General features: G+C 43.3%; 3 protein-coding genes across 11 annotated transcripts; 1 reads left to right on the top strand and 2 right to left on the bottom strand.

The window, feature by feature from the left end:
• Positions 1–280: 280 nt before the first annotated feature.
• On the bottom strand, positions 281–32,346 carry MAP1A (microtubule associated protein 1A). Its single transcript, XM_058847032.1, has 6 exons — positions 32,276–32,346; positions 16,333–16,415; positions 15,805–15,945; positions 5,354–14,138; positions 4,486–4,718; positions 281–3,698 (listed from the first exon to the last, which is right to left on the bottom strand). The coding sequence occupies exons 4-6, from the start codon at positions 13,986–13,988 to the stop codon at positions 3,543–3,545; spliced, it is 9,024 nt and encodes a 3,007-aa protein (XP_058703015.1). The 5' UTR covers positions 13,989–14,138; positions 15,805–15,945; positions 16,333–16,415; positions 32,276–32,346; the 3' UTR covers positions 281–3,542.
• A 25,949-nt stretch (positions 32,347–58,295) lies between these two features.
• On the top strand, positions 58,296–87,589 carry TP53BP1 (tumor protein p53 binding protein 1). Of its 9 annotated transcripts, XM_058846816.1 has the most exons (27): positions 58,296–60,995; positions 61,075–61,126; positions 61,196–61,283; positions 61,550–61,620; positions 62,252–62,410; positions 62,895–62,976; positions 63,824–63,996; positions 64,781–64,907; positions 65,279–65,370; positions 66,388–66,590; positions 67,562–68,753; positions 72,477–72,596; positions 73,211–73,447; positions 74,558–74,615; positions 75,831–75,923; positions 77,020–77,515; positions 78,493–78,645; positions 80,419–80,705; positions 81,024–81,200; positions 81,453–81,874; positions 82,006–82,197; positions 82,688–82,891; positions 83,419–83,631; positions 84,251–84,345; positions 85,323–85,522; positions 86,333–86,478; positions 87,221–87,589. In XM_058846816.1, the coding sequence occupies exons 1-27, from the start codon at positions 60,258–60,260 to the stop codon at positions 87,406–87,408; spliced, it is 6,258 nt and encodes a 2,085-aa protein (XP_058702799.1). In that variant the 5' UTR covers positions 58,296–60,257; the 3' UTR covers positions 87,409–87,589. The 9 variants fall into 9 exon arrangements, with proteins under 9 accessions (XP_058702799.1, XP_058702796.1, XP_058702797.1 ...); XM_058846813.1 differs by having other exon boundaries at positions 61,075–61,283; positions 62,258–62,410; XM_058846814.1 differs by having other exon boundaries at positions 61,075–61,283; positions 63,851–63,996.
• A 1,141-nt stretch (positions 87,590–88,730) lies between these two features.
• TUBGCP4 (tubulin gamma complex component 4) lies at positions 88,731–103,051 on the bottom strand. The gene is made up of 18 exons (XM_058847023.1): positions 101,886–103,051; positions 101,611–101,739; positions 100,914–101,036; positions 100,472–100,525; positions 99,963–100,019; positions 99,327–99,406; positions 98,482–98,683; positions 96,424–96,589; positions 95,148–95,272; positions 94,425–94,475; positions 93,938–94,043; positions 93,503–93,610; positions 93,141–93,279; positions 92,486–92,663; positions 91,587–91,721; positions 90,435–90,551; positions 89,869–90,008; positions 88,731–89,569 (listed from the first exon to the last, which is right to left on the bottom strand). Exons 1-18 carry the CDS (start codon positions 101,961–101,963, stop codon positions 89,557–89,559), a joined length of 2,001 nt encoding a protein of 666 aa, XP_058703006.1. The 5' UTR covers positions 101,964–103,051; the 3' UTR covers positions 88,731–89,556.
• Positions 103,052–103,265: the final 214 nt, after the last annotated feature.

Genomic DNA, 103,265 nt, shown 5'->3' with positions numbered 1-103,265 from the left:
GTGCAAGAGTCCCTGATGTTCCCCAGGAGGGACACACTAGTCACTCTCCTGGGGCCAAGCATGGGGGACTGGCTGTCCAGACAGGCTCTGTGGCCTTGTGTGCATGTCCCTTTGAGTCACAGGAAAGTTCAGCAGCTGCTGGTGAAGGTGGGGTGTTGATGGAAAAGCTGGGGTTCGCCTGAGCTGGGAGGCATGGGAGGGTGGCATGGCAGCCATACCTGTGTGCTCCTGCCTACAAGCATGGGCTCACTGAAAGAACAGCTGGAAACCACTGGAGATGTTCTCGTTCGCAATTAATGTGGCTTTATTATTAATGTGTTGGGCTCCTCTCTTGACAGCAGTTAGTTACAGAGTGTTTCACGTGGAAATGGGCAAAAGGACAGAACTCAAGGAACTAAATTCAAATAGAAATATGATGCTGAAGAAAAGAATTAGGGCTCTCTTCTTAAAACATTTAGCATAGAAGAAGCTAGGAGCACAAGATGCCATTTCAATACAGTTAAGACGTTCACTTTTTTAATTATAGGTTTAAAATAGTATTTTTTACCTATTACATACAGGAAGAGTACGCGTTGTTGCCCACATGCAGAAACAAGCAAAAGCAGAGTTTAACTGTTTCTCTCTATTAGTGTTGTATTACCTCTGGCTCCGGGTGGGTCCTGCTGGCTCCTGTGGCCTGAGCAGGGTCAGACTCTACGAATCAGCATTTTCATAAGTCTTTTTCCCGTAGTTTTTTTTTTAAGATGGAGGGGGGTGGAAGGGAGAGGGAGATAGGGCATGAGAGAAGCTCAAGGCAGGACAGACTGCGACAAAAACTGAAAATAATGTAGAGCCTTGAGGACAGGGAAGCAAACTGGTGTAGGATAAAGGTAGCTAAGCAGCAGAGCTGCAGAGGGCAAGAGCAGAGTGTGGAGGGAATTCCTCCTGGAATCCACCCGTGGCTACGCTCCTGCCCAGAGGATGCAGGCACCTCACAAAGCCTCACCATTAATGCTGCTTAGTCAGAATTGCTTCAAGTTTGAAATTGAGAAAACATTCATGTGTGGGTCTATCTAAAGTTAGTGCATTAGCTTTTACATCTAGCTACGCAGAGGGAGCCCAGGAGCCAGTGAGGGCCATGCTTGTGCCTCTGGTGTCTGGCATCCGGCAGCTGCCCCTGTGGCGGGTGAGCCAGGGTCTCTCCAAAGCACTGCAGGCACAGCCCCCCAGCATTCCCAGGAGGGGCAGGTGCAGGTGTTTTAGTGCCTGCAATTGCCAGAACCAACATTCATGAATGTTGACCCCATCGGGGTACAGAGAATGACATTTATTATGCTGGCAGACATGGTGTGATTTCATGGTTAAAATGAACACAGCACAGGGCAGAGATTTGCTAAAGCCCTGAGTAAGCTCACATACTCCTAACGAGGGCCATATCCAAAGAGCTGGCTGTGCCTTGGGGAGGCTGCTGGCCTCAGGCCTTGTCCTACAGCTGCTGGGTTTTAGACATAGCCTTGCAGAAACATTTTTGTTGCCCACAAGTTCTCTACGGTCTTTTTGTTTTGTTTAAATTGCAGCATGTTATTATTAGTACTGAGAAACCTCTGAACTGACACTAAAAGGACATGGTATCATGTTAACATGTATAAATTAAAATATTAAATCAACACAAAATGCAGGTTAACATTAAAAAAATAAATATATAAATTAAAATGCAAAATAGACCATTTCCCTAGAAACTCCATTTTAGTGCTAGGAGCAGGTTTCTAAGCAGCATTTTCTTCATGGCACCTGCCAGAAAACTAGCACTGAGACTGAAGTGTCCCAGGCAAGTGCAACACAGGGTCCAGGGACGCTCATGGTGGAGTCAGCCCTCTGCTCAGGGCCAAGCACAGTGGATGTCACAGCAGATGGAAATACTTTGTGCTGTCAACCATTGCAGCACAGCCTTCCATCTCATTCCTTCTTCCCCAGAACACAGCCTGCTGCCACTCTCTCTGTCTTACAGAAAGGCTGTCTTTGTGGTAAGATCGTCTGTCAGTTCTCTTGGACGTGGCAAAGGCTCATGGATGCTGCAGGCTTCATGCACCTGAACACCTCACTCCTTGCTGGGAGAACGTGTCTCCCACGCTGAAACAGGTCTGTGTGCCAAGGAGGTTCTGGGTGGCTGTTCAATAGCCACACTACACTCGTGGCACAATCTGGTGTTTCTGCCAGGACATCCAGAGAGCAAGGACAGATGCCCACAGATGCATAGGCCAGGGAACAAGCTGCAGGGTGGTACCACAGGGATGAGCAGTACCTCACCTGTGCTGTCAATACATCCCTGCCACAATGAGGAGGAACTGAGAATGACTACACTTGATAAACTACTTTTTCCCGAGTATTTTGGGAAGGGCCTTCTCTTCCCTCACACCACAAGTTCTATTCCCCACATCCTGGACACTTGGGGGACAACAAAAAGCTTGAACACAACTATAAGGCTTGGACCCTGACACACAGGCAGCAAGGAGATGGCTGCTGCATGCAAGCTGGCACGCCACAGCCACACTAGCTGTGCACCGGCCCCCAGCATGGCCTGCATGCTCCTCAGCTGCCTCACCACAGTCCTCCAGAGCCTTTGGTTTAGGGACAGGGAGGTTTCTTGTACGTCCTGGGCCAACAGTGGCCAAGGTTTTTTTCAGCCCTTCTGCTGTTAAGGGGGCTGTAGTTGTGCGTTTGGATGCTCTTTTTGTGTAACTGTTTAGGCTACAGCCTCTCTGTGCCCCCTCCTGCCACACAGCTGGTGTGCAGGAGTCAGCTGGCTGCTGTGTGTGCAATGCTCAAGTTAGCAAGTTAGGAATGTGCTGAACCCTCCCCTCCCACTGCCATGTCGTTCATCCCAGCTCCCTGAGCACAGCAATCAGGTGGTGCAGGATGCCACAGGAAAGCACTTGGGACAGAAATCTGCCAAGCTGGCATGTGGTGGTCGTGCCTGGTTGGAGCACAGGTCCTCTTGCTCAGAACACCTCCTGCATGCTCAGGAGGGAAGATGGAAGAATGACCTTCACTGTCATATTACAGTCAGAGGGTTTTGTCTTCCCGCATCTCCCTGGTGCAATTTCTTTTTAAGTTAGATTTTGTTCTGCCCCCTGCCTCCCGTGCACTCTGCATGCAGCAGCAGCAGCAGCAGCACTTCAGCCCTCACTAGAAAGGTGAGGTTCATGGTGCTACAGGTTAAATGGCAAGGCAGCCAGGAAGAGAGTAGAACAAGCTCTCACAGCAGCAAGGCAGCCAAGATAGTCTACAGAAACTGTACAGGCAGCAGAATAAAGCAGGGAAGGTGAAAGTGCCCCTGGCCTGCAACTGCTCTTGCACAAACTCTTAGCTCAGTCCAGAAAATTACAGAGCCCTGCACTTCTTCCTCATGGCATCCAGTGCTGAGCAGGATGGATACCCGATTGCCTGACAAATGGGAACCATGTAGAGGACTAAACCAGAGAAGAACTGGACTGTGATTAGATGGTGTCTCTCATGTTGCATCGGTGATTGGAGTCAATGGATGAACACAAAATGTGGGAGATTTAGAATTCAATCTTACAGGCTGGAAAAGATTCATCCTGCATCACAACAGTGCTGCTGCTTGCCAGTACCATGATGTTTAGCTCCTGCTGTTTCTCATGGGTCTGTTGATACCATTCTCGTGTTACCTCAGTATCGTGTGTTGGGATCAATGTCACCTGGGAAAAGAAAGCAGCAGGGATGATTGAGAACAATTGCAGTGACAAACAATGCCCATAGGAGCTGAGACTAAAATTTCTTGTTAATTTTGGAACACTGTACCCTTGGTACTGCTTGTTCTATTTAATGTCTTTCAGATGTCGGGTTCTGAGGCAGAGCTTTTTTTTATAGAGTACCAGCACAATGGGGCTCTGAACTGGCTGCAAAGTGGCAGCACTGACACCATAATGCTGAGAATGGCTGCAGTGCTGGGGAGAGCATCGTGCTCTGGACCTCCAGAAACAGCCTCAGAAAGATCCTTCAGTGTGAAAAGGAACAATGCTGTCAGTGTCAGTGTTAATGGACACTATGTACCCATTGACCAGTGTACAACTCAGGGACCTTGAAATACGAGGCTGCTTCATCTGGAAGACCATACACACACACCTTTCTGTACATGTCTTCAGGAGTGCCCCCTGGGGTGTCCTGCAAGCCTGCCTAAGTGAGAACTGTGTTACAGAATATTCTTGTTTAAAAGCTCTATTAGTAAGTTGCTGTCAGAAAAATCTTCAGCAAGCCAGGCTAGCAACAGATGCCACTGGGTGTGGGACACTGATGAAAATTCAGTTAGTGTTGGTGCTTGATTTTGCTTGAGGATAAGCTCATCCTGCAGTAGCTAAGGAGGAGTGTAGGATCTCTCAATGCTTCCTCCCCTCAGGAGGATGTGGAAAAGAGGACTTATCTGCTTCTTCTGACCACTTGTGATATCAAAAGCATGACACACCCCTTTGCATTTCCATGACCTACCTGCAGGTTCTCTCCCCACTGAGACTTCCCTTCCAGAAGTGCATCCAGCACTGCACGGCTTGGTTCTCCGTTGGCTGCATCATTTCCACTCACAACATAATAAGATGCTCGAACCCGCTTGAAGAACTCTGGATCTGTGTTCTTCCCACTGCAGTGGTTGGGGATGTAGGCCAAGTCCACATAGACGGGTGGACCCATAGGCACAGACAAACTGCTCTTAGGACTATTGGAAGCTTTGGAAAAAAGGAAACAAGAGGCTATCAAAACCCTTCTGCAAGGGACAAACACTCAGATTAACACAGAAAGACCTGGATTCCAGAAAGACTTTTCCATTGCAGCATTGAAGTTGAGACTTATCCATGCTCCGCTGCTCAGAGGTGACCTGGGTGCATTTCTGGGCCAGCGCTGTCACAGGTCTTGGGAGGGAAAGGAAGTTCTGCTATTTTTTGGGGAGGGATTGGAAAGCTTTAGGATCAGGAGCTTTTGTTCTGGGGAAGGGAATCAAAAATCTCTATTAGTAAGTTTTGCAGAGTTGTCATCCCAATTAATATTTAGTCCTAATTTTTGTTAATAACCTACTGCTTAAACACACAGCCTCCCCCATTATGGTGGCTTTTGTATGCTATCCTTTACAGTAGTCTTTCTAGAAGGTCCATCCTGGCTTCCTGCCATCTCTGTGCATCGCTGCTTCTCCTAGGATTCTATTACTCTTTTATATCAACCTTTTTGTACATTTCAGCCTTATCACTGCTTATAACTTTTCATGCCTGACTGGGAAGACCTGCTCCTGTTCTGCTGTGTTTAACCCAGTGCTTTTCTCTGTGTTGGACCTATAGAGATAATGCATTTTTCAGGAAGGATTTCTTACCGGGATTTGTTTTGATGCCATTAACAAGGCTCTTGCCAGGGTTGCTGTGACTACTCCGGGATAACTCATCCTCTGGCATCAGCGAACTACGTGGTTTGGGCTTTTCTCCTCCATCTCTTTCTTTTTTGGCAGTGACAGATTTTGGAGATTTGTCAGATGACTGTTTCACAGGAGTGGGTGATCGTTTCCCTTTCACATCTAATTTCCGGGCAGGTGAGGAAGATTTGGGTTTGCTCAAAGGCTTCCTCACACCTTTGTTCTTTTCTTTTATGTCTTTCTTGGAAATTTTATCAGTTCTGCTCATGCTTTGCTCATTTAACAACATATCAGGGTCTACCATGCAGACATCAGGGTGTGGAGGGTGGGGATGGGGATCTACCATTGGAAAAGGCTGAGGATCATGGCTGGACCTAGAACTGGCATGATGAGCATTCCCCACAGCTTTGTCCACTGGGAGGAAATCAGCATCTTCATCTGAGTCCATGTTGGCATCTGCTGTGATGGATGGACATTCCTCAGTCTCAGGTGGGACATCGGAGTCTGACTGGGAGGTTCCAGAATCACTCACAGATGTTGGAGGCGTTTCCTCCACTGTAGCACTTTGCATGGGACTGCTCCCAGTGTGGGGTGGTCTCCCTTGCACTGAAGGGTGACCCTCCTCCTGTGAGAGGTCACTGTCTTCAGAGAGCTCATGGGGACTTGGGTTGATAAATGAGGGAGAGAGTTCTCCCTTTCTCTGCTTGTATTCACATGAGGAAAATTTCTGTCCACAATCAGAACTGCCTCCTAAATGGGTCTCTATGTCATGGGAAGCATCTCCACAGTCCTCTGTTTTTCCACCCCTCTGCACATCTGGGAAAAATGGCTGGAAACTGTTTTCAGGGGACATCAGAGAGGAGGGACGGCTTTGCCTCTCTGTCTCCTCGTTGCCTGTGCATGGAGAAAAACTGCTGTCAGAATCGGGACATGTTTTTTCATCTTTTGCCTCTGCTGCATGGTATGTACTTTGGAAAGCTGACAGACTGGTGCTCACCTCTGTTGGACCATTGGCTGTGGTTTCATCTTCGTGCTGATGATGAGAAAATGGTGTCAGCACATCAGGGAGAGATGTGAGTGGCAACGGCTGTTCTGCAAATGGTGCCTTCTGCTCTGGGCTGCTACCACAGTGCTGCTGCTCTTGCTCTGCAGAGAATGGTGTGGGCTCTGAGCCCTGGCACTCTTCTCTGCATGGCAAGGTGTGGTCACCCATGCCACAGGGAAATAGAGACCCATGTTCTTCAGCAAAGACAAAGTCTTTGGTTTCAGCTGTATGTATTTTCATAGCATTATCTGGAACCTGTGGAGGCACATCCCAAGCACTCCTAGTAGCCACTTCCACTCCTGCACCTGTGTGAGTGGAAAGCATATGGGAATAGAAACTTTCTGCTGTAGTCATTATCACAGGAGTGGTGGCTTCAGATGAAGGTTCTTCTGACAGGCTGGAAGAGTCATCTTTCAGCTGCTGGGTCACAGATTCTTTCTCCACACCTTTGGAGAACACCTTGCCTTCTTCGTATGGACTCAGTGGTGAGAATTTAGGAAAAGATGAGTCGAGGCTGCCGATTTTCTCAGAAACCTCCAAGTACTCATCTTTGTTTCCCTGGTCTGACAGCAAAGCACAAGGAGACTCTAAAGAAAGAGAAATATCCCCTAAACGGCTTGCTGAGGTTTGCTTATGTCTGATTGTGCTGGCTGTTTCGCTCTTTCCTAGCAAGGAACTTTCAAATCCAGAAGAGCTCTCCATCTCTCTGCTCTCTACCCTCGGGCCCTGTTCATATATCTCTGTCTGTTTGCTGGAAGCAGATTTCAGGTATATGGCTTGCTCTTGGCACTCAGAGGCCACTGCTGCACTTGGATAATCTGCTACCCAGAAATGGGATTCCTTTATGGATTTTTCAGCAATCTCTTTCTTTTGTGAGGAATCATGGCACATTTCTGAAGTTTGCTGATCTCTATCTGTGTCTGGCATGTCTCTATAACCAGCAACATATGTCTCCACAGCAGCAGCTGATGAAGTTGTCCTACTTTCATACTCCTCTTGCCAGCCTGGACCAGAGGGAGAAGAGGCAGTGGAGCTGGGAGAAAGGGGCTCCTGACATTTGCTCTGCAGGAAGGGGTCTGAGACAGGGAACTTGCTGACGGCTGAGATGTGTGCATAGACAGTGCCTGCAGCTTCAGCAGGGCTGTGCAGTTTAGACTCCTTTTCAGACTTCTCCTTAGCACCTTTTTCTAGTTCTGAGTCACTTGCACTTTCTTCCCCTCGACCTGCTTTCTCATAGTATGTATCTTCGGGATTTGGGATTTCAGATTTCAGGGACAAAGATACCTGCTCCTGGCTAGACAAAATTATGTTCTCATCTGGACAACCAGCATCAATATAGGTGGATGATTTTCCTTGATAAGAGGGGTCAGTTGTGATGGTGGGAGAGGCAAATGCTGTGTTCGCAGACAATGGGTGCAGTGCAGAGTCCAGTTCTCCTGGCAAAGCAGAAGACACATTCAGTTTTTCCTGTCCTCCTGATGTCCTAGGCTTCTCTGTTTCAGACAAGGGCAGATACCTTTCATGGATGTTTCTATAGTCAAAGACTGAATCTGCTTTATCCTTAGGGGATGCTGGAGATGACAATTCCTTCTCAGCAGAGGTATAAAGGCAGGACTCTTCTTCCTTTGCAGACACATGAAAATTTTGACCTTTTTGAGTGTCCAGTGCTGTCACTGGCACCTTGTCAGTGTGACCTGGGCTGTGTGCACCCATGGCTGTGAAGGGGGAGGGTCCCACTCCAGACACAATTATCTTCTCATAGATGTCAGCATATTTGAAACTTCTTTCATCAGGATAGGGAGTTGGTTCTCTTTCTTCCGGCTCTTGTCTTGTGGAACTGTCATCGTCTCTCTGTGTGTAGACCCCTTCCTCATAGGAATAAGGCTCAGGGGAACTCCTGGAATAGGTCTCTGGAGGATATACCTCTTGGATGGTAGCACCCACACCCCCAGCACTGCCCACAGCATCACTGCTTTTTTGGCATGGGCCTTGTCCTGGAGGGGAGTGTGCACACTGTCCTGACAGCTCAGCACTCCCTTCTGTGGACTCTGCAATATATTCTGCTGCTCTCATAGATTGCAACAGAGTAGATGCTGCTGCTGCCTGCTCTTTTCTTCCTGTAGAGACATACAGACCCTCAGTGGATTTGCAGTCATCCTCTTGCCTGCTATCTGACTTGTATTTGCAATCTCTTTCCTGGTACAAATCACTGATGTCCGATTTCTTCTCAGCCGTCTTTGATGGGACATCCTCCCACAAAGGTGGCTTGCACTGCTCTGACTTGCAGGGCCTCTCTGCTCCTGGTGGTACCTCAATCACCTTTCCCACTGCAGACAGGGGAGATGTCGTCAGAACTTGGTCTAGTGACTTTGCATAGATATCTAGGACAGCTTTTTCCTCATCATCTAAGCAGGAACTACCTTGTTTAGAGGGCAACAACAATTCTTGCCTTTTTTTGTTTCCAGTTAAAGCTTTGGCCTGATTTTCCTCACCAGGGACATACTGAGGAGATAGAGGAGAACCTTCTCTTTGTGTTCTTTCTGGGACAGTGATGTCAGCAGGAATCACATCCACTTTCTGTGTTTCTGATGTAGGTTTGGCACTCTTCTGTGTGTCTTCTTTGTAATCAAATGACTCCATCTTTAAACATTCAGTTTCTGCTTGCAGTAGCATGGGTTTGTCTTCAGCATGGTGAAACGCCTCATCCTCCTCACTGGGTAATTGTCCTCCTCTCCCACTGTCTCTCCCTTCCTGAAGATACCCAAAGGCAGAACCCCATGCTTCCCTTTCTTGTCTTTTCCAGGTCTGGCTGCCAGGCACTGCAGGAGACAGCTTCTCTTCCTTTCCCATTTTAGGAAGGGATTTTGTTTCAAATTCTGGTACCTCATCCAAGAACGTACTCTCCCTCTCCTTGTCATATCTCTGCCGTCTTCCCAGAAGAGGGACCTCTTCTACCTCTTCTGGAAACCACACTTTCTTCTCATAACTTAAATCTTTCATGCAAAACTTTTCCATTTCTGGAGATTTTTTTTCTTGAGCTTCCTTGAACCTGCAAGATTTTACACCTTCAGTAGAAGTGTGTGAAGATGTTTTATCTTCACTTGGGCTAGATTCTCTAAAATGTAAGCCCTTTGCATCTGGGGATACTTCCTGAGAGTCCAAGCCTGCATTTCTTCCCCTCAACAGGCCCTTTTCTGATGCAGAAAATAAACTGGTGTCATCTGGAGACATTTCTTCAGTTGAAGAATCTCTGGGTGACGTGTCTTTAACTGAACTACTTTCTGGGCAAGGAAAATATTTTGATGCTTCTTTCAGTTCTTTGGCAGAAATATCCAGTGATTTTTCATATGTAGCTGGGCTCTGGTCTGTGAAACCCATGGATTTCACACCTTCTGAAGAGAATTTGTCAGTGCAGTTGGACATAGTTTTTTCTTTTGCAGATATCTCTTCTGTGAAACTAAGCGCTTTGATGTCTCCTGGAGAAATTCCTTTAACAAAAACATCTGAAGAGGTTTTCCTGCTGGAACTCTCAGCAAGAGAAATGGATTTGGTCTCTTCTGGGGAAATATCTTCAATGGAAACATGAGAAGATTTCTCTTCTGTGGTGTCTCCTGTGAAATACAGCAGTTTTCCTTCTTCAGTAATAACTCTCCTAGAAATATTTGAGGATTTTTCTTTACCAATCCTCTCTTCTGTAAAAGAAGGTGATTTGATGCCATCTGGTGAAAATTGCAAAGATTTGTCATTTTTAGATTTGCTTTGGCTTGTGAACTGTGGAAGATTCACATTTCCTAGAGAAGTTCCCGTGGTTACAAATGGCTCAAAGGACAAGTGTTCTGGAAATCCAATTAAACTTTCTGTCTTGGTTTTAGTTCCTTGATCTGTTTCTGGTTTTGTGCTGGGACGCTCCTTGTCCTCCCCGATCACCACTGTGTCCTGCTTGTGGTAAGAGAGCCAGGGCAGCTCCTCCCTCCTCACTGGTTCCTCCTGTACCTCCTCCCCTGGAGACACTGGAACATCACTGCTCAAAATCAGTTCGTGCTGCACAGGTCCAGGCACTTCTCTTTCCTGTCTGGATTTAGCCACAGATGCCTCCTCTTCTCTGAGAGGTTCACCCTTGGCTGCCTTCACCACAACAGAACTTTGGCCTTCCAGTTTCTTGGCAGAAGCATCCGTTTGTTTTTCAAATAGATCTGAATCTACTGTTTCCAGCTTTTCCTCCACTGGAGACTGGTGGAAGGGTGTGTGCCCTGCACTGGTGGGGCCAGATGGAGTGGGAGAGGCCATTTTGACTGTGCTGTCATCGGGACTCATGCATCGTTCTTCAGCCTCTGCAGAGTCAGCCTGGGAAAATGGTGCTTCTTCAGTGGATAAAGGCATCACCTGTGTGGGAACACCGATTATCACATTATCAGGGCATCCTTGAGGAGCAAACACGGGGGCATTGTAATGCCCTCTGAGTTTCTCAGGAATCTCAATATTTGGAGTCCCGTCTTCTTCATCTTCCTCATCTTCTACCTCCTCATGGAGGTCCTTTTTTTGAGTTTCCAGTTTCCTCTCTCCTTCTGCTAATGCATGGAAGTCCTCAGGGGGTGGAGATTTAAAGCATTTGTCTTCCTCTAAGGATGACGTGGGAGAAATTGTGCCAGCAGAGGGAACATAATCAAGACCTTGGGTCGCTTCAGTCCGAGAGGAGGGCATACTGTTTCCTGTGTCCAAAAGTAAAGAGCTTTTCCCAGTCTCTTCTGTTTGTGGTGCTGTTATGGATGCAACAGACTGATCCTCTGCTACTGATGTTGCAAAAGATGAAAGCTTGTCACACTCAGTAATGGACGTCGCAGAAGATATGTGTTCCTCCTCAGCTAGAGGTGCTGCCACAATGTTTGTAGGATATGCCAGGATTTCAGACTCCTGGCCAGCATAGCCCTTGGCTGAAAGATCAGCAGGAGGCATGGCCTGTATTCCATGTACTGCTTCAAAAGAGCCTGGATGGTCAGGAACAGAAATGTTATAGGCATTAACATCATACTTCAAGTGTGGGATCCTCTCTTCCTGTTCATCGTGTATTTCTTCATCAGAAATGGTCTGCTCTGTTTCTGAGTAGCCAGGGATAGTTTCATCTTGGATATAGGAAACATGTTCTGCTGTAGCTCCTGGTGGGACTGGCAGGCTGCTCAGATATGACTCTTCTTTTGTTATGTCCTTTCCAAGTAACTTGGTTTTCTCATCCATGAAACTAAATTCTCTTTCCTTCTCTGTAATGGTAAACAGTTTGTCCTCCCTATCATCCTGATTCAGCCCACAGAATTCTCTATTCTTCTCCACTTTGTCCTCTGCTTTCATGTGCTGTTCTTCCTTTTCTTCTAGTTCTGCCTTTTCTATCACGTCTTCTCTCTTTTCCTTCTCATCCTCTTCCTGTGCCTCTGTCCCATCAATATACTTTCCACACGTTTCTGCTTCCCTCTGTTTTCTGTCTAAAGAGATTTTCTCCTCTTCCTCCTTTTCTTCCTCTCTGAACACTGGTGGCCGAGCACCCTTTGCCAATAGGTCTGCATGTGATGGCAGGTGTTCTTTGTCAGAAAACACCTGAATGTCCTTGCCCTGCTCAGCTTTTCCCTCCCAGTATCTTATGTCATGGTTTTCATCTATTGTTTTTCTTTCATCCTCTATTTTTTCAGCAGGACCTCCCCTCAGCTCCCACTGATGGACTGACATTTCCTCTGCTGATGATTCTTTTTCTGTATCAGTAATAGTTACTCCCTGATCAGGCGTCTTTCTTTTTAAAATCAGATCCACTTCCAGGTTACTCTGACCAGTCATATCAACAGAGTCTTTTACCTCTGCTTCAGATGCTCTCATAATCTTATCACTAACCTCCATATCAGACAGTTCTTGAGTCAACTGCAAAGACTGTCTCTCCTCATGCTTCAGTTCCTCAAAGTCCTTTGTAAGATCTTCTGGTGAAGACAGGACTAACCTCTGTTCCACTATGGATGTCTCTCCTAGATCCACTTGTACAGGTGCTGTCTCCATTGGTAATGTCTTGAGGTCAGCAGGAACCTTTTCAGGTTCTTTTTCAGGTTTTACTTTGATCTTCTCAGTTTTGAGTCTACCTGGAAGTTTTGCCTTGTACAATGTTTTTCTAACTTCTGGGGTAAATGGTTTCAAGTCTGGTTTAGAAATTTTTTTGAGCTCTGGTTTGTTTTCTTTCTTTTTATCATCTTTCTTTGAATCTTTTTTCTCATCTTTCTTTCCATCGTCTTTTTTTAAGTCCTTTTTCTCCTTCTTAATCTCTTTCTTTTCTTTGTCTTTCTTCTCCTCTAATTTGGATACTTTCTCTTTGAGATGCTTTTTTCCAACCTTGTCTTTAGCCAATTTTCTTTTCTCAGCTTTAAGAGCATCACTTGTTTCTATCTTTATCTTTTCATGTTTAACAGGTTTCTCAGGAATTTTCTCTGTGTGTTCTTTAACCTTTTTCTCAATTTTAGCATCCTTTACAACTTCTGGTTTTACTTCCTTAATCCCCTCCTCAACTGCTTCATCCTTCTTGACTTGCTTTGTCACAGATGGCTTGGGGGAAGACTTAAGACTCTCTTTACTGTCAGTTCTTTGTTTCATTTTGGTCTGCTTCAGCACAGGTGGAGGTATTCCAGAAGTGATATCTTTCTGGGTAGCCACTGGGTACCTCAGAAAATCCAGGTGCTTGAGTTTCTCAAGACCTTCTAGTATCTTATTTTGAGGAGCATTTCCAGGAAACAAAACCCTCACAATTTTCTCTGTTGGGCTGGCTGGTAGCCATACCACTAGGGCTGTGATAGATGTGAGATAGGGAACAGAAATTTCACCTTCTTTCCCACTTGCAAGAATGATGCCAGTCTTTGCTTTACTATTGCCAGCCCATTTCTGCATTAGAAACTGCATTTCTTTACTGTCCTTGACAGGGTTCAGTATATACATGTCCAGCTTACCCACTCCCATTTTGTGGAAGAGCGTGATGGGCTCGATGGTGCTGCTCACCACCCTGTAGAGAGGCTCTGATTTAATGCCCAGTCTGTTGAGATACTGCAGTGTCATACACGCTTCTTCAATGCTCCTCTTTACTTTCATGGAGGCTTCAGGCATCTTCAGCTTTTCAGGAACATTAAAAAAAACCACCCCTAGCTCAGGAGAGATTAGGTTCTTCATCCAGTCACTATAATTGGTGGAGCCCTGGGATTGTTCCTCCTCTTGCTCAGCAACTTTCCTCTGCAGCAGCCCATTGATGCCAGGCAGGTTGTCTGCACCAATGTGGGTGAGCAGGATTGAGTCAATCCTATCCAGGTGCCTTACCAGCTTCCAGAAGCAGGATTTCCTCTCAGAGCCACCATCCACAAGGATGTTAAACCCATTGACAGCAAAGAGAGCAGAATCACCTCTTCCCCCAGGGAATATGTAGCAGCATGGCTTAGAAAGCTTCAGAAAACCCCCTGAGGTGGGTGGCTCCAGAAGATCAAATGGAGATGGCACATCAACTGTCTCAGAGACATATTCTGCAAATTCAGACACCCCATCCATTTCTGGTAGAACTGGATCAGGATTCAGTTTCAGATTAATTATGTCCTGAAATCCAGGATGCCCAAGGTTGCTCCAGGCTCCTTCTCCCAGGCACGACACAGTAAGAGAGGCCTTGGTTTCTGAATCAGAGTTGCTGAGAATTTGGGTGACCTAATGAGATAAGCATAGACAAATAAAAGTCAAATAGAGCTTTGAGACCTATACAGCACTTTAAAAAAGGCAGCTAGTTAATGCAGAAGTACTGAAGATACCATGAGCACTTTACCAATGGGAAACACTGGGGGTAGATGAAATAGTTTGAAAGCCCAAGGAAAATCAATGCATAGAGCCTCTTTTGTTAATGTTGATGGGCTTTACTGCTTCTGACTGCTGCGTGTGTATTGTTACAAGATCTCAGGAAAGAAAATAAAAACAGGAACCACTGTGTCCTCTTTCCTTACCGCTTGGTAAATCTGGGATATCAGTCCCTGGCTTGGGCTCAAAAGTAGTAGGTTGGGGGTGATTTTTTGTGATTTGTGAATTCTAACCCTGAGAAAACCTTTTCAGTGCTAAGCATCATTGGCTGAACTTAACCTCACTCACTTAGGCTAGTCAACCACCATGGAGTATTTTGTGTAGTTCTAGTGACAGGACTTTCTTTTTTATTTAGATTAATTTGCTTTCCTGGCACCTATTTTGAAAGTCATAACTCCATCTTTGCTACATGTACAGGGTTGGGGACATGCCATGTGATTAGTAAGTGAAGTAAGGTCCATATAATTTCCAAGGTTCCTTACTGCTATGCTGAACATAGATTGACCAAAGAAGTATAATGCCTCAACTTCCTAAGTATCCAAAACGAGATTTGCATACTTCTTTACACTGAAAAAGAACACATTCTTTTGCTTAGCAGCCCTTAAGTGACTAGTTTCTGTCCATTTAAATAAGTGAAGCATATTTGCTGATGTAATCACAACAGTAATAGTATCAACTGTTGAAGTATCATCCAAACATTCCTGCAGCAACTATATATTCAATCAGACAGAGACACTCTAAACAACATGATCCATGGAAACAGAGCGTCTCAAAAACCAGAGTATCGTATCTGTATTGCAGGGAGCACCAACAATGCAAATCTCTCTGAAAAGCTAACTTATACCTAGCTGAGGTAATCAGCATTGGAGCAGAGGTTCAGAGATACCCTATAATGTTTTCCAGGCCTCACTGGACAAATCTCTGACCAAATTTGCCTAAATTCAGTGCTTACTCTGCTATATACAGATCTTGGGCTACAGACCTCTCATGTGCCCTTCCAAACTGAATGATGCAGCAATTCTGCAATTAAATAGTGGCATCTGTAGTTATGTCATCATCATGTAGTTACTTAATCAGCATTTATTCAATCCCTTATCATCTAATGAGCATTCTTAACCTTGTAAACTTGCTTGGTGGACTGACTGGTGACATGAAGAGAAATACCCACATTTTCTAGAATGATGATGGCCTCTCTTGGCTGTTTTTAGAAGCTGCCCACAGCTTTGTTAAGACCTGCTTCAAGAAATTTTGAGTGTTTTCCCCCTGCAGAGCCAGTCTGAAAAGTTATTTCAAGCTGAACACTTAGAGGAATCACCCATGCCTGCTCCTTGGAAGACTTAAGGTAGAGAGTTAAAGCAAGATACCCAAGACAATAACATGGATTATTTATAGTATGCATTTTTTTGCTGGATTTCAAACCAATCTGTCTGCAAATCTGCCACCTGAAGGAGGGTGCAGGCTGCACTACTCTACTCTGCACTCTGAACAGGAGAGAATGTGCTGGATTACAGCTCACACTCACCTCTGGGTCCGAAAGTATCTCAGCAAACTTCTGGTAAGTGAAAGTCCCTGTCTGCAGGACCAAGTCTCCTTCGTGGTCTGAGCTCTGACCACAGAGGATCAGTAGTTTGTGGGCTGATGAATCACACACAAGTGAGCGGACCTGTTACCAAGAGACAGAGGGCTGCCATTAGAAGTTACCTATGCTCCACACCAGCACCCAGAATCCCAACCCCAAGGACAGGCAATAACTCACGTTATCTACAAATAGCCAAACCCTACATTTTCTACATACAAGAAGGTTGCTAATTGGAGAGGGAAGGCACTGCTACTGTCTGCCCAGCATAGCTCCATGTCACATCAGGGTAATTGTGTATATCCTGGTTACTGGCAAGACCAGAACTCCTGGCCTTTTTACCACACCTTGCAGCAGACTGGCAGCAGGTTTGCACTCTCCAGAAGGTGTGAAGTGTGATGATCGTGACCTCTATGTCAAGCAAGGGCAGGAGAACTGATGTGGAGAGAACTTGATGGCACACCTGGTCCTTACCTCAGACACGATGCTGTCCACATTAGGATTTACCAGGATCACCGTATCCAGGGTGTCACTCTGGTGATGGAGAGTTCTTTGGCCTGGGAAAGAAAAGGAATTAGACAGGATGAGAGAAGCTGATGAGATAGCATCCAGCTACTGATGTTTTAACCTCAAAAACCCCTTCAGCATGGGTTTGATTGCAAAGTTTCAATTTGCATTCAAGACCCAGTTTGATACCTAAGTCTCATAAAACAGAGCAAACTCTTTTCAGCAACAAGGAAAGAAATCCTCCTTCTGGATCAGCACGCTCAGCTCCAACATACTCTGAAGTCCACACAGAGCCAGGCACTTTGAGAGGCCTGCCTGTGCCAGATGGCTGTGTCTGTAAACACTGGCACAGATAAATTATCCCCTTCCAGACAGTAGTGCCTTGCCTCATCGCAGCTACCACAGAGAGGTGTCTCTGGCATTGTCCAAATCGTAGCCACCACAGGGCTCTGTGAGCCAGTCAGTGGGTGCCAACTCAGCTTCCACTGGAATGGTGCAGCACTGGTAACAAGTTTCCACTCATTCATAACAGATTTTTTCTTTAATGAAGTATTTTTCTTAAATCCAAATGTGCACTCCTAAGCTGCTGCTATGGGAAGTACCTAGACAACAAGAAGTCTCATTCTCTTGTCTGAGGCACAAATAGGAACCAAGAGAGGACTCTGTTCTCTCTATATAGTTAGAGGAAAAAAAAAAAGCCAAAGAGCAAACAAGATCCTGGGAGCACAAAAAAGCAATTTGTGTGCTCACCTTGTCATGGGCATTGTACAGATATTTGGCAAAATGCTACCAGAATTCCAGGGCCCTATTAATTTATTAGACAGAAGGGTATTGAGTGTCTGCCATGCTGACAGCCAGGATCAGAGCCCCTGTTGTATGCCCACATCAGATGGCTCTGGTAGGCAGGACAACATACAGCGCCTTCCTGTAGCACTCCCATTGCCTCTTTCTAGGCAGATCTCAGTCCTTCTAAAATAGATGTATCTATCTGGTGGAAGAATGGAAAGGATGGGAAGGAAGGATGGGAAGGATGGGAAGCATGGAAGGTCAATACTCAGCATAGCTTTAAACCAAACTCACTTTGCTGGAATGTTTTACTAGCAATTAACCAGACAGATAAGCCCAGAAGGTAGCTTTCAGCCCAAAGTGAGCTAAGCTCTCAGCAGAACTATTTGTACTTGGCATCTCTAGCTGCTTTCTGAACTTTTCTGTTTGGCTAAAAATCATCCCTCTAGACTAAAATCAAACCATCACTATGCCAAATTCACTGAGTTCAGTGGCATTTCTGGCACTTGATGTGGAATAGCTATGTGGCTGGAGACACCGGGAAGCAAGTCCCTGTGCACAGAAGGGATGCTGCAAGTGAGCCATGGGGAGCAGCATGGGAGGGTGGGAGGAGGCACAGGTGAGGAGGGCCCAGGAGGTGTTCTGGGGCATTCTGTGCAGCCAGAAGAAACAAAACCCCACTCATCCTAGAGGCAATGATAACTGTGAAGGCATTGCTGATGTCCCAGAAGTGTTCACAAGGAGCACCCTGCTTCCTCACAGATCCATTGTGCAGCATTCACACAGCTCCCCCACGCCAGGACCTCCAGTCCTGCTGCTTGGGGCATCCAGAACAGAAGTGATCTGCCCCCATTTTTCAACATTACTACTGAGACAAAGTGACACAGCCTCTTCCACCTTGGTGCCTGCACACCACAGACATCATTTTAGCAGTGGTTACCCACAGCACTTGGGGAACACCGCCTGGTGCACGGCACCAACACCAGCAGCCTCATCTTTGTGCCACGTGCCAGGGAGGGCTCTTGGGCACAGTGCAATCACCGTGGCCACCTGTGGGCATCTTTCCAGGCACCAAGTGCGCAGGCATTGCGGGGGCAAGGCCAGCCTGTGGGCTGCCAGCCAGGCAGCGCTGGTGACAGTGCCAGCTGCAGAAGCAAGGGGCCCATCTGTGGCACTAACAGGCATGGAAACAGTGCTTCTCCCTGCCATCCCATGGTCCGAGGCAGCTGAGCTGTCCCACTGAGGCTGTGAACAAAGCCTGGCTGTTAGCATTCTGCTGGCAGCCCCTCACCCCACAGGGAATGTCCCCTGCATATGGGAAAGAAAGAGAAGGCTCAAGCTGCAGGGCCAGCAGTTGCTGGCAGATGGGAGGGATGAATGGGGAAGGACTGAGCCTTGTGAAGGGCTGTGAGGATGATTAAGGAACTAAATTGTCTTCATACAAGGTGAGGCTGAGTGTGGGGGAGGGATATTTTCAATATGAATAAATAAATACCTGATGGGAGGGAATGAAGAAGAGGAAGTCAGGCACTCTCAGTAATGCTCAGTGACATGATGTGAGGAACAAATTAAGATGCAGGCAATTTCATCTGAACACAAGAAAAACACTGTTTTTACTGTGAGGGTGGTCAAATACTGGAATAGGTTGTACACTGAGGTTGTGGAGTATCCATCCCCAGACATACTAATGCCTGGATACAGGCCTGGGAAGCCTGCTTTTGCTTACCCTTCTTGAGCAAGTGTGATTGGACTAGACAACCCCAAGTGCCTTCCAGCCTACAGTTTGCCAAGTCTGTGACATTGTGAAGCATTGCACCCCTCCATAACTTTGCTCCTGACATGCTGTGGGGTAGGTTCCCTCTCTTCAGTTGCAGCAGTTGATTCTCAGGAAGACAGAGGAGCAGAGCTCTACAGATAGGCCATTTCCAGAAACATGGGAGTCACTGCACACACCTGTGCACACCAATACCCCAAACTGTTTTTTAACTAAATTCAGAGGCAAAGCAGAACAGCACAGAACAGCACAGAACAGAACTCCAGGCCACAAACTGTGAGTAAGGCAGCAACACAGTGCCCTAACATGGCCCATGCCCCAGACCCTATTCACCCCAAGTTGGGGCAGTGGCCTTCCCAGCCCAGTGCAGTAGCAGCCCGTGCCTGGCTGAGGGAACACACATGCCCAAGGCCTTTGTGAATCCAAGCGCTTATCAGGCTGAGAAGTCCTTTGCTGACCACTTTATGCAGCCTGCAGTAGCACCTGCACAGACAGAGAGTTTAAACACACAGCCTGGCACATCATTCCTCTCACTAACAAAAACCGTATGTACCAGAAACACGTAGCAGTGTGACTGACATGGCAGACATGGTGACTGGAAGCATGCTGTTCAGGTCACTTCCAGGTATTTGTCCTTATCAGAGCTCTATCACAATGAAATGCATGCCTGGAAATAGCATTGCAAATTAGAAAATCCCTCCATTCCATTGACCAGTACAAGGAATATCCTTCTCAGACTCCTGAAGACTGCAGTCTTCAATTTACCTGGAACAAATATCTGGACACAGCTCATCTCCAGGTGCATTCTGAACACAGATCCCTGACCCTGTGCAGCCTTCTCGAACTATACTCAGAAGCTGCTACATAATATAAATCTCCTCTCTTCAGTAGCATTACATTTCTCATTTTGTATGAACCCTCACTCTACGTGTTCAGCCACATTCTGATTTCTTCAATCATCCCTGTGCATGTGCACTTCCAGGAAATATTCTCATCCATCATGTCCCCACCAAGGCAGAAAGCCTTTGGTCCTTACCACTTGTTCCTTTGGAGCAAAGTTTCTTTAGTCCCTTGGAACTGCTGTCATCTATCCCTATGGCCACTGGGATGAGCAAGAATAGAAGTACAAGAAGGCGCACAAAGATTCAAAGGGTGTCATTATTTTATTTTCTGTATTATTTCCCACCCTATTTCTTTATGCATCACAATATAACCTAAGATTAGCTTTGCACCAAATAAAGATCTTCAGTTAGGGTACACAGTGACATCCAAATTTCACCCTGCCATGAAACTATTAAGCTCTTTTAGGGAGTCTAGAAGGTTTAATTTCTCTGGTGTGCTTGATTTTGCTTTTATTTGGCGATGAATTTAATGAACACCATGACTGTGCAATTTAGTTGCTGAAGTTCCTCACAGACTTTTCTAGATCTCAGTAACTGCATCATCTATAAATTTAGCCACCTCTGTATTTCTTCATCGTTACTGTACTGATCAACTTTGTATTTGTAGAAGGAATCATGAAGCCCTTGTACTTTACCTCTGAATGCTGCACAAAGATGACCATATTATTTGTTTGCTAACTTGTTTTCTGTCTTTTAAGTAGTTTTGACTCATAGCATTACTTGCCTTTTAACCACACAATGTGCTTGCTGCATAACACATGGAAACATTAAAAAATATGGAAAGATTTAATACACAAACACACCTCATTCACAACCACAGTAAGGTTTCAGAAAACAGACAGGGCATTTGCCTTCTCCACACAGATCACATTACTTACCATTGTGCAGAAGTATCAGCACCCTCACCCCAAAGGCCCACAGAAGACACATACAGCTCCTTCCTACAGGGCAGCCACCCACGGGTGCCTCCTCCTGACCATGGTGGCACTACACAAAACATCCCAGAGATGGTGAACAGCTAATCTGGGCTAGAGGATGGATTTCTAATTACTAATTACTAATACTGAGGTGGCATTTCAGGACGTGCAGCTGAACTCCTGAACTAGTTGGAAAGGAGGAAAACTCAGAATTTATATATTTTTTTAAGAGTTTGTATAGCTCACATACTAGAAAAGCTGAGGGTACCCTCACTGCTGTTCACAGCATTCTCAAGAAGGGCAGCAGAGGAGAAGCTGCTGATCTCCTTTCTCTGGTGATCAGCACTAGGATAAATGGAAATAGAATGAATCTTCATTGGGAGAGTTCAGACTGGACATTAGAAAAGGTTCTTCACCAAGAGGGTGGGCAGGCTCCCTGGGGAATTGGCTACAGCACCAAGCCCATCAGAGTTCAAGGGATGATGCTCTTAGTCATATGGTTTAAGTTCAGCTACACCTGTGAGGAGCAGGGAGTTGGACTTGGTGATCCCTACAGGTCTAATTAACACATGTGTTAATTAATTATGTGGCACTTTGAGTGTAGAATTTCTTTGGTTATGGCAGAGGATAGCAAGTGAAGAGCAAAGCCACACTGACTCTGGAGTGGTAATTCAGGACTGCACCTGCAAAGAGACAGAGGGAGAGAGGACAGAGGAGCAGATGCTGTGGGTTTAGTGCCCAGTGGTCAGGCAGAGAGGGCTCTTCTATGGAGGTCAGGCTAGGCTGGAAGAAAGGATAGTGCACTGGGGTAACCGTGACAAACAGGATGCCTGAGGGAGAGAGATGATCCTACAAACAGACAGATGGCTGTAGAGGCAGAAAAGGAGGTCATGCTGACAGCACAGATCCTTGTGTTCTGCTACTTTAAATGGAAACACCTAAAGCCCCCATAGCTGCAGAATAAATTCTGAGCTAGTCTGAAGAGCTGTCAAGGATAGCTATGCAAGATGCATATGTTCTTGTTATGTTCTTTAATCTTTCAGACCATCAAATCTCAGAGGTTTTATTCTGTTAATCAGGACTGGAAAAATCAGTTACTGCTCACCATGCTGAAATCAGAGACCAAGTGTCAGGGCAGCAGGACTCAGTTTTGTGAAATGATGCCTTAGACGAGAGCTCTGGGTCATCTTTCAAGTGACTGTGCTGAAATCAGCCATGATGCTCTGACTGGTACAACAAATCAGAATGAACGTAAGGGCCAAAAGATGATTAAAGGACTGGCACATCTTGATGAGAGAAGTCAGGTGGGACTGTTTAGCCGATAAAAGAGAAAACTCACGGCAGGGAACTCACTACTCTGTGTACATGTCTGATGGGTCCCATGACTTTGCCATCCAGAGGATGGAGAGTGCTTGTCTGACCACATAGAAATCAGCCCTTTCCCACCCAGGATGCATTCTTTATCCCTCGTTACCTCCCTCAGGGAACATCTCTCCCCTCCTTTGTCCCTAAAATTATTTAGGCTTACCAGGTTCTACCTGTAAAGTGAATAGCAATTGATTAAAATAGCATTGATAAATAATACAGAAGTTTCAGAGTCTGAAAAGGCACACAAGCCACAGTGATTAAAAACCAGCTCTTCCTCACTTCTGGCTGTCTTAGCTGACATGAACATTCCTCTTCAAGGGGACAGTGTTGAAAAGACTAACAAGAAGATTCTAGATACCGCTATGTCTTAGTACCTTTTCCTACACTTCAGCAAAGAGCTGAGCCTGGGATCACACGGTCTTCCTGATGTCTGTTGAACAAAGTCCACCTCTGAAGACAATCAAACCACGCATAGGGTTCTTAGAGTGCATATATTTGCATAATTAACATGAGCTGGTGCAAGCTGAAAGACTGACATTTCCTTCACTCTGAAATTACATAATAACACTGAGCTAGTAAATGACTCATTCTGTGAAGTCTCTAACTGTAGCTTCTGCAGTGCCAATGGAAGAAAAAGGATCCAGCCCCAAATGGTGTCCATTCAGAGAATGAAACAACACAGTCATTCACCAACACTCCAGGACTGTACCAAGTATGGCAAGCCACAGCTCCTTGGGAGGGAGATTGTAAAGACCAGAGGAAAATGAGAAAAGGTTTTGCACTGAGCTCCGAGCGGGGTCCCGTCCTGTCTGAGCACATACACAGCCCTGTGTCCAGCTGCACTATGGACCCACTCCTCTGCTGGACCAGGGCTACCCCTGTAGTCCAGTACTGAGGGAAAGGAGGGAATGTGCCCTTGTTGGAAGCAATATCACACTCCCAGCACCTGAAAAGCACACAGCTCCTTCTTCCAGCAGGCAACCTGAACAGTGTATGGCTGGCAGATGGGACCAGCTCCGGCTGATGGAGATCTAGAAGCTCTGCCAGCTAGCGAGGTAGGCTCAGGAGTTAAAAAATAAACACAAAGTTTGATTTGGCAGCCGATACACAGCCAACAACTGTGGATTCACCATTCAGGTCCTCATGTGGTGGTTCCAGTTCAGGAACTTAAACACAATTTCTCTCACCCCAGGGATGCACCTGGATTTGTTTATCACAATGACAGGACAAGTCCCACTCTGTTCCTCCTTACCATTTAATGGCAGTTTGGTGCCAGATGAGAGGAGACTCTCAGGCAAGGTAAGGAGAGAGACACCAGGTGAGGAATACAGCTAGAACTTGGCAGAAACCCCCCAGAAAAGGCTAAGAGAGATTCTGAGTCCTAGGTGGTTGGCTGCCATGTCTGACCACTGCCTTCCAGAGCCTGAGGCAATGCAACGCTCCCAGCAATGCTGGGACCTTTGTTGCTCTTCCAGATAAGAGCAGAGCAAAGGGCTTAGCCAGATCACTGGAGATCACAGCAAAAGGGCGGTCTCACTGCTTCCTTCCCTCCTGACACAACATGTGATAGCTGCAGTAGATACTTATTTTCATAAGATTTTTGGGAAAGTGCTGTAGTTTTAACTTGCTAGTATGATTCAGCAGTTGAGAATGATGAGGAACTGGCTTCAGACAGTGCTTTGTGGTCCAGCAGCAAGTGTTCTGCCTCTCATAGTCTGAAAAAGTCTACTGTAAAGATTTATTTCATATACTTTCTATTTTTACGTCTTCAAACACTCTGCAGAAATAGAGAAATATTTATTTGTCAGTGGCTAAATCAAAAAATCTGTCCCGTCAAAGGGGCTCTCTAGTGATTTTCTCAGTGAAACTCACTGTACACCAGCAAAGAGAAAACATTTTTTTAACAGAAATATGAAAATCATCTGAAAATTGAGAGGCAAGAAACTGCAGCAAAGTGCTGAGGCCCTGCCAGGGAGGGCCAGGGCAGAGCCATGTGCTGCCTGTGGAGCAGTGGAAACCATCACCCAACAGGTCACAGATGCAACCAGGGCTTAAAATGAGCAATTTTAAACAGCACCTAGAATAGAAGGGGAAGTCAGTGGTGTTTGAGCAGGCAAATGTCATATGTATGAGTTTTTATTTTTTATGAATATTTCAAAATATAATTTGATGATATTTCATATTGAGATACTGAGTCACACAGTTAAAAACACAGCACTACTGAAATAAAGTCCTGTGGATGTGTGGAGATACACCTTATCTGGAGGAACTGAATAAACAAAGCACAGGAAAGTACAAAGCAGTGTGCAGAGAGAGGGAAGATAATTAAAACATCTTTATGAAGTAAAGCATTCTGTACAGACTGAAGGCACATCTACACCAACTTCTGCCTGTTAATGAGGCCAAATCTCCAGATGCTGGCTTTGGCTTTAGCTAATACCCCAGTTGTGGACTGAGGGGAATTTTGGGTACACATGGTATTTTGACCGCTATTGCTCATATTCCAGCTATACAGCTCTCCTGCTGTGTGGCTCTGTACCTGGAGAAAAGGGTGACAGGGATTACACCCAGCCCTGGCAGGGCTTGTCAGTGCAGCACACAGAGGACTGAACAGAGAAGCACACAGCATATGCAGGAGCATCAGGGGAGCCAGAGCAGAGCTGATGATGCATTCTGTGCTCGTCTGAGGACTTTTTCTCAAGCGTCCAATCAGAACACCCACACAATTGTCTTCAGGAGGACAAATGGACAACCAGTCACACATGCACTTCCACAAAACACTGCCGCAATCCAACTCAGTGTAAAAGGAGCTGTGAGGTGCTAACATCAGAAAAGAAAGCATCAGAAAGTCACAAACTTCAGAACAGCTCAGAGGCTGAGCAAAAGCCTTAAAAGCTACAGAACTCTGCAATCAGAGAACTTGGTTCAAGAAGCTACAGAAAGAAGACAACATCAGCAAGACAGCTCCACAAAGGAAAAAAAGGCTCTCAACAGGAACAGAGTGAAAAAGTGAAATTAATTGAGAACCATACTAGGAGGGACAGAGAAAGGAAAAACACAGCACTAAACCAGTAGAAAGAAGAGTATCTCTGGTAGGACCAGGGAGCAGTGAAGGAGAACAAGATCTGGTTTCTCGAAACATGGCTGAATCTGTCAGGAGGAAGAGGGCTGAGGAATCTGAAAGTGTTCTCAGGCTTCCTTTTATGTACAATACCAGAGATATTTCATAACTCACCTTACCATACTGTTACTGCATGCCAGGAGAACTGATCATGTTTTAAAGTACGAGCAGGCTCTGTGAAATGATTGACTGCCTCCTGGGGATTTACTACAAAGGTGAACCAGCAGCAGGGCAAGAGAAGGAGATGAAATATTCCTTAAGGTGTGGGAGGTTGTGGGCACTTGCCACATCCCAGGAGATATTCCTGCTAACCACTTGCCTTTGCTTCCCATCTTTCCTCCTCCCTGTGATATTTTCATGCCATCTACAGCTCCTCTCCCAGGCAACCTCTATTTCTATACCATAGCAACCATCTCATTGCTCCCTAATTGCACATACTGTCTCACTTTTATGCTAAAGAGCAATTTGATAGCTCAGCCATTTTAGAACCACTAATTGAAGATGTAGATATTCACTTTGGCAACAGTTTCATGTATTTCCAGAAGTTACAGCCCCTCAACTGGAAGTTATACCACCACTGAGATAATACCTAGCTTGCCAGGTGCTAGATTGGCCACAAAAAGTGTTCTGTTACCTGCAGCAACTTTGCTAACTCATGTAGGCCTTGCATCCTTCTGCTGGGGAACAGTGTGTGGCATTTGCATGAATCAGGAATGAAGCCCTGCACACAGACATAGCCTCCAGCTGTGAAGAGCTAAAGCTGTGACTTCTTAAATGTCTCCAGCTAAATCCACAAAAGAAAACCTAAACACACTTTAAGACACCCTCTTATCTGGTGTCCTCACTCCACCAACCACTGGCAGACTTATTACAGCTGGTCCCTTTGGAAACCAAATTAACATTTTACTTTCCTGTGTCAGCTGGACTTCAGCTGGGAGTTTGTGGAAACAGGGGTTCCACAAAACCACTCCCATTGGCACTGAGGCAGATACCCTGTTTCAGTTTCCAGAGATGAAGACTCCTGTAAGTCATTATCTCTTAATTTTAATAAGAATGTGCATCCCAGAACAAATGCTCTTACAGCCAGAACATAGCACAGACTGAAGAAAACTGCATGTTTCTCCTAGCTGAGAAGTATCTGGGTAATGCTGACTCTGACTGACTTGGAGGCACAGCTGTTCCATTTCTCACTCTTTTTTTTTTTAAACTTCTCAGCTGATCAATATGACAAACTGACTGAGGCAGGGAGAACTTAATTGTATAAGAGCAGGGATAGCTGCATACACACAGAAATAACTCTGAGATTTCCTCCTTTTTGCCTATTGAGATGCCAAATTTCTGGCAAGAGAATCCTGCCTCTGATACACAGCAACTGTTTGGAGACTTTAAACCTCATTCCTATTCTGTACTGTTAACAGTCTCATCCCAAGTAGGTTTTCTTGTCTCCCTTGCTTGTTTTTAGGATGACTTGCTGAATGTCAGCCCTCATGAAGATACAAATATTAAACCAGCTGTGAACTCCAAGTGGCTGAGGTGGTTGGTGAAGCACAGGACTGTATTCTGCCAGCCCTTGCGAAAATGCAGCTCTCCTCTGCAAACAACTTTCTTTGTTGCATCTTGACTCTGCACTCTTGGATCTAGTTGACCCTTCATTCTCTGCATGGTCTGGGTTGCTGGGATTTGATTTACAGGGTGAAGTACAGCAATAATGAATGACAAATGAATAACAAAAATTGACAATGAATAACAAAAAGCTATTTCAAAGCTGAGAACTTCAAGGCCTCCTGTCCCTTCTGCCAGCAAACACATGGCCTATCCATTTAGCACTGAAGGGAGAGGGGTTTGGAAGCAGCCAAGGAGGTTTCTAGCAGAGTAGTCCAGGCCACCTTCCTGTCGTGATACTGGTGACATCTCCACTCAGCTACTGCCTCTCACCAGTCTGCTTGAAATGAGCTCACTTGAGTCTTATTTCATCTCAGGAGCCCCTGCTTCCCCATCTAGTCAGGTCCCTTTCAGCTTACAGATTACACAGTGGAATCAGGGACTGAATTCCAGTTACTAACTTTTATTCTCCCAGTTACTAATCAGAGAGAATAAAAAGGGCCGGGGGAGGTTTCCATCACCACAAACATTTCTCTCAGGGCCTCTTGCTTGTTCAGTTCCCTCAGAGCCATGAAGGCACAGGAGCCTTCCTTGCTGCCTTGCCTCTCCCTTCCTTAGCAATGGTCTTTGCCAATGAATGTGGACCAACAGTAAGAAAGAAAAGCTATAACAAATAAAACTCTCGCGCAAATCTAGCAACCAAGAACTGGGCCAAAACACATATTATGCTTATACCCATCAGCCTGCAAGCTGGTTCTTCAGAAAAATGCTGCATGGGTCAAAGAAAGGCACAGAGAGCCACCCTATCCAATGCTTTGTGCAAAGGAGTAACTGTTGACTGGGGCCACTGACTTCTTACATGGCTTGGGTAATGTCTGCACTTCTGTCCAAGTACTGCAACTTAACTTATCCCTCTTAATCCACTTTTAGTAAGCTTTTCAGAACATAAATCCAGCCATCCAGAAGGTAAATCACTGGCTTCTTGCCCATTCCTCTTCTAAGAGCATCCGGAGTGCCCAATGACAGACTAATGTTCCTCAGACAGTTTTCAAAAGGGAGGTACTAATGGCCTTTTCCTTCTAGTTTTTCTCCTAAATTACTTAAAATTTGGGCACTGGAACTTAATAGAGAATTGACAGATGAGGGCCCAGTGAAAAAATACAGGTTAGCAAAGTACAAAAGCAATCAACTGAATTTCTTAACTTGAAAGCCAATAGAGGAAGCCATGCTTTGTTAACACAGTTTGTCTGTAGCTATAGCATGTTGTGAAAAGCAACACTAAACTTTTACAGCCCCGAGGTAGGTTCTAGCAAATTGCCAAAGACTTCAGTGCTTCCCAAGAAGGTGCATGAATGACAGTAACATGTGCAAAGAGACACAAATGTTATTTGGTAGCATGTATTGATAACAGACATGCATATTGAATCCTACCCCACTGTGATTCGCAAGTCTCCTTCAGCTGATGATTCTCAGCCTTCAGCTTCTTGGAGGAAATATTCAAGCCTTTACTTTCAAAAGCAAAGAAAGGGCTCACTAGTTTCTTTACAAATACTGACACTGGGATAATGCTGCTTTTCGGAAAAGCAGAAATTATTCAAAATTGTATTCCTTGTTAAAAAATAAAACCAAAAAACAAGCCAACCCAGTACTATTCTTTGCATTTGAGAGATTGGTTAATCAAGACTTCAAGGGCTGTCTCAGGAGAACTAAGAACCTGCTGGCCAAGGAGATTAGTGCTCGTGTTCATCTGTGAATAAAACATCAGGACAGAAATTTCCTGAATAGCTGGACACATAACTAATTGTGCCATTAGTACTAACTTCTGCAATCCTGAGAGGAAGCTGTGAGAGGAGGAAAACTGACCTAAAGTCACCACATGTAGAAATTTATCTCAATTTCTTTAGTGTGAAGCAAAGGTAAAAACAAGTCACAGAGCTTAGTCGCAGCGAAGCATGAAGACTGCTTTTTGTGTGTCCACCCTGCTCTTTTCCACCACCATAATCCCAGCTTCCTCCACACTCCCTGCTATCCAGTGCCATACTCTCAGCTCCACTTGTGAGCCAGAACTACCAACTGTGCAAGTGACAGCATTCTTAGAGACAGCCACGTGCTGACAGCTGGTGTGCGAGCAGGGAGTGCAGGACAAACAGAGGTGCGCTGCTCCCATGAAGGCACCAACTGATCACTTGCCTGCTCCACCAACTTTCACAAAACTGGCAGAAGCTTGTTAATTTCAATGTTTTAGTAGAAGAAAAGTGTTTACTGCAAACACAGAAGGTATATGTGTAAGAATTCATACTGTGCACCCAAGCACCTCTAAGGGGATGGAGAAAATACGAACTAAGAAGTTATAACTAAACTAGCTCAATACTTTCTCTAATCTTTCCTGTAACAGCTACTAGGCTGGTGTAGGTGTCCAGAAAATTCATGATTTTTGGGGGGAAAGAAAAATAAATCTTCTTTTTCCATCTAAGTAAATTCTCCACAGAATAATAATTTTAGGCATTCATTTACACATAGCTCGTTCTCTTTTCTCCCATACACAGTTTCTGGAAAATCTCTATTCCCTGCCTTTCTCCTCCAGGTACTTTTGCCTAACTAAGTCTGGAAGACACTCCCTATGTTATAAACTAGCTACTGCTGTCAGGTCTCCATGTGCTAAGCAGACCATCTGAACTGCTTTGTGCCCCATAGCATCTCCTCTCAAGGACTGGAGGTCTCTCTCTTCTGCCCATCAAGGAGCAGTGGAAAGTCTGTGATAATGCCTGTAACAACCCTGGGCTCTGCTAAAAGCAGCACTCACTAAGATCTCTCTACTCAGATGCCTATCACAAGGATGTATTACTGCTTCTGAGTTTCTTCCTCCTTTGCGAGATGCATCCCAGGAGTTACCTAGGAAAGCCTGTGTCTGAACATGTACAAAGAGCACAAGCCGCATCCCACAGAAACTCATGCTGAGGAACCACTCTTCTGCCCTTCCCCTGGTGTCCAGCTATGCCCTTCTGAGACACATTGCACCTTTTGTTCACACACATGCAGCTTCCCTGCTTTCACCAAAGAGCTGGAAATTGCTCACCATGTTCCTGTGATCCGGTCTATCATCCATTTACCACCACACCTGCTGAGGATGTGACTCAGGTATGCCAGCACGATAGACATGAGGAAGAGTGGCAAAAAGACATGACAGGAGGTGGATTGTTTTGTCAGGAAAGAAACTACTGCACAGCTACACATCTCTCTATCTGCAGAATGGGAGTAGGGCGGAAGATCTCACAGCCTGGCCTAGCCAGATCATGCAAAAAGAAAGGAGGGGAGGAAAAAATGTGTCCCAATTCAGCAACTACTTGCTGGAGAAATTGTAAGGACAGACATGCAGGCTGGATGCAGCCAACCAGTACGGAGCCATCAAGGAGACAGAGAGGATACTGACCTTACACAGCAAAAAGGCCCCTACCCCAGCAGAAGAAAGAGGAATCCCTGTCATTCTGGAACAGTGCCCAGCCTGCAGGGCTTTTCACAGCAGAACCAGAGCAACTTGGAATAGAAACAGCCTCGTCTCTGAGATCAGAGAGTTTAAACCGGAGCTTGTTTTTTCTGCAGTCACAAGCCAGGAGGCACCAGCTGCAGAATTTGCCGCAGTGTGTGTGTGCGTGCGTGTGTTTCTGCGTGTGTGAGTGTGCAGCAGCCATGCTCCTCCCCTCCAAGCTCACTGTGTGATCAATGACACACTGATTACAGCTCCCTCCTTTTTCCCCTCCCTACATCACTGACAGTCCCAGTCTGAGCACTCTCAGCCCCCTCTCTTCTATATTAAGAAAGCTTTTGTTGGCATCACTACTGACTTCTCTTCATTGCTCCCTCTCTGGTCAAGGAGGTTTTGCTTCTTCTCATTTTCCCTCTTAGCCAAAACAAGAGTGTCTGACAGATATTCATGGTCACATACCCAGGTCTGTGCAGTGACAAACCATGCTTTTGGCTCCTCTAGTTCTGAACCCTGGAGAAAAAAGGCCGTATTTTGGAATACTTCAACACATTTCAGCTCTAGCATACAGATAATTTAACACTTTTAACAAGAAGCTTGTTGGTAGCAACACTAACGAATGCTAGAGATACCCTAATAAAATATAACCTCATGTGTCTGTGACTACAAAGGTGTCATCATCACACACTACCACCGGTAGTGCAGGAGAGCTAATGATAAAGAGACACCTGGCCCCTTATCCCTCTGTGTTACAAGGGCAGTACAGCAAGGTGAAGGATGACAAAGGACTACTGCTAGGAAAAAGAAAGCATTTTGTTATTCTCATTTCTTAAGCACAAAGTCCCTGCTTATAGCCCATTGGGATGAAAATCAGCTCCAAGATTGGCCACATTTCTCTCTCTGCTGCCATAGAAAGGCTGCATCACTTACATTTTACAGGAATCTTCCCTTTTTCCTCCCCCACTCACTGGACGCATTTGGATGCTTTTTGGTTTCCTGTACTGGAAGAATTTAGTGTTGTGAAGCTTGAAGTCAGACTTCAGCTACTTCAAGACTACTCATATGTGGGCGTGCAGCACCAAAGGGCAGAGAAATTGCAAAAGAAGATGTATCTCTCTTGCATCAAAACAATAGCATCACAGTCCACCTTAACAACCCTCCCCCTCCTGCCTGGCATTAGCCTCATTCCAGCATCAGCACGGAGCTGAACGGTGATACAGACATTAATACCGTCCTTCGTCAAGCCTTGCCCAAAGGCAGCATGTGTGAGATGCCTTGTACCACCTCCTCCCTTCTTCAGAAGCACACGATCTTCAGGGAAGACTGTACTAGGATAAAACATAATGCTGCAGGACTCTTTATGCTCCTCACAGGCAGAGTATTTTCTACAGATTCTTCTCTAAACCCATCTTCATACATCCTTCTCTGTGTTTGAGCTGAGTACACAAGTGCGGCAAGCAGCTGAGCAGCTGAGGAATTTGGGTTTTGTTCCTATACTCGAGCACAGACAGCTGAGGAGGAACAAGGTCCGCAAATCATAGAAACCCCAAGCTCCATCCGCAGCCACCTTCCCACTCTTGTTACTAATCCCCCTCAACCCCCCCATATTCCAAGGAAATAAACCCGCACCCGCTATGAGCGCTCCGCGCAGCTGCGTCTCCTCACCTGCGCCTTTGGCAGGGCTGCGCAGCCCCACCAGCTCTCACCGGGACCGCGCACAGGAGCGCAGAGCCCGGGCAGGTCCGCTTGCCGTCACCAATATCCCCCGTTACCTCCCCAGAAGGGCCCGTCCTCCCCGGCCGACCAACGTCTTCCAAAGCAATGAGCAGCATCCGAGCGCGAACAAAGCGCCGCCGCCTTCATCTCGCAACCTCCACGATACCGGAGCTCGTCACCCCCGACCGCCCCGGCACCTTTTGCTGCTCGCCCCGGGCCGGTGGGGAAGGAAGATGCACCTACCATCCTGGCCGGGAAGCGATGCCGCTCGGCTGCCCCGAGCGCGGAGGATGCGGCGGCACGGCCCGGGCTGCGGCGAGCGGCTGCCGTGTCACGGAGGCGGGGAGGAGCCGCCGCCCCAGCCCGTGCCGGCCGGTTTAACCCTCTGCGCACCGCGGAGCATCCCCACGGGCGGCCTTGCCTGCTCCGGTGCTCCTCGGCCAGCCCCGTGCCACTCTCCTCTCGATCTCCGGGCGACGGCGAGGACCGAGATCCTGTCCCCGCGCTCCGAAACACCCAGCACAGGTCAAACCCCGGCCAACACTGGCTCCGGCTGGCTGAACGCTTTTCCCATCACTCTCAGGCCGCTCCTCACGAGCTCCCGGAGCGGTGCTCCCCATCCCACCTTGGGCGCCTTCGGCTTAAGTGTCTCAAACTGGAACTTCACGTCGGACTCCTGCTGCAGAGCTGCTCCTCCAGTTAAAGACAAGCGACACGAACCACCGGACGCAGTCTCAGCTACCCAGTGGGGACAGATGTGCCTGACACCGCACACCGGCACCCGGCTGCTCATGCACAGACACGGCTCAGCGGTGAGCTTGGACCACACTGACAGACAATGAACGCGAATGAGTGAGGCAAGAGTAGCAGATATTCGACCTCTGGAGACCCATTTCCAGCATGTTTTCAGATAAATGTTTACACTGTTTTCTGGGAACCTTGCAAGTTGTTTCATAACCAGAATCAGCTCCAAGGCACTTGCAAATAATTGTGCCTCCTCGTTTCTGCTTTGCTGGGCTCATGCATCCTAGTCCAGCATTGGATTATACAGATTACTTTATGGTGTGCTAGTTGGCAATAGTGATTTTTTTTTTTTATTTTTTTTTCCCCACAGCAAGAACTGAAAGCACTCTCACTGCCCTGCTTGCCTTACACATGATGCTGGCTTACTTCTAGATTCCAGGATTAACTGTGAAAGCTGGAGATATCCTGCTGGCCCCACAGCAGGTCTCCCTCTCAATGATTTTAGAAGGACTGTCAGGCACAATGGAATGCTCAGAAATAAAAATATCACAGAATTTTAGGTTTTAAACTTCAAAAAGAAACCCAAACCAGAATCTTCATTTCTGTAGCTTTCAGATGATGCCAATCAGTGGCAAAAATCTGTAAACCTGAGGAAAAAAAAATCAATGCACTGCATCAAACATCTTAGATTTCTGTATGTTTTGGCCAGGTAGCATAGCTGCATCTTAACATCCTATTTAAAAAGAGCAAAGGTTAAATATTCTCAAAGGACAAACTATGAAGAAAATAGCTCCATGCTATGGGTCCCCTGTGCATTACAATGAACATTTTTCAAAACAGAGGGAGTCATTATCACTACCCATCATACTTGTCATCCCACTATAACCAGTATAATACAAGCTGAAGAGTTTTGCATAGTCAACGTGAACAAAAAGAACCAAGTAAAAAGGTGGAGATAGAGATGACTGCAAATGTGCAGTACCCTTTTTCAGCTTAAAGATGCACAGGGTGAGCAAAGGATACTACCTTAAAGGTGCTGCTATGTAGCAGTGCTGAAGACAAAGCAGGAGGATTTATTTGCTATTATTGCTTCATATAAACTAGGCTTCTTAATATTTGAGTTAACATCGTCTACTTCAGTGTAAGAACTGCCCAGGTGGGTAGCCCAGGGACAATTTTATCCCTTGAGAAGTTCTTTGGGTCTTTCCTAATAAACCCAGAACACTGAGACATGTCTGTCACTTCAGAGAGCAGTGCCAATGGTGTAGGACTAAAGGGAGGGGGTTACATAGTCTGGGTCTAGAACTGACCCACACTGGAAATTGCACTGCCATCAGCAGATTTTTCAGAGCACTCCAGAATGGCAGCTCCCACTGCACATCCAGGAAGGGAATATACCTCAGGCCATTTCATACAGTGACACAAAACTCTGCAAGCCTTTTCTACACCCACTACATCAGTGATCAAATTTAGCCCCTAGCAGGATATTTGGAGCAGCAAGATCTCCTCCTGTATTGATTTTTAAAATATTGATATATTCTATTTCAAGCAGCAAAATTAGATTTTACTGTCTAATCAGGACATTTCCTGATATTAGTCATTGTTTCAAAATCCCTTCCTATTAACACTCATGCAAGTACACTTTAAAGCATGAACTAGCCAGATATCTTTAAGTGCATTAAAGCCTTTTTAATATATAAACAGACCAATTTGTTATCTTCCATCCATGATCTTATTTTATAAGGAAACAATATTGTTTCAACACTATGTCATGCTCTTTTCTCTTTTGCCTCAAAATACTTCTTTATAAGTCACAAAAATTTTGCATCTTCCAGTTGCTGTTGAGACTTTACATCAGAAACAACTACGTCTATGAAATTCATGTCTGAAGGTTGGAGCATCTATTGTCTCTAGTTTCCCTCTCTGTTTACGGTCTTTTTACCCCAGCGAACTGGAATGTATTATTTTCATACTTTGCAAGTGTTCTTTTACAAAGCACAAGAATTTATGATGTATGGTGGTTTTCATAAAGCACAGCATATGTGTACTGTTTGACCAGCAAAACTCTTCTTAAAACTGAAGACGTTCTTAAAGCAGCTGCTGCCTTCACCATGCACCTGTTATTTAAGCGGCCTAAGAAGCCTCTTGCACACATGTTCTTTGAGGCAGCACTCCAGCCTTCATATGATCAGGTAGCAGTTGCAGATAATCTCTTCTTTTCAGCTTTTAAAGAAAACAACATTTAGCAATAAGCCCAAATACAGTCGTCAAAAGCAAAAGAAAAAGGGAACTAATAAGGAAAGAACTCACCAATCTTCAAGGCTCTTCCAGGTCCTAAAAAAGGGGCACTGAGCTTCTACCAGGAAGACCTAGAGCTATGATCAAGGTCACTTCCATTTCCTCAGTCCTTCAGGAGATCAGGAGATTCACTTGATCTGTGAGGAACCTCACAGACCAAGCACCAAGACCAGTACTAAGATGGGGCTCATTGAGGCTCAATTCCAACAACCACTCAAACACAGAAGTTTAAAGACACTATTATTCTCTGATGCAAAGATAGATTTATTTCAGGTATTGAATTATAAAAGAGACAGTGAGTTTTTCCCTCTTTATGCTAAAAAACCTCAAATCACTTTTTTCCATTTTGTCAAATTGACAATTATGGTTTGAAATAAAGATCCTGTCTTTGGGCTCTTTCCTGTCCTCATGGCTTTGAAAAGGCCACAAAGCTTCCTGGGATGTTAGCTGTAGTTCCTTTCTAACTAGGATATGTAATTAAACATGAAATTAAGCTGTTAAAAATGTGAACACTTATTTCATCGCTACACACCTGAGCCAGTATCACACTGAAAGGAATGCCCTGGATCATAAATAATAAGAAGCTATAGACAGGGTCTTCCCCTAGGCCAGCATAAATATAAAAAGTCAGTTCTTAAAATGTTTTTCTGTTGTTTTCAAATTTTAGGGTGGAGCCAGGGTCACATCTCCATGTTTTTCTCTACTATAATGTTTAAAACAGTTTTATATAAATGAAGGCTGTATGTTTTAATGAAGTATGAGATCTCAAAAAATACAGATAAAGCATAAGTCTTACAGTGAGTTTAAAGGTCATGATTCTCTGAACAAAAGCTCCAAGCTATCTACCATCTTAAGCTCAAAAGCATTTGATTTTCTTAAAAACTCTAGGCCAAAGACTTTAACAAGAAAAGATATTCTAATCAAGAATATACTATCTTCTGAAAGCCTTGGGACAAAGAATAACCATGGCCTGACCCAGACATTGCCCAGACATTAATTTGAGTAAAATATATTTCTTTCCCCACACCTTTGTGTGAAACGCAGAGTTCTGGGTGCACAGAACTCTGACCTCTCCATTAGTCTGCATCCCAGCTTTCAAGCTCTCACTGCACAAAGCTATCACAGCACATCCAAGAGCAGAGGCATTAAGCTCTCACCAGAGCACACTGGACAGAAAAAACCTGTCAAGAAGCACAAGGATTTGTTTGCATTTGTCCTCTTGCAAGATTTCTTTGCTTTGACTATCTAGTTACTGACTTCCATAGGCTATCTGCTTTCAATCAAAGAAATGAACTGACTAGTTCAAGTCTTTGGCAAATCACTTCTAAAATCCTCTTGCCTATCTTCATTTCTGTCAAGATACAGCAATTTTTACTCTTTTTCTACAGGCTTCATTAGGATGTACCTAAAGGACACTTATTTTTGCTGAATACTGCATCATTCTCTGCAACTGTTTAATGAGTCTTCCTATCTCCTTTCTTATTTACAGGTATTTGTATCTTTTTAATCTGTATGTTAGCTTAAATTCTGACCAAAGAGGTGTTTCCCACTTTTATCAAGTTTCTCTATTTTTAAATAACCATTTCTGAAATACAGTGTCAACCCTTTGGTTGTTAGTATAGTTCTATTTAAAGTAACCTTTGATCCCTAAAGTATTTTATTCTTTCAGATAGCTTTGCAGGTACAGTTATATTATTATTACTATTACTACTACTACTACTACTATTATTATTATTATTGCTATTACTGCTATTACTGCTATTATTGCTATTACTATTATTACTATTATTGTTGTTGTTTTTGTTGTTGTTGTTATATATAACAATACAGTTACATATTTAGGATTCTCTTCCTTAATTTGAGAATGATGTTTTAATCTTTCTGATGCTTCAGGGCCCAAGAAGTGATTATTATCTGAGCTATTGAGAATTAGCACGTCTAATGTGGAATTTTTCAAGTTTAAAGATGGAGAGCCGAAGTCATCCATTCCATTTATTTTTGTATCATTTTCTTCTTCAAGTAAGGTTTTACTTTTGTGGTAATAGCATCCGTAATGCAGGCCCAGAGAGACTGTCTGCACCTGCTACCAACCTCTTTTCCAATTCTTACTTTGAACAAATTCATGAACCCTGTGAGTTTTCAGTGGCGAGATTCTGGTTCTTCTTGCCCCAGAAAATAAGGTTTTAAAAATGGTGATCCTAATTTAACTCAGCAACTGCAAACCTTCAGGGAAAACAATGGAAGATGACCTGTCTAGAAGTCTCAGTAGAAAGGATAAGGAGGTTTATAAATCAAGGCTGTAAAACTGGAGCAAACACAAGCAGTACTAAAAGGCCAGCAGGAAAATGAGAAAAGGGACTGAGGCAAATACCAGAGCACAGTGAGAACAGTGCAGTTCTGTTACTGTCTAAGTGCAGCATGACTCCTTAGCACCCAGAAGGGTGGCAGAGAGGGAGGAGGACCAGGATCAAATCCCAGCAGTTTCTTAGTGACACTGGGATAAAACCCTGTTTTTTTCCTAATTACACTGAGTTCAAGGACAGACTTCTCCAAGAAGCTGCATACATCTATCATGCCTTCTGCCAGAGCTGGAGTTGGCTGTACCTCTCTTCATGTAGCCAACACGAAGGCACCCCTAGACACAGCAAAGCTTCCCACATTTCCCCTCAGACACAGAGAGCAAAGGAGAAGGGACAACTCAGGTCTGTCACTGAAAGTAAGAAAGTAATGCAACCAAGGCAGTATGTGAGGAGCAATATGAGCCAAATCCTGGTGCAAGCTTCCTCTTCAAGCAGAGGGTATTTTTCCTTCCAGACACATTTAACTGCCTCAGATCACATTCTTGCTCTGGACCAGACAGTAACCTGTTAGAAAAAGTACCAGCTGCCCCAAAAATGGATTCCTGGGAACCTGCTCTTTTAACTCAGTCTTAAAGGCCTGAACAGGGGTGCAAAGGCTGCTAACACCCTCATGGAGAGAAGCATCAGTCCAGAGGCACCAATAACAGCAAATGCCCTGCCTGTTATTTGGGTAGCAAACACATGTCTCTACAGACAAGGAGCTGGTAGGAAAGCTGTGACAAAAATCACAGCAGGATCTTAAGAGAGAGGCAACAGGCATCAGTGGCAACAACAAAGATGTCACAAATGGCAGGCAGGAGCTAAATCTGGCAGAGAAACCAAAAGGATGCTGCGGAGAGGGTAGAGAAGAATTTAGAATTGGCAGTGGCACAAGTGAAATTGCCAAGACGACATACAGCTGGGAAGGTTGAAGCTCTGTATACACTTCCATGTTTACATGACATTGACTGGAGATGACTTGCTTAAAAAGTGGTGCATTTTTTATTAACCCATACCAGGGGTTAATGAAACCACTAGAGGTACTTAATTTTTTGTGTAATATTTAGAATTGAAAACTTAGATGCAGACATTTTTATGTAAGCAATACAAAACAGCTCTGATACATTTTGTGAGGCAGTAGAAACCATTACCTGTCATGTCCAGGCAGATTTAAAAGGCATTGTTTTGAGGCTTCTCTCACAATAAATCCAGGTTTTAAGACAAGCTAAAAATTCTAGGAAAAACTAACAGTTACAGGACATACTACATGCAAAGATACCACAGAAATAACCATGTTATGATTACAGAACAGAAATTACTCCTTTAGCCATATTTTAAATTTAAAGAGATAAAACATTAGTCCCTCCAAACTAGTGCTAGTAAGTTGTGTGCATGTTTAGGATGTCATGGTTTCTAGACACTTTCTGCTTGTAATCTGCTTAGTCAAGAAAAAGGGAAACTGTGAGAAATATGCAAATATTCTTCAGACATGGATCAAGCAGGACATCCATTTCAGGCACTATTCTCTCCTGGGTTTATGCTCTCCTGTATAATAAGATCAGCACTGCAGCACATGCTTTCTTGCAAAGATCTAGCTCAGATGAAACCAGAGAAGGAGAACAAATAGGTGGTGGGGGTGTGGTAAGGGGAGGAAGGGAAATCAATAACCACTTCAAATTATTCATCCCCATGAAATAGGAATAAAAATGCAAGCAAATGCCATCTTTAGAACAGTGATCCAAGGAGAATTTTCTTTATAGAAGTCTGTCTACTGCAGGTTTTTCTACAGAATCTTTCCTACTCACTAACATTTCAGAGGCAAAGAAGTAGGATTAGGTCAAACTCAAACCATTCACTTACCTGAAGGCACATAACATTGTAAATAGTCATTGCCAATTTCCACAATAGCTACTGTCAAAGTGAAGGCAGACAAGATCCAGAATAGGCCTCAGTTTTCAAAAAGAGGAACAAAACACCGAGATCAGGTCATTTGAAAGAAATACGTTCTTGTCCTACTGTGTTGCTCAGAGATATTTTTCCCTTTTTTTAACCATCAGAAATGTAAGTCTCATCCAACTCAACCATCCTGAAAAGTTCTACAGATGAGGACCAACATCACTGAAGCAAACCCCACTGTTTAAAATCAATTCAGAATGGATTCCACCAAGGCCATTTAAAAAAGGCCTGAAAAATTAAAACCATTGAGTTATTCTGAAGCGACAACCTTAAGGACAGCCCAGGCTCAATGTTTCTTTTTTAAAAGGTAACAAAGAAAACATTCACACCTACCAAGATAGAAAATACTAAAGAAACCAAAACAAAATATGCTTGTTTTACACTGTGTCCTGAAGGGGTCCAACCTTTTCCCAATGATCTCATCATTATTTTCCTTTTCTATCAAATTCAAGGGTTAATCTTCCCTCAAGGTCCATTCAAACAGATCTTGACCCCTCAAATATTTTATATGACAGACAGCTCAGCAGGACTGACTCAGCTCAATGCATTCCCTCCTCTGTCCTTGAAGGATAAGATTGTTCCAGAATAAACCCAGTTATTCTTTGCCTCCATATACACTTCAAGATTTTGAATTCCATGAACTGCCAGCAACATTTAACCACAGCATCTGGTTTCAGGAGCAAGAGTAATAATTTTGTAAGGCAATTTCTAACTTTAGAAATGCAACTCACATGTAAAGTGAATTCACAGCTGGGGTGATTTCAACTCTAGGAGTTTTGAGCTAAGAAACTCACAGAATTGGAAAGTTAATTATCAGTGGAGATAAAATGCAGAAAACACAGGAAAAACCTCTCCAAACACTATTTTTTTGCTGTGTTTTGTATAAAAACTAATTCTGAGTAGAAAATAACTACATTTGTTTATTTCTAGTTAAATAATTATATCAAAACAGTATGGTTTGTGAAGACTACCTCTCAAATAAGTATGCCTGCATCAGGAATTCCCCCACTAGCATGTTACTGATAGCTTTGCTAGCAGCTCACACAGACACCAGACCTAAGTGATGACAGGAGAAAGAGCAGGTGGATCACAGCAGTGACCTGTACTGACTTGGCTTTCCACCATAGCAGTGGATCTCATGGGAGTCTGCAGCTTCCTTCTGAAGGGCAGCACCAATCTCTGCTCTCTGTGACAGGACCTGAGGGATAGTCTGGAGCTGTGTCAGGGGAGGTTTAGGCTGGATACTAGGAAAAGGTTCTTCCCCCAGAGGGTGATCAGGCACTGGAACAGGCTCCCCAGGGCAGTGGTCACGGTCCCAATGCTACCAGAACTCCAAGAGTGTTTAGGCAACAATCTCAGGCATATGGTGGAATATTGGAGTGCCCCGTACAGGGCCAGGGGTTGGACTTGATGATCTTTGTAGATCCGTTCCAGATCAGGATATCCTATGTTTCCATGATAATTACCTATGGTTTATAACAGACCAGTCATGTGTTCAAATAAGAAACCACCTTACCTAAAAAAGTCTACATAACACAAAAATCCTAGCACCTCCTCCCAAAAACCCACAAGCAATAGTTCACTGAGGCTTTGGTTTCTTATTTTCACACCATAGCCTTTTGGGTGTCACAATGAGAACCTCAAAACACATGGTAGAAATGAAGGAACAGTTTGAAATACAAGAGGCAAACAGAGATGAAGACTGACAACTCCCTGGCCTGCCAAAGCAGCGTCAGTATACTGGCATCAGATGCAGGAAATGCAGCCCATCTTCCCATCTACTCATGAGAAGCATCATTTCTATGAAAGAATTAATTTTTCACCACTGCTGTGGTTCTGTTAAGCTCCTATGCTAAATATTGAGGGGAAAAATCTGTTCAGCTTCTTAAAAGCAAAGAGAACTCTCAGGATGTGTAATGTCCAGAGGAGGTCTCTTAGCACAAAAGCAAAACCATGTAAGACCATATATAAAAACACTGCTTTTACCAACTTTAGCAGATGTTTTAACTCTATCTCATTTTAAAATGAAGTTCTGCAGGTCAAATAGAGCCAGAAACATTCAGTAAATTTCTGTTCTGTAGCTGAAAGAAATTAAAATATATTTTAGACACAATGAAATTTTAACAGTAACAGTGGTGGGAGATCGAAGCATTCAGACCAAGCCTATGCAAAAGATAATTTCTTGTACAAGATCTAAGATTGATTAAGAAGCTCTCAGCTTCCAATATGAGCTCCACTACTCTGGCATTTAAGTTCTAGGAGACTGCAAAACCCATCAGCAGTAAAGATGCAAATAGAGTACTAAATTAATGTCAATCAGCATGGCTTTACAGAAAATATGACCTTCCTTCTTAATAAAAACCAAATAAGCTTATCAAAATCTCAAAGGCTGTACTGACACAGTGCAATCATTATTTTATATGTCATGTCCTATAAGCCTGCACCGTGACTCGTGCTGCTCACTACATTCATAGACAACCTGAAAAGGAGGAAAGTAGACTGGTGGCAAATCTTATGGATAGTACCAAGTATGGCTGCAGATGAATTGCCAGGGAAACTTCACAATGCTGAGTTTTGTTTGCCCCTTTATTCAGTATAAATCACATATAAAATTACACTAACTTGCTAACCAGAGCCAACTATAACCAGTGGAGTATCTTTGCAGTCAGAAAGCAATAAATATGTCAGAAATCGGGAAGGAAGAAAAAAACTCTTGTGCCACTGTGTGAACGCATAACTTTACCCCACTTTGAACACTACACACTTCTGTGTTGGGATATGTTCCCAGCATCCCAAAGAGATAGATCTGGAAGGCAATAAAAAATATAAAATTAAAGGTCTGGGATAGTTTCCCTATAAGAAACCATTAGGTAAGTCTGGCCTCTGCAATCTGGAGAAATCATGAGAAAGCAAATATGCCAGACCTATAACACAACCAGATTGGACAGGATTGTCCAATATAGGAAGGTATATCAAAATGAGACCAGGCAGGAATAAGAATCCAAGCAAATAATATGTGGTTGTAAATTTCTTCCTGTGACAGGTCAATGAACTGTTCTATTCCTTGCGTCCTTTACTTGCAGGGAAAAACTCTGTAGAGGTTGAAAAGTGCTGTTACTACCCGTTCATGAGCTGGAAAGAGATATAAGCTAGGATAGTACAAGGAAGAAGTGTTTTATGCTCTTATCTTACACTCCTGCCCATGCATCCATTTTTTTTATCGCTGTTCTGCATGTAACTTTGGCTTGAACCAGTACAACTACCTACCCTAACATACAGCAGCCTTAGAGAAGATGTATTCCTACAGAACACATGAGTAACTCATTAAAGTACGTCTAACTGGTAGATCCTGGTGGTGCTTGCAAGTCCCACAGAGATATTCTTTACCAGTTATCTGGGAGAAAAATCTAAGGATGTTTGTGACAGGAATCATCTGGAAAGAGCAATGCTTGAGATTATTGCAGTCACATGTACCAACAAGAAACACGGGCCACTCTTACAGCCTGGGAAGCTATTTTAGTAGACTGCAGTTCATGGGATCTTTGAGGTCATACTCAGTGTGGTTACTACAAAAGTAAATACAGCCCTCAAGAACACAAGGAAGAAGCACAGAAGCTGACAAATGCTTGCTTTTGTATTTCTCTGGTCAAAAGTATGTTGGCAGACAAACGGTACAGGACAATTAATTGCTCAAGGACTAAAAATTGCATCAAAAGTCCAAAGAATCATTGTTGCATCTGTGGGGGAAAAGAAAAAAAAAGTAGTGTTAGCCACTGACTTTTTGCTACCTGAACATGCAAGTTTAGGATGTATCAGTACTTTTATTAAAACAGCCAAGAGCTGAATGAAATCCATCACTCAATGTTCTACATTACAGAAATCTCTCTAGCAAGAGATGACATCTGCGGGGAGCATACACTTTCACTGTAATCTAATTTTCACAAGCAATTGTCTTTTGCCTCCTGTCTAGAACAGCTTTTGCTTGAACACACAAACTTATCACCTGTATTATCTAGAAGCTATAATTTGAATAAACAAGGCAGCTTTTTTTACTGTCATGCACTTGAGACTCACCACTGAAGACCAACTAAGCAGTTCAGTAGAAAAAAGCATATGGCAGAAGCCAAACTCCAAGCCATTCCAAGTTCCACAAAGAAATTGAACCACTCACAAACACATAAAAACACTGACCTATGGAATATTAATGCAAAAGGGAGACCAAATGCAGACTTTGAGATAAAGATGTGCATGGTGGGGCTTGTGTATTTGCCTTTTCTTATTACTAGATTTGTAACTTAACAGCTTGTTTTTTTCCAGGACTAAAAGCCTGGAATTGTTGCAAAGCTGAATACATAGAAGCACAGAACAGCCAAGGTTTGAAGGGGCCTCAAAAGATTGTCTGTTTCAACTTCATGGGAAACCGAACAGAGATTATACATCTAACACCCTGTACAATTACATCTTGAAAACCTTCAATGATGGGACTCTACCATGTCCCTGAGAGGTTTTCACATGTGACCAATTTTTCTCACAGTAAAAAAAAAATAAAATTCTTACCTGACTTCAATACTCTCCCAATGCAACTTTGACTCATTGCCCCTTGTGAAGGGACATCCTCTTTGTAGCTGCCTGTATGTTCCAGAAAGGCAGTAAAACCAAACTCTTCTCCTAGTCCAAGTTAAAAGCCTTCTAGGAGTGCTCATCCAAAAGACAGCTGCTTTCAAGAACTGTAACACAACTTCACCACATTCTCAGATAGCTGTGGCAGATATCACTGTATCCTCAATTGGCACAAAGTGTAAAAGAAAGGCATCAGTAGGATGTGAAGAATGAGTGTTAGGCTGAATATGAAAGGCTTCACAGCCTGAAGGCCATCTGCTGGCAAGGCAGCTAGTTATTCAACTGTTACTGATGGCTTTCAGTGTAAAACATTATGTTTGCAAAGGAAAATGCAAGCTAATACTTGAAAGTGTTTAATATTTCTCATATTCCTTTTACAGAGGCAAGAAAAGTATATAATCAATGTTGTATTATTTCAAGAATTTTTTCCATCAAATTCAACCTGCATGGTATTTTTAATAGCTTGCTTTTCAATTATGTCATTAGTTATTTTTAAAAAGTTTTTTAAAGGTCAACACAAAGTACAGCTTGAGAGAAAAGACCACTGGGATGGTTGAGGTATTTAAAACCCCCAAGCCAGACTGAAAGCAGCTGCTAATATTCATGGAGTTAACTATTTTCAGAAAAAAGTGGTTTTCTCTGAACATCGGAATCAACAGATATCAGAAAGCATACTTCCCTTGTGCTGAGAAATAATTATTTTAAGCACCTCACCTCAAACCATGTCACTTCTTATTTGAAAGAGACATTCCCTCCTGGTTTTAAAGAATTGTTAACATCCAGTACAAGGAGACATTGCTCATGAACTTAAACTACTTTGGCAGTCAGTAGCAACTGAGAGTTGTGCAGAAGTGCACCTGGGGCTGTCCTTAGCATACAGGAGGATACACTTCTGTTAATTTTTTCTCCTCATATCACACTCTCCTTCCTTCAGACAATTTACCAGCTTCCAGAAGCTCCAAATACATCCACACTTGATTTCTTGCTGTGCCTCCCATCCATAACTTGTGAACTATGCTGTGAGATTACCCCTACAGCATGGGCCATGTTGTCTGTGGTACTCAGAGAACAGCCAGCAAGTCAGTGTGGGAAAAAAGAAACTCAAAACCCCAGCAACAAATCAACTTCCATAAGATGCATTCAGTATCCCTTTACAAGCTCTGCTCTGAGCTTTTCTCTTCTTGATTGTTCTGCGTTTGAGGCTCTTCCTCATCATCTTTAAGCAGACTAAAAGCTTGTCTGAGGGATAACTGTGCCATCTCCGTTCCCACAGAACACTACAGTTACATTTTAACTTCAGCTGCAAACTCTACCCATTAACATCCTATAAATACAGGTTTGAAATAACTATTGTAACCAAGTGAGAAACTGCAAACAGGAAAGTCTTGGAATATTCTGGTAGACTGCTTTACTTAGTCATATTGTATTACCAGTGTCCATCTTTTGTTTTTTGCCAGTGGTGTCACAAGTCTGCCAAGTGAGAAACCTTCTGCGTTAAACAGAAGGTCAAAGAACGATTCTAGGTTTACAGAAACTGCTGTGCTTCAGCTGCCTTCTCCCTAATCAGACTGTAAACGTCAGCCTTTAAGGGAATGATATTCTCCAATTAATGCACCTCTGAAAAGAATCCTTCAGATATCCTACTCAACATACCAGTGTGGAGGTACGTGTCCCCCACACAAGCCAGACTGGGATCTTTCAAGTAGTATGGAATCAAAACAACATTAGCTGGAAGGAATTCCAGGAGAGCTCTAGTACAGCCTTCTGCTCAGAGAAGCTAGCACCAAGCTATGAATGCTAAGAGGAAAATCAGGTGCAGGCACTCTTCCCTTTGCCCACAGTAGGAACAAGAGGGTAAGTAAAGTGTAGAGCCAAACAATAATATAAAAGTTCTAGTTTTATGTATATTCCTATGGAGAATAGTGATGAACACCTTCACAGGGCTGTTACAGGATACATAGCAATGAATTTCAGGAAGTCGCAGCAAAAACTTAAAACAAAAAATTATAAAGATTCTTTACCATCAAAGCAGTCAGTAAAAAATAGCTGCTCAAGCAGAAACTGCAAAGCTAAAAGAGCATTTAAAACTGCAGCTGTATTCCAAAGGGTATTTTCTGATAGTACATATGGAATGCAGACTAGACTGTTCCCAGTTTACATTTTGAGCTTCTTCTAGATTGTATTATCAGTTGTAACCTGAAATTTCTCTTGTAACAGTCTTTCCCACTTCCTCCCCACAAACCATGCCATAACCATAGCTTACTGCTGTCACTGAGAGAAACCTGCCTGCATGCAAGATCTAGCACCATCAAGTAAATCCTGGGATTATAGCATAACTCCTCAATTTAAGCCCTTCAGCATTCAAGATACACTATCTCCTGCACAATCTTCCTGTACAGACTATCATTATTTTCCACAGTCCTTTACAGCTGCTTAACACATTTTAAATTGTAGCCATTTTTTTCACACACACTCCTTTTGCCTCTGGCAGAGCATTTTGCTGCATTTCAAGATCCATGCTTACTGAATAAACATTGGTCCAGACAGGAAATGTGCAAGTATCTAACTTGAGGCAAAGCTGCTCTCTCAGACCCCCGTAATCCCAAAGCCTTTCTCTGTCTGGCTCTTCTGACCTTAAGTGTTGGCAGGGACAGTGTGCCAGCTGTACACACTTGCCACAAACCAAGAAGCCCCTATAGAAATACGTCTGGTCCAAAGGCCAATCCATGTCTGCTAGATCCCCAGACAAGAATCTCTCATACTCTACTGGTAATCACATCAGAAGCAGAAGCTGCTGAGAGGCAGCTATGCTTTTCCTTTCCCAAAAAGTGTACTAGAGCAAAGAGATAATGTGCAGATCTAGCTGGAATGTAGAGTCCCACAGGAAACTCTGCAGGTATGTAATGATGGCTCTAAAGAGTGGCACCATGACTAACACCAGGTTAAGCTGCAAGCCTCCAGTTCAGGACAAAGTCTCAACACACAGTTTATATCAGAACTTCTGTCTACTAATCTTTCTGTCAGTAACTTCTGCATACCAAAGCCTGGTCCCTAATCCTGTGGCCAATAGGCTTTCTTAAACAGACTTCACAGACTTAGATCCCCCAAATATTTTTGCTTGGTAGTCTAAATCACTCATCTACATGTTTGCTGATCTCTTTGAAGTCTACAAGACATCTGAAAAGCAGAACTTCCCTTTGCAGAACCAATGATGACTCCTCCCAGATAGACACTAATCCTGCCTTATACTGTAGTTGCCGCTGTTGTGCTCAATAGGACTGACAATTGGTTAACAGATTTGCAGTTCCCCAAATCCATCACAGAAACCTCTTCATAGACTGCCAACACATTCATCACCCTTTGCTCCTCAGAGACTACTCTAGGGAAGTGAGTGGGATACATTTCGCTAACATTAATCCAGATATTTCAACTCTGACTTAGAAGAATTCTTGGGAAAATGTTATACTCATGGTAACTTGTTTGTGCTCTAGTCTAGGTGTACTATAAGCTCTGCTACAGCTACTTCAAATTGAGACAGATCTGCTGAGTGTTTCAAATTATATGTTTCATACATATTATTTTAATCCCATAAGTGCATACACACACACACACACACACACACCATCTTGATGTGTCTTGAGGGAGAATTTCCATCCCCATATTAAAAAGTCATAGAGAAGGTGAGACCTCTCAGTCAGTGGCACATTTGAGAAGAGTCCAGGTACCTTCTTTCACAGCTGTCCTTTAGGAGAACAGCTTCCCCAGATGGAAAAATTCAGAGGCTTTGACAAGAGCATAAAACATACAGCGAGATATAAGATGATCTTACATAAACTGGGTTTTGCAAGTGTCATCTGTGCTTACTGTAGTAACTTACCATATGTTACATAAAAGTATTATAAACAGAGTTCAAGCTTTTCACACGCCAAGCAAGCCTAATTTCTAATGGTTTATGCCATTTTTATAATGCTCTTATACATTGTTCTCAGGAAAGGGAGCTTCAAAAAGAGGAATCCAAAAAGTCATTTGGCTATTCTTACACACTACTTGCAACACCTTTTGTGCATATGAAAACATATTCTAAAACCTAACAGGAAGACATCGATAATAAATAGCTTACAAAGTAAATTATTTTGTGCCACCTGAATAAGATACAGAAGATAGATAGATAGATAGATAGATAGATAGATAGATAGATAGATAGATAGATAGATCCTAACTTCTAACTAGTTTAATAGGCTTTAAAGCAACACATATTTTATTCAACTCTATTCTCAGTAGTAAGATCCGTAATTTTAAGGTAAATTCATTGCATCCAACATACCATTAAGACTGCTTTTCTTTTGCATTCAGCTTGGCAGAATCCTGGGCAAACAAATCACTAATTGAATCACAATCAGTTTTATTCTTTGTTGTTGCTTTGCATTTTTTTTTCCAGACCCAAAACAAGAGTTAAAAGTTAATGCATATAAACCAAAAAGCTGACCTTTGACTTCAGAAGAAAATTGAGCCAGATGTCGGGTTACAAAGAGCCGCAGTTGATGATTCAGATCACAGTACAGAGTATTAATGTTCCAGGAACGAATTCCTGTCAAAAAAAAAAAAATAAAAAAAAAAAAAGGAAAAAGTAAGCTGTCATTGTCATTACATCTACTCCAGAAAGAGGAAGTGGAGAAAGAGAAATGAGCAGGACACACAAGGACCAAGGATGCTCTACCAGATGAGCATACTTAGGATGGAGAAAGTCTTCAGAAGCCAAGGACCATAAGATACTTACCTTCCATAAAACATTTCTTCCTCAAGGACATGCAGTGAGCAAGTCTCCATTCAACTTGGACTTCATGCAAGAGAAATCAACAAGAGATGAGGCCAAATAAATTACACTACTGCTTAACCAAACAAATACATTATGGTAGTTTTATATCTGCATTCTCCAGCACTAGTCACCAGTAGAGATGGGCTACTGTGTGGTTGTGCTACTGAAAAGCTCAGAGACATCAGCTTCTTTGCTCTTATAGCCTATGCATCCTCCAAGTCACAAAAGCCCCCATCCATCCAACTCCTTCAAAGACACTGACCCCACTGAGGCAATTTGAGTCTATTCTTTAATCTTTATAATCTTTGCCAGCTAATTGCCTTCATATCACAGCAAGAAGGTGCCTCTGCTCCCAGAGCTAGTGGCAGCAAGCCATTCAGGGGAAGTCACCTTCAGACCTCAATGTGAGCAGGTATACATTCTGGAGGACACCAAACACTACAGACCACAGATTTTCATATCCCAGTAGGGAGCAGCCTTTCCTAAATGGTGTGACTCTACACTGTGCCACAACCAAAGCAGGATATCACTAGGAATCCCTGCTCAGCATCTGGTGCTGATGCCTGGTGATGTTCAGCTGTTGAAGGCTGATGCCACAGACTTCTAAGGTTAACAGAAACAAGAATTTCAGCTTCAGTATTCACTGATGGAGTCCTGATTGAGAGCTCTTTCACCACCTCTCTTGCATAAAATACAAAGTTTTATTGCCTCTATTATCTGCTTTCTTTCAACATAACCATGTTAATTTTCCATGGAGATATCATGCCCATTTACTGCAGTTCTAGTTCTCCATGTTGTGCAAGAGCTTTTGCTGGCCACTGGCGGGAGAGGATCCTCGAGGATACATGCTCCAGCTTTCTACACATACCCATACACAGTAATCATTGCATCACACAGGTCAGTACTCCCAAGGCCTGTAGAATCCACAGCAGCTAAAAAAACTTTGTGCTCAGTTTCTTTTTCTGGTGACAGCTGACACAATACAGTAACAAAGCTTATTTATGTGCCGATAGTCTGCACTTCAGACTGAAAAAAAACTCCCCAGTAAATCCTGTGAACTTCAGAAAAAGAAAAATAAAAAACAGCAAAGAAACAAACAAAACAAACAAAAAAAACCCACCCCACCCCAAAAAACCCCCAAAAAAACCCAAACCAACCAAATCAAAAAACCAAACCAAACAACCTTTAACAACTTACCAGCGCAGCGCCTTTCAATTTGGACATGGGATACGAACCAACAAAACACATAATAAAAAGACATGGAGCAAGAAGATGGACAAAATGTTTTCCTATGCTACACTCCAAGAGAGCATAATTGTTTAAACATGTATCCAGTATAAGAGAATCTTAATGCAGTACTTATGAGCATTCTGACCTGGACAGGAACAAGGTGGAACTCTGCAGGGCAAATCCTGCTGACTAGCTGCTGTGTCATGGTCACTGTGTCCTACTGCAGCAATAAGTGCTATTTGAGGTACTGCTACATCCTCTAGGATGCAGAAAGCATAGATGCTCTTTTAGAGCAAGAAAGGAAAGAGTGGAATTATCTAACTTGTTCTCATACAAGAGCAACAACATTGCGACAATTTATTCAACATATTTTTCCCTACAGGTTGTCTGAGTTTACTTGTAATCTCTCCCAGTTTGCCACAACTCCAGTTTATCACTCCGTGGCACATGAGCAAGAACATTGTTCTTGCTGATTAGAATCCTCTATCATGAGAGTGCAAACTACACCACAATAAGGGTAAGTCTTCAAGCTCTTTGCAAATGCAAAGCCTAAGCAAGGGACCATGTGACTCATCAGTTTTCCATCTCATTCTTTATGCCCTTGTGAATGTTTTATACCCTGCTGAGGTAATTGGCTTAAAAGATTTGGCATTTCTGCCCAATACTAGACCTAGTCTTCTGGATACTGTTTCAAAATTGGACAAAAGAAACACAGCAACAGAAAAATAAAACTAGCATTTATTAGACAGTATTTTGGAAAAAGTGTTGTTCAGAAATCCCACAGTGTCACAGCCGACAAAGCTCTACACCTGAAAATGAGCAGGTTCCTATAATGTCCTGTAGCTGCTATTGCATTCTCCTTAACCAAGGTATAGAAAGAAGTCTGGGAAAACACACCTTTTATATCAGTCAGGGCAAGAGATTTATCGACCAGAAAAAAATATCTTTGGTTGGTTTTTATTTGGGGCTTTTTTGTTGGGTTTTTTTGTTTGGGTTTTTTTGTTGATTTCATTTGGGTTGCTTTTTTTTTGTGCAGACAGGGTGCAACAGCCAACAGCTAGCACTTAAGTGGGAATCATAATTTCTACATTTCTTGAACTCCCTGAATCAAAAGTGCAGTTGTCTATAACATCATAACATGCTGATAATGACAGGTCTCAAGATTGCTGTCATTTTAACTATTCTCATTTTTCATATCTTTCAATTTGCAAATATTGGTCCATTTTAAGAAGAGGTCATTCTCCCATTTTGTAGTGGGAAAAACTAACTTTCTGGAGGTCTTGTTCCGTGTAAGTGACAGAGCAAAGATTGAAATCCAGGTTTCCAGTTCCCTGAGTGATTCACTTCTACTGACAGTAACTTACTAATACCGCTGAAATAGCTTCCTCTCATGCAAATGAAAGAAGTGTTTACATTTGGCAGAATTTCAGCAGGTTTCTAATCAGAGAAGGCCAACTGTAGAATTCATTTTTATTATGGCAGTCACAATTTATGTCAGAAACAGCATGTTTTTCCTCTGCAGTGGGAATTCTCAGGTTACTGGCATATGACTGCAGAATCAGAGTGAAATCCTTTAGTTCACAGTCTGATCTGTCACCATTTCAAAGATTCAGACAATGGATAAGGATGTAGGTTAGCACACTAGCTCAGTGAAGTTCCAAGTGAAGACGATCACCCTGCTGTGCAGGAAGAAGGAGTGGCCCCCTCAAAGAAGGTCTTTCAGAGGCCAGATGGTCATAATCAGGTCTACTACTCCTGACTAAAGCCATCTTATAAAAAGGGAATGAAACACTCCTCATGAACAAGTTGGTAAGCAGCCTGCCAACAGATAGCTGGAAAATATGCTGAAGTGAAGAAATTGGACAATATCTAACATTTTTACACCCACCCTCTTCCTTAAATTGCACTGCCCATCTGTTCTGCAGTAGTGCTAATACTTGGGAAGAAAACAGTCACAGAATTATCTCTGAATAAGACATTTTGGCCAATAGTTATGACTGTTATCCCTGGCATATTTCAAACCAGTGTGCCTTGGAAATGGGGAGCTAAAGGAGGCGTGAAGGTGAGGCAGAAGCCTGTTACTTTATTTCTCAAAGGTGTACTAACTGCTTATTAGAACAAGGATTCTCCTAAGGTCTTGATGTAGTTGATCAGCTCTCCTTTGTCTTTTTGTCAGAAACTATCGGAAACTGCCACAACGGAAGAACTATCATCTCACCACCTCCTTCCCCCTTACTTCTAAACAACACTGCATCTAATATACAAAGACCAATTAATTGCTAAGGCCTCTGGGTGTTATTAAAATATGGATAACAGAGGAGAAAAATGTTATGGCAGGTCTATCCTGCATTGTGTCACCCCTGAAGCCGTTCACTGTGTGGCTTGTCCTCTCTCACTCTGGTCCATGCGGCTGCTCTATAGCCAGGAAGAGGCCGTACCACAACAGACCCCTGTTCACAGCTGTCCCTAGGATCACAGTAAACAGTCCAGCAAGACAATTCCTCCAACAAGACAGAATTTTGGGGTAAGATTGAAATAAGATGTAATTTACCAAACCACCAATAAAATAAAGTCTGACGGGAAAGAGAACCATTAAATGTCTTTAAGCTTTAAGACGTTCGAAAACTGTGTTAGCTACATGTCATTAACGCATATAAAGCAATGATCAGGGAAGAAAAAACAACGGATGCCGCCTGACGCCGCAGAGACCGGCCCCGCACTGCGCCGGGGATCCGAGCCCCGCCCGGCCTCGCCCTCTGCCCGGGCCCCTACCGGGACGCTCGGCTTCAGCCTCGGCCTCCGCCCCGCCGCTCCGACAGCGCCTCGACCCTTCCCGCGGCCACCGCCCGCGGGCCTCCGCCGCCGTCCCTCCGGGAGGAGTGGGATGAAGCCCTGCGGCGAGATGGCGGTGCCGCAGGGCGGGGAGGGCACCGACAACTCCGCCTCGTCCCAGGCCGCGGCAGGGACGACGCGGCAGGCGCGCAGCCCCGTGGCTCCCAGGGACAGAGATCGCGTCCGTCTCGCCCTGGACCCTCCGCCGCGACCCCACTCCTCACCACGCTCCAGGGCGCCGCGCAGCGCGCCCCGCTCCGGCTCCGTCCCGATCTCCCCGATCACGGCGAGCAGCGCGTGCCGCCGACCGCCCGGCGGCGCCGCCGTGTCCATGGCGACCGGCCCCGCCGCCGTCTCCATGGCAACGCCGCGGCCGCTGCTGCAGCGCGCGGTCACTGCCGCGCGGCTCTTAAAGCGCCCCGAGTCTCCCCACCCTGATTGGCCGAGCTGGCACGTGGTCCTGCGCTATTGCGGATGGGGGCGTGACCTTCCCCTCCGGGCCCCGCCCCGCCCGCAGTCCCGCCCCGAGCCCCGCCCCCTCTCAGGCGCTCCCGCCCCCTCTCAGGCGCTCCCGCCCCCCCTCAGGCGCTCCCGCCCCCCCTCAGGCGCTCCCGCCCCCCCTCAGGCGCTCCCGCCCCCCCTCAGGCGCTCCCGCCCCCCCTCAGGCGCTCCCGCGCGGCCCGGCTGGAGTCGGCGCTGCCCCGGCCGCGGGGAGCCTGCCGCTCTCTCGATCCGGACCTGCCGCTCTCTCGATCCGGACCTGCCGCTCTCTCGAGCCGGACCTGCCGCTCTCTCGATCCGGACCTGCCGCAGCCGGGCTGCCCGCCCGAGGCAGGCTGTGCCGGCAAGGCGGCTGCCGGTGAGCTCCCGCCGGTGCTAGGGCGCGGGGTCTTCGTTCTTTCCGTTAAGATGTGCAGAGCGGTACAGCGACCAGCTTGGATGCTCAAAACCGCGAGCGAGGCTCAGACCTTTGAAAAAACAATTCAGGGGCAAAGGGGTGTTGGTTTATAGTTTAGTTTAGAATTTAGTTACTTAAATAGAGAAATCCACTGAGATTTTTAAATGCTTGGTGTTGAGTTGTTGCAATACCCACAACAAAGCCATAGAAGACCGCGGTTCTAGACTCCAAGGTTTGGTATTGTCATTCACCTCCTTTATCTCTCCTCCGTTGCTTGGCAGCGAGCAGGTCCCTTCCTGGTGGTGCTTCCTTCTGTTAATTTAAAAGCAAGTGTAGTGATCTCCAGAGGTAAGTCAGGGGATTTCCTGGATCCAGACCCATGAGCTACAAGAAAAATCTGAGATTTGCTAGCTGCCAGTGCAAAGCTGATATGAGCTGTCCATGGCTGTACTGGCAGGCCGTGGTATATGCAGGAGTTCTTACTGTCTGGAGTGACCAGAGAGGCCCCAACTTTGGGCACAAGCCCTTGTTGCTCACAGTTCTGGCCAGCCGCAGCCCAAAAGCAGTTCAATGCAGATGGCCTTAAGCTGAGACAGAAGAGATCCAGATTAGATATTGGAAAAATTATTTTTTCTAGTGTCAGAGTTGCCAGGCACTGGGACAGGTTGCCTAGGGAAGTGGTGGAGTCACCACCCCTGGTGGTGTTCAAGAAGTTCAAGAAGTGTGTGGATCTGTTTCTGTCTGATGTGGCTTAGGGGTTACAGTGGTAGTCCTGGATGGATGGTTGGACTGGGTGATCTTGAAGGTCTCTTCCAGCCTTGGTGATCCTATGATTCTTTGTGCAAAAGCTGAGCAACCCCAAAGTATGAGACTTCTACAGGCTGAACAAGGGAGAGCCACTGAAAAGTAGTTTCAGGTAGAAAAACCCATGTGTTTTCTGACAGAAAAGGAAGGACCACTGTGTGCTGATGCAATTGAGTGGAAAAGCAACCCAGCTATTATAAAATGACACAAGTCAGCAATAATGTACTGTGTTTCCTAGAACAGTGTCAAATTCTGCCCCTACAGTGCGCAGGATTTCCACGGGTGAGCTATAGTTTAGAAACTTGATGGCAGATAACTTGGTATCCTGCCCTCTTTCATTGTTTTGTACCCACCAAGACTGCAGTTGAAACCTCACAAGGTTCAGAAAGTTGACATTTTGGCAAGCATATGTGAATCTATAGTGTCACAGGACTCTGACAAAAGATAGTCAGGAAAAAAAAACCAACGAACAACCACAGAAAGGGAGAAAAACACATAATTATTACCTCTGCAGGCTACAGCTGGTGTTACTAATTTATGAAGGTTTCTCAAATTAAGATCTTAAATCAAAAGGTGGTCGAGCCCTCCACAGATAAATTAGGAGATGATGCAATAGCTCTTTTTCACATTAAACTGTGGTGACACCACTGGCTACGAACTTCATGAACTAAATCTTGTAAACAGGGACAATTAGTGTATCAAAATGGTTTAATTAATTTTTGTGTGTTGTAACCTGTATAGCAGCAATAATTTAGTTTTAGAGGATTGCACTGAACAGGTCAATATGTGAATAAAGCAGTAAACCTGAAAATAAATGCCAGAGCACATTAAATTCTATCATGAAAGTAGAATTGTAGATCATGGAGGGAAAACATGACATCAATATATGAAGGTGAAAAATATTCAGATATTTTCATACCAGCTGATAAAAGTACCTTCTGTTTTCAGGTGATTCAGTCATAGTACTTGCTGTTTGTTTTTGACATGGTAGCTTTCCAGAGCTGCAGCTTTTCACTGCAGTGCAGAGATGCTCTTCCAGCTGGCTTTCTGCCAAGAGAAATGAAACAGGAGACATGCAAACTGGAGTGAAAGCTTAAAAAGAATATCCAAACACAGAAACTAGAAGCTCTGGGGAGGACTTCACAATTAAAACACTAATTTTGGTGATGTGATCAATTTCCATTCTTCATCCATACCATCAGTTCATAGAATGATGGTATTTCTGTTGCTTTTTAATGTGAATCAGAGATGTCTGTGGTCAAGGTAGAATTGCAGCAGAAAAGGCTTGAGTCCTAAGTGTGTATGCACTGCATAAGACAGTGAAAGGAGGGATTTCTGGCTTACTGAGTTCCTCTTTTTCCCTGTAAATTCACACTCCAGAACCATATAATAAACCTGTACAGCACTTATGGTGCAGCACTGCATATACTACAGCACTGCAGCAGTAGCTGGCACCCCTACGAAAATCAAAAGCTGACTGGGCTGAATGTAGGTATTAGAGGGCCTGACAAACACCACAGGAGACTGGCAAAAGCAGACTAAAGGATACTGAAGGACAACAAATCACAGGTGAAAACCTTTAAAAAAAGAGATTTAGAAAGCAGGATCAAAATAGTGTAGAAAAGAATTTCATCATATCATGAGAAGAACAATCTAAACTATTTCAATTGCTCAGTCCTTTAGCCTGGAATGATTACTTCCTGTCCTTCCCTGAAAAATTTCCAAGTGAATAAAAATACTTTAGGGAATCAGAGACCTGTGATGGTACCCAAATGAGGATAATGCCTTTAACAGTGGAGAAATATGGTACCATTTTGGCTGTGACATTTCTAAGAAGCCTAGGACAGAGAAAAATAGATGACTGCCTAAAGGGACTTTAGACTTCAGGCCTTGATCTCTTCTGTGGTGAACGCAGCTGTCCCTATGTGGAGCAGAAGAACCCAGCATTGATAACGCTTTTATGTACAGATGGACTCTTACGGTTGTTTATACTGACACTTCCAGAATGTGCTGTAAGATAGAGAAACAGAGGCCTAAACCTTCAGTTTGACCAAACCACATTTTTGCTTCTATTTTATCTCATGGGTAATTTATCAGAGTAGTACTCCTATTCCTCCCATTTTTGTCTTACAGAAAGTATGGTAAAATATAGTAAGTCCTGTGCAATTTGGAACAAAGCTCTGATCAAGTCCAGGATATAAGTGCCGATGAAATTATCAGGTATATTCATTGTGTCAGTGACGCAGACCTTTGGAATTAAAAGATCCGTTTATCGGACTTTGAAGGGAACTACGTACTACTTTATACTTCTATGGCAGTCCTTCTTTGAAGTCGAGGAGATTTTTAATCAATTAAATATTAAACACAAACTGGCCAGAATCCATACCTCTTTGTTTTGTCTTTCCACATAACTAATATCAACCAAAATAATATAACTGAAATGGTCAGGCAAAGTACAAGTCTGAAAAATCGAACATTACTGAGATTTTTTTTGCCGACATGATCGAACATCTGACTTTTCTCGTTGTGGCATCCATACAGTGAACACTTTCGTGTGGCCAGTCTTGGACACATTAAGGACGTACATGCCTTGCGTTCCCTAAGAGCCGCTGCCTGAGCGAGCAGGAGCGCGCCGAGGGCGATGCGGGAGTGGCGCGGGCCGCTCCCACCGGCTGGGCCTGCCTGCAATTATCCGTGCAGCCTCAGTCTTGCTCGTCGGCCCAGAGCAGCTAAAGGGAGCGCGTCGGGCCACCGCCGCTGTCTTCATGGCCCGCGTTCGCTTTTTCGGCGGAGTGCTGCAGGGAGAGCGGGGCAGCCCCGCGGCGGGCCCGGAGCGATGTGGCTCCGCAGGCCCCGACTGGGCAGCCCCAGCTGCGGCCGCTGCGCCAGGGGCGCCCCGGCGGAGTGCGACGCGACGGGACGGGACGGGACGGGACGGGACGGGACGGGACGGGACGGGACGCTCTCAGGAGCTCCGTGCCGGACTGCGGAGGGCGGCAGTCGCTTCAGCTGCCCCCGGGGACGTGGGTGTTGTACCGGCGCTCATGGGGATTTGCCCGTCGGTAGAGGCACGCCGGGCCTCTGCACTCACGGCCCCCGAAAGCGGTGAATGCCAGGCACTATTTGTTCCCAAAGTCAGGGCTCAGAGAATAGTGCATACTGAAACTGGACGGGTAGTTTTTGGATGCGTCTGCATCACAGTAATTGTAATACACAGCACAAAACCTAAACCTAGTTTTCCAAAGACAAATTACATCCTTACTCTTTTTATAAGCTTGGCTATCTTTTTGGGTTATCTTCGTTTGTTGTAACTAATTGCCATTTGAAATCAGGATCTGGAATTTGGTCCTTTTCCTAGGAATACTGTCCAGTTTTGAACATGGGGATTGGGGCTGCACTGAGACATGGAGAACCAGATTCAGAGTGCAAGAAATGAGAATGAGGAATAGCAGTCCTGCTTCTTGGTTCCCATAGTTAGTGGTCTGCATTGGAAAGGAGTGTTTGGATGAAAATAAACGATAGCATCAGCTCGCTATTGCAAATTCCGTAGGATACAAGAAATTTGGAAAAATCCTCCAAATACGAAAAATTCAGACAGTCATCATACCTTCATTCCTTGGAAGTCTGGTGTTGGACATGTTTTATCTGAAGCAAAAGGAAGCAAAGATTCATTATGCTCTTTTATTCTTTCCTAGACAGAGGAAGGCATATATAATCGGACTCAGAAAAAAGGCAATCTGCCAGCTGAGGAGAAGTACTTCAATGAAAACATGTATATTATGAAGAAAGCAGGACGTTTATATTCACAGCATAATAAAGCTGGAAAAAATGAAATTACAAATTTAACACAAAAAATGGGCAGTCAGCTTTAAAACACACGCAGATTGGGCATTTACAAATTTGACCACCTGGACTGAGCTTTCAATTTTGTCCTATTCTGGTTCATGTAAAAGTACTGAGTTGCAAAAAAACAAGACTGGAAGATTCTGGAGATAATCTAGTCCAACTTCCCATTTCCGACCAAGATCAACTATGCTCATTTGTTACTACTTAAAAAACCCAACTTATATGTTAGAAATGGCATAATTTTTAGAACTTCTTTAGGCTTTTCAAATATTTTTGCTTATTTCTGCTTAGTCTTTAAGTTACACCTACTTGCAGTTCATGAAAACAAATTCAGTTTTCCTCTAAACTGTGAGTATTATTGAGAAACAAATTATTTGCCATCAACTTTTTTTTTTTTTTTTTCTTTCTGGAGAATATTATTATAGCCATTTTTTTTGCCATCTTCTCACTAGATGCAGGCCTTAGCTTAGGCCATGCCAGTGTAGAGTACAAGAATTACTTAATGCATCTAAGGTATGCACACTTACACACATACACAAGTGTAATGCTTACTGTTTGCTCCTTTTTCTGTGGCAGCAGAATTGACTCAGTTTGTGAGGTACTATGGCCCCCATTGCTTTATTCTGCAGAAATACCATACAGCTCAGAAGCCCCCCCTGAATCTGTGCAGTCAGATATTTAATTTTATGTAATATTGTTCTTACCTCCATTGTACTTTGTCCATTTTTCAGACTACCTAAAAAAAAACAACTTCTACTACTTCTAGTCCCTCTCAATTTCAGATTGCTTGTGGATTAATAAGTGTACTTATTTTGTGACCAAAGTGATTTAAGAAAACAGTGGACTAGGAACAGCACACTGATATTTGAACCCTCACTCAAATGTACTTGTTTTGAACTGAGGACTATTGCTTTCTGAGGATGAATACCAAACAAGATATTTACTTACCTTATTGAAACTTCATCACCACTATGCTTCCCTAGTTTGCTTATGAAAATCCCACATAGATACTGCTAAAAGTCTTACTATAGTAAAGTTGCTATTCCGCCACTTATGTACTGCTGCTCCAACATAAGGTATCAGATTGGTGTTATGCACCTTGTCTTTAGAGATCCATATCAGCTGTTAACTCCTTTGCTTTTCTTCCAGATACAAACCTAATTTGCCTGAGGATTCGTTATCAAAGTTTTCAAGAATTTGAAAGTAATTTTGAGAAAGTGACTGGCATGTTTGCCATTTCTAGTCTTCATTATCCCTGTGAATTTTGTAAGGTAACTGTTAACACTTTTAAGAAAACATTTCAATAATACAGCTTAATATACATGCCAAAGGACCATCTTCTGGGATTTGAACAACCAGCCACTGAAGTATCCCTCCTGTTTGCAATTGAAAATATTTGTAGCCTATTTAATGTTCTTAACATGCATGTGCAAACTTGGATTTCACATTACACCTGAAATATGTAACACACGCGTATTTACAGTGTTTCACTATGTACAACTTTTTATCTTTAACGTTGCACAATAAGAGTTTCTTCCATTTCAGGTACCATTTTTTCAGATTCTGGTGTTTTGGTTCTACAACAGTTTTTTTAAATAAAATATACAGAATTCTCATCTATAAAATACAGAGAGGTGCAGAAATAAAAAAGAGAACTTGTGAAAGTAGATTTAAATTAGGCTATTGAAACTTACTACTTTTTAGGCAAGAAAGTGAATGCTGGAAAGACAACAATACTGTCACAAATATGTGCAAGGCTTCTTCGATAACTGTTTAGTCATAGAAACACAGGGAAATTAATCGGATTTCACTCTCCTGTGATATCCGAGGAAGGAGTACCCGATGGTGGCTGTCCAGGGTACGCGGTGCTTGGTCTGGGCAGGAGCTCGAGCACGGGGCTTTCTGATGAAAAGGGGATCGGGAGAGCATCGCGCGGACACTTCCCGGCCTGACCCGGCGTCCGGTCCGGACCTCCGCCGCACCCTGGCCCGCTACGTGTGCCAGCTCGCTGCATTCGCCCTCGAGCGAGCTACGCGGACGGAAGACGCAATGTTCTTTGTCTCCGGCTCTCGCGGAGAGGCCGAGCGGGCGGCGCAGCTCCGGGCCCGCCGCCGTTCCCGCTCCGGGGCGGTGTCGGTTCCCATCCTGCCGGGTCCCGGTGCCGGTTCCCATCCTGCCGGGTCCCGGTGTCGGTTCCCATCCTGCCGGGTCCTGGTGTCGGTTCCCATCCTGCCGGGTCCCGGTGCCGGTTCCCCCCGCCCCGCGTCCCCCCGGGAACAGCGCGGGGCGGACGGGGCGGGCGCGCCAATCGGCGCGCGGCAAGATGGCGGCGGCGGGAAGTGCGGCTGGGTTGGGCGACGGGCGGGCGGCGTAGGGCCCGGCCGGGCTCCGCAGCCTGTAGCGTCCTGCATGGAGCGCGGCGGGAGCAGCCAGCTGGACCCTGGCTTCTCGCAGCAGGACACGCCCGTCCTCATCGTGGAGGACTCGCAGCCCCAGGGCGCGGAGGCAGACGTGGAGCGGGTTTGGCTCAGCGTTTTGGCTCGCCGGCCGCCGGCCCGGCGGAGCCCGAGCCCCGTGCTGGTGAGCGCCCGGCGTGGTGGCGGCGCCACCCGGCCTTGCCCGGCCCGGCTGTGACGCAGCCCCCGCCTCTGTCTTGCAGGACATCGTTTGCGGTCCTGCTGGGAGCCGGGCGCCACGGGAGCGACTCGCAGGTAAGGGCGGGGCGCGTGGTCACGGCGGGTCCGGGTACCGCGGTCGCGCTGACGGCGCTGTCGTTGCAGAGCCCATGGAGAGCCCGGCCCGCCCGAGCCCCTCTGGACCGCGGGGCTGCGTCGTGGAGGAGTCTCCACCGCCCGACGGGGAGAGCAGGTACGTGGGGTTGGTCAGGCCGCGGGAGCCGCCATCCAGGGGCTCTCGGCCGCCGCCTTTCCGGCCTGCTGAAATCTCTCTCGTGCTGAGGACGGGCCGAGAAGGCGGGCTCGGCGCTGTAGAGGCCGTGCTCGGCCCCGGCTGGGACGTGCGGTGCTGGGGGCGTGGAGTGCCTGCTCCGTGCCAAATGCCTCCTCGGAACACGAGCCGCGGGAAGGCGGCCTGCGGGAGCCCCTGCGCGACCTCAGCGAGTGTCTCTGTTGCAGTGCCCTTGGAAAGGCCGGGGAGCGAAGTGAAGGCGATGTTGAGGACTGTGCCTCTTCGCTGTGTGTAGAAGGTAACTTACTCATTTCAGGTCGTTTTTTGGGGTTTTGAATCAGATCGACCGTCTGTGCAGTTTTTCAGTCGAGTTGACTCACTTGTCTCACCAGGGGCAGCTGTGCCTGTAGTAATATGTCGCAAATTGACATCCTTTTCTGGAACTGATTTGTATGCTTTGGTGTTGGAAATTAAAAAAAAATTAAAAATGGTTGATTTATTATTGTTAGAATGGATCTTCGGGACTGAAGGTGGCTTAGAAGAGGCAGGGATGCATTGTGATCGTCAGGAAATGGAGCCTTATTGTGAACTGGCACAATGATCCTTGTCATCAGAGGATTTTCAGACACAGGCTGTGTATTATCAAGATTATTTTCTCTTCACAGAATGAAAGTATGCTGCAGTTCCTAATGGCATTACATAGGCTCTTGCTGATTAATACAGATTTCTGAGTTAATGGCCACTGTCCCTGTTCTGTTACCGTATTTTAATTAGTACAGCTAAGATCAGATCAGTTAGTTTATTCAGAGTTTCAGCAATTGCCTAAATACTTTGCACATTAGAGGGTATATCTTTTCTCTTATGAAAATGATTGATGGCTCTTGAATTTTTTTTTTGTATATACGTTTGTAATGGATGTCTGGTGTTAGATACAGGCATGTCACAGCTGCAGTTTGGAGTTCTAGAGCTGTCGCAGAGCCAGGACTTTGAGAGTGACTTTGTGCCCGGTGAGGGAGATGCTAGGTATCAGCTTCACTCTGGACCTGCTGTCCTTTCTTCCAGACTTGTGAGGAACGAGTCTAAATATGGTAAGTGAAAATGATCATAGATGTCTTCTTGCTGCTGTGTAGATTCTATCTAGTTTCTTTAAATTATAAAAGTTATGGGTTTTTTGGACAGGAAATACGGTATCAGTAGTTTTCAAAAATGGGTTCACAGCTCACTGGTAGTTGCAAAGAATTTTTCCCCCCCCCTTTATTCTGGGCTAATTAACTTGTTTTCTTGTACCTGTCCAAGTGCTATCTTTGATTCTTTCACTTCTCTTTCCTAATTTCTTTCCAGAGTATTTAGGTAATCTGATACTGAATTCCCTCCCTGATAAAAACCTCATTCTGTTTTTGTTTTTTTTCTTCTTGTTATCATAGATAGTTAAATTTTTTTATTTATTTATTTTTTTTTTATATAAGGCTTGTCTTGGTATTTGTGTAAATTACAGACATACGTTTTCTTATTTGTATTTTATTCCAGGTGATGTGAGTAACATTTTTTTTTTTTTAATCTCTCTCTTCCTAGGACTTTGTGGGGACAACACAGAAAGTGACTCCAGCACAGAAGCACATACTGCTTTGGAAAGCCAGGCAGAGAAGTCTGAAAGGTAAAACAGTCTGTCTTCTATGTAGGTCTTTTGTGGACATTCTAGAAGCTGATTTGTATCTTTTTTTACTAGATTTTTAGATATGGGAGAGGGTTCAAGGCAAAAGAGAAAGATGTACTGCTGAGACCTTTTTGCAGCAGTGCAAAGGAGTGCTCTCAGCATTCCTCGGTGAGAAAAGATGTGATGTCAAACTCCTAAACACAAAGATATCGATAGGTTTCTTTACAAGTGCGAGTTCACTGTGTAGTAAAATATGCTAGTAATTTTCCCAAGATGGTATGACTGGAATATACTAGAAGCAATAATTAATTTTAAGTCACAGAAGTGACTTAAAGAAGTCAAGAAGTTACCTTGAAATAACTTAGTCACTGTAGCGTGGGCTTTGGCTGCACAGGAGAAATGTGGAGGCTAAGTAGTGGGTATTCCAGGATGCTTTTGAGTATTTGCTATTGTAATCTTTATGGTTTTAACTGTTTTTAAGTGTGAAATTTCAGTTTGTTGAATAGTATTTGTTCTATCTGGCATAAAATTTATATGATATTTAGCTCATCTGGTTATTATTGTGTTCTGCCACAAAATAACATTAAAGAGGTGAAATGAAATTCCTAGAATCTGCATTGAATAGAAGTCAGTAGAACAATCTGCATTCCATTTAAGCATCACTTAGATCAGTAGAAAATGTAAAAAACAATTCTAAAAGTATAACTGATCAAAGATGAAAGTGTTACTTTGTCAGGAGAAGTTTCCTTCTCTCCTTTTCTTTTCCTCTGTTATACATGAGTGAATACCTTCTATCTGTTACTGATAGATTTTCTTTACAATATTGTCTTACTCCTGAATTTCTCAGGTCAAAGACTGTGTCTTGCATTTCCAGAACTCTGCAGGAGGCAGAAGAACATACCAGAAAGAAAACGCCTGTCAGTGATGCCAGTAAAACTGAGGAATCCCTTGTTTCTCATCATGATGAATCAGATATCTTGTCAACTCAGGAAGAGATGTTTCCTGATAATCATGCCACAGGTAACAATAGACAAGCAGAACCAAAATGTCCATCCCAGAGACAGTTATAAACATCATACGTACTTGATCTTTATAGGCATGTAGTATTTTAGAGTGCAGAGCGTCATGAGAATTCTTCATGTAATTTTTGCTAAAATTGAGAACACTTTGGAAATGAAAGGCCACGGCCTCATTTTGTAGAGTATGGAACAATGTCTAAATGTCACTTCCTGTTAGTATGGTTACTGGCTTGTCAAATACATTTAATTTCCTTTTTTTCTGTGCCGTTTGAAGAGCAAAACCCAACTTTTATCCTATTCTTGAACAAATAATGACACACCAGTGTGGATAAGTAGTGTAGGCAAACTTCTGCCCAGTGGTGTCTACTCTGATCTGGTCTTGTGAATTAACCTTCTGTATCCAGAAGATTCAGTGACAACCTTCCCCTCACACTGAGTCAGTGGTCAGTGCACGGTGTCTTTTCTTGCAAGAACCTTGCCTATATTTGCATTCTAGTGCTGGATCAGGAGTGCGGATATCCCATTGGGGATTTTTTTAAAATTCCCATGTAGGAGGACTTGTACAGTCTAAAATCTGTTCAAAATTTTCTTTTTCATCTGAACTATTTTGTGCTCACATTTCACATACTGAACTTCTGTGTGCAGTCCTTCACCAGCTCTGAAAGTCAGGTTGTCATTGCCTTTCTGAGAAGGAGCTGTGCAATAGCATGAGTTTAATTCCTCGGAATTTTCTGATCACTGTGTTTTTTGACCATATTTCTATCTTTATTTCCTTTTATTCAAAGCCACTGTAGGGAGTGGCTGTCCAATAATCAGGGTGGAGGAGGGAAGTTCTCTGACCTGCACCCCTGCCTGCAGTCTGCAAGTCCTGCAGCTCTCTGGACAGACATTCGTACAGGAGGGTCATTCCATGTAAGCAAAATATTCCCAAACTCTTTCAAGAATTTCATTGTAGTAATGCATTCCCACTACTCTCTTCGTCATTCAAGGACTTGTGCTTGATTTTAAGCAACCAAGTGTTTTACGTGTTAAGTGTTTAAGTGTTAAGTTTTAAGTGTTTTAATTTTCCACTATGAGAGAAGCATGGCCTTATTTTGCAATGAAATGAGCTAATGGTGACCGTGTGATCATCACTGTCGCTAGTCTCTTACTGGTGAACACCTGACACTTGCCTTTCATGAGAAGAGTTGTATTGTGACAAGCTGGAGCTTGATAGGAGGAGAACTTAATGCATTTTTTAGTGAGGTGTGGTTTTCATTTCACTGTTTCCTTTTGGGCTGCAGTGTCTCTTCAGACCTAGTTGTTCCTCCTCCTGTTTCCTTTGGACCCAATGCCCTTGTCCCCAGCAGTCCTACTGAACAGGAGCAAGCAAAAGGTAACATTTTTTCTGCATAGAGTCTGTGGTTGTGTTTCTGTGCACTGGTTTAGTCAGAGCTTGCAGCCTTTTCAAAATCTGTTAAAATTATGTTTAAAGAGTAAAGCAGGACTGAGAACAGTGAAGGGGTAGATGAAGGGAGATCTGTATTTGTGACTGTTGTTTATGATTCTCTATATTCGTTATCTGCTATTTCTATTTCCTCCAAAGCTGTCACAATAAAATGACTACTGTTGACTAGTTCCCCTCCACTTGAAAGATGGGAAGTGCTTTGTATGGCATACAGATTTCTGCTGGCAAATACATTCCTTCTTGAGGGATAAGCCATTCTTGCTACAGGCAGAAACCTGTTTTAAGTCTATACTGCTAGGCCAATAGGAAAGACAGATAAGAATTACATAATATGAGTTATTTTACCTTAATATAGACAATTTCCACAGTATTTTTAAAACCTTTTATATGCTGTGTGTATCCTAAATTCTGATGCCTAAAGAGAAATTATTTGATATTATATTTGGTTATTAAATATTTTCTCTAAGCACACATTTACCATCAGGGATAAGATACCCATCTGTGGAAGCTTTTAGCATGATAGACAATCAAATACTCCTTTTTGAGAGATTCCTGTTACAGACTGTGAAATACTGTTAGAACAGATATTTTGTTAGCTGGGGTCTGAATTTTGTTGCATTTTAATAAAGATAGCAAAAGGAAAAGGAATATCTCAGAAAAATGCTTTTTTATAAATTTCAGGCACTTTTTTTCTAATTGTAGAAGTTCTAGACTTGTAGCAAAATAGTCATGTGAATTTTTAACAGAACACTTTCTTCCCCCTTTGAAAGTAAGAATATGAATGTTTTGTTGATCTTTTTCTTCCGTTACAAAAAGAATGCCCCTGTAGACTAGGTTTTACAAAATTGAATACACCATTGGAGACAAATCTTTTAATAGAATGTTGGAAAGTTAGGTATAACACAAGATTTTACTGCTAATATCTTTTCTACTCTTTCAAACCAGATGAACAGATGGATATATCTATCCCTGCAGAAGGAAGAGAACTGATGAAAAAGCAGAGAGGAGATACACTGATGGAGATGGCCCTCCCTTGTATCCCTCCAAGACCTCTTGTTCAGCCACAGGCTTCAACTCCAGTGTCCCAGAGTGCCCCAAACTTCTTTCCTGGATCTTTACCTATACCATCACAACCAGAGTTCTCTCATGTAAGGGTTCATGTATATAGCTTTTCTGAGGTTTTTGTATGGCTGATGCAGATGTGTTTGAGTCAACCTCTGTTCTTTTGTGTTGAGCTTCCCTACTAAGCTGGTTCTCATGAACCTCCCTGTTCCCACCAGTCGCAGTTATATATTAGTCATACTGTGTGGCAGCTTTTCCTGCAGAGAAAATGCAGAACAGCTCAAGAGGGCATAGTGAGTTACAGAACATAGAAGCTGTTGTCTTAGACTGGACTGCCTTCTTATCCTGAACTGCCTCTCAAACTGCATCATAAATTAGTTTTTTATTGGGCAAGACCTCAGCATCCTTTTTTGTGGGGAAAGGGAAGCTGTTCCGTAAGAAAGCATCTTTATTCTCCTACAAGGCTAGAGTTTATTTACTGCTTTTTTTCAAGATGTTAATTCTTGCTCTCTGTTGTTTCCTTTGTACATTTTGATTCTGGAAATGATAACTGTTTAAAAGGGTTTAACAGACAGTTTGAGTGTTTATACCTAAATATTATGAATGTCATGAACTTGCTAGGAGCTTCACTAGTTGAAGCAGCACTTCTCCTTAGCTGAAAGCAGCATTCGTTATATAGTGGATATCACAGGGAATCTTTCCAACACCCTTGCTTGCTTGAGTAAAAATAGCTACTAATTTGCCATATTTGCCCTGTATTTTATGATTTGGTAGTGAAAGATACCAAGGATTGTGTCTGACCTTGCCACAAATGTACTAAATAGTAATGTGTGGTGATAATTTTTCTCGGCAAAAACAGGTAAATCATGGCTCATATAAATGTGTGGGAAAAAGTTTTGGATGTTTGTTTGTTTTTGTTTTCATTGGTTGTTTCTTGATCTGTTGTTTTGTGCTAAGCTTGCTCTGATCCATAATCCAGTGTAATTTTTAAGAATAACAAACAAACAATCCTACTTGGGATGCCCTAATAATCTATGTCCCTCTTTTTTCATTTTAGGATATCTTTGTTCCAACTCAGAGTCCAGAGAAGAAGCATGAAGGAGAAGAAAAAACTTCTTTAAAAACTGCTTTAACCCCCTTATGCTTACCAGGATCCACAGATGCTTTGTCAGTGATGTCTGCTGATGACTCTGTGTCACAGCCTCCAGAGTCATGTGAACTGATGCTTTCTGCAAGTGCATGTAGCCAGCCCACAGATACAGACAACAGTTCAGGCTCTCTGAACACGTGCCAAGACAATGAGACCACACAGGTAGAGAGAATTTCTGAATGCAAGGCCTCAGACTCAAGACTCTGTTCTGTGGAGAATGATAAAATAAAACTGAATGTAGGTGATGAAGCACCCTCTGAAAACGGTGAAGAAACAAAAAAGGAGGACGTAGGGACTGCATGTGAAATGCCTGTAGGACAGTCTGCTAGTGCAGGTGTTGCAGGAGATGGGCCATTAGCCCCTACAGTTCATCAGGAGATCAAGTGTATTTCTGGAAGTCAGGCTGCTGCAGATCAGTCTGGTCTGCCTGAGATTTTGTCATATGCTCAAGAGACTTCCAAACCTGAGGCAGTTCCTGAGACTCAGTGTGAAGAACAAGAAGAAAAACTGCAAGTAAAAGAGAAGCAAATAAAGGAAGATAGGTCTCCTGGTAATATAAAACTTTCTCACAAGTTTATTCTTGAAAGGGAAGGACAGTGTCAGGAAGATACAGAAGTGAATGATACTTGTAAAAATAGCAAAAATGTAGTCCAGGAATTAGAAAAGAGTGGACCAGAACGTCAGGGAAAAGAAGCTTTGAAAGGTTGTACTTTGGATGCTGGGAAGGTAAAGAACATGGATAAACTATCTTTTAAGGCTGTAGCAGGAAATGTGGCAAAGCTCAATGAAGTTTTAGCTATGCCTTCTGTAGGGGAGTTACTGGAGCAGCACAATTTGCTTCCAAAGTTAAAGAGTGATGTCCAGTCAGAACTGGCATTGTGTGACAAAAACCATCCCGATCGTTCAGAATTGGGACAGGTAATGATAATAAGCAATCAGCCATCACTTCAAGAGAGAGGGGTTGAAACATGGGTGGTTCAGCATGAGAATCAGGTGCTAAAGAATATGGAGGATACTGTTGGGACAAGGAATCTGGAGCAAGAAGAGCAAATGCAGCCACAGGAGAAGGCAACTTCTAAATCCCCCAGTCCTTCCAGTGGTAAGTGAATTTAGGTTAGTAGTTCACAGGTGTATATTTTGAATAATGTCAAGGACAGCTGTATATAATCCTCAGTGTTTTCAGGGAGCACTGCTATTTGATGCAATTTGAGCAGTCTCTTTTAAGAGCAGCACTACACTTCACTGTGTTATATGCAGAATATGACATTGCTGTTTTCCCCTGTGGTATAATTTTTATTTCTGACAACAGGGTCCTTGAAAGGAACAGGGGTGTGGTAGTCAGTACGTTCCCTCTTGTAGGTCTCCTTATTTTCTTTTTCCTTTTTGTCATTCTCAGAGGAGAATTTTCTTTGTGGAGGTGTACAGAGCAACTTTGAGCTAGAAACTAATATAGCAAAATTTTAATGAGATTTTTTTAAAGTAGAATGGCTTTTCACTTGTGTGCAAAATGTGGCTCAGCAGGTATTGTCATCACCCATTGAAATAATTTAACACACAGTGTGTCATTATACAAGGTGTGAGACACTACACCTGTTTTGTGGAGCTTTTGCCTCTTAGCTAGCTTAATTTTTAAGCACAGTTCTCTACTCCTTAAATGAGAATGAACAGAGTGATTTTAGTGTCAGAATATGTATTTCACCTCTATGAAGTCTGTTAGGAAAAGGGAAAGACTGTAGGACCTCAAGTGTTATTTAATGTTAAGTTGAATGATGATGTTTTTGCTACAATAGTTTTAATTTCCTTTAACTGAAAGAAGAAAAAATAGCTTTGCTATACAGAAAATAATGCTTTGAGGGGATCTAGTCAAAATACTGGTCAGAAAGTTCAGTATGATCTAAGATGAACTTTACTGTGAACAAGTCCACAACATTTGGGACTACATGTTTTTTAAGACAATTTGGCATAGTCAGGAGAATGATACTGGTCTTCCAACTTAAGAACAGTATGGGTTTTATTAAATGCAACAAGTTTGGCAGTACACCGCTGAAATTATGATAAAGATAAATAGCTGCAGTTACATAACAAGGTTAAATGTCAGGTTCCACTTCAATATGGTCTTTCACAATATTCACAATCCAAAATTTCCTTTTTAAGAGATCATAAACAAAATTGTGTTTGACTTCAGGTAATATTTGGCCTCTCATTCTGTACTCAAAATGTTTTGCTTTTTTTCTTGAACAAATTGAAATGCAACTTAAACACATCACAGTTGGCTGGGTTTACTTTTTGAAAGAGCACTATAAGCCATTGTTTAAAGAAGATGAATTCAAAAATTAATGCTTGTTTGTGTTTTATGCATTTGTATTACACTAAAGGGCTGATCAGTGTTAGGAGAGAGTTCAGGCTTTTGAGATATTCTACCTAATTACCTTCAGACTCATGAAGCATGGTGGAAAAGTATGTAGTGTGGTATTTGCTCTCCTACCATTACTCTGTCCTTAAGGTATGAAAAGCTGTAGAGCATCCCTCTAGTCTTAAAGCAGCTTTGTTGTCATAATAATTATTTTCATAATAAATATTTTAGGAGCCTAATCCCTTATCAACAAATTATGAAGCAGAAATCAGTAAGCACAAACTTTGGGTAAGGCTTGCCAAGGGTAGTCTGTCCCTTCATCCAGGTCACTGATGAATAAGTTGAGGCTGGACCCTGTAGTGATCCCTGGGGACACCACTAGCTATAGGCCTCCAGCTGGATTCTGCACCACTGGTCACAGCCCTCTGAGCTCTGCCATTCAGCCAATTCTCAACTGACCTTGCTGTCCATTCATCCAGACCACACTTCCTGGGCTTACCTGTGTGGATGTTTCAGGAGACAGTGTCAAAAATCTTCCTGAGGGCGGTGTAGACACCATGCACTGCTCTCTTCCCATCTACCCAGCTAGTCATTCCATCACTGAAGGCAATCTGATTGGTCAAGTGGGACTGCCCCTTGGTCAATCTGTGCTGACTACTCCTGATAACCTTCTCCTCCATCTGCTTAATGATGACAGTCAGGATGAGTCGTTCCTTCATCTTTCCATGGATGGAGGTGTAACGGTGGCCTGTAGTTCACTGAGTCCTCCTTCTTGCACTTTTTGAAGACTGGAGTGACACTGTTGCTTTCTTTCTCTCCTCAGGTGCCTCTCCTGTACTCCATGACCTTTCAAAGATGAGGGAGTGTGTGGCTTAGCAGTAATGTCTGCAAGCTCCCATAGCACTCATGGGTGCATCCTGTCAGGGCCCATATATTTGTGGGTGTCAGATTTGTTTAAGTGATCTCTAACTTGGTCTCCTTGACCGAGGGGAAGCCTTCCTTTCTCTATACTTTCTCTCTTGCCTCCAGGATCTGGGTTTCTGGGGCACTGGCCTTATAAGTAAAGACTGAAGCAAAGCAGGTATTCAGTAACTCTGCCTTCTCTGTATTCTTCATCACCATGGCACCTACTACCTTCAGCAGCAAACCCACGTTTTCCCTAGGCTTCTTTTTGCTACTGATGTTCTTGAACAAACCCTTCTTGCTGTCTTTGACATCCCTTGTTGTATTCAATTCCAAATGGACCTAAATCTGTTACACATTGGTGTAACATCTGTTGATGGTCATAAGAACATAAAAAAAGTTTATTACTTTTGATTAACTGTTTTCATTGGTAGAACAGTTGAGACAGAATGTGAATGAAAACATTTAAACTTTGAGGCGAGGCATTCACATATTTTTCAGTTCTTGTGAATGCTTGTTTGTATTCTCTCTCATGGTATCCCTTGGTGTAGTAATTAGATTAGGCCTTTGGTCATCACCTGTGCTGGTGATCATTTCATAAATTATTTTGATCATTTGTTACTAGCCTGCCAAATGTGGGTTTATAGGTTAGAAGGGATTGTGCTAGGAATTGCTTCAATTTTTAAATAAAACACTTTTTAAATGGAGACATGCTCTAGGCCATGATATGACAGGCATTCATAAGCTGTTCATGAGGAGGAGTGGTTTGCCTTCACAATGTGTGAGTATCATTGTGCTAGAAGTTACCTACCCACTGCAAAAATACACTGAAGTTCTTGGGTTGATCTTCAGGATGTTGCAGTTGCTCAACCGTGACTTTAAAGCTTGTGATAACCAGAGAGGTGAGGATTTTCAGAGTTTTCAAACAGATGATACATAACAGTTTGCTGATTGGCTATTTTTCTATGAGAGGATTATGCAAACTACTCTATGATGTTGAAAGTTTGCAAATAAATGCATGGGATGAGGCAAAAGGAAAGAGCATTTTGCTAGGTTTTTGATTTATTTAGTTTGTTACTATCTGCACATAGTAAATCCACCAAGACATGGTTTCCTTGATGGGCTAGGCCACCTCAGCCATCATTCTGTGTAAGTTTTAGGTTATCAGTTTAGGCAACATGTAGCTCTGCCAATTCATTTCTCTCCTAACCTTCATTTCTGTTTTTGACCTCATCTCCTTTTTCTATGGAAAATCCTGAGCATCTCTGAAGCAGAGCTGCATTCTGTAGAAGTCCTATTCATGTCAGGATATTTAGTCTCCCCTTCTGTCTAGCACTTGGGAACAGCTGCATCAAATTGACCACTGTCCGGATTTTCACTGAGAGAGATTTTCCACGTAAAATAGGAGGAGTTTCAGTTAGAACAGCTGTTCAGGGAGGTTTCGGACAGCACTAGTGTTACACTTTTCCCTATTTCCACAGCACAGTGAATCTGAATCTGTGCTTTTGATATTTGAACTAAAGTAGACCCTTGAAATTACTAATTCTGGTGCTCTGTGTCTTTTAGGAACCCCGTTTTGTTTTACTTTGCTGAAGGAGGGTGATGTCATTCAGTCCTTAACTAGCATAACACCACCTCTTACTGGCCATCTCAAAATGGGACCCAGGAGACACAGCACACCAATTGGTGAGTTTCACCCAAATGCTCTGCTCTGCAATGAAAGCCTGGAAGCTTTTGATTCTTGGTGCAGGGTCTAATAGGATAACTCAAATGCTACCTTGGCAAAGAAAAAAATTCCTGTTCTATGGAGAGGGCTTATCCCGTCCCCACAGTTTTCTTGTGTTTTCTGTCTCTAGCAAAGGTGTTTTCTCCCTGTGCACAGGGTGGTATGGAGCATGTCTTCCTTGCTCTCACTGTAGTCCTGTGAACAGCTCCATTAAAGAATGTAAAAGAGCCTTCTGAGTAGCAAAAGAGCTTAGACTACAAGAGGATTGCCTCCAGTATTCATCTTTTATCAGGACTTTCTCTGCTAGATTCACAGAACAGCACCCTGCAAGTGTTAGATGGAAAGAAGTCTGTTCTGCTTGGGTGGTAGTAAATTATTCTGTCACAATCTAAGGATAATACATGTGCTACAGAATTTTCATGCTTCAAATCTCTAGGAAGGAATTTCCACTACTGCAGCATTACTATCGATGCATGCAGTGAAGTGTCTTGAAACCAAAACTAGGACCTCAACCCCAGCAATGTGAATGACAGTAGCTGCTTCTTGTTTCTTGTTTTTATTTTTCTGTTTTCAGTGGATGATACTTGCCCAGACAGCACTATAGCAACCAGTGATGTTACAGCAGAGGGCACAATGGGGACCAACAATGTCACTGTGGAAAGCGTGGTGGTATCAGCAGATGTGTCAGAAGTGTGTGAGAAAGGAGAGTCTGGTGTGGTTCCTGAGTCAGATGCAAAACTTTCTCTGCGAATGAACCCTGTTACCCCTGTGAATGATGGGAGCGAGGAGTCCTTGCCATTCAGCTTGGAAAGTAAGAGGATGAAACCAGAAGTGTATGGGTCCTACTGGATTTCAGCCCTAACTCAGAACCTCTCTGTGGCATTCCCCAAGACAGGAAAATTACAGGGACTCAGAGACTCATTTTTCTTTTTGGGCAGTGTCACTTAAGTTTGTTTCTCTGTTTCTGCAATGCTCTAAGCAAGGATGAAGTGAGAGGAGAGGCCTCTGTCATGAGGAAAGGTATTTCCAGCAGACTACAAATCGTGATGTATAGTGGCAGTGGTACATTGTGTGTGTATATATATATATACAAATATATATATATAGAAGAAAGAATATATATAAGAGAAATATAAAGAAAAAAATAAAGTATATATATAAAAGAAAGAATATATATAAAATATATATATATATATAAAAGAAAGTATAATCATAGAATGGTTTGGTTTGAAAGGGACCTTAGAGATCATCTAGTCCTGACACCCTCTGCCGTGGGCAGGGACACTTTCCACTAGGCCAGGTTGCTCCAAGCCCCGTCCAGCCTGGCCTTGGACACTTCCAGAGTTGGGGCGGGTTCTCTAGGCAGCATGTGAAAGTACATCACCACCCTCACAGGGAAGAATTTCTTCCTAATATCTAATCTAAATCTCTGGTCCTTTAATTTAAAACTGTTTCCCTGTGTCCTATTACTATCTACCCATAGAAAAAGTCTCTCTCCTTTTTTTTTTTTTTTTTTTTTTTTTTTTTTTTTTTTAATAAGCCCCCTTTTAAGTACTGAAAGGCCTCAATGAGGTGTCTCTGAAGCCTTCTCTTCTTCAGGCTGAACAAGCCCAGCTTTCTCAGCCTGTTTGTAGGAGGGACTCTCCAGTCTTCTCATCATCTTCGTTGCTTCCTCTGGACCCATCCATAATCTGGACAAAAAAAGGATTGGCAGGATTTTAATCAGAACAGTGGCATTCAGTCTAATAGTCTAAAACTTATAGAAACTTAGGTGTCTTCTGAGAATTTGGATGGGGAAGCCTTGGGCACCCTTTGTCCAGTGTTGCTTAACTTCTCTTCACTGAGTGTGTGGAACTGGGAAAGGTCAGGAGAGTCTTTTTGGATGATGCCAAAATCATCCTTCCCTTCCTTCTTGTTTCAGAGCCTGCAGCCAGTGACAGGAAAGATGGATCCTCTGCTGCTGCTGAGGCTGCTGCCAGGTAACTGGGCTTCTTGCTGGGCAGAGTTGATACAAAGGTCTGGGTAGATCCTTTTTTCACTCATTATCAGCCGTAGGGAAAAAAAAATAAATTAGAAGACAACACAGAAGCAAGGAACATTTTAAAAGTAAATATGACATTAACTCTTCAGCTCTTGCAGCAGGTTTCAATTACATAGGCGAAGTGGGAACCCCACTTGTTTGTTCATTATGGGCTCTGTGGTTCCTGCTAATGTCAGCATTTTGCCTCCGTCTGATTGTAGTCGAAGCCAGAAATTCAGGTCCTGTGCAGTCCAGAATGCAAGTCTGCTTTGTCCCTCTTCTAAATTTCAAATATATGGGTTTCTGCTTTCTTTAATTGTGCAGTTCTCTGCAAAGAATCTCTGAGAAGTTCTGAAAGAGAATTTTTTTTTTTTGTATAAAGCTGATAGAAACATAATCAGTTTATGGATATACAGAAATCACAGGTTAACATGTTGACCAAAACATTGAGTTATTCCCTTGGTCTTTTGATTTGTATGTATCTATCTTACATCACGTTTAATGTCTAGTGTTGCTTGATTTAGCTTGCAGGAAGTAATGTTTGTAAGTACTAACAGGAATCTCAGTAGGAAGACAGTGACAGTCATCTGAGTGAAGCATAGTGGTTTGAAGTGGTGAGAAAACTTAGGAATAAAGTCAGTATCTCTTGTTACAGGACTGCTTGCTAGATGGTAATCATGCCTCAATGCTTAGGGTGAGTGATAGTCATTTCTCACTGGTTGAGGATGGGTTACTGTTGTAGGTACATGAACAGGAACTCTCAGGGTCTACTTTATGACTGTCATTCCCAGTATTTTTGCAGTGTCATGAAATTCCTGAGAAGTAAGCCATAAGCGGTCTAACTGTGTCTCCTGGTGGGTACCAGAGGCAGTAGATGCTGAAACTCCTGATGGTGCTGCAGTTTTCCACACAACGTTTTCCAGAATTGTTCCATTGTTCTTGGCTATTAGGGTGTCTGCAGAAAGACAGAAATGCTTGTGCAATTGCAGTTTCTTTCTTGATCTTTGAGACAGATCATCTTACTCATTGTGTGGCTGTGTAGGTTAACCAACTCAATGTTCTTTGTTCTTACAAGGAGCTAGAGAATTCTTGTTTTGCTGTATGAGGGTTTTCTCACTTCCTGATGCATTTTTGTTTGTTTGTCTGTTTGTTCGTTTTAAATCTGCACTGCTAGCTCCCAGAAAGCATCATCTGTGTTTAGTCATGTCTGTGAAGTTCATCGAGAGGATGAGACCAGAGGTCATGGTCTTTCCACTTCTTCATTTAGGTAACTCCTCACAGTCTTTGCCTGCCAGTCCTAGTTGGATTTGTATCCCTATGTGTGTTTTCTACATCAAAGAAATTGCACTAAGCCATTTTCTTTGGGTGACTTAGAAGGTTGGGGACAATGGGGTAAGTGTACTATGTCTGTATGTTTGTGTCTCACATGGTTATCAGGCTTACCTTTTGACTGAGCAGCCATGTGGTTCCAGAAGACTGATATGCTTCAGTGAAGTCTTGGGTTTGAGAAAATTGAGATAATTTTTAAGGCTGTTTAAATACCTTTTCTGTCTCCTCTTCTAAGATGTTCTGAACAGTTTTGTTTGTTTGTTGTTGCTGCTGCTATTGTCCCCCTTCCAAAGGACTGTACAGCTGCTTATGTTACAGTGACCAGGGTGCTGCCTGGAGAACTAGAAGTAAAAATCTGCTTCTTCAGTGTTTTCCACTCCATCTTTTGATAGGGACAGTGAAGGCTTGGTCTATGTAGAAAGAGTAACCTAAGTTTCAACGGTTGCATTAAAGACCATAATGAACAGGGAGTTCCAGCACTGGGTGAGGCACAGCTAGAAGGGAAGACAGACCCTCCTCAAAGTCCTCAAGCACTCGAAGGAAGCAAAATACGTTCTTCTAGTTGGGCTCAGTATGGTGTCCCATGTAGTATCTGGCAGAGGAAGTACTTTTGGCACAACAGACACATTCTAATGAAAACATTAGACAGCATTTGTGTTCATGCTGCTACATGTGATTATCAGTTTCAAGCCAATCAAGCACTGGAGCAGCCTGAAGTAACTTCCAAGATGACATGCTTCTGAAAAGTTGCATAGTTGGTGGCTAATGTATGGAGTGTAGCAAGAAATTTTGTATTTCAAAAAGCACTTAGTTCTGTACAGTGTCATCCATATGTTTTACTACCCTGTGTATCACTTGAGAAATGTTGAAAGGTTTTTTTATTATTTGACCTCTGAGTTCAGTGCAATTGTAAGAAGCAATTGATTGACTGCCAAGGTGGGGGTTCTTTAATACTGCTTTCACTTGAGTGGCAGCATATAGATTGTCTTGTTTTCTTAATCAGTAGTTTTGATCTGTGTGTAACTGGTTTGCAGGGGGGATCTGTACATTTTTCCTGGCACACAGGAAGATGCTGAATTACGTACAAATCCCAGTGATTACCAGCAACAGAAGGCAGATGGCAGTGGTGGACAGATCCTAATTCCTCAGAGGATGCAGCAGGACTGCCATCAGCGATCTTCTTGTGCAGAGGACGGAGAGTCTCTGGAGATTGATGTTGTAAGCACTCAAGCAGAAGATGGGAGAAGAATGCAGAGAAAACAAAGTAAGGCTATTAAAATTGATCAAAGTCAAGAGAGGTGGAAAAACATCAAGAATAAAGGGATCCAAACTACAGAAGGTTGTCTTTTTACCCCAACAACTGTTACAACATCAACACAAACATCAGAAGAAATCTGTAGACAGGTGGAAATGGGAACCAGTATGTCTGGGCAAAGACCTGGGCAACAAGATGTGAACATTCAAACCGATGAGAGTGGGGAAAAGCTTGTCAACACCTCTGGAGATGACACAGACTCTTTGCACTGTCAGGTGGGATGAGGGCTGCCTGTATTTAAGTGTTTTAGGACAGTAAAGTATCCCTTCAGCCAGTAAATTCATTAACAGCTGGTTCTGTTGAGAAAAGGCCAAGGACCACTTTAAAATATTAATATCACAAGCTGTCCTTAATCAACTGCTAAAGTAGCAGTATCTGGTAGTTCACTGGGCAGCATAAATTTGGGAAGTAAATGTCTCCATGTATATTTTCTGGAAAAATGTGACAAGTTTTGGTTGGTTGATTGATTGTTTTTGTTTGGGGTTGGGTTTTTTTTGGGTGCAGATATACTTAACACTGTAAAAACTTTCTCACTTTCTTCTGTCTGGAGATAGAAGTTGCACGAAATTTTGAGTGAAGGGTTTGATGCTTTCTGTTTTGCATCAACCAACTTCTGATGGCTTTTTCTTTCATTCCACCTGCTGTCAATGGGTAAACATATGAAGGGGGAACTCCTCCAGGGAAACATTCTAACAAGATGAATAACTTCAAATTAGTACTTTGGAAAGTACTGCAGGCTCAAAAACCCTCACTGCTTGGCTGTTACAGTTTGTATATACTTTTTAGCAACAGAAAGACTAGAAAAATTATTTTTTACTAAATCTGATTTAAGACTAATGTGTCCTGTGGGAAATAGGAGATCAACAGGGCCATAAAAATACAGCAAGAGGGATGTGATATGTCTGAGAGTCCACTCAATCAAAGAATATCAGAAACCATGCTAAACAAGCTTGCTGTTTCCTCCATGGGCTGCTGTGATTTTCCTTCCTCTACTTGACAGCAAAATGTGTTCAGTTCTCCTTTGTTTAGGTCACTTGTGTTGTTGCATTAATTTGTAACAAGATGCTTAAAAGTTCCCTACTCCCGTACTGTAATATGGTATGAAGAAACTGTACTGCAGAGGTAGCCCTACTCAGAAATAGTTTGCTTTTTGTTGTGATCTGTTTTGTTTTTACTGTACCCTCTACTACAGGGAGAGGAGGAGTTTAACCTTCTTCACCCACCCAAAGGCCGAGTTCAGCATCGCCACATGCGAACCATTCGAGAAGTGCGCACTGTTGTTACCCGTGTTATAACAGATGTTTACTACATCAATGGTGCAGAGGTGGAACGAAAGGTAGTTGAGGTAAATTCCTGTTTGTGGTTAAATGGAATGAGATATTGGCTGAAAAATAAAAGTAGTTAAAGTGAGAGTGTGTTTTGGCTGCAGAAAACAAGTTGAATGAACAAATCTGTGTGCTGTGATGACAAGGCTTTCTTCATGAGCAAACTTGCAGGCCATTTAGTGAATGGCAAAAGCTGTGGTTTTGATGCTTGTGTATTTCATGCCATGTGTTCTGAAGACACATTCAATCACATTCAAGACCCAAAGAGCTCAACAAAAGACTTAACTATGTGCATCCAATTATTTTAAAAGTCTTGGAGTTTTGGCAGAATAGAAATATTTCAGAATGAGCAGAAATTCTATTAGTAAGCAGAAGTCACTTCTGCCTAAAAAGTTGAACTATGTAAGATTGAACTGCGAAACAGGCTAAACTATGTAATTTTTAACAGTCTTTTGAGTTTTGTGTACCAGATCCTGTAAGAGGTCAACAAAAATCAACTTAAAACTGAGGAACACACCAGCCTTTTATTAGTACGCCTGTGTTGTAGTATGTACATTCATTAAGTGAAAAGTCTTTAGGAAATCACAAAGGATAGCTGAGAAATGCTGATTTGATGGGCACAATAATCACATCAGCCTGCTAGCAATAACATCTTACTCCTGTTCTATAAAGGTAAATAACCTGAGTCTTGTGCAGTGTAGTCACAGTGAGTAATGACATAATAGGATAAACTAGTTCAATGCTTTTACAACTGATACTACACATCAAATTCCTTATTGTAACATAAAACTGGAGAAGTCCTGAAATAGGCTTACATAGTTTGTGTAATCACAATCATATAACCGTTTCCGCTTTATCCATCACTTGATATCACTGTTTTGTAGATACACAATTTTTATATCCATAAAGCTTTAATAGCTCCAGATGACAAGCTGTCTGAAGTTGATCTTGGATTATGAGCAATGAAAGGCTCCTAGTGTCTCATGTATTTGTTGCAGTCTTACACTCTAGAAGGGTGGGAATTATTCACCAAGCCAGACCAATTGGATACCAAGCCAAGCTTTGCCCTGTTGCTAAGGAAATTTCCCTGTCCAACCATCCAGGAAGCCACGCTGGCAGTCACAAGTGTACCACCTGAGCTGGGACTGAGTCCCCTTCACAGTGGACAGCTCCAGTGAGCTGATGGGTGCCCTGCTTGAGTCCCTACACACCCCACAGTCGCACAGTCAGATCAGGTCTCCTTCCTCACTAGCTGGACCCCAGGCTTCCCATGGCAGAGTCTCAGACATCTGGATCCTTAAAATAATTTAATCTGGTTGCAATAACTAAATAACAAAATAACAGCTTGAGCTGGTGCCTCCAAGGAGAGACCTCGAACAAAGGGCACCCTGGGCTTTTATACCCTTACAGTCTAAGCTGGAGAAGTGTGGGAAAGTCTGAGGATATTTTGTTCCTGCTGTGCCTCCAAGTGTCCAGGTCCCATAGCCTTTTGCCTGGGGCTCTTGCCCCACAGGAGTCAACATGCTGCTCCCACTTGGAGCCCTGCACTACCTGTACTGAATGTATTCCTCGACACTGCTGACTGAGTTCTTAATGTGACTTCTTGATACAGAGCAGCTGCGGGCCTGTAGTGAGAGATGCACTGTCTACCATGGATTAGCCCAGACTGAAGTCTGTATGGCTGTCATCGGCTTCATGAATGTGATCTCAGCTTGTCTGCTTTTTGGACTGATGATTGTAAAGCACCTAGCACTTGCATCATCTTAGACAAACCTCTTTTTGTTTCTTTTAAGGAAACTGAGGAGCCTGTAGTGGAGTGCCAAGAATGTGAGACTGACATGTCCTCTAGAACTGCAGGAGGCTCGTCGCTGACCTCAGGGGACCTTGGTGATGTCAGCTCCTTCTCATCTAAGGCCTCAAGTCTCCACCGTACATCCAGTGGAGGAAGCAGTGGTCACTCTGCCACGCACAGCAGCAGCAGCTCAGGGCGAGGAACTGGAGCTGTCAAAGGGAAAGTGTGTGGGACAGAAAGCAGAGAATTTGCTTTACCCGTTGGCAGAGGCATCTTAGGAAAACTGAGGTAAGTGCAAAGTCTTGGGAAAAGAGGAAGAGATGTTTTGCAGGAATGAGCATCTGGCTTGTAAGTGTGAAGCAGCGTACACCTAAATCAAAGGTTTTCTGAGAAAGATCTGGCTTGATGAACAGAAAATAAGGAAGGTTGTATTTGCTTTTGCATCTATTCTTCCTAAAGGAGTAGCTTGTTTCCTTGTGAGGCATTGCTTTGCAGTTTAGCAGCAAAGAGGCAGACTTCTGGATATGTTGTAAGAGCATCAAGAAAATGGGAGTATCCTAGTGAGCTGGCTTCTCTTCTCAAAATGGTTAACTCATAATTCTCTAGCCCTAGGAAAGGAGCTGGGCAGCCTGCATCACCACTCAGAGTTAGCCAGACAGGAGCACTGCTTTGTGAGGAAGAGGAGGACTGTATGCCTGGCACTCATCAGGGTGGCAGAGCACCTGTGACACTTCGTGGACGAGGAAGAAGAGGACGCCCACCATCTCGAACGACAGGAACAAGGTACCCTGGAAAAATGAGACTGTAACTTTAATTTATTGCAAGAAAGAGAGTGGGAAACTTCTGTCTTAGTGTCCTAGAGGAAAAGGAGTACTGAATATTTCGGAAGTTAGTTTTTAGTGATATCATGTAGCAGCTGCAAGCACCTCACCCAAGTATTTTATACTTAGTAATTGTTTTTTCAGATCCCCCTTCTGGGAATGCTTTTTGTCTTTTTTTTTCTCTTCCCCTATCTGGGACTGCTTTTTTCTACAGAGATTTAGCTGGACTGCCAGGTCTGGAGGATCTTTCAAGTACAGCATCACCTGAGGAGAAATCATTTACTCGTTCAGTTCGACTGCCAGATGGAGGAGAGAAATCTGACACTTCTCGCTTCTGTGCCTTACGTCGAAGTGACTCTCCAGAAATCCCATTACAAGGGGTGACTGCTCCTTCTGACTGTGCAGACTCATCCACTGGGAGCAGCTTTGTGGGCCTCAGGGTTGTAGCAAAGTGGTCCTCAAATGGGTACTTTTATTCTGGGATGATTACCCGAGATGTTGGAGCTGGAAAGTACAAGCTACTCTTTGATGATGGATATGAATGTGATGTGCTAGGAAAAGATATTTTGGTCTGTGATCCTATCCCACTGGAGACAGAGGTAACCGCACTCTCTGAAGACGAGTACTTCAGTGCAGGTAAGAGCAGTGCTTGAGTTTCATCCTTGGTTTTCTGAGTTGCTGTATGTAGTGGGAAATGGGTACTTGTTCCAGGAGGATGAGAAGCCTGAGTATGGCTGGCTAACAGCTATTACTTGCTGTCTTGTCAGGTGTGGTAAAGGGACACCGGAAGGAGTCTGGGGAGCTATACTATTGCATTGAAAAGGAAGGCCAGAGGAAGTGGTACAAACGAATGGCTGTTATCCTGTCTCTGGAACAAGGAAATAAGCTCCGGGAGCAGTTTGGGCTAGGTCCTTATGAACCTGTCACCCCCCTGACCAAAGCAGCTGACATCAGCCTTGGTAAGGAAAGGTGCTGTTGAGCTGAAAAGTGCTGACTGCTGTTCTGTGTCTTGTGCCTTTGAGGTAACTCTAGTACCTAATCTGAATTGCCAGTGTTTAAATGTTTCTGGGTATTCAGTAATGTTTTTGGTACTTTATAGTGAGATCTTTGAGATCCTTTTATTGTTCAGCATCAGAGACTTAGTGGTATTGATTGGCTTGTGGAAAGTGGTCAAGTGCTTCAAGGACAGTGATGCTTGCTGTACTTCCATATACTTGGTGGATGGCTGCTTTGATACAAAGTCCCAGCAATACTGGGAGGAAAATAGACAAGCAGGGTACAGGGCATGAGAAGAAAGATACATTTGTTTTTCTTGCTTTCCTCTGTCAGAGTGGTGGCATGTATCTTCTAGGCACTATGGAGTTCAGCCACTACTGTACAGTTAGCTAGGGTGAAAGCTTGTGGAATTTGGTGACAACTCATGATTAATCCCTGCATACTATATTGCAGATAATCTGGTGGAGGGGAAGAGGAAGCGACGTAGTAACCTTGGTTCTCCCAGCACTTCCAGCAGCAGCACAACTCCTACTCGTAAAGGGCAGGAGAGTCCACGTGTCCCACCAGCCTCCCTGTCTGGGAAAAGGAAACTTATTGCTTCCGAAGATGAGCGATCCCCAGCTAAACGTGGCCGCAAGTCAGCAGTAGTAAAGCCTGGTGAGAACTTGAGTTCATCTAGTTTTTTCCTCCCTGCTTTTTCTGTAATTCATCTTTCCACTTTCCGTAACTTAAAGGTAGATGAGATTGCTGGTTTGTTTTTCTTTTGGTTCTGCATGATTTGAGACTGATTCTCCCTGGATGCATTCAGCAGCCAGAGATATTTTTAGTATAGTCTGAGTATTTACTTGCCATCTTTCCAGTTGTGCTTTTTAGAAATGTTTTGACTTTAATACTGTGATTTGTCTCTCTCTTTTCTTAACTCTTTAGTCAGTCCTGAAAGCTGTTAAAGGGACCCCTCAGCAGTCAGTGTTGTTTCAGGATGTTGATAAGACTTGCAAACTTGTCCCATTAATGTTTCAATTTGAAGATTCTTTGCAACCGAAAGAATAAAAGACCCCTACCTAGCCTAGTGTCATTCTAGCCCAATCCTGCCTCTGTGTCTCCTGCAATAAAATAGTGAGTTGAACAGATTCCCCAGGTACAACATACATTTGAAGACTTACAGCGCTTGTCTCTCTCTGCAGGGGCTCTGAGAGGTGGAGAGTTTGTAAGCACCTGTGAAGGTGTAGATTCTGCAGATCCCCCAGTACTGGAGGGCGACCATGGACCCTTACCCCACAATAAGACCCTCTTTTTGGGCTATGCCTTTCTTCTCACCATGGCAACACCAAGTGACAAATTGGTCAATCACCAGAAGCCATCAGATGGTCCCACTGGGAGCAGCGAGGAGGAAGAAGGTGAGGCAAATCTTACCCATTGCATTTTCAAGTGAAATGCTGTGTCTTTAGGAAAAATGCTGGATACTGTCTGGTCAGACATTTGTGTGAGTACTTGTTTACCCTTTTGCTCTTTAATCCTTTGCAGAAAGGACCTAAGACTCAGTCTGACTTAGCCAACTTGCAGCCTAAGATGTGACAGACCTCAGTGATGATCATAGGCCTGTTCAGCAAGCTAAGAAAGATGTGAAAATTAGTGAGATCAGCATTGTCAGAATAGTATAATGTAAGAAGGAAGGTTTTGAGAGATAAGGGGTAGTGCTGGTGAGCATAGAACTTGAAAGCATGTATGGATTACTCCAGTTAGCCTGTGCTGGTGTCATGTTTCATGCAGTCAAAGAAGTGACAAGGTGCTCACCTGGCTTATGGTTATGGTGTGCTGCCCTCTCTGGTGTCCCCTCCCCTTTCTTTTTTTCTTTTTTTCTTTTTTTTTTTTTTTAGTCTTTCAGTAATTTTCTCTAGACATTCTTGGGAGAGTATCTTGGCTGGGATCCCTTATTGGAATGGATGAGGGCTTTGTAGACTGTGGTGTAAGAACATAAGCAGATAGATTATAGTCGAAAATTGAACTTTCTGCTAGATTTTTTAGAGATGACTCCGTATGATAAACATTACATAGCAAAACAGCTGCGAGCAGGAGCTGGCTATATCCTGGAAGACTTCAATGAAACCCAGGTAAGGGTTCACCTACTAATCTAGAAAAACAGTCACAGAATAGTTGAGATTAGAAGGAATTTCTATAGCTTATCTTGTCCAACTACTCTACTGAAAGTGGGTTCAAATAGAGCAGATTGCTTAGCTCCTTGTTCAGTTGTGTTTCGAGTTTCATCAAGGATGGAAACACCAGAGCTTCTCTGGGCAGCTTGATCCAGTTAGGAAAAAAAAAGGGAATTTCTTGTATTTCAGTTTGTAACTGTTGCTTCTTGTCCTTTGAGTGGATAACACTGAGAAGAGCCTGGCTGCATCTTTTGTACACCCTCGTTTCAGCCATGAATATGCATTAAAAAGACCACCCAAGCTTTTCTCTTTTTGATCTTAAAGTCAGCTCTCTCAGCCTCTTCTGGTATGTCAGGTGCTGACATAGTGGTCCTTGGCTCCCGCATGTCTGGTGTTTTTGGTATACTGCAGAACCTGGGAGTGGATGAAGCACTCCAGATGTGGTCTCGGCACAGGTGTGTGCCTTGGAACACTTAGAGGTAGAGCTCTTCACTTCCCAGATCTACTTGGACAATACTGTAATTTAGTGTGGCTTTTACTTAAATTTTCTTTATTTTTTTTTAAATAAAGAGGGTAAATTGCTTTAGGAACATTTTGCTTGAGGAAGCAATCTTGTCTAGTGACTTACTGAGTCTCAGGTAAATCATCTTTTGTCTGAACTGGAAGAGAGCAGTTATACAATGACTGAGATAGCAGTGATACAAAAACTACTAGGCACAGTTTTTGCCTGTGAACTGCAGAGCTTGGAATAGGATATTATGAAACAGATTCTGAAATCAGTACTACCTTTATCTAATTCACCTTTCACATAATATGGCAGTGAAAATCAGGGTTTCAGTTGTTTTCTTCTTTAAACTGTTTAGCAGCAGGATAATTTTGGGGGTTTTTTTGCGAGCATTGTTTCCTGTTTACATGCCTTGTTTTCTCCCCTTAAGTGTAATGCAGCATACCAGTGTCTTCTAATTGCGGACCAGCATTGTCGAACTCGGAAATACTTGCTGTGCCTTGCCAGAGGGATCCCTTGTGTGTCTCATATCTGGGTCCATGATAGCTGTCATGCTAACCAGCTTCAGAATTATCGGAATTACCTTTTGCCAGCTGGATATAGCCTCCAGGAGCAAAAATTGCTAGAATGGTGAGTCCCAAATAATCATGATCTGAGTCTACAGACTCTTGGAGAGACCTGTTACACGTGGGAGGCCCTTGAATAGTTACTAATACTGAAGGTGACCTGAGTACTGCTCCCTATACTTTCCCTTCCATATAGGAACAACACTTCCATCTCTTTCCTTGGATTTACAATGACCTCTAATGCCAAGGTATATCTGGGTGCCATATACACAAAAAACAGAATCTCCTTGGAAGTCAGGAAGGCATCAGTCTTCTCATGAGGAAGACAGAATTCAGACAAGGCTTCCTACACCCTCGGCTAAATTCTCTAATTGCTCAGAAATGGATAAAGGAGAGCAATACTATGTTAATTGCCTTTTTCCTTGGTACATTTTGAAGCTAGTTTCTGCATTTTCTATGGACATCTAATCCAGAAAGTCTGTTTTGAGATGACAGAAGAAGTCAGACTCCTTAGGCAAGCTGAGGGGCAGACACAAATTTGTGGACAGTTGTAGGCTTTTGGGCAGGAGACTGAAGTCTTCTGCTCAGCTCTGTCAAAGTGGAAGCAATTTGGATGTGCACAAAAAAGGTGGTTCAGGATTAGGGAAGAATTCAGCTTAACTTTGGATATAGGCTACTGTACACACACCCCACCAACACTATCTAGCTACATTTTACGCTCTATGAACAAAGGATAGTCACTCCAAGTACTTCAGTGAGGGTGGTAAGAGTGAGTCATTGTATGCAAGATATTCAAAAAACAATACATGGGAGCAAATCAGGTGACTAGACTACTAGATATTCTTACCAGTCTGCATTTCTCTTAACTCTACAGGCACCCACGAGAAAACCCATTCCATAACCTGAAGGTTCTCCTCGTGTCAGACCAGCAAGAGAACTTCCTGGATCTGTGGTCTGAAATTCTCATGACAGGGGGAGCAGCATCTGTTAAACAGCATTACTCAAATGCTCACAACAAAGGTACTCATTGGCCCATTTCTCAGGGAATCCTATGCCACTGTGGTCTTTAGTATGGTCTAAAACCATGTGGGATGATTTACAAGGTTTCTCTAAGCAGAAAGGAAGGCAAGGGCAGACACTTGGTCCTTGAATGTAATCTGTATATAGATTGCATCTAGGAGACCTATCTTGCAAAGGAGATGCTGCAGCAATTCAGAACATAAGACATCAGTTTCCAGCCTATGTTGAAAGGGGGAAATAGACAAGAGTTGCTCCTGCACCTTCTATTGGTCTCTCAAATTGTGTTTCCGTTGTCCTTCTGAACTTGGCTGTCTCTTCCTCTCCATATGCAATGTAGGCCCTAGCACTTACAGTCTGAGGTCAGGACTCAGGGTCATGCCTATACTGTTGGCTACTGGTTTTCTCCTAATTTTCATCTGGACTAAAAGGCATATTTTCTTGTGAGCTGCAGGGTTGCGGTAGGTGTGTCTTAACTTTTACAATGAGAATTTATTGTCTAGGAATGAGAAGGCCTAAGAGTGATTCAAAGTGGTGAAACACACTGATCTGCTGGGCTGGATGGGGCTTGAAGCAACCTGGTCCAGTGGAAGGTGTCCCTATTCATGTTAGGGGGTGGAATGAGATGAGCTTTAAGGTCCCTCTCAAATCAAATAATTTAGCACTCCGTGCTTCTGTGATGTTCTGCGGCAGAGCAGAATCCTTTTTCTTCACCTGACAGATGCCTGGTTTTCCTCCTGTACAGATCTTGCTTTGGGTGTTTATGATGTGGTGGTGACTGATTTTTCCTGCCCAGCTGGCATCTTGAAGTGTGCAGAAGCTTTACGGCTGCCTGTTGTCTCACAAGAGTGGGTGATCCAGAGCCTTATTGCTGGGAAGAGAGTAGGCTACAAGCAGCATCCAAAATATAAACATGACTGTGTCTCTCACTGAATGAAACTCTGTCCTGCTGTCCAACTATCATGGAGACTGTTTTAAACAGGTTTTAAATGTTTGTGAATTGGGCAGTATGCATGGATTATTGTATATAGTTTTATCTGCTGGACTTTTATGATTAAATAAATGTTTGATCTCTTGTGGTATCTGCTGCTACTCCTCATTATCTAAACTTACTCCATGGCAATGCCTTTAGGAAAGGCATGCGGAGAAAAAATAAATGCTTTCATTTCTCTGAGCTGAATAGCACTAATATTTGGCTGTGAGTAAAGCGTGAGCTCACCACAAAGTCAATTACAGAGGAAGGGGTGTTTTCCATTGGCAGAAGTTCGGGCAGTGGCATTTCTGTTTGTTGGAAGAATACCATGTTGCGTATTCCTCTGGTTTGCTGTTATTTCAATTAATTTCATTAAGGTGCTGCTGAAGTCAGTGCTTAGAATTCCTTGGACAAGTGTAATTTTGTTTTGGCTACCTCTTCTTTTTCTCTGTCATGACTATATAGCTATTAACCTGTGTTAGTGGAGACAAGCTGTACCTAACTAGAGACAGGCACAGCCTTGCACAACTAAACTGCTGGGAGACTGAGGTACAAAGAGTGTGTTAAGTGCTGTCTATCTTTAAATAGTAACAGGATAAATCATCTGCTTCTGAGCTTCTGCATTCACATCTTAGTGTTCAGATGGCATAAAGGCAAAAGCTCTTCACTCAAAAAGTGCTCTAGGCTGAAGGCCTTCCTCCGTCCTCATACAATCCCTTGCTTTAAAAGTGTGAAATTTTTCTCAATGTGTATTTTTTCCTCTATCATTTCATGGCTCAGGCATTTCACTGTGTTGGTCTGTAAATCTCACAACCAAACTTCAACACTTTGTCTAGCTTTCTAGCTTTTTTTAAAACTTTGCATCAGGCACAGTCCTACCATAAACAGCTGAAATGTGTGGAAGGTGCCCGGTCTTGTACTTGCTGGGTGTTGTTACTGTGTCTTTCTGAGTGAGCAGAGACGATTTTTTTCCCCCCAAGGACATGTAATTTCGGTGTGAGATGTGTGCAAATACCAACCCTTTCAGCAGGAGGCTGGTTTCCTGGCAGCATTTTTATTCAAATTGGGAAACCTGATACAACACCCCAGTGACGGACTGGCGTGTCTCTATTGCCAGTCATTCGAATGGACTTGCATCAAGATGGTCTGGTTGTTACAGCAAGGCTAGGAAATCTTAGTAATGGGCAAGAAGTTCCTGCCAGACACCGCTCTTCAATGACAGACAAAGCCATGCCATGCTCCTCCCTTTGCAGCAGGGTGCAGACATTGACAATACTCCATATAATTGCATGACAAGATCTTTTTATTTGGCTTCAGTAGCGTACTCACTAGTAGCATTCTAAATAGTCTGGAATAAGAACGGCGCAGGTGAACATCCCAGGTAAGCATCTCCTTACCATTTTTCTGCCCGCAGAGGCTGCTTTCTACTCAACTAGGGCAAAGCTCCTGTCTTGGCAAGTGTAATTTTACCACATAAACTGTATTAAATTGTATAGAGAAAGCATGTGATTTCAATAGTCTCTATGACCTATACACATATACTAGACTAGTGCACTGAATGAAAAGAGATTTAAAAAATCTACTTCTTCTTCTCTCCCCCTTCACCTCAATAGAAAATTGCTACTGCAGTTTCATTTTCCTCGTGGTATTTGATTAGCAGACATTGTGTACTGTATATCAGCTTACTACACAAGTGGAACTTCTGAATACAGCCAAAACCTCTTTCATAGTCAAAAACAAGATTACTTCCTCCATACTTGAACTTGAAGTGGAACATAATCCAGTTGAAGAGTCCAGACATCATAATTCTGGTTTTTTTCACTTTCTGAAGAGGTTCAGATTGCCTGTCGCTGGAAACACTTATCAATATATGCAGGGCTGCAGAAAGCATATTTTTAATGAGTTCAGAAGAAATGGAATAGCTTTCTGTATTCACTGGGCAGCCTCACTTAAGTGGCAATTCCTGCCAATTCCCTCTGAAACAGTAGTTCACCAGGCAAAAGCCAGCTACAGAGAAAAATTCATTTGAGCGTAAACTCTCCAACTGTCCAAGAGCACCAGTGCTTGACGCATCACTAGTCACAGCCTGAAGGAAAGGTCTTTAGCGCTTAAACACCAAAACTGGAAGAGAATGGTACAATATTAACTACATGTTGAAAGTAACTCTCTTTATCAACCCACACCAGCATTTGTTTGCCAGTATGAACTAGCATCTTGTTCAACTTTCTGCCAAAAGAAACTCAATGGGGAGAAAGTATATGAAGCCCAAAAATTACTGTATGCTGATTTGTTACTTTTCTGTCATATTATTTATCAACACTTGGTGTAAGCCAAAATAATTAGAAGCAATCAATAAAAAATGGCTTTATACTTCAAGTACCTCAAGATAATGCTACAAGCAACCCTCAAAATATTCCTACCTGCCCAAGGTTCCTCCAGCCTGGGTGTAGTACTTGTTATAATCCAAGCGTAGCAGCAGTTGAGCTAAGTCAGAGTTGATCTGATGATTGCGAACACTAGAGAGAATCTTGAAGAGAAGCGATGACTGACGACTGAATCCCTATAAATTTGAAGATGTCAGTTCTGGGCCTTCTCAGAAGAGAAGGAAAGCAAGCATCTCATCTCTGTTTCTGACTACCCAGTCCTTTAAGAGCCTGAAGAAAAGAATCACTGCAAGAGATGTGATGCTTGTGGTCCAGGATAAGGTAAGCTGTGAGCCACAAGAATTCCTAGATGTTAGTTATCCAAAAGGAGGGGTAGAGGTACCAACCTCTGCCTCCTTTCTATTTCAGTATCTGCTCCAATTCTGCCTCTCTGTGCACATAGAATTTCCAACTCATGAAGAGTTCATTAGTTAAAATAATTACAAGCACTTACATAGAAAGTCTTGGCTTACACTCTTGTTCTATAGCTGCTACAGCCAAGATAACTGCTTAGGCAAATGTTTGCATGGGAGGAGAACAGATCCACAGAAACACAGATTCACCTTCACCAAAATACTGAGTTGTGCAGCTCCCCGTTCATCTAATGGGCCCAGATTCTGACTGACCAGAGAACAAAAACTATGACAAAGATCCAGAATTTCATTTAAGCAATGGAAAACCTACATGGAATAAAAAGAACAAATTAGTAGTTGAAACAGAGTTCAAACACAAGAGAGAAAGCAGGTACCTGAAAAGTTGTAGCATTCGTAACAAAGATGTTGCTGATACTGTATTTTTAGTCAGGAACGAAGAAATTGATGTAGCATTTTTTAAAATGTTTTCTATGGAAAAAGGATTTAAATGTTATGCTGTATCTCCCCTCTGCCCTCCCACAATCTTTTGCAGACATTTCTAGGAAAACAGCAATTGGCATGAACCATCCAGAGAGGCACAGGAGTTACACACTGGCTTCTCTATCCAACCAGCAAGTCATCACTGCAGCTTTGGGATTAAGAAAGCAGGATAAAGATCAATAAGAGCTATGGTTCAAGGCTTTGGTTTCACTGTTCACTACATTTGGAATTTCTTTTGTATCAATTGATCTGACTGGGTAATTACTATTCTGACACCCTAACTCCACAAAATAAATGAGCACAGAGACACTATGTTTCACTGAAAGTAACCTTTGCAAATGTTTTTGTGATGCTGTTTATAAAAGTACTTATGTTTTGTTTGGGTTTTTTTTAATTAACAAAATTAGAAAGACCCTAAGTCCACTTGGGAACATCTCAACTATTTTTTTTTTCTCTGAAGGAGAAGAGGGAATTTTCCCTAGTCTAAAGCATATCAATATGAATCGCTCAGGAATACAGTTCCCAGCACTATGCTCATTAGTACTTTAATAAAATAGCCTGTGATAAAAACACAGCAATAAAATACAAGTTATTAAGGTTAACTGAACACTGAAATAAGCTTGACTTAGAATTGCCAGGACTACAGCATTCACACTCACCAGCTGTAAATTAAGATGCTCTTAATTCAATTATCGGTTATAGTTTATAGCTGCCTTACTCCTAGAATTGTAGTCTGCAGTCTGCAGGAGATTATCACTGATCTGTTTTAAAAGATGTGATTTGTCGTATCTTTTCAAAAACGTGTGTTTTTTAGAGTACTTGGAGACTTAGTAGAAAAAGGTGAAAACAAGACCTACTTACAGGTTTTAGGAGGATGAAAGATTGAGCCAACAAATTACTTAGGAAATGATCATGAGCCAATCGTATACTCTCAAAATCTCTTGTGGCATTTATCTGCTGCAGAAGCTGTGAGAACTGAGACTCCAGTACATCTACCTGATGAATATGAGAAGATACTTCATTAGTGATTGGAGGAATTGGGAATTATTCAGACCAGCCAGAAGTTTTGAATAAGAAACTTTCCTTATTGCTACTCTTATGTTAGAGACTGAGGATCCTCTTCTCTCTGGCTGACAAATGGGGAATTATATTACATAATGTGCAGTATGCAACGATTTTTGATGCCTAAGTAATATCTATGTAGAAAGGGAAATTATAATTTTCTTTAACTATGAAAAAGTATAGAGCTAGCATGTAAACAGAGGTATTTGATTGTAGTAATTTCTGAATTTTATTTGGGGAGAAACTATTTTGAATCTTAGGGCAAAGGCTGCAGTACAAAAGCTCAGCCAGATTACTGTAGAGAATTTAGAAATCCAGCCTCCTCTCAATTCTTTAAAAAACAAAGCAAACAAAAAAGCCCAAAACTTAATTCAGAGTTTACTTAAAGAGGCCAGAGAAGGAATCGGGATGGTATCGTAATGATGGTCCTTCAGACATGACTGGTTTCTCACAGACATTTAGTAGCATTAGAGAACTACTACAGAACTTCTCCGTTTCACTGATACGCAAGTCCAAAAGCTTCGTAATTGTAGCAGGAGTCTGGGAACTTGTAGGAAGCTCTAGACTTGCGAAGAAAATCCTGATTTCCTTAAGGTACAAAGAATCAGAAAGCTGAGATGGATCTTCAGTGCACCCTCAGTGCATTTCTGCCAGTTTCTGATTAACTGATACAGTTTATCTTTCTCTGTAATACTGACCTGCAGATAATACTGAAGATTGTCCACAAGGAAAGCCATGTGATCCCTCAGACGCCACTTGATGGCATCTGTTCTGTTAGATTTCAGGTGTTTGCGTTGCATCTGGAGAGCCCAGCAGTGCTGTAGCTCAGCCTGGACTCGTCGCACACTCAGCAGGTATTTGAACACAACATTGTACCTACAATCAAAAAATACAAAGTTGGTTAAGACTTTCTCTGCTGCAGTTACTGGAGAATGTAACCATGCAAGACTGGAAAAAGAAACAGGAGGTGACAGCCAATAGTTAGGGCCAATCAGGTCATGGCCCAGGTGCCCCATGGCACCTCTTTGCAGAGTAAGATTTCTCCTTGTATTGATTACTGATGAAAAAAATATGAAGTTAGTTTCAGTGTAAGGAAGGGAGCTGTCAATGAAAACACTGCTTGTTAAAGCAGCGATGTTTGTAAATTAGTGCATACCTGTCAGCATCTTGCAGGTCTTACTGTCATTACAAGTACTTTCAACATGAGCAAGTGGAATGAGGGATTTTAATGTTCAGGGAGCAATAGCTCTACCTTTCTCTCCATAGAGAGGGAAAAAATCCCAACACATTAGTTGAATGCCTCATATCAGGGAACATACAGATGAATATAGAATGACCATACCTAGTACTTACTTCTCGAGAACAGCAGGAGTAAAAAGAATGTGCAGTGGCCATTGAACTTTATAAGAAAGGCCCAGAGCTGCCCATCCAGATGTGGGGGCTTCACGTGGGGATAATTCCCGGGAAGGCCCTTCACGAGTCTGAGAAGTATCTAAAAACAAGTAAGGTGCTGAATTACTTTATCTTCTCAGTCAGTGCAACCGTGGCAAGAAAGAAAAGCGAGAATTAAGAAGAGCCAAAGTAGTCTAGGCCATCACATAGGGCAGTACAGTTAACAAAATTAGTATTTAACTTGAGAGAGGGGTAAGTAATCGATTTGAAAACAGGGTCATCAACTCCCCTCTTAATTTACTTCTAAAATTGCAAGTAGATACCTTTATGTTCCTTTCCATGATACTCAATGGTTAAGTGAAGAAGAGGAAGAAGGTTGTCATCATCTAACAGCACCTTATGAGCAGACTGCTGAAATGCAATGTTGACATCTGACAACAAGAGAACACATATCAGCACAAGATGATGCAGCTAGTACTAATTTTGCACTCATTACTTACTCTTGGTCCTAAAAGACAACAATGATCCATTATTAACACTTTTCTTTTAATTCCAGTTTCAAGTACCTACCATCAGAAGGTTTCTCAGATTGTCTCACAGAGTGAGTGAAAACATTCTCATTCACAAGTGCTGTAGTTTCAAAACTGATGACATAATGTAAAGAGTTAAGATAGAACTCTTCTGTACTGGACATGGCTTACCACTTCCCTGCTGTACCACGATGAGGACAGTTTAGTAAGCAAATAAGCAACACTCACCATGTTCAGTTACAGCTGTAGGTGGTGTCTTTAACATGTGCTGTGCAGTGTCAATGAAGGCCTGAAACAGCTCACCTCTTCCCAAAAGGTAAAAGTCTTTTATAATCTGTGGAGATAAAATTTTTTGTACCTAACATACCAAAAACTGAGCAGAAATTTAAAGTGTCAGTTTTTATTATCTGAACATTTTTATTACCTGGACAACTGCTGTTTCTAAACAGCTGGAAAGCTCTGAATCTCATGCACTGACCAAAAAGCCTACACTGCCTTTGCTTCAAGATGCAAACTACAAAACCACATACACATACCCCTCTAACTCTGTCTCTGAACAAGTTCTATCAGTGTATGCTCATTCTTGAGACTGGAAAATGAAAACAGCTTGACCGTAGTGAAGTAAGCCCAGAATGTAAGGCAATAAAGTATTTAATAGAAAGAAAGAAGGGAAGAAAGAGCTGCTGTAGCAAAAATGAACTAGCAGTTGCATTACCTTCAGTTGTCCTAGTAGATCTGATTCCTCCACCATCAGTTTCCAAAGATGCTAGTGAAGAAACAAAAATCAAACAAAACAACAGCGACCTCCACTCAGAATTATCTCACCCATTCAGAGAGAAGAATAGCTGCTGTCTTAAAACACTTGCGATACATACAAAAAGAGCATCTGTACAAAATGCTATATAAAGTACAAAAGAACACAGTGACAGTCCTGTGTAGCAGTCCATGCTGCCGGCTAAAATTCTTGATATGTACTGGCAAAAAATTCTGCCTAATAAATCTAAAGACCTGGGAGCAAAAAAAAAGTGCAAACTCCTATGAAATCAGTTCTACCCCAATTTTGTTCTCTAACCTTCCCATTTTCTTAAGTTCTCCTCCCCGCCCCAAGTGAAAAAAAGACGAAAAACTGCCAAAGCACGTGCTCAGTGAGATGCTATCTACAATGCTGAAAGCAAATGAGAACTTCTGAAGTCACTTCAAGTGAAATAAAAAACCCTACAAAAATTCCCTTCTTTCCCTTATAAAAGACCATAGTATTCGTTAACGTCCTTTTGTCATTAGAAGTTGGGTTTACATGAAGCACTGAGACCAGTTAGAACAGATGCACTGTTCACGTTTGTTCAATCACTGGCACTGATGAGCCCCCTTCTTCCAAGTCCTTCACAAAACTTAAGAGCTCCTCAGCCTGCGTAGTAGTTACCCCTCCTAGGATGCTCACCTCAGCAACAGTGCTCCGTATCCAGTCAACCACTGATTCAAAGTCCACCAAACTAAAAACTGGTTGCTGCTTGAGTCGATGTAGCTCTGCTGCAAAAGTGTCCTCCTGGTTTTTTAGGATGGAGCCTGTGCAGCAATGAGAAGAGTTTCAGAGAGTAAAAAGGGATGCCATTTGGAGACGTGCAGACCTCTTCCAACACAATGGAACAGAAAGGCTGTCCAGGCAACACTATCTCAGGTCTGGCAAGGAGCACGAAGAGGAGGCTTCAAAGTACAACTATCAAGCTGTAAGATTTCTACTGCAAGTACAGTTGCGATATAGACACTTGCCAGGGCAGTGCTGTGGTATCAGTAAAACCCCCACCAATATTTTCTACATAAATGGTTGCTGCTAAAAGCCCTTTTTCTAGGACAAAGCTAGATCTTAGAACCCATAAACTTTTCTGCCACATTAACCAGTTGGTTTGGGTCTCCACATACCACTGCCCCTTTCAATTTTTTCCTACTGCTTGAACTTGGGGACTTTGTTTCTTTTAACTAACTGAGCTAGAAGACCAATTTCTTTTACCCTTGCTTCTGCTACTGCAAGAAAACAGTCCAGCTGAATTGGTCCTTTGTTCTCTGTAATGTCGCTCAAGTAATTTAAGTACTTTTGCATAGACATGCTCAAGGTATAGCCACCACAGCAGTCCTCTCCCATTGGTGTAGGAATATATTTCCCAAACCTCCCCCAATGTAAACTTTTCAAGCTGTCAAAGTGAACCATCATCTAGAATTTTCCCTCCCTTGCTGTCTTTAAGGCTCCATATAATTTGTCTTTCACAACAACTTTGGGACCGCCTTGCAAGTTAATCTCTCATGTTTATGGATGCAAGTTAATCCCATGACACCATTCTGCCAGATATACACTTAGAGCAAGATGTGTGTGCCTTTGTGTCTGTCTGCAGCCTTTAGGGAGAGGGATGCAAACTGAAAAGAAAACAAGGCATTTGCAATCGCTTTATCCAGAGCAAATCACACGGTGACTTGCTGCTGGAAACTTGGAGACTATGTTTGAAAAGTGTTACTTACACATCCTCTTCTTACACCTCTCCCTTGGAACCAGTCAGAAGCAGAACACCGGGACTACTGCTCTGTCCTGGCACAACTATCCACATAGTCTGAAGAATAACAGCCAGTAGTCACTGACTGTTGAGGAATTCATTAATGTAGCATTTTGGAAACTATATGTCAGTCACTCATAACTGAGCAAAGGCTGCGAGAAAGATATTCCTTACCTTTTCTGGTCAGGTTAACATTCTGATTCTCAAACATCTGGACAGATTCTCCCACAAAGAGGATTTTCTCGGCAACCCGTACAGGAATGTATGAAGGCAGCATTTCTATTCTCAAAGAAAACTGCTTTAGAGACGGAGCTAACATGTTCTCCTCCTCAATCAAACGCTGCCAGAGACACCAGAGAAAATAAATCAAATGCAAAACAGTGTCAGAAAACCAGTCAGAAAAGGTGTATAAAGTGGTGGGTGTGTGTGAGGGGACATCTAAGAACTTTGGAAGTAAGCAGAAAGGTACCAGAACTGATTTGTATCATTTAAGTAAGCCAGTAAACTTCCTTATGCTTCTGGTATGCTAGCAGATCTCCCTAGAGATATTGCTTCCATCAGAGTGGAGCAGAAAGAGAAAAAGAAGTAAAGCCTTTGTGGAACAGTGATAAATTAGCTGTATTAAAGGACTATGCTACATAAGCAAAAGGAGTTTTATTGCAAATGCATTACATAAATTTTTTGCTGCCATAACAATGTTAACTAGCATTACCAAAAATAATCCTCCCCTACACTCATTCCTATGTTTTAACACTTGCGATACAGGCCAAATATAAACACCTCCACTAGTGAGAAAATAGGATAAAGATCCAAGGGCTTGCTAGCAAAGATAAGGCAATTTTCTCAGTTCCTGTCAAAGCTGTTTTAGAACAATACAGTGAGTTACTAATTTTTTTTCTGAATTTTAATAAGGAGCTCCCAAGTATGGAGGCAAGATCTTCCTTCACAAATTTAACATTGATAATTTCATTTGGCTTTCTTCTTGCTGGAGAATTAGTTTCAGTGATCCGTAATCCAGAAAAAATTGCCCAAACAAAGTTTTGAGAATGCCATCTACAAAATTCTTCATTTCAGTAGAAGAGTTGAGTACAAATTGGTATAATACTGATATTAACAGGTGGGCAATTACTTTCTTGAGATTCTAGCAATACTTTTAGATGAGGCAATATCCAAGTTTTTTATCAGTCTATCCCATTTTACTCTTTGACTGAAGAATTGCCAACACTGTTAAGTCAATACTGAAGAAAGAAGTTGCTTAGTCTACAATTTCCACCATGGACCCAGAAGACTCAACAATATTCACTTTTTTTATCCAATATAGCGAAATAACAATTTTTTCCACTAACTGCCTTTTAAAAGTTTTCCCCTGTTTTTCTCTGGGTGTAGTCTGTTTTCAGTAGAGACTGCTGGCACAGGGCACTTAATTAGTATGCAACACAGAGCTTCTGTGTGGTCACAGCCAAGCTGCATGCACCACACTAACTCTGTAGGTGCCTATGGAATGTTTTCTTTCCATAAACTAGAGGGTGAGTTTAGAGTTGAAGTTGTTCCACACTGTTCTCTAGTCAGGCACTATTCAAATGTTCAGTGTGGAAGACTACTCCACTGAGAAAACTGCTTTGCAAAAGGGAACTCTAATGGTATAGCATCTACAGGAAGAGCTACCACATTTCACCAGCGTGCTGGCAGGCTGCTCCCTTGCTTAGCAGTCCCTTGACTCTCACATAACACATTTTGTATCATTAATGTCAGTTGCATTAACCTGTTAGGCAACATTTGCACAACCAATGGTTGTGCAAGAAAGACACCTGACCCAGCTGCCCACAGAAAGTGTGCAAAAGTGTGCAAGCCAAATTTCCCACACCCTGTTCCTTGCAATTGCTCACACTACCAGCAATGTCTATGTTAAACAGATCACACTGTTGACCATAAGAAATGAGAAAAGAGTCAGTCAAGAACAGTGGGCATGCAGAAGTTCCCATTACTTGACAGCAGCATATACACAGATTTCATCCATAGGGCTTTTTGCCCTGGGGTTATCCAACTGTGCCAAACAATAGGTCTCTGTCCCTTATGCCTAGCAGCAACCTATTACAGTATTACTTCAATTAACTATCTTAGTAGGTTTCAGTGTATGTATAGTCTAGTATAGCTCACACTGAAGCAGAATACAATACACTTCTTTAGTTCCCTAGAGACAAAAGATGCCAAGTTACGACTCGTAAATCTTACCAGGTCCTGCAGTTCTCGTAGCTGTTTTCCAGTAAGTCCCCCAATTCCTAAGTCATCATCATCTTCTTCAGGCTGGCTAGGGACATTTCCAGAAGAGGGGCCCTGTTTGATAAAGAACTCTTCATGTTGGTCTAGTAGCAATCCATGCAGCATCCAGGCAGAGAGCTGTTTATACATGACTCCGTGGCACACAGCCAGAATCCTGAGGTCAAGAGAAACAGTCAGTCAGGCCTTTGCACACAATAATCAAAATTTCATTGGATGTCATTCCAGAAGGTCCAGTTGGTCAGCCAGGCAGTATGGCTAATGTGGTATTTTATATCTCTTTTTTTTTTTTGTAAACAGAGGAAGGTGGACAAAACCAGAAGGTGCAAAACGAAGCAAACATCTCCTCTGGACATGTGGCTTCTCCATGGAAATCTGCTAGTATGCCAGAGGTATAAATCTGCAATGGCTGCTGTTTCTACTCAAATGACATTTTAAGTAGTTTTACTTTCTCCACAATGGCATACAAACATCACAACACTCATACAGTCACATTCATGATTTTGAAGGATCAAAGATCAGTAACAGGTCTACCATATGCAAAACAATTCACATAGACTTCAAAGAAGAAAAAAAAAAATTCGGTCTGAAGTTTTATGAGCCCTTAACCCAAAGTATGGAGAAACCCTTAATTCACAAGCCTGCTTTAGATAAATAATGGGGAGAGTGACAGTTTTCCCTTGCATGTTACTCCCTTTTTACCATGCAAGGCTGTTTTGCATGCGCTGTTTCAACAAGTAAGAAACGCTTTGTCACTAACTCCAGAAGAAAGAAGTAACAGTTTTACTGTATCTACATACTTTTCAAGAGCACTGCGAACAGGAGGCAACCCCCCACAGCTATGTTTGTGGACTGTCTCCAATATCTGGCATCCATGAATCTACAGAAAGAAAAGGTTAGACTACATCTGTTATTTGAATCTGTACTGACCTTTTTATGCATTTAAACATTACACTTTCAGCTAAGAAAAAAATGCCTTCACAAACTGAGCAAGTCTTACAGGAAGGAAGGTGTAACAGGCTCCATGTAGTAATGAAAAAGGCCTTCTATGTGTGGCTCTACACTCAAGCTTCTCTCAATACTTTCCCTTAAAAAAATATAAGTGTCTCTGGATTCTGAAAACATTACCCTCTGCCTTTTTTATCTCAGGCAACAGTCAGAGAAAACAGACTCAGAAAATAAAAAATTCCAACCACCAGCATCCTGTCCTACAAAATTCAAGACATCAAAGATGAGGGGATAAGGGAGAGAGTCAAGTACAGTGTAAATGAATTTGTAAAATAGTCTCTCAATACTTAGAGTAGAACTCGGAATAGGTCATCCATTATTGAAACTACATTGTTTTCTAGTATTAGAAGTCTGAGATGGAGGCAGAAATGACTGTATCAGTTAAAGAGGAAACCTGTTAAGAGAAACTATCTGCATTTTTACTGTACCTTCTGACTTTTGATCTGTTCCACCATGACCATCACAGAAGGAAAGAGTAACTGAAACTGCAGAACAAGAAGTGAAATATTGATTTAAGTTGTTATGTAAGGAAGAGAGAAAGAAACTATACCTAACTGTGGACAGCAGCTGAACACAATCATTTAATGAAACCATTTTCTGTCTTTCCCCACAAATTAGAAACATGACATGCAAATCTCTAGGAAGTATGTCTTCCCTCCACTGCACCAAAATGCACAAAGTTACTATGATCCAGCAGTAGTTCAGGCTAAACACAGTCAGTGAGGAATGTGTGAGGGTCAAGGTGGAGGACCTTAGCCTTGTGTTGAAGTGCAAGTGATCCTCTGAGCATGATGAAGGGACTACAGATGTAGAGGCATTAGACAGAAATGGCATGACATGATGAAGTAAGCCTTGCTTATCCCACCCCCTTTCTTATTAGACTCATTGATGAATAAGAGCAAGCAAAGAACACTACCTCTTTAATAACATGACATACCTGGTCCAAGGAGTAATTAACATGTGAGATGGAAAGATGTGGGTCAGCCAGAAACTACAAAGATAAAGAAATTAATAAAGATTAATTATCACAACCACTGGATGATGACACTACCCAAGATATGACAACTACTTGTCTAGCACAGATTAATCAAAACCTCTAAAACTGAAAACAGAAGCCCCAACAGTCTGAGACAGCACTGGGCTCTGACAAATGTGGAGCCCTTACTGAACTGAAGGAAGAGGGGACAATACTTATCAGGATGAAAAGTAATTTACAATGGCATCTCACAGGAATAATTTGGAAAGCATCCCTAACATGGAAAGGAAAATACCTTGTTTCATCTTAGAAGCTACTACTAGCATGTTTATTGTAGAAATGACAAATTTCCACAATCTGTAAGCAGCACTACAGCCTCTTGTTCTGTATCTCTCTCCTTTACCTCTTGTTCTAGGTCAAGTAGTGCCTGTCGATAAGGTTGCAGCACTGAATCAAGACCTGTGCAGAAGGCTCTCAAATAAATGCCATGCAATCCACTCTGGTTTTGCTGAGACGGATGGTGATCCTGAAACCAAACAATAAAATCTGCATCAGCATCCTAGTGCAAGTCTGAATAGTAATGTAATATCCGTGCAGTGTCATAGCAGTAGTCAGTGCTCTGAACATGCCGAAATGCACCTTAGCTCACCATAAAGTGACCAGAAAAATAAATACAACATTGTAATAATGAGAGTCACTTGAGCAGATTTACATTGAGCTCTTTTGTGGACCTATGCAAGTGCTGGGATCCACTGGTACCAGTGCTTCTTTTCACTTAAGCATGCCTCTTGGATATCAAGGCTCTTCGCAAGTCAGGAGGAGACAGTCACGAGCATCCTGCTGAGCTCACAAACCCTGGGCAGTCTGCTGTAGTCAGAAATTACTACAAGACTTCCCCAAGAATAAGATTTTGCATTTGATGCATCCTTCACTGCTCTCTACCCTCCCTTACATGCATCGCACAGAGCTTTCTGGAGCTCTGCTCGGTGTTAGCGCGAGTGCGTGTGTGGGCCACGGGCCACTCCTGTGTCCTGGACAGCTTGGTCTTACTGCTATCTGCCGCGCTATTCCCGGGAAATACCACGGGCCGGCTGCCCCACCTGCTGCTGTACGTGTCCTGTGTACTGCTCCACGAATTCGGCGAAGCGAATGTAGTCGGTGCCCAGGCGGCAAAGCCGATTCAGGACGCTGGTCTCGCTGGGGTGCAGAAACGGCAGCTCCTGAGACACCTAGAAGGGGAAACAGCGGTGACGGATGGACGGACGGACCGCACAGGGCGGAGGCGGGAACCAGACGGGGCGGGGACCGGGGTGGGGTGGGCTTTGTTCGGGGTGGGTTTTGTTCGGGGTGGGTTTTGTTCGGGGTCCTGCCGCACCTGGAGGCCGCCCCGCTTGCTCCAGGTGAAGGCCGCCCCCGGGTACCCGCTCAGCGCCAGCAGCAGCTCGTGGATCATCCTGCCGCGCGGGGCCGCGCGGGCTGCCGGGAGGAACGCGGGGGGCGCCGGGAGGAACGCGGGGGGCGCCGGGAGGAACGCGGGGGGCGCCGGGAGGAACGCGGGGCCCGCAGGGAGGAACGCGGGGCCCGCAGGGAGGAACGCGGGGCCCGCAGGGAGGAACGCGGGGCCCGCAGGGAGGAACGCGGGGGGCGCAGGGAGGAACGCGGGGGGCGCCGGGAGGAACGCGGGGCCCGCAGGGAGGAACGCGGGGGGCGCCGGGAGGAACGCGGGGCCCGCGGGGAGGAACCCGGGGCCCGCAGGGAGGAACCCGGGGGGCGCAGAGGAGACGGGGGAGGAGGAGGGGCACGGCCGGCGGCCCGGGCCGCGCGAAGGCGAGCACGCCGGAAGGGGCCGCGGGAGTGGCCTGGCGGAGCGCGGACTGAGGGGGGCCGTGGCCCCCGCTCACGTCCCGACCGCTCGAGAGGCGCGTTGGCCTTGGCTCGCGGCAGGAGGAGGACGGTGCAGGAACGTGGGTGGCTGTGATGGCAAGAGTCCGTTCGGGAGGTCCCATCCAGGACAACCGCAAATGCGCAGGCTTCTAGGCAGACTTGGTTTCGGTATGCCTCAGTAGGTTTCTTTATCGGTTTCTCGTGTTATCTGTCAGTGTTCTATCAGTCCCAGTTTTACCTTTCTTCATTTATTATATATTGTTTTCCTTCACTTCCTGTCATAATACGGGTAGTCTTTTAAAAATTGTCTAGCTTGAAAACTATAATGTTATTTAATAAAGTGGTTTTTAGCAGGCTCTTTTTCATTTCCCCCCTTATTTTTCACAGTGTTTTTCTCTATGTGCATTTTTACTCTTATTCATTTAGAAGAAGTTAGTGTTTAGTGTTAAGGGTCATCTAATATGTATTTGGTTCAGCTTGCCACAATAAGGTCTGAAATGTAGGAAGAATATGGGCATGTACTATCTATAGCTATAGAGCTTTATGCACAACTTGGGAGCCCTGACATTATTGTTTATCGTGTATGAGTATAATAAAACTATCCTCTTTCGATGGACAAAATTTCTAGTGTCATAATAAAGAGTGAGAGTGGCTAGACATTTGTTATGCATCCTTGACATAAATATCACAGTATACAGTTGGTCTGGAAACCCATGCAAAAGAACAAATAACAGTAGTTTGTTTAAAGGATTTTGGTGCTCATTTTCTCTAGGAAGCCTAGTGATTAGTCATTAAGGCCAAAAACTTAAAAGAATTTTTTTTCCAGAATCGATTGCTCAAATTTTGAAACGAGAGAAAAATAGGTATCTCT

Source organism: Poecile atricapillus, chromosome 11, assembly GCF_030490865.1.
Source record: "Poecile atricapillus isolate bPoeAtr1 chromosome 11, bPoeAtr1.hap1, whole genome shotgun sequence".
NCBI classification, from domain to species: Eukaryota; Metazoa; Chordata; class Aves; order Passeriformes; family Paridae; genus Poecile; species Poecile atricapillus.
The sequence above is the reverse complement of the archived record's forward strand: the minus strand, read 5'-3'. Positions and strand labels throughout refer to the sequence as shown.

What these genes read in the sequence shown, in the direction of transcription:
- TP53BP1 (XM_058846812.1), top strand. Translation starts at nt 60,258, where the DNA reads ATGGTGGCTGTCCAGGGTACGCGGTGCTTGGTCTGGGCAGGAGCTCGA. An exon ending in GAGGAACGAGTCTAAATATG is followed by an intron (nt 62,411 to 62,894) that starts GTAAGTGAAAAT and finishes CTCTCTTCCTAG; the next exon opens with GACTTTGTGGGGACAACACA. An exon ending in GCTGCTGAGGCTGCTGCCAG is followed by an intron (nt 74,616 to 75,830) that starts GTAACTGGGCTT and finishes CTGCACTGCTAG; the next exon opens with CTCCCAGAAAGCATCATCTG.
- MAP1A (XM_058847032.1), bottom strand. Translation starts at nt 13,988, where the DNA reads ATGGATGGGGTGTCTGAATTTGCAGAATATGTCTCTGAGACAGTTGAT. An exon ending in TGGCATCAAAACAAATCCCG is followed by an intron (nt 4,719 to 5,353) that starts GTAAGAAATCCT and finishes TTTTTTCCAAAG; the next exon opens with CTTCCAATAGTCCTAAGAGC. An exon ending in AGTGGGGAGAGAACCTGCAG is followed by an intron (nt 3,699 to 4,485) that starts GTAGGTCATGGA and finishes TTCTTTTCCCAG; the next exon opens with GTGACATTGATCCCAACACA.
- TUBGCP4 (XM_058847023.1), bottom strand. Translation starts at nt 101,963, where the DNA reads ATGATCCACGAGCTGCTGCTGGCGCTGAGCGGGTACCCGGGGGCGGCC. An exon ending in AACAGATCAAAAGTCAGAAG is followed by an intron (nt 99,407 to 99,962) that starts GTACAGTAAAAA and finishes TTCTTTCTGTAG; the next exon opens with ATTCATGGATGCCAGATATT. An exon ending in TGTTAACCTGACCAGAAAAG is followed by an intron (nt 95,273 to 96,423) that starts GTAAGGAATATC and finishes ATTGCTGCACAG; the next exon opens with GCTCCATCCTAAAAAACCAG.